The 144,179-nt window shown below is 33.1% G+C and overlaps 9 protein-coding genes, 1 long non-coding RNA gene and 6 pseudogenes across 22 annotated transcripts; all 16 read right to left on the reverse strand.

Moving 5' to 3' along the window:
* Window positions 1-2,591: 2,591 nt before the first annotated feature.
* LOC145968733 (uncharacterized) lies at window positions 2,592-6,530 on the reverse strand (annotated as a pseudogene).
* A 13,104-nt stretch (window positions 6,531-19,634) lies between these two features.
* LOC145969094 (uncharacterized) lies at window positions 19,635-22,781 on the reverse strand (annotated as a pseudogene). Its single transcript, XR_014437943.1, has 4 exons — window positions 22,685-22,781; window positions 22,272-22,510; window positions 21,928-22,197; window positions 19,635-19,874 (listed from the first exon to the last, which is right to left on the reverse strand). The product of XR_014437943.1 is annotated as an uncharacterized LOC145969094 (transcript).
* A 244-nt stretch (window positions 22,782-23,025) lies between these two features.
* On the reverse strand, window positions 23,026-23,713 carry LOC145968300 (uncharacterized). Its single transcript, XR_014437706.1, has 3 exons — window positions 23,615-23,713; window positions 23,238-23,323; window positions 23,026-23,084 (listed from the first exon to the last, which is right to left on the reverse strand). It is a non-coding gene; the product is annotated as an uncharacterized LOC145968300 (long non-coding RNA).
* A 9,631-nt stretch (window positions 23,714-33,344) lies between these two features.
* LOC145968122 (uncharacterized) lies at window positions 33,345-36,386 on the reverse strand (annotated as a pseudogene). The gene is made up of 5 exons (XR_014437674.1): window positions 36,167-36,386; window positions 34,636-34,805; window positions 34,381-34,534; window positions 33,766-33,893; window positions 33,345-33,681 (listed from the first exon to the last, which is right to left on the reverse strand). The product of XR_014437674.1 is annotated as an uncharacterized LOC145968122 (transcript).
* A 7,949-nt stretch (window positions 36,387-44,335) lies between these two features.
* LOC145969095 (uncharacterized) lies at window positions 44,336-48,242 on the reverse strand. Its single transcript, XM_083094951.1, has 7 exons — window positions 47,647-48,242; window positions 47,135-47,480; window positions 46,702-47,040; window positions 46,417-46,605; window positions 45,839-46,282; window positions 45,261-45,693; window positions 44,336-45,216 (listed from the first exon to the last, which is right to left on the reverse strand). Exons 1-7 carry the CDS (start codon window positions 48,240-48,242, stop codon window positions 44,336-44,338), a joined length of 3,228 nt encoding a protein of 1,075 aa, XP_082951077.1.
* A 543-nt stretch (window positions 48,243-48,785) lies between these two features.
* Window positions 48,786-49,475, reverse strand: LOC145969096 (uncharacterized). The gene has a single exon (XM_083094953.1). It carries the CDS (start codon window positions 49,473-49,475, stop codon window positions 48,786-48,788), a length of 690 nt encoding a protein of 229 aa, XP_082951079.1.
* A 9,980-nt stretch (window positions 49,476-59,455) lies between these two features.
* Window positions 59,456-60,228, reverse strand: LOC145968293 (uncharacterized). The gene is made up of 3 exons (XM_083093670.1): window positions 60,204-60,228; window positions 59,912-60,050; window positions 59,456-59,798 (listed from the first exon to the last, which is right to left on the reverse strand). The coding sequence occupies exons 1-3, from the start codon at window positions 60,226-60,228 to the stop codon at window positions 59,456-59,458; spliced, it is 507 nt and encodes a 168-aa protein (XP_082949796.1).
* Window positions 60,229-64,315: 4,087 nt separating this feature from the next.
* LOC145969097 (uncharacterized) lies at window positions 64,316-65,797 on the reverse strand. Its single transcript, XM_083094954.1, has 4 exons — window positions 65,560-65,797; window positions 65,098-65,289; window positions 64,764-64,943; window positions 64,316-64,555 (listed from the first exon to the last, which is right to left on the reverse strand). Exons 1-4 carry the CDS (start codon window positions 65,566-65,568, stop codon window positions 64,316-64,318), a joined length of 621 nt encoding a protein of 206 aa, XP_082951080.1. The 5' UTR covers window positions 65,569-65,797.
* Window positions 65,798-73,928: 8,131 nt separating this feature from the next.
* On the reverse strand, window positions 73,929-75,890 carry LOC145969098 (uncharacterized; annotated as a pseudogene).
* Window positions 75,891-84,367: 8,477 nt separating this feature from the next.
* Window positions 84,368-96,464, reverse strand: LOC145967986 (uncharacterized). 6 transcript variants are annotated; one of them, XM_083093137.1, is made up of 9 exons: window positions 95,941-96,464; window positions 93,407-95,524; window positions 93,200-93,306; window positions 92,473-92,922; window positions 92,104-92,321; window positions 91,779-91,938; window positions 91,002-91,104; window positions 84,907-85,261; window positions 84,368-84,804 (listed from the first exon to the last, which is right to left on the reverse strand). In XM_083093137.1, the coding sequence occupies exons 3-8, from the start codon at window positions 93,276-93,278 to the stop codon at window positions 85,123-85,125; spliced, it is 1,149 nt and encodes a 382-aa protein (XP_082949263.1). In that variant the 5' UTR covers window positions 93,279-93,306; window positions 93,407-95,524; window positions 95,941-96,464; the 3' UTR covers window positions 84,368-84,804; window positions 84,907-85,122. The 6 variants fall into 6 exon arrangements, with proteins under 6 accessions (XP_082949263.1, XP_082949262.1, XP_082949261.1 ...); XM_083093135.1 differs by having other exon boundaries at window positions 84,372-84,804; window positions 92,104-92,357; window positions 95,941-96,419; XM_083093138.1 differs by having other exon boundaries at window positions 84,378-84,804; window positions 92,104-92,357; window positions 92,473-92,646; window positions 95,941-96,408.
* An 880-nt stretch (window positions 96,465-97,344) lies between these two features.
* LOC145968392 (uncharacterized) lies at window positions 97,345-103,431 on the reverse strand. 3 transcript variants are annotated; one of them, XM_083093814.1, is made up of 8 exons: window positions 102,733-103,431; window positions 102,319-102,513; window positions 102,136-102,207; window positions 101,833-102,036; window positions 101,558-101,751; window positions 101,237-101,396; window positions 100,961-101,106; window positions 97,345-97,560 (listed from the first exon to the last, which is right to left on the reverse strand). In XM_083093814.1, exons 1-7 carry the CDS (start codon window positions 103,052-103,054, stop codon window positions 100,982-100,984), a joined length of 1,272 nt encoding a protein of 423 aa, XP_082949940.1. In that variant the 5' UTR covers window positions 103,055-103,431; the 3' UTR covers window positions 97,345-97,560; window positions 100,961-100,981. The 3 variants fall into 3 exon arrangements, with proteins under 3 accessions (XP_082949940.1, XP_082949941.1, XP_082949939.1); XM_083093815.1 differs by lacking the exon at window positions 97,345-97,560 and having other exon boundaries at window positions 98,477-101,106; window positions 102,733-102,914; window positions 103,014-103,431; XM_083093813.1 differs by lacking the exon at window positions 97,345-97,560 and having other exon boundaries at window positions 98,479-101,106.
* A 12,634-nt stretch (window positions 103,432-116,065) lies between these two features.
* On the reverse strand, window positions 116,066-126,147 carry LOC145968779 (uncharacterized). 3 transcript variants are annotated; one of them, XM_083094568.1, is made up of 6 exons: window positions 125,766-126,147; window positions 125,127-125,316; window positions 123,353-123,887; window positions 117,025-117,134; window positions 116,685-116,821; window positions 116,066-116,487 (listed from the first exon to the last, which is right to left on the reverse strand). In XM_083094568.1, exons 2-4 carry the CDS (start codon window positions 125,139-125,141, stop codon window positions 117,088-117,090), a joined length of 597 nt encoding a protein of 198 aa, XP_082950694.1. In that variant the 5' UTR covers window positions 125,142-125,316; window positions 125,766-126,147; the 3' UTR covers window positions 116,066-116,487; window positions 116,685-116,821; window positions 117,025-117,087. The 3 variants fall into 3 exon arrangements, with proteins under 3 accessions (XP_082950694.1, XP_082950693.1, XP_082950692.1); XM_083094567.1 differs by lacking the exons at window positions 116,066-116,487; window positions 116,685-116,821; window positions 117,025-117,134 and having other exon boundaries at window positions 120,221-123,887; window positions 125,127-125,268; XM_083094566.1 differs by lacking the exons at window positions 116,066-116,487; window positions 116,685-116,821; window positions 117,025-117,134 and having other exon boundaries at window positions 120,221-123,887.
* On the reverse strand, window positions 118,674-122,928 carry LOC145968286 (uncharacterized; annotated as a pseudogene).
* A 5,546-nt stretch (window positions 126,148-131,693) lies between the features above and the next one.
* Window positions 131,694-132,799, reverse strand: LOC145969099 (uncharacterized). The gene is made up of 2 exons (XM_083094955.1): window positions 131,956-132,799; window positions 131,694-131,827 (listed from the first exon to the last, which is right to left on the reverse strand). Exons 1-2 carry the CDS (start codon window positions 132,797-132,799, stop codon window positions 131,694-131,696), a joined length of 978 nt encoding a protein of 325 aa, XP_082951081.1.
* A 192-nt stretch (window positions 132,800-132,991) lies between these two features.
* Window positions 132,992-134,777, reverse strand: LOC145968776 (uncharacterized; annotated as a pseudogene). The gene is made up of 2 exons (XR_014437846.1): window positions 133,458-134,777; window positions 132,992-133,105 (listed from the first exon to the last, which is right to left on the reverse strand). The product of XR_014437846.1 is annotated as an uncharacterized LOC145968776 (transcript).
* A 290-nt stretch (window positions 134,778-135,067) lies between these two features.
* On the reverse strand, window positions 135,068-136,939 carry LOC145968781 (uncharacterized). Its single transcript, XM_083094569.1, has 4 exons — window positions 136,655-136,939; window positions 136,431-136,560; window positions 135,605-136,019; window positions 135,068-135,191 (listed from the first exon to the last, which is right to left on the reverse strand). The coding sequence occupies exons 3-4, from the start codon at window positions 136,017-136,019 to the stop codon at window positions 135,181-135,183; spliced, it is 426 nt and encodes a 141-aa protein (XP_082950695.1). The 5' UTR covers window positions 136,431-136,560; window positions 136,655-136,939; the 3' UTR covers window positions 135,068-135,180.
* Window positions 136,940-144,179: the final 7,240 nt, after the last annotated feature.

Here is a 144,179-nt window from a genome sequence, read left to right on the forward strand (position 1 = left end):
TACAAATCACTAATTACATTCAGATTACAAATAGATAATAAATTTGAATTGTCGCATCTGAATATAATATTAGCTAAATTAGCTTGAATGTTAATATTTATAATATCTATCAAATAAAAATGCTCTAAGTATGTACCTAATTTTAATCTATATAATATATATGTGAAGTATATGAATTTTATATAAATTCTTATATGTACATGAAATTATATATAGAATACATATAGAAGGAAAACATATAGAAGACTGATTTAAAGAAGTAAAAAAATTATTCATATATTTACAAAAACTTACCGGGTTTTCTCTTAATACGTTAGTTTAATGTTGGAAGGTTCGTCGATTTGATGACGCAAATGTATTATTAAAATAAAAGAAGTATTTTCTTCATTTATAAAAAAATTATTTTCATTTATAAAAGAATTATTTTTAATTATTACAAATGGAGCATATGCGTTTATGATTAGGAGTAGAATTAAAATATATTTTCAATCAATTATCAAGCTAATTTGCTCTTACTTTATTAAGTTTATGATGATAGATGATATGTTCTCGATTTGCAACAATTGAGAATGAATATCGAAAAATGAATATTTTACTAGATATTTTATGGTTTATATAAAATTAAGAAATTATTTCAAGCCTCATAACTCGAATAGTACTGAATGAGGAAATACTTTATTATAGTGTTTTGGAAAGCTCTCGAGATAAGCTACAAGAATAAGTAATAAAAAATAGGGGTTCCCATTTAAAAAACGGAAGTTGACCTTCAAATGACCTTGAAAATGACCTTTAATGTCGAATCCAAGAGAGAGAGAGAGAGAGAGGGAGGGAGGAAGGGAGGGGGAGAGAGAGAGGGAGGGAGAGAGAGAGAGAGAGAGAGAGAGAGAGAGAGAGAGAGAGAGAATCGCAAATTCGTCATTTCTCATTTATATTAAAATTTATTTGATATACGTAAGCACCTTGCTATTGTTACGTCCCGGTTACAAAATAATAGAAAACTATAATACCGAGATGGATAACTTAATTATTTTTATTTTAATGCCTCCCGTATTTTTCAGTCACCCTGCATTCACCGGGTTTACTGGGGATGAGGGAGATTATGATCTATTATCAAATTTAAAATTAAATTCTAAATAAAGATAAACGGAATAAAAAGATAAAATAAAATAATATAATATAACTAAATGATTAGATTAAATAAGAAAACGCAATTGATCATAAAGTAATGTCGAAAGAATGAATAAAATTAAAATAATCAATATTAACATAAATATTATTAACTCAATCATTTCATTTATTAATAAATGATAATAATCAAATAATGATAATGAACTCAAATAATAGGATAATTAACAATTATAAATTATAGTAATAATTATGAATCGTACAAAATAATTATATCAAGAAAAATAATAATGACAAAATTATGTTAAATAATCCAATGGAAATTAAATTAATGGCATTAATTATAATAATTATAATATGATAGAAAAAGATTAAAATAATTTTGACTCACCTAGTTTCTAATTATTCTTTACTTACTAAGAGAATAATTGATATTCTTCCTTCCTTCTAGATCGGTCAGAAATATCGCTCGAAATTCAGAGATCCTGCAGTGTGAATTTCCCAATGGATAATGGATTTCAAAATTCGGCGGTAAAGAGTGGTTTTTAGTAAAATCTTTCGTAAACTTTCCAATTAACTATACATTTATATTGTACAGAATAGAAGTGTATAAGTAGTTACAATCAAGTCAGTGAATAATGCAGTGGACAATCAGCGAAAATCAGAGTACGTCTTAACTGTAAGTCGGAGAAAAAACTTCTGGTCCTCCGTGACAATGCCGGTAGACGCTGGTCCTCCTTAGTACGATTTGGTGGGGGATTAGATAATGTAAATTTCGTCATCTTCTTTGTCCGTTGGAATATCGATCGGCCAGAGCTTGGTATGCGGATGTTATGTTTAGCTGATTAGCGAGAGCAAGTCGCCGTGTGAAATATATGAACGAATCCTCTTAATAATATTACAATTCTATTGCAGGCTTAGTTCCTCTTTCCAAATTTGGCTATGTACAATTTTGAATTTTGCTCTTATTACTTAATTTCGATATTACTTAAGTGGAATATTTAATTAACCGAAAATTTACAAATGATGTCATAACGAGGGAATGACGACGGTCGTTATCTATAGTTATGATTTACATTCCATAATAGATAAAAGCGCTCGAATCTTAAGGCGTTTCAATATCGCTCCCTTGTACAATGCATTATTCGTTGATGAACGTATAATTCTTTTTATATAAGTATCCTTATAAAATTAATACTATAACTCTAATAAATTTGGTTAAAATAATTATTTAAAATAATTAAAATATAAAAAATAAATAAAATATAATTAAAGATAAATGTAATTATGATGCTAATGTTAACAAAAGATGATATTTCCTTCAATCTTGCTCTTTTGTAATTAGATGGAATTGCACAAATTTTAATAAGGTAAAGAAGGAATCCACTTATATGGTAAAAGAAGAAAATTATTGATCGGGACGTCACACCACCCTCCTTAAGATACAAACAAATACCGATATAATTTTATTGAGGGATTTGTTCACTTCCATCTAATTTCGTTCTTAAGTCCCGAAAAGAATAAACTACAGGTATGGCTTGCATAGGTTGTGGCTGTGTTTGTATGTTTTCTGGTTGTGGATTAGGTGCAGTTGCATTAAGAGTATCTTCTTTGGATCGCGTTTCGCTATGTAGTTGTTGGTTGGAATTTTTGTTAGCAAGATATAACAATAAGTGTGTGAAAGAACTCCAAATCGCTCCTAACAAGTGTATGCTACATCCATACGCTGTATGTAACGCATATCCGTGGATCAAAGTGTCAAATATGATTTTAATTAATTTAAATATCATGAATATTCCGAGGACTCCGGCTGTTGCCGTACCGAAAACTGTAAAGCCGTTCCAAATTTTTGATAGAGCACTATCGTAAATTTTGTCCAAGAAGTTCTCATCTAATAAGTTTTTTAAAGATACTGTGTCTGAAGGAATCGATTGTCCTGTAAAGCCTCGAGCGATGGTATATAAGACGGCACTCTTTTCAGCAGGAAACATGATATGATCTCTTAATTCATCTAAATCTCCTTGAGAATAAATACCGCTAGAAACCAGGGATTTTGGCGACAAATACTTCCAAGAGAGTTTAGTTAGTGGCTTGATTTCGCGCGGTGATGTTGTCATAGAAGGCATTGGATTGAATTGCATCCATGTTTCATCTATATTATAAAGTATCGGAAGTAACGAATTACAGTCTCTAATGGTGTGATGTTTCGTGATAATTCGCGATTTTGGTGTCATGTATAATGACGCGTTCCTAAGTGTAATCGGTAATTCTGTATTACAAGTGTTTGTTTTGCGGAGAGTAACTTCAACAGGTATGCATTTGATCACGTGAATTGCTTCATCAGCAGCCACGGCCATATAGCCGGGGGTTTTCATAAGCCTAAATGCGAATTCGTCAGGTAGTATCGCAGCCAGTGATAATGTATTTTGGATTACTTGCTTTTCCAATTCACATCTTTACAGAATGATATCTTGATAGAGTGTAGTTATTTGATTTCTTATATGCCTTTCGACATATACAAACTTCGAATTCACATAGGCAAACATATCTAGATTTTGTACAGCAGTTTTTGATTTAGTTTTAAAAGTGTTTCCTTTCTGAGTTTCGAAAATAAATAATTTAGGATGTTCAGTTCCTAATAATGTGTATCCGCAAATAGTATGTTTACGTGCTTGCAGAAAAGAGAATGTTGTATCTTGTGTCTCTACGGTGAATATGGTAGTGTGTTGTGTTCCAAGTGAACCCTGGAATTTAGTAGCGGTTCCTTCAAATAAGACGTCATATGCCTCAAACCCACAAGCGGTTATAGGCACACTTTGCCAAAAGGTATATCCATCGTCCGAGTCTATACAGGTTTCTTCACTTAAATCGCAAACAGTACCGGATCTTAGCATCACCTTTCCTGCGGTTAATTTTACAGGTATATATGAAGATTTTAACGAAATTTTTACGGTTGCTTGTACGATTACATCGTCCCATGTACCATAATAATCTGAATATTGGACGCCCTTGCATGTTCCGTCTACATTTATTTTTCCTGCCATAGTGATACTACGATAATAAGTGTTATTAGATTTTAGTTACTAGATTTAGCCCGTCTATTATATTAGAGTCTCCTATTTTAAGTAGTCCCTCTCTATGCATTTGAATGCATTTACTACGTGAAGTTTCTTGTAAGTAGCTTGCGTATCCGTTTTGTACGACAGAGACATGAGAGTGCATACCGCAATAATATATGGTTCGCATAATTTCTACTTTACATTGTATGACTTCGGTGTGAGTATAACTGGATAATTGTAATAATTGTATATATGTATTGTTAATTGTTTGTGTGTCTATAGTTAGATCGCATTCACCTGGCCTAAGTAGAGAGACTGTTGTTACGTTGAGGTAGGTTCCTCCGCAATCGTACGTAATAATGGCTTTTGTGCCGGAGAGCAAGGTTGAAGTCAATATAATGACGATTATTGCCTGCGAGTAAAATAATATATAATTAATTAAAGTATTGATATAAATACAAGTATCGGTAGATTATTTCAATTTTGGATCCGGGGATCCGGGCTGCGTTTACATTTTAATTAAATATCGCTTTCCTTCATCCCGGATCTGTGGGTGTGGTCTTTGATAACTTCAATTTATTGATATGTACTACATGCGGCTTTCCTTTGAAGTTAATTTTTACATTATTCATAGGTAACATTTCAAGAATTTTGTATGGTCCGGAATATTGATCAGAAAATTTATTCCTTATAGGTTCTTTTAACAAATCAACTTGATCACCTGCTTTAAAATTTTTAGTATTCAATTTTCTATCGTAATGTCTTTTACTTTTTTTCCTTTGATTTTGTTAGATTTTCTTTAGCTAATTCCCAAGATGAAGTTAAAGTATTAAACAGTTTGGTTAGATAGTCTGGGTAAGCTAAATCTTTATATTCTTCCAAAATGTTAATAGAGGAAGGTACCCTAGGAAGATGACCGAAGACTAAAGCATATGGTGTGTAATTAGTACTTTCATGCACAGAAGTATTATAAGCAAACATGGCAGTCATTAAGTGTTCATCCCATTCATTATTGCGGTTAGTATACATTTTTAAATACTCCGTTAGCACGTGATGGGAACGTTCGATTGAACCGTTTGATTGAGGATAGTATGCTGTAGTGCGGCATTGTTTAATTTTGAAATAAGAAGCAATGGCCTTCATTAGGGAGGTGAAAAAGGTAGGAGCCTGATCAGTCAGCAAGGCTCGAGGAGCTCCATAAATACAAATGAAATCTTTTACGAATGCTTCGGCGATTGAAAGGGAATCTGCTCTTCTTAAGGGTGAGGCTACTGAGTATTTCGTTAAGAGGTCCTGCATTGTTAATATGTACGAGTAGTTATTGCGTGTAGTAGGTAAAGGACCCACTATGTCCATAGAAATTTTATCAAATGCTGCTCCTGGAGTGTCGGTTATCAACATGGGTTGCCTCGTCTTGATTCTAGTTAGTTTCTTAATTTGACAGTCTCTACAATTTTGAATATAATTTTGAATATCTTGTTTCATTGTTGGCCAATAATAATTTTGACGGATTCTATTATATGTTTTATTTACACCTTTGTGTCCTCCTATTTTTGTCGCATGCTTTTCATATATTAAATTTTTTCTCTCATCTAATTGAGGGCAGCGTATTAAAGATTTACAAACTGTTAAAGTTATCGGTTGATCATCTAAAAATCTTTTTAAAGTTTTATATAGAAAATTCCATGGTACCGCATCATAATAATCCGTTTGTGCTAAACTAACAGAAGTTAACCTTAATTCTTGGATTACGTCAGTTAAAGATCGTATACAATTTATAATTCCCTCACGCTCGATTTGCGTACGTGCATTAGCTTTAATCGGGAGAGCTATTAAAACTTTATTGTTTATATTAGTTACACGAGCTCTTTCAAAAGTTAAGTTATTGTATTTAGGAAATTTATTTGCTTTTTGGTAGTCCTTCGCGCCTCTATCAAAAGGGTCTCCATTTAAATCTATAAAAATGATATGATTGTCTTTTTGAGTTAGTAATGAATCGCGAGTTTCTTTTATTCTTAAAATTGATTCGTCATCATTAATAAAATTTGATTCTAGACTTGTTGATCTTCGTCGGAATCTATCTCGTTATCTGAGCTCAGGCAATCAGTAAGAAAGATTTGCGGATCATTATTTACAGTGGACGATAAAGCGGTGTTAGTATGTGTAAAGGAAGTAGGGTTTTGGGTAACGGTTTGATAAGATGATTCGTTGGAACTGTTATCCCAAACATGTAGAGAAGATAGTATAGTATTAGGTGGGTTTCTTGATAAAGCATCAGCTACGGTGTTAGTTTTACCCATTTTGTAATTGATTTCAAAATCATACTCTGATAGTTTTAACCTCCATTTCCAAAGACGGGAGCTCGGATCCTTAATAGAATGCAGCCAGACCAGAGGTTTGTGATCTGTTAGAATGGTGAAATGCCGCCCGTATAGGTAATGTCTAAAGTATGTTATACAGTAAATGATAGCAAGGCACTCCTTCTCAATGGTTGAATAATTCCTTTCGGCGTTGTTTAATACTCTGGAAGTATAGGATATTGGAAGATCTTTTCCGAGAGATCCTTGGCTTAACACACCACCAATAGCGTATCCACAAGCATCTGTTGTTAGAATAAAAGGTTCATTAAAATTGGGATATTGAAGGATAGGTTCCTTACAAAGTTCGTCCCTTAATACATTAAATGCCTTTTCCTGTAAAGGAGTCCATATAAAAGGTGTGTCCTTTTTTAACAAGTCAGTCAGTGGTTTTGCTATCTTTGAAAAGTTTTTAATAAATCTACGATAATAACCAGTCAAACCTAAAAACTGCTTAATGTTTTTCTGATTCCTAGGTATGGGAAAATTTTTAACCGCGATTATTTTATCCGGGTCTGGTTTAACGCCCTCTGAACTAATCACATGACCTAAGTATATCACTTCATGTCTTAAAAATTGACATTTCTCAGATTGAAGTTGTAGATTAGCTTCTCTTAATCTGTGCATTAGTTTTTCTATTTTTATTTTATGTTCCTCCAATGATCGCGCATATACTACTATATCATCTAGATATACAAATAGCTCATTTCCTTGCAGGCCTGTTAATACATTATCCATAAGCCTCTGGAACGTGGCTGGTGCATTTTTTAAGCCAAACGGCATTCTTTGACATTCATAGTGCCCATAGGGGGTAGAAAAAGCAGTCTTTGCCATATCGTTTGGACTCATAGGAATTTGATGAAAGCCCTGTGCCAAATCAAAAATAGAAAAGCACTTTGCGCTTCCTAACTGATCGAGAATCTCAATGATATTAGGCAGAGGATATGCATCCCCAATTGTTTTTTCATTTAATTTCCTGAAATCGATTACCATTCTCCACCTTTTCTCTCCTTCTATAGTCGACTTTTTGGGAACAATCCAAAGAGGTGCATTGTATGGAGATACAAAGGGTTTGATAATATTATTTTCTAGTAATTTATTTACTTGTTTATTGATTTTCTTCTCTATGGATTGGTGGATATCGGTACTGTTTAACGTGAATAGGAATATCGTCGGTGGTTGGAATAGAATGGCTAGTGGCATTAGAAGATTTTAACTTGCCTCCCGGTAAAAAGAAACAGTCTTCGTTCTTTTTCAATATAGCTTTTACATGTTCATTTTCTTCTTCGTTTAAATGGTTTAAATTGATTGAATCCTTTAATATGGTATAACGATCTTTAGTTTTTAAAGATGGATTCTCGATATTCAATTCCTCGGAACAATAAAGAGTCATGGAATTAGTAAGGTCAGTAGGACTAGTAGTCTTGGTGAGGTTACGAGAATCAATAGAAAAATCAGTGGAATCAGCGAAATCAGTGGAATCAGTGGAATTAATAGAATCGACGGGGTCGATTAAATTAGTAGAATAGTAATCAATCAGGTGCAGGTGGGCTCTAATATCATTCTGTAATCACTCTCAGTGACATTATATATTTTTAAATGCCCTTTACCTTGTGAATTAGCAACAAGTGCTTCGCCAAAGTATACTCCTTTAACGGGTTCGTAATATGGTATGTATCCTTCTTGTTTTTCTGGATTAGTAATATTGAATGCAGTTGTTACCACCGTTCGAGCTGGTAATTTTATTTCCTTTCTATCGTAAAATGGAATTACAATTTTTCCCACGGTTAATTGTCTTTTATCATAATCTAGAATAGCACGATTATCTTCTAAAAATTCGGAGTCCAGAATTCCATCACTGGGAATAGGTACATCATTTTGTATGACGTGAAATTTTGTTATCTTACCTACTATTGTAAAGACTACAGATCCTAATGTTCTAATTGAGACCTTAGAAATACCTCTAAGAATTAATACATCTTTTACGTCTATAGGTACATTATTTAAATTTTCTAACTTAATTATATTTATAACGGAACCGGAATCTATCATGAAATTACAGTATCCCTTTAAATCTTTACACGATAGTATAATCTTTGGCAACCGAGCGGGTTCTCTTAAATTTACTACCACTACTGTTGGGGACGATTCGGGAACGAAGTTAGTAACCTGATTTTTAATGGAAGAATTGTTCAGCCATTGATTATTATTGATTCCGCTTCGATCGGGTGCGCTGTAGCTTGTGCCGTATCCCGGGCCGCGCTCGCTACCGGGCGGCTTTCTGAGTTTTCCGCGTTCTGTAAAGAGTTTCGATATGCTAACTTTTTACAATTCGAAATGCTGTGTCCCGGATTTTTACAGTAGCGACATATGTCTGGAGAATTTGGTCCTGGTTGACCGGGAATTAAAGGTTTTATCCATGGTCGTGGAGCTAAATTAGAATTCTTTAAAATTGATTTCGGTGGTTCAGGATCAGGGAATTTTGTAGTTTGTATATCAGAACGTAATAATTGATTTGATTTTTGGGAGTTCTGACGTTCGCGCAATTTTTCTGCTTCTAAGCTTTTTGAGATCTTTACGGACCATTCAATAGCTTCGTCTAAACTATGTATTTGCCGGTGCTCAAGACGAGTTATTATATCGGATGGTAAACCATTAATAAAAGCTTCTAGGACTTCTTCGTCTATTTCGTGCCATAAGAGCACGGCTTGTTCCTTTACCCTGTCGTCTGCTTCCGTCTATTATAGCGAATTTCAAATCCTTTATTCTTCCGGCGTACTTTAAAATTGTTTCATTAGACGCTTTATAAGCATTAGCAAGTTCACCTCGATATTGTGCAATAGATTTGTTTGGTGCAAAGATAGCTTTTAATTTATCCAATAAATCAACTACGCGAGTATACATATTTCCTTCGGCAGCTTGGTAAGCATCGCCTTCTAGCTTATTAACAATAAGTTGAACTAACTGAGGTTCCTGTACAGAGGATAATAAATCGCGAGCGCGTTCACAAGAACGGGCGAATTGAAATACCGAAATTTTATATCCGTCAAAATTCGGAATGTTAGCGACAACATCTTTCAGTTTTAAGGTTGGCATTTGTATTGACACTTCGTTTTGAAGCGGCGCGTCCTGATATTCTTCATAGGCGGATGCAGCCCGAGAAGTTTCGTTTATGCGCTGTTCCAACGTATTAATTTGTTCCGGTAATTTTCGTAGTTGTGAAAGTTCGGTTTGTATTTGAGAAAGCATCTGCATTAAAGAATTTGCATCGATAGCTTCATTAGCGCGCCTTTCCATTACTTCGCGTTCATGTAATAAAGATTGATGTTGCGCACGCAATTGTTTTTCGCGTTCGTCAGGCTGCTTTTGTCTAATTTCTAACTCAGCATCTGCTGATGTTTGAGAACGAGTTGAGAGTGGCATTTTGTTTTAAAATTTTAAGAAAAGTCATTCAATTGCAAATAGAAAGTAAAAATGTAAATTACAAATAAAATAGGACCGTAATAAGATACACCAAAAATTTAACCAAACAGAATTCACCAAAGATAATTGCGAATTATGTTTTACCAAAGAAATACAAATTCTAGAAAGAGTATATAAAACACAAATATAAATACACCATATAATTTCACCATCAAATAGAATAATTTGACAATAGATCAATAACAATCATCCCACCGCTGCCACCAAAATTTGTTACGTCCCGGTTACAAAATAATAGAAAACTATAATACCGAGATGGATAACTTAATTATTTTTATTTTAATGCCTCCCGTATTTTTCAGTCACCCTGCATTCATCGGGTTTACTGGGGATGAGGGAGATTATGATCTATTATCAAATTTAAAATTAAATTCTAAATAAAGATAAACGGAATAAAAAGATAAAATAAAATAATATAATATAACTAAATGATTAGATTAAATAAGAAAACGCAATTGATCATAAAGTAATGTCGAAAGAATGAATAAAATTAAAATAATCAATATTAACATAAATATTATTAACTCAATCATTTCATTTATTAATAAATGATAATAATCAAATAATGATAATGAACTCAAATAATAGGATAATTAACAATTATAAATTATAGTAATAATTATGAATCGTACAAAATAATTATATCAAGAAAAATAATAATGACAAAATTATGTTAAATAATCCAATGGAAATTAAATTAATGGCATTAATTATAATAATTATAATATGATAGAAAAAGATTAAAATAATTTTGACTCACCTAGTTTCTAATTATTCTTTACTTACTAAGAGAATAATTGATATTCTTCCTTCCTTCTAGATCGGTCAGAAATATCGCTCGAAATTCAGAGATCCTGCAGTGTGAATTTCCCAATGGATAATGGATTTCAAAATTCGGCGGTAAAGAGTGGTTTTTAGTAAAATCTTTCGTAAACTTTCCAATTAACTATACATTTATATTGTACAGAATAGAAGTGTATAAGTAGTTACAATCAAGTCAGTGAATAATGCAGTGGACAATCAGCGAAAATCAGAGTACGTCTTAACTGTAAGTCGGAGAAAAAACTTCTGGTCCTCCGTGACAATGCCGGTAGACGCTGGTCCTCCTTAGTACGATTTGGTGGGGGATTAGATAATGTAAATTTCGTCATCTTCTTTGTCCGTTGGAATATCGATCGGCCAGAGCTTGGTATGCGGATGTTATGTTTAGCTGATTAGCGAGAGCAAGTCGCCGTGTGAAATATATGAACGAATCCTCTTAATAATATTACAATTCTATTGCAGGCTTAGTTCCTCTTTCCAAATTTGGCTATGTACAATTTTGAATTTTGCTCTTATTACTTAATTTCGATATTACTTAAGTGGAATATTTAATTAACCGAAAATTTACAAATGATGTCATAACGAGGGAATGACGACGGTCGTTATCTATAGTTATGATTTACATTCCATAATAGATAAAAGCGCTCGAATCTTAAGGCGTTTCAATATCGCTCCCTTGTACAATGCATTATTCGTTGATGAACGTATAATTCTTTTTATATAAGTATCCTTATAAAATTAATACTATAACTCTAATAAATTTGGTTAAAATAATTATTTAAAATAATTAAAATATAAAAAATAAATAAAATATAATTAAAGATAAATGTAATTATGATGCTAATGTTAACAAAAGATGATATTTCCTTCAATCTTGCTCTTTTGTAATTAGATGGAATTGCACAAATTTTAATAAGGTAAAGAAGGAATCCACTTATATGGTAAAAGAAGAAAATTATTGATCGGGACGTCACACTATACAGCACTGGTGCTACCGACATTTTGTGCACATAGCACGGAATAGAACCAGAAATTGTGCACCTTATATGTTATCCTCTGAGAACATTCGTGCACCTTGGCTTCGTAGTTTAGGTGCACGTTTTTAAGGTCCACAGAGGGCGTATCGCTTTCAGGGATCACCTAAAAGCGGGCCGTGACACCTCTCATTCTTCTGTCTGATATAATTAGGTCTATTGGTTTTCATAAAATTTCTGAAGTATAATGTATACTAGTGCAATAAATTTTTAGAGGAAGGTCTGAAGGTTTATTGCACTAATATACATTAGAGTTTTCTGAAGCTTCTCTATTACAACCGTTCTGAATGAAAAAAGACACAAAATAACTGCCACTTTATTATTATCGTCATGTATAGTTTTGCAAATGCAGATACTTATATATTCTTTTTTAATTGTTTAATAATCTCTTTAATAATTTTGTAAATAATTTGTAAGAAATTCTTCCTCGGCGCCTCAAGGCCGAGTGCCGAAGAACCCTTTACGTAGTTGAACCGCGCGGAAGGATCAGAGGATGGGATCACGAATGGTCAACGTTGAATGGTATGTCGTTGCGCAAGCGACACATTAGTGTGGCCCTTTGATTTGAAATCCTTGTAGTCCCGACAGCGGAGAGTAACGTTCGAGTTCGACTTGAGTTGTGTATTGTTCGAGAGGAAAGCGTCAGCGAGTTTTATGAAATCATTTCCAATTATAATAATATCACGTGGTATTTCTTCTCTCGAGTTTGTACGAGTTTGTATTCCTTACGTATCGCCCCGACATTTTTTTACAAATCTTCTCTCTCTCTACGACCTACGATATAACTTAAAATATTAAAAATTAATATTTTTTCCTTCTTTTCCTTTTTTAATATCTGTAACACAAGTAATATAAATAAACATTTAAAATAATCAAATATTGATATCATATATATTCATACTTACTACTTCTAATTTTAATTTTGGATAATTTTTTATATTTAAAATACTTATTTTCATAAATAGACAAAACCAACTTAGGTTTTCTTTTATATTACTTTTATTATCATATAATTTAAATCTGAAAGCATATGACTATGTCAATTTTAACCAATCATAAAGAATTAACCTTATTATCAAAAACGTTAATAATAAAACGTTAATGACTTACTTAATTATATTATAACTTTTTATCATCTATGATCTTTTCGTCTAATAAACAAGTATTTTTTACAGAAAATGAAGACGTTTATAAATTATAGTTTACTTTTTTAATAATATTATTAATAAAACCATTTACAGTGCATTGTTTATATGTTTATATGAACCTGAAAGCAAACAAAATAACAATAATAATATTAGGTGTATAACTAAGTTCCGGCCGTTTTTTTACTTGAAAAATGCATTTATTTTAATAAGAAAATGAATTAATATATTAATCAAAATATAATCCGTTTTCTATGACTTTTTCCCATCTTTTTTGCAAAAGTTGGATTCCGCGACGATAGAACGACTTGTTTTTTGAAGCAATCCATTGATCGATGCATGGACTTCTTCGTAATTGGAGAAGTGTGTATCGGCGAGCGCATGTTGCATTGATCGGAAAAGGTAATCCGATAGGGCCAAGTCTAGAGAATAAAGGCTGGTGCGACTTCGCATTCGAGCTCCAATAATTTTTTTACAATTCTTGCAACATGAGGTCGCGCGTTGCCATGCAAAAGAATCACTTTACGTCGATCACTGGCCTTTTTCGCATCAATTCATCATTCAATCGGTGTAATTGTTACTGGTAGTGGTCAGCCGTGACTGCTTCAGAAATCAATCGATGAGCTTCAGCTGCAGTTTTATTTAAATCAAAGTAGTGAAGAAGTATATGTCGAAAAAACAACTTATCACATTTAATTTTAAATTGATTCAAAAAATATCTCTTTCACAAAAAATGAATTTTTGCGAACTTAATTTTATTGACAAATGCCTAACTTCACTACATTTGCAGCTGGAGCCATTTAATTATGAGCGGCGGGAACTTAGTTATACTCCTAATATAATAAAATAATCAAAGGACACGATAATGTTCTCGCGCGCAATGCATCGCATATCGGATATATATATTTAGATGTTTCACCTAAAGTGGCTACTCTTTTATTTTTTTTAACTGAAAGAGACAATAATAGATATAAAATCAAATGTTTCAAACTTAACTCTATTGTGATTATAGTAGTTGCTCACAAAAGTTATCTGTTAATATATGAAGAGCATGCATAAGAATATTCATAAGAGTATGCATAATTTTTTATTTTATGTTGTCATTCAATTATAATATGATATTGTCATTTAATTATTATATGTTGAAGCGATTTGTTCAGTTTATTACTTATCGTGATATTCACCATTACTGATTACCAAACATAAATTTTAATAAATAATAATGTAATTTTTAAAAATTGAGAAATATTTTCTAATGATTTAATATTTTCTAATAATTTAATTAAGATATTAATTATTATTAATTAATAATTAGTAAACAAAATTTTCGGAATCCCTTAAAGCTTTGAAATAAGACTTTCATCTGATAATTCATTGCTATTATTGTGTCAATGATTTGTTCTATATAATTTATCCTTGACTTCTGAAGTTATTTTTTATTTTAAATTTAGAGTTAGAGATAAGATCAGATATTTCTTCGGTTTATTTAAACTTTTGTCTTGTCACTACATAATTCTCTCTCATTGCAATAAAATAATATACTCGTAATAAAAATGTACTATTTTCCTACAGTTATTGAAAAATATCAACATATATTAACACGTTAAGTGCGGAGTCGATTTTGTTATACTTTCCGTTCAGGCGGCGGCGTGCGCTCAACGGATGTTTGGGATAGAGTATAAACAGAAGATAACGCGCTCAACGCGATGACAATTTTGTTTCACTTTCCGTTTAAACTGTAAGAAAGGCTCAGTTAATGAAGAATAAAAGACGGAAAGATACGTGAAGTTCGAAAATATTATTCTGAATGTTATAATGTAAAATCATTCGAGCAGAAAAGTGTCAGAAATTTAATCAGAAAAGTCATCACTTTTTGTAATACATGTAAAGACAAACCTCATATCTGTTTAGAATGTTTCAATAAAATACATTAAAAAAGTGTAAAAACATATCTTTTTGTATTATATCATGTAATTGATAAATTACAACATTTATATTTTTAAGCTTGATACTGTCGGTCCCTAGAGACCGACGTCGCTTAACGTGTTAATCATATGTGTGTATGTATGTATATATATATATATATATATATATATATATATGTGCAAAAAATTAATAATAATAAATTTCAGAAAATAATACGACGTTATTTACAATATGTTCCATATATTTTTCAAATAATATGTTTATTTCAAATAATTGTTTGGAACCACTTCAAGTCCGTCTTCAAATGTAATAATATAATATAATAATTTTAATTATAAGAGCATATGTATATATATTTTTTAAATATATATATATATATATATATATATATATGTATATTAGAAAAAGTGGAGTATTTTCCTCAAATCATTATGCATTGAATATTTGGCAAGAAAATAAAAAGTAAAAACGTGTCATATGTACAATGAATTAATATACATGGACACTTAAAAAATAGTTAATATTAAAAAATAATACTTGAAAAAATAATTAATCTGTTTATTTAATGTTGAATTATAATGTTGAAAATTTATTAGTTTTTTTACTTATATGAATTAAATTAATTATTTGAATTTTTTAAATTATTTAGTATATAAACAATTACATGAAATAAATAAATAAAGTTTATATATTTTTGACATCTTATGTTAAGTGCTTTAATATTTATTAAATTCATAAACTCATTAAATTCTTTAATTTTATATCAAGTAAGTATATATAGATTAAATATTTTTAAATTTTATTTAATTATTAATTTTTAATTATCTTGTAATTATTGTTTTCATTATTAATTATTTAATAATTATTTAATTATTTAAGTATTATGGTACGAATATCAATAAGAGTTACTGTATCTTATTGTATTAATTCACATGGTTTACTTTTATTTTTGCATGATTTTTTATTTCTATGTGATTCTTCTTCTTATTATTATTATTTCTATGTGATTCTTATTATTATTTTAAATTTTATATGAAAATAAGCATGATTTTTTTATTACAAAATCTCCATGTCATCAATATTATTATAAGACATTTACAATTCAACTGTAAGATCTATACAATCGATGAGTATATACATTTTGGACTGAAAATGAACCAATCAAAAATCACATCGACATTGTCCAGATTCTCTCGATAGGAAGTCTCTAGTACTTAAAACCTCTTAAACATAAGAACTAACTAGTCAACATAAGGGGCCTTTTTAGCTGCTCTGCTGCACTAGTGCAATTAGGGCTGTGTTCCAAAATTCACTGCCGGTACTGAAAATCTATAGTGTACGTCACGTAAATTATAGATTTTTAGTACTGGCAGTGAATTTTGGAACGCAGCCTAGTTAGAGTGAAAGAAATTATGTTTGTCTCTTTCTAACTTATTGCACTAGTGCAGCAGTGCAGCTAAAAAGGACATACCCAAGAACTAACTAGTGAATACTGTCCCCTCTCTCTAGAAACTCTATTGATTCACTGTGCATGCGCGAAAAATCCAGTTTGAAGTTCGAACAATCCTGTGTTGGACTATCGGACACAGTGTGTTCTGTGCTTGCTGCAAACGACAGACGCGTAGTAACGGTCGTAGTGGATGCTACAGTAAAATTCTTACTCTCTACTTCTTAATCTCGCTTACACACCGCGTGCTTACATAAACGTGAACTAGTTACATAAAACTAATTAATGTATTCATTAGAACGTTGGAATTATTTTATTTGTTTGTATTTTTCGTGTTAGCTATGATAACACGTGTTTTCAATGTGATGTCCTGGAAAACGGAAGCATCAGCATGAAAGGTATCGTTAGTTCTAAACAATTAACTTTGGAAGATCTTTCTCGAAGGTATTTCTTCATTTATAATTTTTACTTTAATTTTTTTTAATCCGAATATGCACTACAAATATAGTCAAAAAAAAAGAAAAAAAAATATATATATATATATATATATAAATTACATGTACATATATTACATTTTTTTTATGTTAAGGATTTATTTTAAGATTAAAATTATATTTAACGTTTCTATTGTTCTACTGCACGTCATTTTGAATATATTAATGATATCAGAAGTGAGAAATTCTGTGAATTTTTTTTATATCTCTACATAATAAATTAGTTTATTGCTCAAGTATGATAACATAAATTAATATAAATTAATGGAGCACACAAAAAATTTCTTTTCTATTATCTAATCCTAGTGTAAATATAGTTAGCATATTTATAATTGTTAGCACGTGTCTTACATTTACACTGAATATGCATTTTATCAAAATTATTCATTAAGATCAGTATTGTCTATAAATTCGACGATAAAAAGTATATTATATTAACTTTTTTTTACACATTTAGAAGAAGAAAGAGAGAACGAGAATAGAGCTTTGAAATAGTACTTCGAAATAACGGATATTTCATATACATGTTAAATCACTTCTGAGTAACATCTCTTTATATATATATATATACCAATTTGAATAAATAAATAGAACTTTTCTTATAAGAAAAGAAAATATTTTTATTTTATAAATAAACAGAGATTTATGTTTGTGAATAATTCTTAGATAAGAAAAGAAAATCTGCGATAAAACGATAAGACGATAATCATTAATTATGCATTCTTTATAGCTATTTCATGCATAATGTCGATTTCTTCCGAATTTCTTTCGAATCCATTAATCTATTCACGAATTAATATTATTTAACGTATTTTTGAACATTTTTTAATTCTTTATATTTTGTTTTTGAAGAAAATATGTAAGCTTTTAAAAATGCATAATATAAAAAACAAAACAAATTTTTGTTATTTGTTTTCGTTTATTAAATTACTTAATGCATTTTTAAATAATAGTTAATCTCTATTTAAATACTTAGCAAAATATCACACATGAACATTTTTTGTTATGAATTTATTTAGCTTTTTTAAGTTTTTAATTCTTTAGAATTAATTATAGATTTATTATTCGATTGTAATGTAAAGAACCCCGCACACATTTTATATGAAAAAATAGCATCAGGCGAATTGGCTGAAATTGAAATATGTTGTAATTTAGATGGTGCTGATCAAAAGTTTCTTCAGGCAAAAAATCAAACCGAACCACCACTTAAATTACAACATATTTCAATTTCAGCCAATTTGACCGAAGCCACTTTTTTCATATAAAATGTGCGGAGTCCTTTCTTAATTGATTATTGACACATTTCAATTGAACAAAACATAAATTTTCTCTATGTACAATTAGTTGAAATATTTGTGTTCGAGTTATTTTTTTTTATTTCCATTAAAGTATGTAATTAGAATTTCGAAAAAGGGTTTTCCGTTTATTTTAATTAAGAAAACTTGTCTATGCTATGCAATTTTTGTTTTAAGATTTTTAAAATCTCTGAGTTTACACACATAACATTATTTAAATTAATTATTTGGAATTAGTTGTACTTATAGATCATTTCTATGTCTCAGATATTATTTTATATCTGTAATATGTATATATATAATTTTATAAAAATAGAAATTAAAATAGAATGAAACAAAGAACAAAACCAAATAAACAGAGTAAATTTCTGATTATTACGAAAATATCATTATACACTCGTTTGTTCGAAGCATCATTATCTTTTTGTGTCCGTTTTCATTTTATCATTTATTTTTTAACTACTTGCAATTTTCTTCGATTCTCAAAAGAGTTGCCGCTTTTTCTCGCCTTTATGTGTTAGACCTTTTAAAAAAAATTTTTTTCTTAGATTACCTATCGGAAGGTTATTTACAAAAATCAATTCAGAGCCATCTGCCATACGCATACGGATCAATGATTTTTCGAGGCATCTATAACCTTCAACTCGTTTTCTCTTTTATTGCTTTATTACTACTGCTGTTTTTGTCCTTCCGTACAATATATTTTACAAAGAAGGAAGTCTAAATATAAAAAGAACATTTCTGATGTTAGAATTTTTTTGATCTTATATATTTATTATACGTATTTTATATGGCATGAAAAATTATTACATATAAATGTTGCATAATTTCAAAAGGCTTATCTTTAATTAAATTATCATCCTTGATTTAATTTGTATTTTTAATATATATATATATATATATATATATATATATATATATATATATATATATATATATATATACAGGGTCTGTCCGGAAAGTAATGCGTCGCATTTTTTTGTGACGTGACTATACGTCGCAGTGCGGTCGGACCGGATGGGGAGAATGGGGGGAACCCTTAGATTTCCAGCGGTAGGTCGGTCAATTGTCTCCGTGCGCTTGGAGGGTTAGGACGGCTTTTTTCGTGAACGTCTACGTAGTAGTCGCGTCGAACTTATGATGGAGAAAACTTTAGAGCAATGCTATGCGATAAAGTTTTGCGTGAAGCTGAAAAAGACGCCGCTCGAAACTTTTGAAATGCTTAAGGAAGCCTTCGGGGACGATTGCCTTTCCAGATCGCAGTCCAACAGATGGCACAAGATGTTTAGAGAAGGTCGGGAGGAGGTCGCCGACGAGGCCCGCGCAGGACGCCCGTCAACATCGCGAACGGACGACCATGTGACTCGTGTGCGCCAGTTACTGAATTCAGACCGTCGAATGAGTGTTCGCTTGATGTCGGAATTATTGGACTTGCCGAAAACGGTTGTCATCCTGCGCGGGCCTCGTCGGCGACCTCCTCCCGACCTTCTCTAAACATCTTGTGCCATCTGTTGGACTGCGATCTGGAAAGGCAATCGTCCCCGAAGGCTTCCTTAAGCATTTCAAAAGTTTCGAGCGGCGTCTTTTTCAGCTTCACGCAAAACTTTATCGCATAGCGTTGCTCTAAAGTTTTCTCCATCATAAGTTCGACGCGACTACTACGTAGACGTTCACGAAAAAAGCCGTCCTAACCACAGACTTCTAATATAACTAGACTGCTAACTCCCCATATTTTGCTTATATGAAATGTCCTCACATTTTATGTACTAACGTGACTTATTCTGCACATGCGCAGATACCATCGATATAGATATATATCATATACTTAACCTAGCTTGCGTATGTATATACATATAAACATGCGTTATCGCAGAGCGCATGCGCAGAATAGAATACCTTTATATACCTATCTGTGATTTGTACATAAAATCGAAGCCGTCTTATATATAAGGAGTTAGCAGTCTAGTATATATATATAGAAGTCTGTGGTCCTAACCCTTCAAGCGCACGGAGACAATTGACCAACCGCTGGAAAGCTAAGGGTTCCCCCCACTCTCCCCAACCGGTCCGACCGCACTGCGACGTATAGTCACGTCACAAAAAAATGCGACGCATTACTTTCCGGACAGACCCTGTATATATATATATGTTACATATAAATAGATTTCTTTTAAAAAACAATTTTTTTTTAATTTTTTAATTTTATCGTGTTGACTATTAAAGGATGACACATATCCGATACCTGCCTTTTGTTCTTAGTGCTTTTGTTTACGCAGGTATCGCGTGTTCGATTTCTCTGTCTTTGTTGACCCTGTTCGATTCGAAGTGTACAAATAGAGTATTTGTCGTATGTGCGACTTTCTTGTCTAAAATGGCATCTGCCGATATCCCACGTTATCGCTACCCAGATAACACTAAACATTTCTATGAACGTGCTATGAATATTCTTTAAGAATGTTTCGAATATTCTATAAGACATTCTTATATATTTATAGTATGTTTACAGTATATTCGAATGGCACTATTTTAAATGTTTTTTGAATGTGACTAGAATAATCTATCGAATATTCTATGTAACATTTTATGTATATTTATAGAATATTCCATATATGTTCTAATAGAATGTTCTATAAATGTGCGTAATATATTACACAGAATATTCTATACTCATTCTATGGCCCATATTCTGAGTCCTCTTTTATTGATAAAAGTGCTTCTAAAAGTGGCTTGTAGCCAATGAAAAGACTTATAAGCCACTTTTAGAAGCACTTTTATCGATAAAAGAGGATTCAGAATATGGACTTATGTATTTACATTAGAATAAAATAAATAGTCTCTCCATAAACATAAATTATTATTTTCAAAAACAACTAAATTTCACCTTTTTACGAAAAAAACAAAAAATTAAATAGAAAATAATATAAGTTGAGAATGTTAAAGTATTAATTTTTTCTATTAACTGATATCTGTTTTTTAATTTTAACACTTCCATATTATCAATTTCTTTTGTATTTTAAGTAATTTTTGTTCTTATAAAAAAGATGAATTTAACTGCTTTTGAAAATGAACAATTTCATGTTTTTTAGAACTGATTATTTGATTATATATGTTACAGAAGTTTACATTATGTAATTAATAAATACATAAAGTAATTTTGAGTTCATTTTTTTATTTTAAAAAATAATTTTTAAAACTTTTTACACATATTTTTATAAAAATACATATAAACATGTATTTATTAATATTTTATAATATTTATATAAATATCATATAAATATAAAATATATTATATTTATAATGGAAATAATACTTTTGAATTTAATTCTAGAATTCATAAAATCAAAATTTTTTAACATAACAGAATTACCAAAGATTATGTCTAAGTGTCTAATATTTAAGTGTACATATGAATCTGAAAAAAACACAATTTATAAAAATAATTATACATTCCAACAAAAGTGAAAACTAGAAAAAAATGATTATTGTTCATTTCTAAAAACTTGAAGTGTTTTAGAAATGCACAATAATCATTTTAAAAAATGTCAAATGTCATTTTTTATCTTTGGTACTTAAAATTGCACTTAAGTTGCACTTAAAATAAAATTATCTTTTACTTGCGAATATGCATTCAAAATAAAACTTCAAAATAAAATTGCACATAAGTTGCACTTAAAATAAAATTATCTTTTACTTGAGAATATGCATTCAAAATAAAATTTTCTTGTACTTGTAAATCTTACGAATTTTTTTTTTGTTGACTACTTCTGTCGTTCGATAGATTTTAAAAGCCAATATTTTATTACAGCCTCTATCATCGCTTCGGAACAGCCATGCGTTTTTTGTACAGCAATTAATATTGCTGAGCAAATTCGAAGATTAGAAAAGTTACGTTTTTCTTTAAAACCTATCCAACTATAAGTCTTAGACAAATCATTAGATATTATTCTTGTTAAAACGCGTTTCACCATCTGTTTGTAGGATGTTCCTCCAATTTTTATAATTTCCGTTACCTAAAATACAAATTTCTAAATTTCTAAATTTATATAAATACAATAAAAATGCATCAGTAAATAAATTTACTTACAAATTTTTTGAAATTATTGTCTTCGATTAGAAATTCTTCTATAGCTTTTAATTCTTTTATTTCTTTTAAAGGAAAATTATAATTTTTAAATATAGACTCTTCATTTGATATAATTGGTTCATCTTTTTCACAATTTGCTTTCATCAATAAAACGCTCAGATCTTCTGAAATTTGTTGTTGTCTTACAATTAGATTAATTATTTGCAATTGTCGTAATACTTGTCTTTTGAAATTATGATCTGAAACAAAGTATTTTTATAAACATACATTTTTTACAATTAGTAATGTCCATTTTTAGATATAACAAACATTAATGTAAACTATTATTATAATGTACATTAAAGAAAGAATACACAACATCTAACAAATATTTTTTAGTAAAAATAAAAATAGAATGTAATATATAATATTACCATATAGATTAGCAGATGGTTTTACAGTTTCAAATGAAGATTTATTGTAAGCAGATGTAGAGGGTAACTCACGATGTAGAGCATTGGTTATCAAAATTGTTTAAACTATTGTTGTTATTTTCTATAAAAATATCAAAAAAATTTTCATTAGAAATATAGCTTTCATTATCACTTATCTCGTCAAAGCTGTTAATGTTCATTACTACAATTGATTCTGCAAATTTCTGTAGAAGTAACAATAGTATCAGTACGTGTATTAAAATTATCATTTATAAGTTCATAACACGTGTCTGTATTTTTCTTAACTTTTCTAAAAAAAGTACGACTTTTTTTGCATTTAAGCATTATTTAATTTTAAAAACAATACTATTATAATATAATATAAGGCTAGTACCAAAATCTAAAATTGAAACAAAATTCAAGCAATTTAAATTTAAAGTGAAACAAATTTTTTTTTTAAATGTATAAGAATAATTATAGAATTTTCTCTGGCAATGACATGTGAAAAAAAAGAAGAAATAAACTAATAAAGTAGTTTTTGATTTGTACTTACTTTTATGCTTCGTGTCCTAATGACCCAGTGTGTAATCACCCAAAAATGACGCAACGTAATATTATTAGAATATAGATGCTTGAACACTGTAATATAAAGAGAATTTTACATGAAGAATAAGAAAATAAATAGATACAATATACCCAACATCAAGTAATAGTTATATAACTGTTACTCGGTGTTTGCTGGGTATGTATTTTGTGTGATTTTCTTCAAGCATAACCTTAAATGTGATGCATAACCTTAAACCTGAAATAAATTTATCCTGAACTGTTAAAAGAATGTAAAAAATATTACTAAAAATATATAAAAAAATATTCTTAAGTTTTATTTAATATTTGATAAAATGAAATTAATAAAAGAAAAAAGATGATTACCTCTAATTAAAACGATATTTCATGTAAGGCACATGGCAAACATGGCCAAACACTTAACGACACATGACGACAAAAGACAAACCCGCTCATGAATAATGGCCGTTTAAAGGCTTGTTCATAGTGCGTATGGTCTTAAGGGTTCTTTTACACTTAATTTAATTCGAATTTCTTGTATACTGCACATGCGCAATAAAATGGGCAATGAATAAATTCAACGAATATTCTAAGAATATTCTTCTCTATTAGAAATATATGATTTACGATTTTAACATTCTACGTATATTCATATAATATTCAATTCGAATATTCCAAAATTAAGAACATTCGTACTTTATAAGAATATTCATAGAATATTGTGTGCTATCTGGGTATTCGTTATGTTACACGTAATAAATTAATGCATGTTCCCGGTATTGAATGTATATCAATAATACACGTATTACATTCTAGTAATTGCAAGAACAAGTTACAGATATTAAATTGATTTTATAAGTCGGACAAATAAATGTCCGGTGAATAAATGAAAATGATCAGTTCATTATATACTTAAGATGTAAAGTTCAATATATACAGGGTGTTCGGAAATTCAATTGACAAATTTTCAGAGATTGTCGGGGGCACCATAAGAATCATTTTTTGCAAATGAACCTGGGGTCGGAAACGTGTCATTACATCGCTACGGCATACGGAGTGTTCGAAAGAGTCGGGACCTCGAAATATCACAAAAAATAGAAGTTTTACAAAAAATTGTTTCAAACAAAAGTTGTAGGGTGTAAAAAGGTCTATTTACTGCCGCCATGTGTTTGACCTTGGATGGCGTCGCCAAGGTCATGACAAGGCCACCTTGAATTTTTGAAATGAAACCCTCCACTTTTTATTGCATATTCAAAGTGGCCTTGTCAAACACATGGCGCCAGTAAATAGACCTTTTTACACCCTACAACTTTTGTTTGAAACAATTTTTTGTAAAACTTCTATTTTTTGTGATATTTCGAGGTCCCGACTCTTTCGAACACTCCGTATGCCGTAGCGATGTAATGACACGTTTCCGACCCCAGATTCATTTGCAAAAAATGATTCTTATGGTGCCCCCGACAATCTCTGAAAATTTGTCGATTGAATTTCCGAATACCCTGTATATATATATATATATATATAAAATTTTTAATTTTATGTGAAATAGATAGATGAGTTATATTATTATTTAATTATGTTGGGCTTAATATTCTATATATTTATATATCATAAAGGATGCATAATGCGATCTAATCATATATAATTAAAAATAATTTTACCTATATATATATATATATATATATATATATATATATATATATATATATATATATATATATGATTAGATCGGGTCAAAATCCATACAAAATTATATTATATATAATTGGACATAAACTTTTTTCCCGGTAGTTATAATATTCACAATTTATTTAACATTTTTATTATATTATTTTTTTTTTAACAAGAGTAAAAAATACGCGATTTTTGTTTAAAAAAGAAAAAGATGTACAAGAAGTAAGAATATTATTATTTCGCATCTACATAACCGTATGATAGCGAATAAAGATTGATAAACGTACGTTTTACTAATCCGATGCATATATTTTTGTTTCGCTTCGCGTTACAATTTCATGAAACACTGTACGCCGAATCGCGTAAAAAGATAGATTTATCGAAATTTCGTTATTTTCTTTTTTGTTTTCTTGCACTTCTTTCTCTCTTGCTAATAATAATATCCTTATACTATTAAAATTAATGCAGGGCGAGTTCTCGTAATTGAGAGAATACCCTTAATTTTACAAATTTCGTGTGTATTATCCTCCGGTGTATGTACAGTATGTAGGCATAAAATTTTGGATCCCTTCGACACGAATGCCTCGATATGTTATAAATATATAATCAATATTAAATTATTTAAAAGTTATGTATATTTATTTATTTAATGTTTAATTTTTAATTCAGTAATAAATTTTTTCTTCAATGCATATTATTTCATTGATAGGTAAAATATGTTAAAATCTGCAAAATCTGTTATTTATTGTTAGGTAAAATATATTAAATGTGTTAAAATATATTAAAATCTTATAATACAAATATTCGAAAGAATACGAAAACTTAATTTTTAACGAAAATTTAATTTTTATTATCAGAATATGAAATATTTTTTTATTTTTTTAAATATTTATTTTTATATTTTAATTCTTACAAATCACTAATTACATTCAGATTACAAATCGATAATAAATTTGAATTGTCGCATCTGAATATAATATTAGCTAAATTAGCTTGAATGTTAATATTTATAATATCTATCAAATATGAATGCTCTAAGTATGTACCTAATTTTAATCTATATAATATATATGTGAAGTATATGAATTTTATATAAATTTTTATATGTACATGAAATTATATATAGAATACATATAGAAGGAAAACATATAGAAGAGTGATTTAAAGAAGTAAAAAAATTATTCATATATTTACAAAAACTTACCGGGTTTTCTCTTAATACGTTAGTCTAATGGAAGGTTCGTCGATTTGATGACGCAAATGTATTATTAAAATAAAAGAATTATTTTCTTCATTTATAAAAAAATTATTTTGATTTATAAAAGAATTATTTTTAATTATTACAAATGGAGTATATGCGTTTATGGTTAAGAGTAGAATTAAAATATATTTTCAATCAATTATCAAGCTAATTTGCTCTCTCTTTATTAAGTTTATGATGATAGATGATATGTTCTCGATTTGTGCATTTAATTGTCTTGAATGACAAAAATTTGCATTGCATAAATTGCATATACAAACGATGTAAGTGTAAAATTTCGAATTCTGGGACACGAATACCTGGATATAGCTACCGCGATCGTAGTTTTTGAGTTCTTCCGTCCTGTCGCCCAGAAAATTTCTCGTACGAGATTCGTACTCGTTTGGATTGCTGTAGATTATACAAATACACGAATCTGTATCATAATATAATACGCGTAAAGCTAAGCGTTCTAAATATTTATACAATTTAAACGAGCCTATGTAGTTGTGTATGCTATCACGACATTGATTATCAGTGAGCAAACGACAACCGTCGTAGTTGCTACGAAACATGTATCTCATCATTCACGGTTAACATATCGATAACCTCATACTCGGCGCTCATTAATAATGTAACGAAACGCTGAAGCATTTTCACGATTTCAGTATTCGGTAAATTGGCCAAATTTTCCTCAAAAAGAATTTAAGCACAGGTTTGGTAAATCGGGATTCCGCATGATGTTACGCTTATCGAAAACGATATTTTCGGTTTTTTCATATTTTCTCAAGTAATCGTTCATTTGCGTCATCATCATTTTCTCCGCATTTGCTTGGCTATCCACTGACTTCTTGTTTAAGTTATAAAAAGGTATTGATATATTCAGCGAATAATCCACTTTGCCGTATCATGTGATCAAATTGGCTAATCTTAAGTTGTCAAATTTCATTTACAGCCGTAACGAGATAACCATTTCGACGGCCTTGCATAATTCAAGACTTGATTATAAATATCATCAATTATATTTGTTACTATACTAATTGTTTAATATTCTTTGTGGTAATTATTTCATATATAAAAAAAATCCAAATTTATATAAATACACATATACAGGGCGATCCTGAAAAACGTTATGTCTTTAAAATGACGTATTCCTGACACCATTCTAAGACAATTTTTCCTTTACCAAAATTTGATTTGAAGCGTAGTTTCTGAATTATGAGCAAAAATAGTTAGTAAATCACGCGTCGGGTACAGAAGGCAGGCAGGAGCGGCGCGGCGTGCCGCGAGCGCGGGCGCAGCTGACCGTCCGACGGGTGATTATCACCGCATGAGTCGCTAACTATTTTATCTTATAACATAAAATTATGCTTTAAATAAAATTTTGGTAAAGAAGAAAATGTCTTAGAATTACGTCAGAAATACGTGTTCCTTAAAATAACGTTATTTTAATAATGAAAAGTTGTTCCGGATCGCCGGCCGTCCGACGTTGCAATCAGCTGATTGCTACACGCGATGTGTGTATGGCGGAGTGTGAGCGTAAGAGAGAGAGAGAAAGAGAGAGAGAGGGAGGGTAGGAGGGACAGACATTCATACACACGCACGCACTTTTTTTCTCGCTCTCTTTCTCTCTTTTACGCAACACTCATACACTCTCTCATTCAGTCTCTCACTCACACTCTCTCGGTCACTCACTCACTCACTCACCTGCTTACTCACTTGCTCACTCACCTTGTAGCAGCGTAGCGAATCTTCATGCTATGTATTGTTGTTATCTGCTGCACGGTTATGATTGCTAGAGATGCGCGACACATCGAAATTTTTTCGATTATTAGTCTCACACTCGATTGACACAATACAGATTACACGATAACGAGTTTACTGTTTATTCACTCACTATTGATTTATCGATACCAAAAATTACTTTCAAAGAAACGCGAATGCAAACAGCACATGACTCGACGCGAAGCGACGGACCGCGTAGACTGCGCGACCACAAGAGTTATGTTGCCAGAAACGCGACACGCGACATCTAACAAACGACTTGCGCGTGGCGCGTGATTGACGCGAGATAAGACGAACGATCGGCTAAAACCTTCGCATTGCGAATGCGGTAGAAAACATGAAACGTATAATGACATACTTAAAAAATTAATTATTTATTATAAATAATAACTATTTCTAATTATAATAAATAATTATTATTTTAAAAAGCATGTGTTGTACGTTATTACGTTTTCGAAATTATTGCATTCACGATGCGAAGATTTAAGTCAATCGCAAGAATAATGTAATTAAAATTACATTTGGAAAAATTTATTTTTATTCTGCTCACAATGAAATGTTCCAACGTGAAAATGTATTGGTCGCTCTGAAAAGAGCGGATTGACTAAAAAAAATTTTAAAGCAGATGCTCAAAATGCCTGCCATCCATCCTAATGCAAGCTCTCATGCGTTTTAATAAGTTTCTTTCGACGTTTTCCATTATTTCTTCGTCAATATTCCAAATAGAGAATCGTAATCTTGTCTCCAGATCTTCAATATCTTCGGGAAGCGTTTTATAAATTACTTCCTTGCAGTATTCCCATAAGAAAAAATCTAGAGGATTGAGATCCGGAGATCTTGCGGGCCAACGTATCGGGCCGTACCGACCCATCCAGCGTCCGGGAAAATTCTCGTTTAAATAATTCGTAACGATCCTGGCGTTGTGTGGCCCAGCACCGTTTTGTTGGAAGATAATATCGTTTCTTTCAAATAATGGCACATCTTCTAAGAAATGTGGTAGATTTTCTGTTAATAAATCGTTTTGCGAAAATTTTCTGCGAAACGTCGATCGAGATCCCAGATATTCCTCTCGTGTGATATTCAGCGATGAATCGCTATTCACACAAGAAGGAATTTTTAATGTGCATAATATGCACTTTTGGAGCGAAGAAAATCCCAGAGTCACGCGATTTCGAAATTTTCAAACTCGTTGGAAGATTAATGTATGGGCTGGAATAATGGGCACTGAAATACTTGGTCCAGTTATTCTTCCAGATATTTTAACTGGAAGAACCTACGTCGATTTATTAACAGAAAATCTACCACATTTCTTAGAAGATGTGCCATTATTTGAAAGAAACGATATTATCTTCCAACAAGACGGTGCTGGGCCACACAACGCCAGGATCGTTACGAATTACTTAAACGAGAATTTTCCCGGACGCTGGATGGGTCGGTACGGCCCGATACGTTGGCCCGCAAGATCTCCGGATCTCAATCCTCTAGATTTTTTCTTATGGGGATACTGCAAGGAAGTAATTTATAAAACGCTTCCCGAAGATATTGAAGATCTGGAGACAAGATTACGATTCGCTATTTGGAATATTGACGAAGAAATAATGGAAAACGTCGAAAGAAACTTATTAAAACGCATGAGAGCTTGCATTAGGATGGATGGCGGGCATTTTGAGCATCTGCTTTAAAATTTTTTTTAGTCAATCCGCTCTTTTCAGAGCGACCAATACATTTTCACGTTGGAACATTTCATTGTGAGCAGAATAAAAATAAATTTTTCCAAATGTAATTTTAATTACATTATTCTTGCGATTGACTTAAATCTTCGCATCGTGAATGCAATAATTTCGAAAACGTAATAACGTACAACACATGCTTTTTAAAATAATAATTATTTATTATAATTAGAAATAGTTATTATTTATAATAAATAATTAATTTTTTAAGTATGTCATTATACGTTTCATGTTTTCTACCGCATTCGCAATGCGAAGGTTTTAGCCGATCGTTCGTCTTATCTCGCGTCAATCACGCGCCACGCGCAAGTCGTTTGTTAGATGTCGCGTGTCGCGTTTCTGGCAACATAACTCTTGTGGTCGCGCAGTCTCCGCGGTCCGTCGCTTCGCGTCGAGTCATGTGCTGTTTGCATTCGCGTTTCTTTGAAAGTAATTTTTGGTATCGATAAATCAATAGTGAGTGAATAAACAGTAAACTCGTTATCGTGTAATCTGTATTGTGTCAATCGAGTGTGAGACTAATAATCGAAAAAATTTCGATGTGTCGCGCATCTCTAGCAATCATAACCGTGCAGCAGATAACAACAATACATAGCATGAAGATTCGCTACGCTGCTACAAGGTGAGTGAGCAAGTGAGTAAGCAGGTGAGTGAGTGAGTGAGTGACCGAGAGAGTGTGAGTGAGAGACTGAATGAGAGAGTGTATGAGTGTTGCGTAAAAGAGAGAAAGAGAGCGAGAAAAAAAGTGCGTGCGTGTGTATGAATGTCTGTCCCTTCTACCCTCCCTCTCTCTCTCTTTCTCTCTCTCTCTTACGCTCACACTCCGCCATACACACATCGCGTGTAGCAATCAGCTGATTGCAACGTCGGACGGCCGGCGATCCGGAACAACTTTTCATTATTAAAATAACGTTATTTTAAGGAACACGTATTTCTGACGTAATTCTAAGACATTTTCTTCTTTACCAAAATTTTATTTAAAGCATAATTTTATGTTATAAGATAAAATAGTTAGCGACTCATGCGGTGATAATCACCCGTCGGGCGGTCAGCTGCGCCCGCGCTCGCGGCACGCCGCGCCGCTCCTGCCTGCCTTCTGTACCCGACGCGTGATTTACTAACTATTTTTGCTCATAATTCAAAAACTACGCTTCAAATCAAATTTTGGTAAAGGAAAAATTGTCTTAGAATGGTGTCAGGAATACGTCATTTTAAAGACATAACGTTTTTCAGGATCGCCCTGTATATGTATGTAACATACACATATACAAATGTATATAAAATTTGTAACGGCAAATATGTAGCACAAATTTTACGAATATATAATACGCAATTCAAACATAAACTTAATTCTAAATTAAAAAGAAAATGGCATAAGAGCCAACGCGCGGTAGTTGGAGCGCAGAGAAGCAACAACACTTCTTTCTTTTTTCAATATTAGTTTATTAAAAAACACATTATAATAACAAAAAGCGAACGTTTTGGATCATCTTTTGATCCTTCTTCAGCGCGATGTTAACAATATATATTGTAGATAGTGCCGCGTTACATTAAACGAATTTGTTCTCGACGCGTAGGTGACGCTAAATTGCATCCCGCGGAGGTCTAGTAAGCACTCTGCTTCCAACAGTCAATTAAATATACTATAGTTATGCTATGCGACGTCATAGCAGATCTAACAAATCGAGTAAAAATAATAAAATAAATACCGAAAGATATTACACGTGAATAAGCTTTTTTGTTTAAATTAATAGTTAGAAGCATGACTCACCAGATTCCGCGCCTTTTACAATTAATAATATAGTATGCCGCTGTGCGCCTCATGTCGATTCGAGATTCGATGACGAACTGTATAAATATATCCTCGGTTGTCAGGACATAAACATGGACTCAACCAAGGATATGCGCAGTTGACTCAACGATAACAAACATACCGACGCGTGAACGAACGCCTCATATTTTCGATAAATTATCGATTATTGTCGCAAATGTATGATGCAAGCCCTCTGTATCACTCTGCAAGTTCAAACTATTTTTTTGGCGCTTGATAAACAGCATTTCAGAGACAAGCCTTTTGCCCAACAAGGACTCCCTATCCAAAATTTAGATTTTGTCAAGGCTTGTCTCTGAAATGATTTTAAAATTAAGAGATTGTAATGTAAAATAATTTGAAAATATTAATTTCGATATAATATTTGCCATGTTATATCTTAAAACACGTTCGTATAGGTCATGCATAACGTCTATACATTGATTTTCATAAATATGGTAATATCCCAAATCATTAAAGATACATTTCTCTTTTATTCCAAAATTTTTGTTTTCTAAGTGATACACATATTCATTTTTTAATCTTAAAAGATTTGATTGTTCTGTAATCAGTTTTTTTGTGAGATTTTTATCTGCCAAACAAAATCCACAGTAATGATTAGAAGAAAAACTTTCAGTTAAGCCAAATATTGAGTGAACATCTAAATTATCGCCTGTCATGAAGCAAAATGCAAAATATATATGTTTTTTGTCATTTTTTATGTATAAACCATTATTTTCTAGAATTTTTAATTCATTTATAACATGTTTTAAAACAGCGGTATTTCCATAATGACATCTGTCTGAGCTATAAAATAATGTAGAAATAAATATATTTCCTAAGCGACTACTATATTTTGGTGGAATGGTTGGAATACTATAATATAAACATCCTATTTTATAATAACCAGCATGACTTCCAAGTGGATTACCAATCTCTAAATCATCAAAGTAGAGAATTAATGATAAAATTATCTTATTAGGATTTGTTACAGTTTTTATGAAATTCCACAAAGAGCCTTGTACCATATTTTTATAAACTTCTGAATAGTTCATCTCCAAATCTTTTTGATAATCTAAAATATTTTGTAGAACATTAGGAAGATTCAAAAATGTTTCTAATTGTTTTTGTATAGGAATATAAGAGCAAGTTTTATCTTTTATTGTAAGCGATACACTGTTTTGTCGTCTGGATTCATCAGGCGAAGTTCCAATGATAATCTGTGATGGCTTAATGAAATAGTTCGATTGTTCAAAAAAAGATTCTCTTTTATATTCTGTATTTAAATTATTGAAATATTTTGAAATTACCTGAAAAGAACTTAATACTTCATTTAAGTTACAATTTAAGATAATTTGTTCAAGTCCATGTAATAATTCCAAACAGCAAAAATTTTCAATAATTTTCATAATCTTTTGAATGTAAGATTTGGGTAAGAAAAAATTATCATATAATTGAATAACTAAATGTTGGATTGCTTGTTCAATATTTTTAAGAAACGTCGAAGTGCTCTCTAATTTATATTTTACTTCATCAGAAGAAGATTCCGTTTGCGGGCAAAGTTTTGTATCTGGATTGAAATCGGAAGTACTATGTACTGTGTCTATAGTTGGTACAACATCTACAAGCTTTTTTAAGGCTGTATCAAACCCATGAGTTAAAATATGTTTTTTGAAACTATCTTTTCTATGAAATGGTCTAAGACAGTTATCGATATGACAAATGAAAGTGTCTTTTTTATGAATATACTTTAAATGAAATATATATTTATCTATATCATTAAAATTAATATCACAATAATAACAATTCATTTTTAATATTGCAATTTTTGGACTGTTTATATTTATCAATCACCGAGTTACTCAAATTTAATATTCTCAATAATATCTTGAATATGAGGATATTTTTTCAAAGATTTTTTTTGGCTATTAAAAATCACTACTTCAATGGCTTCATAAATATGTTCACTTTGTGGAGGATACTTAATACGCATAACATGAAAAATTTTGAAAAATATATCAAAAGCCTTAAGACAATTGTCATACTCGTATTTTACTTCATTATTAATAATATAAATTTTATTGATATCGGAATAAGTTGGACCTTCCACTAAAAGAAAAGGTTGCAAATGTAGACCCCGTATTGTTGCCCTTTCTTTTTGCAGATTAATTTTGCTTTCAATATCCACTGCACTCTAATAAAGTAAGACACATTCAGACATACCTACTTAAAACTAAGAAAACACATTTTTATTTTTGATAAAATTCCTGATACTCACAGTTGCATGAATTATAATAGAATCTATACATTCTTGAGTCGAAAATTTCCAATGTTTTTTCTTCACTAGTCTCTCCTTCGGTGGTAAAATATGACACAAAAGTATAATTTGTTTCACTACTTTGGCATCTAAAACAGGAGGTAAACATTTCACTTTATACAACTAGAAACGACTTTAACTTTAAACATATAATCAAGAAACTAACTAATTTTCAAAATCTTGTAATCTAATTATTGATTAGAAAGTTATTAACAAGTAAAGAGATGCCATTATAATAATTTTTTATTACACAAACAAGTTATAATCCTCATGACATGGAGTTAAATTAGATTAAATTAGAATTTTTATGGAGTTCGATGGAAATACTTTCTCTAAATATAAATTTTTATTAGCATGCTTATAGATTTATCCTCTATATAATTAAAATTATAAAAAAATAAAATTTTAGCATAACTTTTTTATTAAATTTTTTTCATTACAAGTTTCCATAATGAAATAATAGATCATTATATATGAAACACTTTCTATTTATTTTATATCATCTATTTTATATCATCTATTTTATATCATATTTACAGATTTGTTACATTTAATTAAATATACACATATACTCACTTTCAGACAGTGATTTTAGATCCTCAATATCAATTTTTATATTCTCTTTGTTATTACTTTGTTTATAAAGAACTATCTTATCAAAGAATAAATTCCAATATTTTAATAGATTAAAACTGCGGTTTGGAAATAATTCGTAAAAATCATTATTTATCTATACAAGAATAAAACATAAGTATTATTAGCGAGCATTTTGAGAAAGAGAGAAAAAGGAGAGAAAAAGAGACATGAGAATTATATTAAATTGTAACTTACAAGAGCTACATGTGATTGTTTCAAAATAGGCCATTGTTCGAGGAAATCAAATGCAGTTACCGCTTCTGATTCCTGCCTACATTGGAAAGTATTTTTCCAATGGATGAGAACTTCTTCCCAAGGTTCATTTCTTGTACTTAACCATAAATAGGAATTGTTCTTACACAAATCTGAAAATTTAAAATTTATATCAAATATACTGATTTCTTTTTCTTAAATTTTCATTTTACCTATTTTTTTTTATTGATATATCTTGATTGATATTTTCGATTGCTTTCCTATTTTTTGTAGGTCTTGCATAACCACCTTGATGAATCAAATTTTTAGCTTTATCGATTAATTTTCCTCTAGCTATAATACTTTTTCCAGTAGGAGAATCCTTTTTTTTAATTGCAGCAGTATAATAAATCGCTAGGGGCTCGTTAGGAAATAAGTGTTTTATTTTGGCAATTATTGATTAATAATTTTTTTTGATTTAATCGGCTGAAATACAATTAATTTAACAATAAATAAAAGATATATTTAATGACATTAATTTTGTAAAATTTATGAGTTATTATATAATGGACAGATAAATAAATGATATTACTATAATAAGTTTACGATAAGATAAATGATATTACTGTTTACAATGAAATGAGAATAAATGTCTCATTATTATCTCATTATATCCACAAGCTTGTTTCTAAGACAGTCATTTAAGCATTTTTTATTATTATAGAAAGAAATAATAGTTTTTCCCATTGGAGCTTGTTCAAGCAGTTCAGTTAAATTAAAGTCAGGCATCTCAATTTCTTTTGAAAATTCGTCATGAGAACTACACGATGTTTTATGTCCGTCCTCAAGTATTATAAGAGGACCATCACTATCTGAGGTGTCAGTTACATTGAATAACGTCTAAGTTTTTTCTTGTATAAGTGGAATTATTGATGTTAATAATTCATCATTTCTTACTTCAAGATTACATATATCCTAATTGTAATAAAGTATATAAGTAAGAAAAATATTTCTACATATATTTGAATTTATTAACTGAAGAACTTACGATATTTTCTTTTTGTGAAACAAATTTTTCATATTTATTAATAAAAATTTATAAATATTTATAAATATTTATAAATATTTATTAATAAAATTTAATCTATCTCCAATATTAGGAATAAGCTCATTTAACATATCGTTACTTGCTATTAATTTTGGTAGATGATCTATTAGAATTGTATGTTCTGTAATGAAAAAATAAAACAGATTCGTATACTTACTATTTCGTATACATCTTTTTTATATGTATTATCATACAGACTTATAATTTTTGTATTAGTTGTGTTAGTTTAATTATATATAAAAATAGTTATTTATTCATTTTTATCAGAAAGTGAAATATAGTATCTATAATTTATAAGAGCTCAAATTTCTAGGTTAGTTTATAATATGAGAAAATCTTATCACATCACTTCTGTATTGTTTAAGCTTAGTAAAATATAGAAAATTTCTCTATGTTAATTACAATAATCACGATAAATACACTTACCTTCAAATCGTGATATCAAATGATTGCAATCAATCTGTTGTAATAAATCTGCAATATTAGGCACTGCAGGATTTTTCATGGCACTAGTATATTTATATTAATTAAGTAATCTTTTACTTAATAGAGTCAGTTAGCAGTATAATAACCACAAAACACTTAACAAATGGCAATATGATGTTCCGCGTGCACGAGGAAAAGTTGCTATTATAATTGCGCATATGTGAACGATACAGGAACGAAAATGCGCATGCTCTGCAAAGAAATGTTGATTTCAAGTATTTCATGTTCTTCACTAAAGAATTATAATAAACTAATTTATTGGAATAAGAATAATTATTTGTTTCAAGAAAATATTGATTGCACAATGTAGGAAATCATTTCCGCAATGATACATCTTGTTCCTACAAGAAATATGTCTCTTTGAATTAAGAATATAAATTTACTTTAAAAAAGAAAAATTTCTTCATTCAAAACTATATTTTATTTATTCTGACTCTATTGTATTAAGTTTGAAAGAAACATACTACTTTCTTTATAATCTAATAAATATTCTTAGATTAATACATTATAAAATATTCAAATAAGTAAAGAACAATACTGAAAAAGGACCAAAATTTGCCTATAAGGGGATTGTATGAAATCGGTATATCTTTGTATTTTTGAACCTGCTGAACTCGAAAATGAAGCTTAAAATTGTCCAAACACCGGGGAAAATTGTGAAAATGCAATTTTTTTTACAGAAAAGCCACGTTTTGCAGCAAATGTTTTTTAATGAACAAGTGGCAATTGTAAACGAAAAATATCTTATTTTATTAATGTTTTTGAGAAAAAAGGGAGAGAGAGGAAGGTTGTGATTACTCATTTTAATTTAATTAAAAAAAACTAATACTGATACTGACTGTGATTTGTGATTTATATCGTAAGATCATATTTATAGACGTAAGTCAATGTCTGAGCACTCCTCGCACATTTTCAAGAATACGTAAACATTTTGTACTAAAAAAATCTCTTATCTTTTTTGTATATTATAAATAAATAAAAAAAAATTAAAAAAAATAACAATATACCAGATTAGAGATTAAAAATAAAAAAAGAGCTATTGCATTAGAAGATTGATTACGTTCAAATAACACATTCTGCATACTATTTAAAAAAAAAAGACTATTTTTGTTTACAATTGCCATTTGTTCATTAAAAAACATTTGCTGCAAAACGCGACTTCTCTGTAAAAAAATTGCATTTTCACAATTTTCCCCCGTGTTTGGACAATTTTAAGCTTCATTTTCGAGTTCAGCAGGTTCAAAAACATAAAGATATACCGATTTCATACAATCCCCATACAGGCAAATTTTGGCCCTTTTTCAGCATTGTTCTTTGGCTTTTCTTTGATACAACTTTACAGTGTATTCTTGAAGACAAAATAAATTCTTCTTTTGAGTACATGATAATGAGATTTTCTAACACTTATGATGAATATATTTTAAGATTATTATCAAGAATATATTCTTTGTTGAAGAAAACTATTACTTGAAAAAAGAAAAGTAAACTGAGTAATCGGTTTTTTTTGGCAGTAGAATGATATTTTTCTCTGTGTATCCTTATGATTAGACGTTCAAAGCGGTCTATTCCGATTCAAAGGAAAGCAAGACGGACATCCAAAAATTTGTAGAATTGCAACACGTGACGCTGCGTCATCCGTAATAGACATCTCAAAATATTCGAGCGTACCGTCGATCCTACAATATTTGCGCGCGCGCTCTGCATAATTTATAAGACTGATAAATATAGATCTTCTGATATTCTGTTCAAAAAGCAACAGATCTTTGTTTAGAATTCCTTTGATAGAGTTAAATTCCGTGGCTTTGAACATAGAGCCGCTATAGTATTAAATTAATGGATACGTGACTGTTGGAATTTTTCATGTGATAGCTTTCAGTCGCGTAACTCGTGACTTTATTTAGAAGTTTCGAAATTATCTCGATCGGCCATCCGTAGTATTCAGTTTTGTTTATTTCAATTTATCTCTAGGATTCAAGTGTTGATTATATATATACAGTTTAGTATTTGCGTTCTTTATTCGTTATCGTTATTCCTAAGAATGACTTTGCTACTTGCAAACAGATTCTTAATATTTATCTTCGCCAGAAATCATAACAGAAAAAGAAAAGAATCGTGAAGTTGGCAGCGCCAAGTTTTTTTAATTAAAATTTTTTTTACTTTTTTGATTTATATTAATTTTCAATTTTCAATTTTTAAATAAATTTTTAATTTTTTAATATTATTATTTTTGAAAATTAAAACAACTATTTTGTATAACAATGTTTTCAATTAAAATATTTTTATTTAACTTATACAAGTTTTCTTCCTTGTACTTCTATTTATCTTGTACAAATTTTTATTCTTAGTTGGCGCAATTTTTTTATATCACTACTTTTGTAGACAATATGACAATTGGATACAATTAGTGCATGAACTTGGCACCCTTTCTTTTATCTTTTTTTTAAAAAGGTAAGCTTTTGAGGATTTTGATTTTACCACTAACTTTTTTTACTTTTTTACATTACCAATTACATACTAATTTTACTAATTTTATACTTATTATATTCTAATTTTATTATTAATTATGTTTAATTTTTTATTTAAAACTATATAAAATTTTCTAAATTTATATATATTAAAAATAAGAATCTGATAAAACTAAATATTTATCCCCTAAATATTTATCTTACCAATCGTCCGTGATAACCTCAATATCGCCAAAAATTCATCATTTAAAAAATAAAAATTAATTAAAAATTTAATTAAAAATATAATTTTCTTCAAAATCTTTATTTTTCTTTTCTTTTTATTTTCTAAAAAATTAAATTTTCTTTGTTTTCTTATTTCTTATAGTTTATTAGATTTTCTTTGTTTTTAAAAGCGATATCTGATAGCATTATCACCTCAATAGCTTCGACGTCAATGGGCGAAGAGAATGAAGTACGCCTTCTTTCTAAAATTGAAATTTTATTTATCTTATTTTTATTACTGCTTCGAGAAAATATTACTAAAAAAATATTTATGAATACTTACATAGGCCTGAAGGGCCTTAAGGGCCTGCTCTAGGTTCTTCAGCCAGTGGTTCCTCCACAGAACGTTTTCGCGGGCGCTGCGGTTTCACCAGGACAATGTTGTCTCTTTCTGTTTTAGCAAAATAAAAATTTTAAAGATTTATTTCTATTTATATTCTACACATATTAATTTGAGAAATATTACACATTTACTCATCCTGCGAGTGATGATGAAATGAAGACCGATATTGATGACGCAACAAGAGGAAATTAATATAGCCTCCAATCCTCCTCCTCCTCCTCTTTCTCCTCGTTTCCCGTCGATTCCCGTTGACTATCGGGTGGTCACTAATTCCGTTGCTATCTTTAAAATTTTCGTGTCCCGCCGAATTGACTCAATCGATATAGAATAGCGAGCAAAGAACTAGTGCACTTTTTCGCGAATAAGGCAAATACTTCGTAATTTTTTTTATCGTCGCTTTCGTTCAGTTCGATTAAAAATGACTCGATTTCGATTTTTGCGGCACTACACTCGCGCAAATCAAAAGAATATTTTTTATTATTTCTCCTGCTCTTGCCATTATTGTCACTTTAGTTAACGCGTAAGTTTTTTAAAGAGAAGAATTTGAACACAAGCTCGTCACGTATACGCAAATTTAAAAAAATTTTCAAACTGATTTTTCCCACATAAGAAAGTGCTATTTATCCATATTTTCATCATCACTCTCACTCAACTCGATAAAAACGACGCGATTTCAATATTCAGAGAGATACTTGCGCAAATAAAAAAAATATTTGTTATTATTTCTTCTATTCGTAGCATTATTGTCGTTCTAGATAGCGGGTAAGTTTTTTGAAAAAATTTGAACAGCTCGTTACGTAGAGGCAAATTAAAAAAATTTTTCTGACTGATTTTTTTTCCACGCAAAAAAGCGCTGTTTATCCATGTTTTCTCACTATTTTCCAAAAGGGTGTTACGAAAAATTTCCAATTTTTGACTTGGTTTTTTTCACGCGATATTTCATTGGTGGAGGAGGATTTTCTCATATTTCCTTCGAGTTTACGTAAAATTCTATGCAAAGGTTAGAATTACGTAAAATTCTATGCAAAGGTTAGAACTTATTATTATCTTGCTTTTGTTCCTTTTCGGAAAAAAATTATAAAACGATATAATACAATATATTACCCTTTAGTTACAAGGATAGAGGGTCATAAACAATTTTACGGCTTATTTTCTATTTTATTTTCGACACATACACGACGTATTACTTTCTTATCTCTAACCCTTTTTCTATTTCAACGCATTCCCTTTATAAATATTTTTCCGACAAAATTTTATTTCGAGGTGGATAATATACTAAAATTCAAAACGTATGTGGGTGATCTCGGGAGATAAATAATTGATGCTTCGTGTTAAATGAATAACTTCTAATTTATTTTATCTACAATTTGAACGTTCCGTGTATTGTATAAGTTTAGTGTAATTCAATCAAGTCACGATGTGTACTCTATATAGGCGCGAGATAGAATCTCCTAAGACTCGATATTTACTCCTCGAAAGCGGGATACCGAATGGATTCTGGAAAACCAGGATTCAACATGCATGATCCGGGAGAAAGTTTTATGATAGGAAAAATTCTCGAAGGGACGAGTGACCGTTGCGTAAGGAAAAGCCGTGTACTTGCCATATGTTAATTGGCAGTCTAAGGGATCGATGGAAGGCTGCGTAACATGTAAGAGTTGTAAATTTCTACAGAAGTGAAACCGGCTGTCGGATGCATACATGCAGGGATCAGGGATTAGAAAGTTGCATTTTCTAACATATGTGAAGATATGTAAAATTTAGAATTTATACATTTAATGTAACTATACGTGAGTAATTATGTACGTGTGTGTGTGTGTACGTATAACAGAGGCGAAGTAGAAGACAATCCCTACGCGTATATTTAAATCTATATATTTGTCAATATATTTAATATTTTATACAATTTTATATACACAGTAATATTTATTTCATATACAATGTTCTAATATATATATATATATATATATATATATATATATATAATTAATACAATATAGTTTTGTCTTATAAAATACATAAAATACATAAATATAATATACATTAATATTTATAAATTATATTTACATTTATATTTTATAATTCTAGCATTTTACAAAATTATATCTAATTGCACGGCGGAAAATATGCGAATTCTTTGAATTAATACAAAAACGAAGAAGTAGAAGGAAAAATTATTCTTCAGCTACATGGTTGTATAGAAACGAATAACGGTTATTGACAAATCTGCGTTTTACCACTATCGGCGTGCTTATTTTCGTTTCACACAGCATTGTAACTTCGTGAAACGCGGTACGGCGAATAACGCTAAAACTCAAATTTATCAAATTTGCAATTTCACCTTCTTCTTCCGTATTTTCTCGCAATCTTCCTTTCGCTAATAATAAATTTTTAATACTAATAAAATTTACGAGATGCAAGTTTTCATAATTAAGTGATATACCCTTAACTTTATATACTTCGTGCGTGCGGTCTTCCGGTGTACGAACGATGTAAGCGTAAAATTTCGAATTCTGGGATACGAATACCTGGATATAACTATCGCTACCGTAACTTTCGAGTTCGTCCTGTTGCCCAGAAAATTTCTCGTACGAGATTCGTACCCGTTTGGATTGCTGCAGATTATACAAATGCACGAATCTGTATCATAATATAACACGCGTCAAGCTAAGCGTTCTAAATATTTACACAATTTAAACGAGCCTATGTAGTTGCTATCACGACATTACACTGATAAAAAAATCGATAATAAAATTGACTATAATTGCATGGTAAAAAAATTATAGTTAGGATACTCATTTTTATAGTAAATTTTACTATAATACTGGTAATATAAACTATATACGCATGGTACCGAGAAACAATGAAACTTTTTACTATAATTTATAATAATTTCAAATATCATATAAATAAAAAATTAAAGAAAGGAATGATACATATAATTTTACTATTCATATAGTCATTGTAACATTAATAAATGGTAAATATTACTATATTGTTATCTGTCATTTAGATATTAATATAGTAGTAATGAATGAAAAAAATTATAATAACAGCTATATCTAAATAGTACGTGGAACCTGATGAATAGCACATTTAACAACATAAAACTTATTATTTGGAATGATTGTATGTGGCACATGTTTCTTCGCTTGCCGTTACGCGGCGCACTACTCTTAACTTTTCTCGTATTCAATATTTAGCATAAAATGTATATAAAGGACTAATATTAAACACGTAAGATCTAAAGTATATTTTTTTCCTCTTAGCAGTAGTGCGAGAAAGAGGATGCTACTCACACGCAGGTTCTCGGATTGTATGCATGTGAGCATCCTCTTTCTGACATATCACTGTTTATCAGTTTAATTTCAGACAAACTGAATTTAAAATAATTTATTTAATAATCTGGATTCCTTGTTAGGATTCAGAATATTAAACAGATTATTTGAAATTATAGACGGAAAAAAACTTTTAAACAACTTGGTGCTGCTATATTAAAAATCTGTAATATACGTAACATGTATTACAGATTTTCAGTACTAATAGTGAATTTCGGAACACTACGTATACCATAACCATATGGTTACATGAAATGGATATTATGATTTTACGAACTATCGGATGATTCGTGAGAAATTCACGTATGTATAAGAATCTCTTGTCTGGTTCCGCGCGCCCCGCTGTTGTCTCTTGATTCGGTTGCTTTGGTATAGAACCGACGATTATATCTAAAATAATTGCTACAACGTGGATGTAAATATCATGTAATTTTTGATATATACTCATCAACAATTATCTCACCATATGTGATATCATAAACAAGACATGACTGACTTCATTGCTTGAGATATAATATAAAGAAATATAATTAATTCTTGAGTACAATACTTTTCGCTGTTAGATAAAATCCATAAAGGAACGTAAAAAATAACACTCTCTTATTTTAAGGTAAATTATATAAAAGAATAGTTTAACACAGGAATCAATACTCTGTTTAAAACCATAAAATTAATAACGTGTGATGCTATATCCTTTAACAACTCAAAAGAATATCAGAATTGAGATCCATCATTCTTAAAAATATTAACATTAATAAAATAAAATCACAAATATAAAGTAGTCATAATGCACAGAGTAAATAAGTAAAAAACGAGTTTCGTTATATACTAAAGAACGTAATTAAAGTAGGAACTATCATTCTTTGTACTTGTAAATTGTCAGTCATATAATAATCTATAGTATCTGCTTATTGCACTAAAAATCTTAATCGTTGGTAACTAAAAAATGCTGAAAGTTATTATAATTAGAATTATGCTAGAGTGAGTCTTCTGACTCGTTCTTCCCATTCCACTGTAGAGGCGGGGGGAAGATTCGTCACACAAAATGGCGTCGGATGTGAGAGTCGAACTCGGACGTTACTCACGCAGATAATAATGAGAGAATCGAACTGGGATTCTGTTACCTCGTTGATGAAATGCGGATGAGTCGAACTGGGACTCGTATACCTCGCCCCACAACGGGGGTCGTCGGCTGGCTCAGTGAGAGAGAGAGTCGAGCGAGGACTCTGTCACCTTACGGCAAGGCTCAGTGAGAGAGAGAGTCGAGCGAGGACTCTGTCACCTTACGGCATGGCTCAGTGAGAGAGAGAAAGTCGAGCGAGGACTCTGTCACCTTACGGCAGGGGTGGGCGAGAGAAAACCTTACGAGAATCTTGTCGATTCTCTATCACCTTTCGGCTTGCCCTCCGGAGATGTCTGACTAGAGACGGTAATCTTCGAGCTTTTATCCCCAATTGGACGAAGGTCGACCTTCCTGATTCGGCATAGCACAAGAATTATGCAACGTTAGAGAGCAGTCTCAACGGATGCGTAACGAACAAAGAGCACACGCACTAGACGCACTATCCGTCTCGAACAAAAGGGCACGCGCCACGCACGCCCTCCGATCTCGTAGGAAAAAAAGGAAAGTAAAAGCGCTGTTTTATCACGAGTAGCGCGTATGTCCCATACGGGCGCCTCTCGCGTCCTTCAGGTCCCTCTAACTGGGACTCATATCGGTAACACAGGAAGTTTCCTTAACATTTCCGCCCGCCTTCGACAGTAGTTGTGTCGAACGAACGGCATCAGGATCTGTGGGCAAAATACATAACTTGGTTATGGGTCGTTTATAAGTAGATGTGGCCGTCTTCACGGTAACAACTCTTGTCAACCCGTCAGGTCTTGGATGGAGATGCGTTACTCGAGCGAGAGGCCATTTTCCTGGCGGATAGCGTTCATCGGTGATGAGGACCATAGTTCCTTCCTTGATATCGTTTGAAGGATGATGCCACTTTGACACTGCTTGGTAGCGCTGTAGACACTCCGAGGACCACCTTGTCCAAAAATGGTCTACCTTTTGTCTAAGCAACTGCCATCTTGAAAGCCTTGAAGTTTTTTCGTCTGATAGAGCAGGTTCTGGTATCGCAGTGGGCGCTTCCCCAATTAGAAAATGCCCAGGAGTCAGAGCGCTATAGTCAGATGTGTCGTCTGATAGTGGGCACAATGGTCTGGAGTTTAAGACCGCTTCTATCTGGACTGTGATGGTCGTCATTTCCTCGTAAGTCAATACGGTCTCCTTTAGCACTCGTTGCAAGTGATACTTGGTGGACTTTACGGCCGCCTCCCACTTTCCTCCGATGTGAGGGGCCAAGGGAGGATTGAATCTCCATGTGGTGTGGTCGTTGGCGAGCAGGGAAGCGAGATGTCGTAGCTCCTTGGAGGATGTCTGAAATTGTCGTCTTAACTCCGCATCAGTTTCCACAAAATTCGTTCCGTAGTCACTTTGCAATGAGGCGTATATTCCTCTTCTGCCCGTGAATCTTTTGTAGGCGGCAATGAAGGCATCAGTCGTGTAGTCTGTGACTACTTCTATGTGAACGGCTGATGTAGCGAGACATACGAATATAGACGGATAGCCTTTGTACGTGCCGCCCGCCCTTTCCAAGTCTTCAAGGTGACTGGACCCTCATAATCAAGGCCTGAGTTGTAAAAGGGCCGAGCCGGGGCCACTCGGGCTGTTGGTAGCTGGCCCATTAACTGCTGCACTCGGATCCCTCGATAGCGAGCACACCGCCCGCATTTCAGAATCTGAGATCTCACCGGCGTCCTTCCGCCGACGATCCAGAACGATCTTCGTATGAAGGCTAACGTGACTTGTGTACCCCCATAGAGCATTCTCCTGTAAGCATCATCTATAACCAGCTTGCTGAGGGGCGATCTTCTTGGCAAGATATACGGATGCCTGGCCTCCGAATCGATTCGGGCATTATGAAGATGCCCTCCGACTCGAAGCAGTCCTTCTCGATCCAGGAATGGGGTGAGTCGTACTATAGGGTTTGATTTCGGTAGCTGCTCCCCCTTAGAGATGATTCCGATCTCACAGCCAAACTAAGCTCGTTGTACTATTTGTATCCAGAAATTGCGACTTTGCTCGAGCTCCATAGGTGTTAGTGGATGTTCGATTGGCGATGAATGCGGTTCTCTACGTAGGCACGAGATGAACCTGCGGTAGAGTGTAGTGACTCGTATCAGTTTCGTGAGAGTGGAAATATTTGTCCAGCAATTTCCAATAGGCACTTGGTCGAACGACAGCAACGAAGACATTCCCTGGTCGTGGTTCCAAATTAACGTCTTGAGCCAGTGCAGGTTCAGACCTGAGTGAAGGCCAGGATGATTTTGAGTCTGACAACCAGCTGGGTCCGTTCCACCACAAATCATGATGAGCTAAGTGTTCTGGCGTTAATCCTCGAGAGGCGCAGTCCGCCGGATTCTCTTTCCCAAGTACGTAGCGCCATGTTACATTTGGCAGAAGGTCGTGTACTGCAGAAACGCGGTTATGGACAAAGTCTTTCCAGCGAGCTGGATGGGCGGTAAGCCATGTGAGAGTGACAGAGGAGTCCGTCCAACAAGTCACCGGTGCCTCTGCTAGATCAAGAGCTTGAAGAGTCTTTGTTAGTAAACGTGCCAACAGAAGAGCGGCAGTAAGTTCAAGACGGGGGATGAGACATTGATTGGCGCAATCTTTGTCTTAGAACATATCAGTCGCGTTGAAAACTTGCCGTTGTCGTCAGGAACTCTCACGTAAGTCACCGCCGCCATCGCCAGTTGTGATGCGTCCGAAAACCCGTGTATCTCAATCGGAGTATTGGTACGAACGCTACCGAGCCACCGTGATATTGATACTTGGTTGAGCTGCTGCAACTGCTGTCGAAAGTTCGTCCATCGTAGTCGTATCTCTGGTGATAGAGGATCGCCCCAACCCGTCTTAGTCTACCAGAGTTCCTGCAAAATCATCTTCGCTCGTATTAGAATCGGTGCAATTAGTCCTAGCGGATCAAACAATCTCGCTATCTCAGACGATACTACCCTTTTCGATAGCACAAGGGCGTTGGATGAAGGCGTGGCTAAAAAGTGAAAGGTATCGGTTTCTGGTTTCCAAACTAGACCTAAAATCTTACATAGAGTGGGCTCGATTTCGACAGTGGATAGCGATGTTTCACCATTCTTAGGCAAAACTTCTAAACAATTACTGTTCCATTTTTGTAGCGGAAACCTGCCTGCTTCACAGAGTAGTATGAGCTGTTGAACAATTTCCTTCGCCTCTGGAATCGTTTCTGCTCCGCCGAAAATGTCGTCGACATATCTTCCTTTGATCAAGGGAACTATGGCCTTTGGAAAACGACGACCCTCGTCTATTACCAATTGCTGAACCGTGCGTAACGCGAGAAATGGAGCGCAGTTGAGACCATAGGTTACAGTAGTAAGTCGATAGGCAGAAAGGTGGCCATCTTGTCCGCACCACAATATCCTTTGCAAATCCCAGTCTTGTTGGAACTACAATCTGTCGAAACATTTTTTCTATGTCGGTTGAAAAGAGAATTCGGTGTGTCCTTGTCCACAGGAGAATCTCTGATATATCCATCTGAAGCTTAGCGCCTGCGTGCAGAATGTCGTTGAGAGATACACCATTACTAGTGCGGCTGGATGCATTAAAGACTACTCTCAGCTTGGTGGTGCGGCTGCTTTCCCGAAGCACTCCAAGATGAGGCAGATAGTATACGGGAGATGTTTGGTGATCGAATGTATCAGCTGCTACCATGTGACCCAGATTTTTGTATTCCTCAATGAAATCACTGTAGAACTTGCTGTAATTTAGTATTGAATTTGAATTTTTGTAACAATCTGTTGAGACTGTTGAGTGCTCTCGCTCTAGAATCCCCCAAGTGCGCAGGCTCTGACTTCAGCGGAAGGCGAACTACGTATCTCCCCGTCGTATCTCTCGAATACGTAGACAAAAAATGTCGCTCGCACTCTTCTTCTTCTTTGTTCAGTTTAGAAGTTTTGGCAGCTGGAAGCTCCTCTTGTGTCCAAAATCTGGCAATGAGCTCTTGTAGCTCATGATCCAGTATGCAATGATGGGCTGGAGCTGGTGAAACTATTTCGTCCGTTGAGATCGTTCCGGAGAGGACCCATCCGAAGATGGTTTGTTGCGCGACAGGTGTTGATGCCTCACCACGTATTAAACCTGGCAGAATCACTGAGCCGTAGTTGTCTGATCCAATAATAATATGGATGAGTCCGGAGCAGGCAAAGTCGGGGTCGACAAGTTGCAGTCCTGTTATGTGAGGCCATGTATGAGATACAGTGTCATAAGGCGGCAACTTCGTCGTCAGTCGCGGTAATACGTATGCATCAATAATGCAGCTAGTAGTTGTATCGTGTATGGAGTGTAAATGTATCGAGACAATTCCTCTCGTGCGGCCTGAGTATGTGCCACCAATGCCGAGAAGCGGTATTGTTGCTGCGGTTCGCTTGAGCTGTGCACGTTGTACTAGTTCTTCCGATATAAAAGATAGTTCCGACCCTTGGTCAATTAATAGACGCACCGCATGGAGCTCACCGTTCATTTTCTGTAATAAAGCTCTACTTGTTGCAAGCAATGTGAGCCCTCGAGATGAAAATACTTGCCCGGTCTGATGCGCACATACTCCTGGTTGTCACTTTGAGGAAGGTTGCAATTGTTCAGCTGATTGTGCAGTTTCATTCGTCGTTTGTGCATTTGTGGAATGTTTTGAGGATGTTTTGTTAGCGTCGTGTATCGAAGTATGATGCTTCTTCCCGCACTTTAAGCATCGTTTGGTGGAGATGCATTTACTGGCCGCATGGGAACCGAGACAGTTGAAACATCGTCGTTGCTTTAAGATGATGTTTCTCCGTTGCTGAACGGGTTTAGTCTGATAGCGCTTGCATTTTGCAAGGTGATGCGAGGATCCACACAGCGGGCACGTTGGAGTGCTTGAAAAAGAGGAAGAGGTAGCGACGTGAGCAGCTATCTTCGAACGCGGCTTACTTGAGGAGCTGGCCGAATAATCTTTATTCGACCCAGAGGTTGAGGCATGTAAATTAAGGTTTTCCATTGCCCTTGTTCTTGCAACAAGAAACTCCTCGAACTAAGCGTACGTCAGATAAATCGTGGATGATCCGAGTTTTACTTCCCATGCCTCTCGAGTCTCGGGATCAAGCAATCTCACCAGCAAATGCAGCAGCAGCGGGTCCCAATGATGTACGGCGCATCCTAGGGCACGGATCGCGCCCATGGCCTCAGATATCGTCGTCAGAAGAGCTCTCAATCCTTGTGCAGACTTTGTTTTGAGCGGTTTCAGGTTAGTGAGTCTGTCCAGCTGGGCGGATATCAGAAATTGCTTATTCTCATACCTCGACAGTAATAAGGTCCACGCGATTTCGAAGTTATCACCTGAAACAGGCAAATTGCAAACCAGACGTGCTGCCTCTCCAGTAATGCACGTCTTTAAGTAGTGCATTTTTTCCACAGCTGACAGATCCGTGTTGTCTCGTATCAGGGCTGTGAATAAATCGTGGAACGACCTCCAAGATTGGTAGTCTCCAGTGAAAATCGGAATTTTGATCCGAGGTAAAGCACTGCGAGGCATCAACGATGTGGACGCTCCGTGCTCTGACAATGTGGGTCTTGAATGCCGATCTAGAGTGTCGAACTCGTCTCGTTGAGTGAGGAGCTTGGCGCGAGAGTACACATAAAAGGCATGACATCGCTCGTAAACTCGTTCTTTGAGGTACGGCCGTTCGCTTAAGGCATCGCTCTCAGAGACAAATGTTTTCATGCTCTTCTTGAAACTTTGCCCAGTTTTGTTCGAGCATATCTAATCGTGTGGTAATCAACTGGCGAGTCACGCGTGAGACGTCGGTATCATCGGACTCAGCTGACTCTTGAATAAGGGTGAATCGGCTCCGTTGCAGAGCGATCCTTGCGTCTAAGTTAGACATCTTTAATGGCGCGCGAATCCGGCTCGAAGGACCAAATAATGTATAAGAATCTCTTGTCTGGTTCCGCGCGCCCCGCTGTTGTCTCTTGATTCGGTTGCTTTGGTATAGAACCGACGATTATATCTAAAATAATTGCTACAACGTGGATGTAAATATCATGTAATTTTTGATATATACTCATCAACAATTATCTCACCATATGTGATATCATAAACAAGACATGACTGACTTCATTGCTTGAGATATAATATAAAGAAATATAATTAATTCTTGAGTACAATACTTTTCGCTGTTAGATAAAATCCATAAAGGAACGTAAAAAATAACACTCTTATTTTAAGGTAAATTATATAAAAGAATAGTTTAACACAGGAATCAATACTCTGTTTAAAACCATAAAATTAATAACGTGTGATGCTATATCCTTTAACAACTCAAAAGAATATCAGAATTGAGATCCACCATTCTTAAAAATATTAACATTAATAAAATAAAATCACAAATATAAAGTAGTCATAATGCACAGAGTAAATAAGTAAAAAACGAGTTTCGTTATATACTAAAAAACGTAATTAAAGTAGGAACTATCATTCTTTGTACTTGTAAATTGTCAGTCATATAATAATCTATAGTATCTGCTTATTGCACTAAAAATCTTAATCGTTGGTAACTAAAAAATGCTGAAAGTTATTATAATTAAAATTATTAAAAATATCAGACTCGTGAATATAAAATTAAAAGTATAAATTGGTATAAGTGGCAATGCGAGTCTAGTGTCGAAATTATTACACCGCTATTTATTGTACAAAAGACAATCATATAAGAACGTTTCGACCCTATTTTTGGGTCATCTTCAAATTTGGGTCATCGCAAATTTAAACTAAGTAATGAAATAATACAAAATTAGAGTCAAGCATACGAGTGCTGTCTAAAAATACGTTTCAGTTGAATGATGCGGTATCTCATTGTTGTTTTGACGATGTCTGCAATTTAAACAACCCGAATCTGTCAGCAAATAAAATACATCAAACCGAACAACAGTTTGAATTGATAAAATAACTTAAATAAATTAGGATAAAAAAGTAGACTAAATAAATAAGTAAGAGTTCTAAAATTTAAAAAATTTAAAAAATTATAAAATTACGGAATTAAAACTGTATAAAGGAACAATAAAAATTACTTACTTCCAGACATCGAAAACATTGGCAGACAATAAAAGTGAAGAGAGACCGACCATCATCACAACAACAAAAATTATTAACTAGTCCTCGAGACGTAACGAGGCTACTTTATAAAGGAGTCGGAGCGAGTCGATGATAATATATAAATATAAACATGCGCAGAGTCACAAAAATTCAAATGTGGTATAAGAGATCGAAATATTAAATTTTTGATAAATTATTAACAATGTTTGAGTAAATTTCGGGTAAACGTTCGGTATCCGTCTGCAAATTTAAACCATTATTTTGTCTCTTAATAAATAACATTTCGGAAATTAATCTTTTGCTCAAGAAAGGCTCCTGGTCTAAAATTTTTACATCCTCCCAATCAAAATCATGGTCGAAATTCAATCTATGGTTAGTGATAACCGATTGAGTGTTAGTATTGCGTTTAATGTGACAACGATGCTCATTAATTCTGGTATGTAGTTGCCTGCTAATCTGTCCCACATAAGAAGATTATTATAATTAGAATTATGCTAGAGTGAGTCTTCTGACTCGTTCTTCTCATTCCCCTGTAGAGGCGGGGGGAAGATTCGTCACACAAAATGGCGTCGGATGTGAGAGTCGAACTCGGACGTTACTCACGCAGATAATAATGAGAGAATCGAACTGGGATTCTGTTACCTCGTTGATGAAATGCGGATGAGTCGAACTGGGACTCGTATACCTCGCCCCACAACGGGGGTCGTCGGCTGGCTCAGTGAGAGAGAGAGTCGAGCGAGGACTCTGTCACCTTACGGCAAGGCTCAGTGAGAGAGAGAGTCGAGCGAGGACTCTGTCACCTTACGGCATGGCTCAGTGAGAGAGAGAGAGTCGAGCGAGGACTCTGTCACCTTACGACAGGGGTGGGCGAGAGTAAACCTTACGAGAATCTTGTCGATTCTCTATCACCTTTCGGCTTGCCCTTCGGAGATGTCTGACTAGAGACGGTAATCTCCGAGCTTTTGTCCCCAATTGGACGAAGGTCGACCTTCCTGATTCGGCGTAGCATAAGAATTATGCAACGTTAGAGAGCAGTCTCAACGGATGCGTAACGAACAAAGAGCACACGCACTAGACGCACTATCCGTCTCGAACAAAAGGGCACGCGCCACGCACGCCCTCCGACCTCGTAGGAAAAAAAGGAAAGTAAAAGCGCTGTTTTATCACGAGTAGCGCGTACGTCCCATACGTGCGCCTCTCGCGGCCTTCAGGTCCCTCTAACTGGGACTCATATCGGTAACACAGGAAGTTTCCTTAACAACGTACCTTACAATTGTTACGCATTTCTTGATCGAAGACGCACTCCTATTCTTCCAAGACTATGTATTTCTTTTGTCGAAGCCACCACACTGAAAAAAAGACTTGGTTATAATAATCCAAACTTTGATAAATTACCCACCGCTGTGGTAAAATAGTTTTAACTAAACGTATAGGTGGTTAAGACGAAATAATTTGGTTAATGTTAACAAATAATTTTAGCAAAACTTAGTACGGTTTGATTAATATTAACAAAGTTTGATGATTATTACCAAGTAATGTTAAGTATTACCAAACGATTTGATAAGTATAAACAGATTGTTTATTAATAATTATTGAATTATTTGATAATTATTATCAATTACATATGATAATTATAACAAAATGATGTAGTAAATATAAGTGAATTTCTTATTAATAATTATTAAATTACTTAGTAAATATTACTTAATAGTACGATAAGTATAACAAATCAATTTGTAAATATAAATAAATTATTTAGTAATAGTTACCAAATTATAAAATCATATAATATATAATACTAACATATGATAATTATAAAGAGATAATTTAGTAAATATTAGCAAATTACTTAGTGATAGTTATTACACTATATATTACATATATAAATTCTTATGAAATTTTTTCTTATAATATTTTGTGTGAAAGATTTTATTATAGGATATTAAATAATTAAATAAATTAGTTTTAACGAAATGTGAAATAACTATATAATATATAATATGTAATATTATTTAAATATAAAATATTCAATGAGATTTACAATTATATCACATTTCGTTAAAATTAATTTATTTTATTATTTAATATCCTATAATAAAATATTTTACACAAAATATTACAAGAAAAAAATTTTATAAAAATTTATGTATGTTTCGTATTCAAAGATTGACTTATGAATATAAATAAAATATTTATCTATTTATTTAAGAAAATATTTCGAAACGTTTATTAACACAATCTAATACAAAATACACTGTTTATATCTACATCTTATATCTATAAATAAATCTACATACAAAATACGTATAAGTTCTTATATTAATTTTTTTATAATATTTTAAAAATTTTAATAAAGTAGCAGTAATATCAAATATTTCAATTAACTGACTAACTTTTAATGTATTATAACTTGATATATTATAAAAAATATTTATTATTTCCTAAATAATACTTAATATGTCCTTAAGTATAAATCATGTAAAATAATTCTTAAATATTAAATATTGAAATAAAATATCTGCCATCACCCGAAATATGATAATTGCATGTTCTTACATTCAATGATTTTGAAATCTTTATTACATTTAATTCTGTCTGATTATTTCCGCAAGGTAAAGAAATCTCATATGCTTTGAAATGCATATCTAAACCTAAAGTAACACATTTTCTGTAGTAAACAAAAATATCTCTATTTTCATCCAACATAATATGAATCATTATTCCGAATAATAAATTGTTTTCATCAGGATTTGCAATTATTACAAAATTACGTTTAAATAAAATACTATTAAATTTTACCCACGAAACTTCAGTCAAGCGCCTATTATCTATTTGGAGAATGTTAGTCGATTCAATCGACGCTATTCCTATGTTTTTTCCTATTTTTAATGAGTCATCGATACCTTTGTTGATTAATAATCTATAAAAAAATTGAAGTTGTAATTTTATCGCAAGTGATGAAATAATATTTCTTCGAGAAGTCACAACAGATGCATAAGTTTTCGATAACTTATGAAATCCCTCATATCGAATGGAAGACAAATATTTTAATGGTCCCATTTTTCGAATAATTCCAGGATAATGAATTAAGAAATAAAATTTAGGTTTTAATTGTTCTTTGAATAATCGCATAAACATCTCATGATGTGAAAAAATCAAATATCTCAGATAATTTACTTGATCATCAGATATAATATTTTCTGTGGTTATTTTAATAATTTCATACAATACGAGATAGAATTCCCAAACTTGATCATAATCAGGCACAAGATCTCCGATGAGAAAAGAGAGATAGCATACCAACGCTGACATTTTGGCTGCGCTTATTATTAAACACCTTTAATGATATGATCATTTCTAATAAAAAATAAAAAATTTTATTTCCTCGATCAAAGTCTGACTGATGATTAAAATATTTGATTCGGTAATTTAAATGCTCTAATGTCACATAATTTTTATTTACAAAATATATATATTTATAAAATGTTGTATAATCTTCGCGAGATCATATCGACAAACTCCTTCAAAGAGATCATGCATTATATCGCACGTATAATTTGTCGTACAATCAAAATGCGGGATTTCATTAAATATACAATCTTCTTTTACACCACATGAAAAATTTGCAAGATCTTGAGCATAATTTTCAAATATGCACAATAAATTTATATTTTCAAATTTTGCACAGCGTGTTATAGATTTTGGAGCTCTACAAATACGACAAAAATATTCGCTAACAAAGCTCTCATTAAAACCCAAAAGACTATTGAGACCCAAATTATCTCCTAGTAAAGCTACTACAACAAAATATACTCTAGTTTTACAATTCTTTTTATCACATATAACGATTCCTGTGTTACTTAAAAATTTTATTTCTTCAATGACTTTATTGAAACATTTGGCATTTCCAAAGTGCGTTCTATCAGACGAATAAATAAATTGTATTAAGAAAATGTTTTCTAATGAGGAAGCATGATGAGGAGGTAAAGTTGGTATAGACCCATATAATGCACCTACTTTACGAATTCCCTGTTCTCAAAGGATTTCCAGTTTCAAAATTATCGTAATAATCCAAAAACTTACCTTTTTTAAAAAAAGGTAAAAAAAGGGCGCCAAGTTCATGCACTAATTGTATCCAACTGTCATATTGTCTACAAAAGTAGTGATATAAAAAAATTGCGCCAACTAAGAATAAAAATTTGTACAAGATAAATAGAAGTACAAGGAAGAAAACTTGTACAAGTTAAATAGAAATATTTTAATTATGATATATAATTATGAATTATATTATATTTAATATTAAAAACATTGTTATACAAAATAATTGTTTTAATTTTCAAAAATAATAATATTAAAAAATTAAAAATTTATTTAGAAATTGAAAATTAATATAAAACAAAAAAGTAAAAAAAATTTTAATTAAAAAAACGGCGCCGCCAATAAAATTGGCATATATTCCAATTAAATATATATTTAACAGCAAATATAATTGCTGGACATTTATTATTAACTCTCTTAAGATAATAATTTAATTATTATAATTCTTATATTATTTTCACAAATTATACTTTTTACTTTAGAAATTTCTATGAGATTTATTCAAGCTTATGTTTTTTCTATTTTATCAACTTTATATAGTATGGAAATCTAAAAGATTGGAACATATTCCAATTATTAGTCTAACATTTAAATTTAATGACCTAATTTCTTTAATTATTTTATATTGATTTACATTTGGAAATTTAGACTTTTAAGCTGAACAATATATTAATAAAATTGGCAGCGCCAAGTTTTTTTAATTAAAATTTTTTTACTTTTTTGTTTTATATTAATTTTCAGTTTTCAATTTTTAAATAAATTTTTAATTTTTTAATATTATTATTTTTGAAAATTAAAACAACTATTTTATATAACAATGTTTTCAATTAAACTTGGCGCGAGACACTACCGTGTCTCTTGATATAAGAACAACGGTATGACTATTCGATCACCATAATTTTCTCGTATTGATTTCCAAATGGTCCCATCACAAAGATTAGCGTACACTTTATTAGTATATAACGAAGAGCTGTCAGTGTTAATAATGTTTAATACTTCCTTGTAAACATTAGGTATTTCTAGTAAAGATTTTAATATTTCACGCATTGAAACAATTTGACTTTTGCATTTCTTAATTGTTAAAGTTGTTTTCTGTCCATCTTTTCTATCATCATATAAATCTCCGATAAAGAAAGATTCCGGTCGAATAAAAAATTTCGATTTCTTGAGATACTCAAATCTTTTGTATTCTGTTCCAACATCATCTATAATATTGAAATATTAAAACAATTTTTTAAAATATTTTGAAATTCATCAGGTAATTCCTCTTTCAATTTATCGTAAAAATGTTCTGAAACATTCTGAATAATTTCCCTCAATTCCTCAAGAATTTCTTGGACAATCAATCTAGGAACATTAGGTTTGCTATATAATCTAGCGATATATTTCATAACATAATTCCGAATATCATCGCATTCTAATACATCTTTCTCTTTTGGAGAATTATCATAATCGAGTGAGAAATTATGTGTAGACTTTTCTTCACGATGAATATCTTTTATTATAAGTGTATCATTTTGAATTATTTTATTAGAAACTGATTTTGTTTGATTAACTCGAAATGAAAATTTTATTAAATGTTTTTCCAAAGTAAATATTTATAAAATTTTCTATAACAATTTCAGAAAATACAATTATACGATATTTCAAATGAATGATGAGACTTCAAATGTTTTAGATGTATTTGAGTATCTCCAGAAATTTGCTTTAAACAAAACTGGCAATTTATTTTGATTGATTGTTCCATCTCCAATTTTATTTTTCATTACCTTAATGTCTATATATGTACTTAATATCTATTAATCAATTTTATAAGTTTAATGTATAGAATCGGTGTCTGTAAAGCTGGCACGACAATCTACGAATTATAAAAAAATACTAAGAGTTCTGATAGCACTTTTCATAGGTCTATAGTTCCTGATAAAAATTAAAAAGAGCATTGCTTATATTAAAAAATCGAAATCGAATAAATGTCGTGCTAACTTCGCGAATCTAGCACGATACTCTTTCCTCTAAAGTACCAAAACGTGTTGAATATTATTATTTTTAGCAAGAGTTCCCGATAGTTCTGTTCAAGTTCAGCCTATATATGCAATTTCAGATCGATATTTCAAAAATTAATAATTTTTAAACAATTTTTAAGATTCTCGCCCAGCACGACATTCTCCCTCTAAAGTACTAAACCGCATTGAAAATTATTATTTCTAATAACAGTTCTCGATAGTTCTGCTATAGTTCAGCCTATATATGCAATTTCTGATTGATATTTCAATAATTAATAATTTTTTACGAATTTTTAATGTTCTCGACCAGCACGACACTTAGTAAAAATGTGTCGTGCTGATGATTTTTCGTAGTTTTAACGGCAGTTCTCGACAGTTCTATATAAGTTCTATCTTTTAGAAACATTTTTACGCAGAGTTCCGGCCGATTACTATTTTTTAAATAATTTTTTACAATAACCCAGCACGACACTCTCCCTCTAAAGTACTAAGACACGTTGAATATTATTATTTTTAGCAAGAGTTCCCGACAGTTCTGTTGAAGTTCAGCCTATATATGCAGTTTTAGGTCAATATTCCAAAAATTAATAATTTTTTATGAACTTTTAATGTTCTTGACCAGCACGACACTTAGTAAAAATGTGTCGTGCTGATGATTTTCCGTAGTTTTAACAGCAGTTCTGGACAGTTCTATATAAGTTCTACCTTTTAGAAACATTTTTACGCGGAGTCCGACTGATTACTATTTTATAAATAATTTTTTACAATAACCCAGCACGACACTCTGCCTCTAAAGTATTAAAATGCGTTGAACATGATTATTTTTAGCAAGAGTTCTCGATAATTCTGCTATAATTCAGCCTATATATGCAATTTTAGGTCGATATTCCAACAATTAATAATATAATTGTAAAAAATTATTTATGAAATAATAAACGGTCGGAACTCTACGTATAAATGTTTCTAAAGGATAGAACTTTTATAGAACTGTCGAGAACTGCCGTCAAAATTACAGAAAATCATCAGCACGACACATTTTTACTAAGTGTCGTGCTGATCGAGGACATTAAAAATTCATAAAAAATTATTAATTATTAAAATATCGGTCTGAAATTGCATACATAGGCTGAACTGTAGCAGAACTATCGGGAACTCTTGCTAAAAATAATAATATTCAACGTGTCTTAGTACTTTAGAGGGAGAGTGTCGTGCTGGATTATTGTAAAAAATTATTTAAAAAATAGTAATCGCCCGGAACTCTGCATAAAAATGTTTCTAAAAGATAGAACTTATATAGAACTGTCCAGAACTGCCGTTAAAACTACGGAAAATCATCAGCACGACACATTTTCACTAAGTGTCGTGCTGGTTAAGAACATTAAAAATTCATAAAAAATTATTAATTTTTGGAATATCGACCTAAAACTGCATATATAGGTTGAACTATAGCAGAACTATCGAGAACTGTTATTAGAAATAATAATTTTCAACGCGGTTTAATACTTTAGAGGGAGAATGTCGTGCTGGGCGAGAATTTTAAAAATTGTTTAAAAATTATTACTTTTTGGAATATCGATCTAAAATTGCATATATAGGCTGAACTATAGCAGAACTATCGAGAACTGTTGTCAAAAATAATTATTTTCAACGCGTTTCAATACTTTAGAGGGAGAGTGTCGTGCTGGGTTATTGTAAAAAATTATTTTAAAAAATAGTAATCGGTCGGAACTTTGCGTAAAAATGTTTCTAAAAGATAGAACTTATATAGAACTGTCTAGAACTGCCGTTAAAACTACGGAAAATCATCAGCACGACACATTTTTACTAAGTGTCGTGCTGGTCGAGGACATTAAAAATTCGTAAAAAATTATTAATTATTGAAATATCGATCAGAAATTGCATATATAGGCTGAACTATAGCAGAACTATCGGGAACTCTTGCTAAAAATAATAATTTTCAACGCGGTTTAGTACTTTAGAGGGAGAATGTCGTGCTGGGCGAGAATCTTAAAAATTGTTTAAAAATTATTAATTTTTGAAATATCGATCTGAAATTGCATATATGGCTGAACTTGAACAGAACTATCGGGAACTCTTGCTAAAAATAATAATATTCAACGCGTTTTGGTACTTTAGAGGAAAGAGTGTCGTGCTAGATTCGCGAAGTTAGCACGACATTTTTTCGATTTCGATTTTTTAATATAAGGAATGCGGAACTCTTTTTAATTTTTATCAGGAACTATATAACTATGAAAAGTGCTATCAGAACTCTTAGTATTTTTTTATAATTCGTAGATTGTCGTGCCAGCTTCACAGACACATAGAATTGCGATAATAGATTAATACAAAAATCAAAAAATAAAATGCTGCATACAAATATTGCTTAAAAATAATAATGCTTAAAAAAATGCGTGCTAATTGATTTACAAAAAATGAGAGAGCTAGAAGTTAATAAGATTTTTAAAAATACTTCAGAAAATTATAATTGTTTCTAAAAACATAAGAAAATAACTAACCTTGTTTTAATTTATTTAGAATATTACAAACAAATGGAATTTTTTGGTCCGAAGATGTATAAATTTCATAGATGCTCCATTGAATCAAATACCAAAAATTCTCGCATTCTTTTGAATAGCACGCATTAAAAGTGATAAATATTTTAAAAAGTACATCAACGGCCTTCAATACAGATGGTATTTCATACATAGTTTTGTCGAGTCGCACATATATTTTATCGATGGAAGTTATTTCGAGACCAACAACAATAATAAAAGGCTGCATTGTAAGATTCATCTGAGACATTTTGTTTTGTTTTTCAATACACATTTGTTCAATATCTCCAGGTATCTGAAAAAAGAAAAAAATATTAAATTACATTTTACTAATATAAAAAGTAATCAATTGTAATTATTTTTTTAATTCAAATATTGATAATAAATACATATTGACAAACCTTGCAATATACCTTGCATAATAATACCATCTCGGCTTTCAGAAATTGTAGGTTTCCAAACTCTTCTCCGATCTCCGATTTTTATACTAATTTTCATTGATTTAGGAGCTGAAATAGTTATTAAAATCCAAATCTGAAGAAGTGTTTTACTATCTACAAAGTTATATCAAATAATTAAAGATATATTTTATTTTATAATCATGTAATTTTATAATGCATTTAAATTTTACAATAAACATGTAATTTTATAATTATTTTTTGATAGATAAATATTAATACAAAACAAAAAGAGATATAAATATTTACTTAAATCTAAAGATTGTGACTGCATGAGAATCTGATTGAGTCGATCTCCTGTTGAAAGATGTTTTTCTAATAATTTGTAATATTTTTCAAAATGCAAATTCCATGATGAAATCAATTTATTTTTGCATTCCGGATATTTTCTTTCAAAATTTCTTTCTGTAAATATACAAAAAAATGTTTATCAACTATACATTTTACATATGACTGCAATTAAATACTATACATTCAAAATTTATAAATTTTTATTATTAAATTATTTTGAATTTACCTGCACACATGTATATAAACACACATGTTGTATATATGTTGTATATATTATTACCAGTACATATCCAAAATTCGAAGTTAATATCGACCACTTTTTTGTTATATCATTAATATTTTTAAATAATTTATTTGTGCAATCACATAAACGTAACTCATATGATTCGTTCCATTTTGTTATTACTTCGTCCATTGGATTTTGGTTATGAATTAACCAAATTCTGTATTGTTCCGCAATTTCTAAATCTATATTTAAATTTTAAAAGATTATATGAACATATACATTTTCAATTTTGAAAGAAAAATTTTAAGATAAATATTGCAATTTAATATTAAATGTTTTTAAATAATCTTACATGCTTTCACTATTTTTGTATAGAAATACCTGTGTTGTTAACAATGTTTTCCTCAATTTGCTTTGATTTTTTCAATTTATTGATACAATTAATGAATTTTATATCATTATGAAATCTATCCACTAATTTTCCTCGTGAAATTCCTGCTTTATCTTCTTTAGAATCTTTTTTACGAATTGGTGGTATAAAGTAAATTTCTTTGTTTTCATGTGGAAAGAGTTTAACGATTTCATGAGAAATTTGCTCAAAATCTTCGTTTTTAAGCAACCTTAAAGAGATTAAATATAATATTAAATAATATTATTACATTTCATATATATTTTTACTTCCAGGCCTGGAGAAGGATGGGTCGAAGGAAGGACGTAACACAGATAGTTTTTTCCCGAAGTCGCAGTAGGAGGTAAGCGACTCGGATCGAACGAACTTTGAGACTCGAAAACAGGTAAACGACATTGAGCCGCTATTACTCCGCTTCGAGCGTTCGCTCGATGGTCCCCTTTTCGGTAAGGGAATCTAATCCCTTTTACACGGACGAGACCATACGCGACCTTTAATGACTAGGAATGAGTGCAGGGTAATTAATTAATAGAGAAATTTAGTTGCAAATTTTGACATTTATTTATATAAAATATAATTGATAAAATTTAGACATAAGAGAAGAATGATATAAGAGAAGAATGATATAAAAAATTTTTATAATTAAATGCGCTATATTTTGTGTGTGTGAGTGTGGATAAGTGTGTGTTTTCTAGCGGGTGTTACATGAGTACGGAGGTCGTCAGTCGAGCAGATTAAGAGGGGATGCTATTTTTATCTCTATGCTTGACTGAAGGTTACAATGATTTTGGGTTTTCTTTGCAATTACAAGTCATAATTAACTCTGTGTGAGTGTATGTGTGTATTAGTGAGACAAGGAAGGTTAATTAGGTTGTGGAGGATACCTTTCCCATAGGAATTCTATGGATATGGCTAAGGGGTAATTGGTAATTGGGGTAAAGCAGGGGATAATGATATTAGGAGGAGCGATGTTTAAGAAGTAGGGCAATGTAGGGAGGTATGTGGGACCAGGTTCTAGGGTAAAGCAACCTGGAAGGATTGGACCAGTGTACTCGGGGAAAAAGATGCTAAGGAATCTCGCGATGCGTCGATCGCTAGGATCGATTGAGGAATAAATCGGAGGAGGAGGAGTAGGGAAAAAGGGAGAGGTGAATCTAGTGGTGGTTCGTTGAGGGGAGAAGGAGAAGGTGAATCTGGTGGTGGTTCGTTGTGGGGAGAAGGAGGGGGTGAAGGTAATTGAGGGTCAGATGGAAGATCTACTTCTATGGAATCGGGTTCTACTTCATATATAGGGGAATAACTAGAGGGAAGGGTTCCTTGAGATAGGTAGGGAGCGTCTCGTGTATTTTCTTGAATATTATTCAAGAAGATTCTTGTAATGGGTAGGTTAGTGTTGATTCGGCTTATGTCTAACACGAATGAGGGATCGGCCGCAGCCCGAGCCAATAAATTGCGCGTTCGGTGGTTCCGACGGTATCTATTCCATTTGGCGCGCCTCTCAGAAATAGTGCGAGTGGAAAGGGATTCCACTGAAAGCAAAATAAAAAAAAAGAATAAAAGATAAAAATAAAAATAAAACAATGAGGTACAGGAAAATCGAGAGATTATACACCGCGATCAAGAATCGAATGGGCTTACTGTTTTTATTGATGCTGACTGAGCTGGTCGTCAAAGAGTCGGTTAGTTGCTGATGAGAAGGGTTCTCCGGTAGATCGTGGTGAGTTTCCCGTGGATGTGGGATTCGCTGAGCGCTTTGATGAAAATTCACGACAATTACTCGGAGCGAACTTGTATAAAAATCTTTACTTATTATGACTTGCACCGGGTATAGACTGGTCACGACTGATGTGGATCTTCCTCGGGAGTTTCCTTTTTATACTCTGTCTTCGGTTACCTTTTGCATATCTTGTCCTTCGACATAGGCTCAGGTATTCGTTAGATTTACCGGTTCCTTCGTAGGTACATATCTTGTCCTTCGATTAAATTTTAGATTTACAAAATTTGTTTAGGTGTCTAAAGTTTCGATTTTAATGAGTTTATTAGATTGTTGATCCTTGATAATTTAGGTTTCGTTATTGATATTTATTCAGGTGTTTGTGATAAAATTTGTATCCTCGATTTCCTATCCCTCGAAATAGATTATAGGATTTGGTCAGAGATATTTTCTAAATTTTCTCACGTCGGATATTTCCGGATTATTAGGCCCGAGATAAAAATATATCAGTATTGACAAACCCTCGCGGAAGGAAGAAAACGTGGAGTCGACTGGACGTAACAATATGAATAGAGTAAGAAATTATAGTAAATTCATGTATATAAATATCTTCAATATTTAAAAGACAAATTATTTCCAATAAAAAATATCCAATTTTATGTAAGAAATGCAATATATGAATGTAAAAAGAATAAAACATTGATATTTATTTACCTGATATTTAAATTCAAAAGATGAGCAACAATTATATGGCATCTTGTAGTGAAAATTTGTCTATATTGACTAATTTGTAAAAGAGTTGTAAGAGAGTTTGTCCATATGCAGTTTTTGAAAGAATATCTTTCAGATTAAACTTCTCCTTTTCAAATTTTATTCTTTTTGGAGATGGTTCGCAAATATTAAGTATTGGATTTTCTATTTCATTTTCTATTTCCGATTTATTGTTATTTCCTATCTCTATTAAATCCTTATTCTGGGTACGTATTATGAAACTGTTCGGAAACGTTTCCGATCGGAATAATTTAGTTTTCCCCTAGATGTCTTATTATGGACACTCGGATTGAATCCGAAACGATCGGAAAGTTATCGACAGCTCGCGAGCAAGCGAAAAGATGATTTCGATCGGAATAAAGTTAAAGAAACTAATGAATGCTTCGAAAAGTAACCGAAACGAGTGTTTTTACGAAGTGGGCGTGTAATAAAGGTTACGTTATTTTTATAAAATTATGATATTTTATTAATATTCATTCTGCTAAACTGAATTTAAAATAAATTTTGACACAATGGTAAATACAAAAAATTTTTAATATTTTTTAGTTATTTTTAAATTATATATCTATAGTTTTTCTTGTACATATTATTCTACAATTGATATATATAATATTGTATATATAATTATAAATACAATTATTATAAAATTTTTTTTTCAATTTATGTATATATATTAACATTTATATTAATAATTATATAATATATAATATATAATATATAATATATAATATATAATATATAATATATAATATATAATATATAATATATAATTTTATTATATTATTATTTATTATGTACATATACATATAGTGTATTATAAATATTATATAATACATTATAAATGTTATATATATAATATTTATAATGCATTATATAATATTTAAATTTGCATATAATATTTTTAATGTATTATATAAAAAAATATTTAAAAAATTGAAAAATTAAAGATGTTAAATTGAAGATGTTTTCGGTGAACAGTAAGAAGATAAAGTATTTTTTTGTTGAGAAAAATCAATATTTGAGTTAGGATGAATTGATGTAAGTACAGTTGAAGAAGAAAAACACGTGTTTTCTTGTGAATAAGTAATTGAAGATGAAGCTGTAGATGTAGATTGCGAATTAGGAAATGGTAGTTGGTTTTCTTGCTGAGTTAAGAGGGATCGCAGATTGCTTTCTGTTCCACTATGCGGCTAAATAAAAAAATAGTAACATAAGAGATAGAAAAAAAGTAATAAATAAGCAATAATAGATAAAATAAGTAAATAAATTAATGAAATAAGTAAATAAATTAATGAAAACAGAAAATATGTATCATAAAGCGTATTTAAAAACATTGATATAACACATGTTATTTGAACAGAGATATATAGTTAACAAGTTACAATTAGTAATACTAACCTCTGCAGGATCTATTATATTGGAATGGCCCTCTACTGCTTCTTTTCCTATTAAAGCGATTAATCGCTCTTCGATTTCATGAAGAGGAGCTGGGGATGGACCTCCTCCTCCTGTACCTCGTTGATGACTTTTTAACTTGGCTGCTTTACTTTTTACATCTACCCGCCAATCTCTCCATGACTGCAAAACAGATTTCATTATGTCAAAATATCATCTTTTATACAAAATAGTAGTCCAAAGTTACTATGCATTTCTTTTTTAATCTTACTACAGCACTGAGAATCCGAATTAATATTATACATACATTATATACATAATATAATGCAAGCCATACCTTAATCCATTTGTCTGTTGATTTTGTTACACCATTACTAGTGCTATTTAAACGATTTGTTAAATCTTTCCAAAGAAGCGCTGTCTCCTTTTTTGCATCCAAACCTGAGATTCTGTTTTGAGCAAAATCCCGATGCTCTTCCATAAATTGCAACATTAATAAACGTTGCTCCATTGTTGTCTTCTTCCGTTTCTATTAAAAATTAAATTAATAAAAAAATGTAGCAATATTTAATAATAATAAATTTGTATAATGTTTAGTGTAATTATAAAATAATATATATAAAATATATTTAATAACATGTATAAGGTTATCTTATTATTTATCGAATACTTTTAAAATGGATAAATGTAATATGTTTTAATATTTTTTATATGTCTATAAATTATATTTTTCATTATTATAATAATGTCAATTCATATACAGAATATTTCTAAAATAAAAATAATATATTTTACCTACATTTGCCATTTTGCTGATGCCTTCTTCTTTCTTTTTCGTCCAATTTTGATGTAGTACGGCGACTCTGGACCCGGGATCGAGAGCATATGTATATAGATATTTTTCTTCTGTTATGATTGGTCGAAATAGTCCGTTTCGCACGTTCCATTTGTTCTACTTATTTTCATTTTGTATCTAGTAAAACACTCGGAATGTCAATTCCGATCGAAATCTATAATAGCTCAAATACATCGACGGAATTACGATCGGAAACTCGCTAATCGGAAACGCATCTTTCCGATCGAAATTATAAAAATTTCATAATAGGTGCCCTGATCTTCATCTGAACTATTATTCACGTCAATAATTGTGGGATTGTTTTCAATTATTTCAAAAACTTGGACTTGAAGTACTTGGTGAATTTTGCAAATCAGATATTTTACTGAATTTTAAATTCTAAAAAACGATATTATAACAATAAATAAAATATTGTAATAAACATAAAAATAAAAATTTTTTAATATTATGAAATTTGAAGAAAATAAAAGTAAAACGTACATAATCGTTGTATTTTTTATGAAGTTTTATTCGATCTGTAACAGTGGGAATCAATTGTGCAAAATCACGGAAATTGCAATCTTTTAAAAGTTCATTCAAATTTTCTATGCTGTTGATTCCATTTACTATATAAAATAAATGACAAGGACAATGTTAGACAAAATGTGGACAAAAATTAATTCTTAAAGTGAACATGTGTATATTTTAAATTCACACTATTTCATATTAATTATTTTTTTTCAATTTTGAATAAAAAATAATTAAAGAGTTATTTCAATAATTATTTTGTAAAAAAATTGCTAGAAATATTATATAAGTGTTAAAAAAAAGTATAAATGTATCTTAGATTGTTTAAAGACTAAAAAAATAACGTAGTAAGCATTAAATCATTAGTAAGTATTATTAAATCATTAATAAATATTATTAAATTATTTGAGAGAGAGCGAGAGAGAGAGAGAGAGAGAGAGAGAGAGAGAGAGAGAGAAAGAGAAGAAAAAGAAGAAAAGAGAAAGAATATACGTTATTACTAATACTTAATAGCTTACCAAATTGTTTCATATAATATTCTTTAAACACACACAATATAGTCGGAATTTGAAATATCCACGTGTTCAAAATGATTATAGACTTTGTTGGATATTCTTATACCGTATTATATCACATCATGACAATATAGACAGAATATGCTGCAACTTCTTGTGCCAAAACATAAATATGCAAATACGTAACGATCTCAAAGTACTTTGCCATTTATAACAAAGAAAAAAGTACAATAATGGACAAATAAATTTTAGAAAAGAGAAAAAAAATAATCTATACTTACCTTTTAGTACATCAATTAGATCTTTAAGTTCCCAAAGCGAAAGAAGATTTTCCAATTCATTTATTATAAAAATATAATTCAGTGTACAATTCATTAATATATAATTCACTATACAATTCACTGACTTCATGTCTTCGCGATCGTCGACAAAGTGGTCGAAACTTACGACGCATCCTCGCAAGCTCGAGCATGTACGAGCAGGCGATGCGATGTTGCGCATAAAAAAAGGAACACAGTAAATTGATAAAATTTAGAAAGAATAATCTGATTATTTAATATTTATTAAATAATTTAGTAAATATCAACAAATCTATCAAATAATGCTTTTAAAACAATTTAATATTTTGTTACGTCCAGGCCCGGAGAAGGATGGGTCGAAGAAAGGACGTGACACAGATAGTTTTTCCCGAAGTCGCAGCAGGAGGTAAGCGACTCGGGTCGAGCGAATTTTGAGACTCGAAAACAGGTAAACGACTCTCGTTAAGTCGCTATTACTCTGCTTCGAGCGTTCGGTAGTCCCCTTTTTGGTAAAGAAATCTAATCCCTTTTACACGGGGCGGGACCAATGCACGATCTTTAATAATTAGGAATAAGAGCAGGGTAATTAATTAATTAAGAAATTTAGTTACAAATTTTGATTTAACATTTATTTATATAAAAAAAAAATAATTGATAAATTTAGACATAAGAGAAGAATGAAAAAAAATTATAATTGAATGCGCTATATTTTGTGTGTGTGAGTGGGTATGTGTGTTTTCTCGCGGGTGTTACATGAGTACGGAGGTCGTCAGTCGAACAGATTAAGGGGGAATGCTATTTTTATCTTTATGCTCGACTGGAGATTACAATGATTTTTAGGTTTTTCTTGCAAATATAAAATTAATTGTGGATGTGTGTAGAAATTGGAGGGGAAAAAAGAGGATTCCATTAAGTGTCAACGTCAGATATAAAAATTATAAACAAAGAAGAGGGAAAAGAAGTAAATTAAAGATCAGATTGACTTACAGTTTTGCAATAAAAGACATTAGTGGTGGTTGAGTTGCGACTCTCAGTGGACTCTTGGTCTTTAGCATCGAGGATGATGGGATGCTTGTGGCGCTTGTTTGATGACCGAAAGTGTGTGTCCGCATCACGCAAACTGAGTATGGACTGTTAAAAACCAATGACGAACTGAACTGACTGATATGATCGATTGAACTGACTGATCTGAAGTGATTGACTGAAGTGACCGACTGAAGTAACCGACTGAAATGACTGATTGAAGTAACTGACTGAAGTGACTGACTGAAGTAACTGACTGAAGTGACCCAGTGCTCCTTGAGAGCTTCTCTTTTTATACCCGATTCGGTTTACTTTTCCGGTACGTGTCTTATCCTTTGATTAGATTTTAGATTCACAAAATTTGTTCAGGTGTCTAAGATTTCAAATTTTTGTAAGATTTATCTAGCTATTGTTGATTAGATTTGTCAGTTTAAGTCGGCTAAATTCGTCATCGATTTCTTATTTTCCTCCCTGATAAGTTTCGAAATGTTACTATTTCTATTTACAGAGAGAGATCTATGTTGTTTTATCATCGATATATTTCTCTATTGTTCTGCCTGTATTTTTTATCTTCAGATAATTATTTGTTAAGGGGATCAGTGTTGCTTCATTGGTAGCATTTCTTGCGTGTTTTTTCGTGATTACTCAGATATTCGATGACAAATATATATTATTATGAGGCGCGAGAGGCCCTATTTGATCAATGATTTTGCTTATCATTAATCGAATCGTTGCCGCAACTTCGTGAAAGGAAGGAATCGTGGAGTCGGCTGGACGTAACAATTTATTATCCAACTGTTTGTTAATTATTACTAAACTATTTGATAATAATTATTATATAATTTAGTAGACTCAACTAAACGTAAAATATGCTTTTTTAAAATGTTTATAACTATTACTAAATATTTTGTTATTATTATTATACTTGATGATAAAAACTAAATATTAAAAAAAAAATGCATTATTAAATGTATCTCACAGGATTACCGAGATTTTTTTTTTCAGTGCATGAAGCGAGAGTTCGCATAACGCGAATCGAATGTATCTCGATCCGTTTCCGTCGAAAGCGTTTTATCGCGATTTATAGGAAAGTAAGACGAGCATCCGTGCCAAAAACAATCGTGAAATTGTAATATATAACGCTACGCTGTTCCTGTAATAGACGTTTCATAATATCTTTGACGAGCGTACCTTTGATTTGTACGATATTCGCGCTCACGTGGTTTATAAGATGGTCCAAGTTCACGTTCCATCTACTTTAACTTGCAACGCTTTACGCGAATTATTCGCTTTTCTGTATCAGCTGTGAAGAATGAGGCCTATTTCTTTTTTAAAGTTTTTTCATGCCGAAGTAATAATCGTGCATTTTCAAATGGACATACGTTATTGCGATCTGTAAAAATTTTTATCAATTTTTAATTTCAATTTTTCGCAAATCTGTTGCGCGATGCATGATGTCGGAATATGTTTTTTTATATTCGTTTCTTCGAGCGTCTCGTCCTATCGCTTTCGAAATCGTAAATTACGAATGCCACAATGTCACTTTTCGCGTTCATATATTCATTCCTTCTCACGTTATCATATTCATTTTGCGCTTCTTCTTCTCCAGTGACGGACACATTCGCTACTGTTCGGTACTATCGTTGATGAAGATAGAGAAAATATCGTCACGAAGAAACTGCATATACAGGGTGATTCTAATATTCATTATCGTTATTCACAGTCATCGTTTTCATCAAATTTAGAAAGCCTAGTTTAGTAGTGGTATTTAACGGCAGATTGGTAGTAGTTTAGTAGTGGTATTTAACGGCAGATTGTCTTTTACTATTATGTAAACAATGGCATTCATAATTTTTCCTGCTTTTGAACCTCCTTCTAAAAATAACAAAAAATAATTTTACTAAAATTGGTTTAAGCCGCAAATTCTTTAAACAGAGAAAAAAATTTTTATTACCTTCATACATTTCAATATTAGACATGTATGTATTTATAAGGGGCTGGATTGTTTTACATATTGAATTTTCAAAAATTATTGACATGTCATCAAAGAAAGCAGTACTGTTAGAAGCATTTGAAATTACAGAATGTGCAGGAGAACTGAGACATTTGTTTGTAGAAATAGTTTCTTCCATTTCTAAATCGACATCGATTACGATCACTTTCACAATACGCGTCAAATATCGTCTATACATCTAAGCAAAATTATTCGTCAATATATCCTACCAGAATTATTAATTCCTCACAATGTATTCGAACACAATTATCCGAGAGTCAAAATAGATAGAAAAAGAAACATTTTTTATAAATAAAACGCGAATATTATATATATATATATATATATATATATATATATAATATTTATATAATATATATAATTTATAATATTAAATAATATTATACGAATTTTTCTAATAAATAATATTATGTGCAGTCTGTATTTTCTTTCTTAACAGCTGAATTAAAGAATCCGGTCTAATTCCTTTTCAGACTTATTATGAAATGCTTCTAAGTGTGAACGATAACGAGCATAATTTTGCATTTGTGCATTGCAATAAAAGCAACGTAGATTTGACACCTCTCTCGATTCTAGAAAATAATTTTTAATCTGAGTTTTTGATTTCAATTTATGAAACTTTTATATTTACCAGAGTGATTTGAATATACAATACATGAAAAGAGTATTCATCTATATTTTTTAATAATTCATAATTTGGAAATTGACTATCTTTTCACTTCTTACAATATAATACCATTTTATATCTTGCAATTTTCTATTTGAAGACTCTGAAAAAAACATTTTCTTTATTTATAACACTTTAGATGTATAAATGATATATTATAAATATAAGAGTTTGTGTAATTATAGAAACAAAAAATTTAAATGAAGGAATCTTTTTGAATAATTTATACAATTTATAATTTTGGTATGATACTCTAAACATTAATTTCGAAATATTATACAGAATGTTACAAACAAAATATGCAGGGCTTATATAAAAAAACCATATTCACAAAGATAAATAAAAAATTTTAATAAAAATTTAAAACAATATTTTCGGAATTAAAAACTATTTTTATATCGGAAGATCTTATAGCTCTGTCATTTGCAATAATTGATCTTTGCAAATTTGAATATTTGGACTTATTATATATGATACTTAAAAAGTCAATTTTTTTTTAAATTCTCGCTAGGAGAATTTATTTAAATATAATTGCATATAATACGCACACACACACACATATATGTATATATATATAACTTATATGACTTTTATACTTTAAATACATATCTTTGTGGGTCAAATCACGTACCAGACGAAAGGATAAACACAAAACCATGCATTAAATTAGGTGAATTAAACGATAATAATCCTTCATAATTGCGCAGTTCGCACAAATTTATTTCATATGCATGAATTTTACGAAACGCATTTTCTAATGAACGATATGTATCGGCGCTTTCAGCCAACGGTCATATCGCAAAATTTGCCTCTCTTCCAATTATCTTCTAAATCGTCGCATATTTTCCGATATTAAAATATAATTAAAATTATTATCGCCGATCTCTATTGATGCTTCTGCTGCTGCTGGTGCTGATTCTCTTCTTCCTTCTCCTCGTCCTTCTCTTCAATCCCTCTTCAATCTATCTCCGACGAAATATTATTTCCTTGGGGAATATTTCTGTTACCTTTTCTTCCATCTCCTCATTCCCTTCCTTTGTTTCACCGTTATTTCGCAAGAGCGTTAACACGGTATTTTATTCACCACCAGCACCGCCGCCACATTGTACTGTTAAAAATAGAAAATCATATAAATTATAAAATACTACTTATTACTTTTATTACTTTTATTACTTTTATTACTTTTATTTTATGTTCGAACGTAATCTTTACTCAACTGCGAATGTTATAATATAACGAAATAGCTCACTTTTTTAGCGATATTCGTCATAATTTTTTTATTCGCAGCTAATATTCCGAGGAATAACTAATCCCCAAGCGGTAAATTTCTAATGAAAAATTGTAAAGGATCCTGCACAGATCTTATGGAAAATGGCTTCCAGCTAGATTTCGCTGAAATTAAAATATGTTATTGCCCACACCTTCCTGATAAAAAGTGTCAATGGGGACAATCTCCTGAAAGCAATAGTTTAGGAGTACAAAGCTTCAAAGTCTCAATATTAGGATTTGGAGGTGAAGCTAACATACTGCTTAAAAGTTTATTTTTGTTCAAGTAAATGCATATATGTGATGATTAGAGAATGTATAAGTATAATTCGACGTCGGTGTATATATACGGTGAGGAAAAAAGATTTGATTATAGGATATAGTCCTTGACGTTTGGTTTAGTGCAACGCGACGTGAAAGCGACAATCAAATCACAGCGCGTTATCCAAACATCACACAGCGTTGTTTTTTCCCTTGGTGTGCCTCTGTATTTCTCAGATTATTAAATAATACGACTGTTGCTATACCTCATTCTTTTTAAGAATCCCATACGCGAGTCGTTTCTTAAACATTAAAGTGAGAAATGGCGTTACAGGTCCATTGTTTCGTCTGTGACTTTGCAGGTACCCCTAAAATCATGAAAAAAATCAATCGACCAGATTATGAACTACGACGTCAAATAGCCACTGGCTATCGACAAGATCTTCATAAACCTAATACATTCTCTAATCATCACATATATGCATTTACTTGAACAAAAATAAACTTCTAAGCAGTATGTTAGCTTCACCTCCAAATCCTAATATTGAAGCTTTGTAGCTCCTAAACTATTGCTTTTAGGAGGTTGTGCCCATTGACACTTTTTATCAGGAAGGTGTGGACAATAACATATTTTAATTTCAGCGAAATCTAGCTGAAAGTCATTTTCCATAAGATCTGCGCAGGGTTCTTTGTTACATTAAATTTGAACATAAAAATATAGGGAGAAATAAATTAATAACTTACCTTCTCTGTGAGGAGCGTATTCATTTTCCTCATCCTCATCTTTCTTTTTTTTCTTCTATCTCTTCTTCTTCCTCTTCCTTTATCTCTTCTTCTTCTTTTTCTTCTTTTTCTTCTTCATCATTTTCTTCCGTCTCGTGCTTCTCCATCCTCTTACGCTCTTTCTAATAATATTTTAACATTTGAAATCATTATAGAAATATAATTTAAAAAAAAAACTTTTTTTTATGTTCAAATTTTTCCGTTTTAGTCTATATTTTACGATATCGTCTTATCTTGTACGAACACTTCGCTATCGAGGCTACTGACATACGCGTTGTTCTCGGCGCTGTCGTCGTCATCTTCATCAAGAACGTCATCGTCGAGAACGACAACCGGAATCGCCAGGTTTTAATTAGTAACAATTAAATATTTATTTACTCGCGCTCTCGTATTTTTCATCGAAAAATAATTATAAATAAAATAATTACCTCTAGCCAGGATCCAGCTGTGGTTTCCGGAAGTAGAGGATATAGGCCGGTTCTAACTCAGGTCCTCTCAAGGAAGTGAGGTGCGAGGAGATCTCAGTGGAGCGGGGGGATAACGTCACGCGGGACGGAGGGCATTTCGGTGGCGCGGAGGCTGCGGGGCGGGGGACGCACGTGTTGGATGTTTTACGACAAGTATGAATAAAAAACAGTGGTATTCCTTTGAAGAGGATTTTGGGTCTAATCCAAAATCATCTTCCCTTTTATTATTTTATTTTATTTTTTTTAATGAAGAATTGTAACAGCGCCGATGTTCGGCTGCTTTGTGCTCTCGCGATACATCCCTAATATAAATAATTCTAGATTTTTGCAAATTACGCGTCGCACAAATTTATAAACAAATGGCGCCCCAGAATCATTTCTCTCTCTCTCCCTCTCTTTCTCTCTCTCTCTCTCTCTCTATCCCTCTATCTCTCTATCCCTCTATCTCTCTATCCCTCTCTCTTTCTCTCTCTATCCCTCTATCTTTCTATCCCTCTCTCTCTTTCTCTCTCTTTCTGTCATCTCTGTATATTATCGCAAGTATAAACAATATTACCGGTTGATAAACAATATAAATAGCGGTATTCTTTTGAAGGATTGGGCGGATGGAAATACGTGCGAAGAAATTACGTCATGATTTAGACTTAAAACTCTTTATTCTTGTTTTACATATTTTTCTTACATACTATGGACTAAAAACTAAAGCTGTCAGCTCGCAATCGACGAGCTGATGCTTGTTGAAAGCGTCACTCGCGCGTATTACATTTAATACTTCTTTCCGATTTATTACAGTGGACGCGATATTGGAGAATTGCGTAAACTTGATATCAACTGTTTCGGTAATTTTATCCAATCGATCAAAAGTTACATCTATGCATTGATCGAGATCGAACATACGATGTAACGTCGATTCGATCATCATCATGCATACGTTTGAAGATTCGAGACTTATGAGTTTGACGTCGTTAATCGTACGAACTCTCACTGTTAGCAGTCCAACGCTTATGAAATTGTAGTCATCTTTAGAGTCGTTTCGAAGGAAATTTTGAATATTGCGACGTTGCTCGTAGAGTCCCTTCCACGTTTCGAGAGATAATATCAGTTCCTTTCCTCGATGATCTCCTATGGCAATCTCTACGTAACTCGGTGGACTCACATTGATACCAATTTCGAGGAATTTGAATTCCGTAGCTGTCAATGTGTATCGTCTACCTAGTATACGAACCGCACGATGCTCCAATGAAATGCTACAGAAAAAATTAAAATTAAATAATAGTAATAATACAATTTGTAAAAATATAAAAATAGAAAAAAATTAAACGAAACTTACTCGTCACATTTGTTCTCAAACGATGGAGTTTTATCACGACTCGGTACGTAATTATTCACGCATCTTCCGATGCCGCTGCTGCTGCTGCCGCTTCTTTCGACGTAGTACATTTCTCTGAGGTTATAAAAGTGAACCACGAGCGGTTAACGCGACACTGATCGTACAAGAATTAACTGAATATACATGACGCTCATCTTCCAAAAGTATAATGTGGTGGGCGATCAATGCTTCTAACGCTTTGAATTTTAGGAGGAGGAGACGCTCAAACAAAAAAATTCTTAGAACCGCAAGGAAAGGTCTAGGGAGGGGAAATAAGATATAAAACATATTAATGTTTACATATTTTATTTTCTTGCAATTCTTTCTAGCGTTGCGATCACCAGTTAAATATTTTAAATACATTTTGTAATGCGCAATTCTTAACATGTTTTCCACATCGCATACTATTGGTAATATCTAATTTATTTTGAGACTCAATATCTTCATAGTCTGTCTCCAAGGTTTCAATAATATATGAAATATATGAAATATAAAAAAATACAAAAAAATCTTTATTAATATTTCTTTTAATAGTATATTGTATCACACACACACACACACACACACACACACACACACACACACATATACATTTTACATTTTACATTACATATTATAAAGGTATTCTATAATGTGTGTCCCCATGGCAGTGTATCGGTGGTTTCGGGTACGATATACCGCTTGTCGTCCTATGGACTCAGAGCAATTTTTGTCTCTTGGATTGTATATACTTCGTGCAATTTAGATCGTATACAAGACTGTTGTCGCGTCATTTCAATTTTATTATACAAACATCACGTGTAATCGTCAAACGTTATCGTTCTCGCGACAACGTTGCTCTTGATACCTTTAACCTTCTTCGTGTCTTTCTTACCATCGACTCGTAACGCGTACATTTTTGCTCTGAGTCCGACGAATTCGGAATTATCGTGCCATTATTTTCATCTTTCATTAAGCCCGACTTTTTTGTTCGCGAGCGGTATACCGTACGCATTGTCTATCGCATAATCACTTGTATCAAATCGGTTGATGTCGCGCTTCATGTTCTCGTACACGTCTTCGCATTCAATGTGATATATCAAACTATCTGTGTCAGTGTACATTACCCGGCATTTGTCGCGATACATTGGCATCATATACTCGTGATGAAACTCGTACAAACATATTTTGGAAATGTCGAGTATGCACATACCTATATAGATTGGTTTATAAAATTTAACCTCAAGTTTACGCAATTCCACAGCTATTAAATTTTCTGAAAAGACACTTCTACTGTGGAAATTTGGTTTTGCGATCATTGCTTCGGCACCGTACCGCCCGTCCCAGTGTGTTATGAGTTTAACATCTACATGATTACGCACATTTTCCATCGTTTTGGCAAATATCGCATTGTTCATCAATTTATACAAATTTTTCTCGAAATCATTTTTTGCTAATGCTCTAAACTGTGTATTGAGTTTAATATAATTGCGAAGACATGGAGATTGCGTGAATTGTAATACACGATGTATTTTTGTAACGCGAATGCCGTGTCGCGTACATTGCTGCAGATTGCGATAGTGTATCACGTAACGCTTCTTATCATGTAACGTTGCAAGAAGTTTATCTTGCCACTTGCCGGGCGGCTTGTCGCGTGTCGGACAAAACGGAAGGTCATTGTGCGTATCGTGAAGATGTTGCGGATAAATCTACCTCGAGGATATAGTCTGTAGGCGAATCTAGCGCGATAGATGACGCGTCAAAATTAAATATGTCATCGACCCATCGAAAATCGGCATAAGGCAACGGCTGACACATTGCCCATCCGTACAAGTTATTTACATCGAAATACATCAGTATGACGATGGATTCGATGGATCGTACGACTCCATGTACTTGTTATTAGCACGAACGTATCTATTGGAACACTGGCTCAGACCGCCGCGTATACCACGTTCGATAAACATAACCATGTCGATGTCGATAAGCAATTCGAACGTAATTTTCGTATGTTTCAACATGGCGTCCCACGTGTATCCGGGGAGAGTATAGTAATACGCGGGGTCGAGTCCATAACTTTCGATACATTTATCGCGAAAGTTTTCAAAAATATCGGCTAATTACAAGACATTGATTTTGAGGTACAAGTCGCTATATTCGCCCAGCGTTCGAATGGAGAATCGCGTCTAGATGTTCTCGGCGTGCGCGTAATCGCTCTCGGATATAGTGTCGCCGGTCAAAGAACTACACTCATTTGCAAAAAAAATCATGCACCATGAAGGAATTGTCGGAATCGAAGGAAACTTTATATGTATGATTGCAACGTTAATATAAGTAAATGATTACAACATCAGAGCAAAAGGATAGTTTATTGCGAAAAAATGAACACATGAAAGGAGGCTCTAGTACCCTGTTGGGCCACCTCTACATTGGATACAAGATGTAATACGGGCCGGCATGGAGGCATACAGGTCTCTTATGGTGTCCTGCGGCATATCTGTCCACAGTTGCTGTAATTGGATCTCTAGATTGTGCAAACTGGTAGGTTGTCGAAGTTGGCGTCCAATATGGTCCCATACATGTTCTATTGGCGATAAATCTGGCGACCGTGCAGGTCAAGGTAGTGTAGCAACTTGGCGGAGACATGCCTGTGACATCCTTGCTGTGTGCGGCCGAGCATTATCCTGCTGGAAAATGGTTCCAGGGAGCCCTGCCATGAGAGGCAACACATGTGGCTGCAGGATGTCCTGAACGTATCGCTGCGCTATTATTGTCCCTCGAATCACTACTAGGGGAGACCGGCTGTCGTATGCGATGGCTCCCCAGACCATAACACCAGCTGTGGGGGACGTGTGGCGCTCGACAAAAAAGGCAGGATTGAGGCGCTGACCAGGAAGCCTCCAGACACAAACACGGCCGTCGTCACTGGCCACACTGTACTTGGATTCGTCGCTGAAGACAACTCGGTTCCATTCCGTAGCAGTCCAGTTCCTTCGTGAACGACACCACTGCAAACGGACGCGACAGTGCGTGGGTGTCAATGGTAGCACACGTAATGGGCGCCGTGAAACCAAATGTCCTTCAGCAAGGCGCCTTGAAATAGTACTGGCAGAGACTGGGACTTGTAACGATGGTGCCACCTGCCTCTGGATGGTTGACAACGAAGAAGTTGGAAGTATTTGTGCTTGTCGGAGGATCAGACGGTCTTGTCTACTGGTGGTTTGTCGAGGGCGTCCTGAGCCCGGTCGCCGTATGTGAGTACCCTCACTCACCCACTGATCCCAACACCTCCTAACAGTTTGGTCAGAACGGCCTAGGTGCCGGGCAATTCGTCGATGCGACCATCCAGCTTCTCGCATTCCAATAATGCGGCCCCTCTCAAATTCTGTTAACTGGGCGAATTCCCTTCGATTGCGTCTTAAAGGCATGTCCAATGATCAAAGATCTCTCCACAACAGGAAAACTACAGACAAGTAGCCTCCGAGAGCCTTTTTGAATTGCAACACACGAAGTACTGTTTCGCCCTCTGGCGGCAAGCCCGTTCATCTAATCGCGTCACAACTCTAATCATTCGTATATCTGCTTCAAACATACCTGCAGGCCGAGTTTTGCAGCAAAGCGACACCTTCTTCATGGTGCGTGATTTTTTTTGCAAATGAGTGTATAAAACTATTCGCGCGGTGGTAAACATGTATCTTGTAACCTGTCGACAGAGTCGATGTATTCGTACGGAAGACACCTTTCCGTGTTAATAAATTGAAATTTTCACTCAATAAATTTTGAAATTCCGATTTTAAAATATTGAGTTTATCTTTATTTAAAAATGATGCTAATTTGTCGAGACTCGATGCAAGAAATTTGGAGGAATCGATAAAGCGTAATTTTACTTGATTTTACTTGATTTTTCTTCCTTAAGATCAACATTTTTCATAAACGATATATATTTCTCTTTCGTTATCGGAAGTAACTCGACTCACCCTTCGAACGCTGTGGCTATTTCCTTAATTATGAAATGCGAATCGTAAGCGGATAAATTATGAAAAACTATGGGAATGCAGAAAGAGTCCTTATAATTTAGATTGCAATTTGAATGCGCGGGACCTCTGTACCGCCCGGTCAGATGACAATGATCGCGTACGCGTGTATCGTCTTGCGTGAACGGTTTTTCGCATATATGACATTGAGCGGCGCTATGAAATTTTTCCCACTCTTAGGACGTCAAATCTACCATGGGGACATTGATTGATAAAATATTTTTTACACGCAGTGCTAAAGTTTTAAGATTTTCGACGAACCATGCAACGCAATCGGTACTATGACGTGAATGATACGCGGATAACGATTCGTTATATGAACAATGTACATAATAAGCTATGCTAAATACTTGATGATGATGTTGGTACGCGTTCTTCTCTTCCTCCATCTTGGCCAAAACGCATTCCAAGTCGGCGTATACGATGAATGGAAATCGCTCTTTCCGATTAAAGTTGCTGAACTCGAGCCACTTGTCGTTATCGCTCGGCAATCGGATAGCGCAGTCGTTCATCTCTTGGCAATCGATCGTATGTGACTGCAACTTGTCGTCCGAACTAAAGTAATGCAGGCATCTGTGAAAGAAAATTTTTTAATTAAAGATTTATACAATGCATATTATATATAAATTATATAAATTATATATACACACCGGTCTCAGATATATTTCCTATGATCTTTTTTGCTCAGTTGCGAGCTCACGAGCTGGGATAAGTTCTTGATCCATGTGAAGTGTCCGATTGTTGTCGTCTTTCACGTACAACAAGTTGACATGCTTATCCCGCTTCTGCTCCGTAAGACGTATCGGAACAAGCCCTCGCTTTCGATGCCGTACACATTTATAGAAATATTGTTGACAAGTTCAAATTTTTTAATTTGATTCACGGTCATTGGAAATTTAATGTCTCGGAGATTTAGCACTGTCGCGTAATGCGGATACGAGGATTCCCGTTCCGCGTTCCTTTTAGCGGGATGTAGGGCTGCAACCACTACACACGCGAAACACGCATTATCTTTTGATTGCACGTTAATCACCGCTCTTTTCATCATAATCTCCCGCGGCAATTTAACGTGACACCCCGCGTGCATAGGATTATACTTATTTATATTTACAATCAAATTAAGTATTCGCGACAATGCCCATCCGCTATCACGTTCTTGAAATTCTTCCAGCGATGCTAGGGTGGACTCGATAACGCACCGTTCGTACGACTCGCGTAAATCAGATGTGCGAAAGAGTTTATAGTTTCTCGTACTAACACTTTTATTCGCGCGTTGATCTTCGGTCACAAACTCACCATTGAATATAGTGTTCACTTTCACATTGTAGTATTTTTTTATAACATTTTCCACATGTTCTAGCACAATGTCTTTGGCGTCATCGAGAAATTGGCGAGGTTCGATGTGATTATAGTTTATCACCGCACCAGTCAATATACGACTCTCGAACGCCGTATCAATCTCGCGCCACACAAGTTTTTCCGCGTTATTGTCGCCACTGTATTCACCACCATTGGGTATAAATTGTCTCTGCAATCGAGTCTTTGCACCTTCGAGTCGCGCGATTTTCGCCACTAAAGATTGTCTATTTCCGATCGAAAGTCGCGGACGCTTGACTCGATGTTGCATTCTTCGAGCTGTTTAATAAATTCTTCGTAACACTGCAGCCATGCAAAATATTCGCCCAAGGTGGTAATTTGGCGGGACCGCTCCACCAGGTCGCGTTCAGTTTGCTCAACGTTTTCCATTTTTTTCACAGAGTGCAAATTGGGCACATATTACATGGAAATGTTAGATACAATGGATCTCTACAATTTGAACAAAATCGTCCATTCATTGCATCAAGTGTCTCAATTATATGTTTTCTAACAGTATACATGATTTGGCTATCCACGCCTTGCAATGCAATCATACACGTAGCACATACAGCTAGAACACCACCCGTGGAATAATAACTGTATATGATACAAAATTTTGTACTACGTGCGTTTAGAGCATTAATTTCCGAAACAGACACTATTTTCTCGATGTATTCCGTGGAGTTCTCACTGCAGTCACTAATACAATCACTGTCAGCTGATAACGTGTGATCTTCGTCTTCCATTTATATACAGGGTGTCCTAGACCACTCGTACACCCTCTTTCTTTCAAAAACTAAGCATTTTAGAGAAAAACGTTTTCGACAAAAATTGTATGGTTTCGAGGGGAACATAAGATGGTGTCATTGGTTTGACCTTGGATGGCATCGTTAAGGTGAGGTCAAGGACACCTTTAATTTCTTAAATGGAACCACCTATTTTTTATTGCATATTCTTATAGCTTATGTCGAGAGTTTTCCAAAACACTATAATAAAGTATTTTTTCATCAAGTACTTTTCGAGTTATAAGGCTTGAAATAATTTCTTAATTTTACATAAACCATAAAATATCTAGTAAAATATTCATTTTTCGATTATCTTACCTTAATACTTTTATGTACAAAATAATGAGAGGAATCAATTGGTGTAAAGAAAACACAAAATTGTTTCGAAAAAAAAATGTAATTTGCAATTAACAATTACATTTTTTTTTTCGAAACAATTATGTATTTTCTTTACACCAATCGATTCCTTTCATTATTTTGTACATAAAAGTATTAAGGTAAGATAATCGAAAAATGAATATTTTACTAGATATTTTATGGTTTATGTAAAATTAAGAAATTATTTCAAGCCTTATAACTCGAAAAGTACTTGAGGGAAATATATTTTATTATAGTGTTTTGGAAAGCCCTCGAGATAAGCTATAAGAATATGCAATAAAAAGTAGGGGGTTCCATTTAAGAAATTAAAGGTGTCCTTGACCTCACCTTAACGATGCCATCCAAGGTCAAACCAATGACACCATCTTATGTTCCCCTCAAAACCATACAATTTTTGTCGAAAACGTTTTTCTCTAAAATGCTTAGTTTTTGAAAGAAAAGGGGTGTACGGGTGGTCTAGGACACCCTGTATATATATTGCGACGCTTTTTATTTTTAATTTTTCAATCCTCCTCGGGTGTTGGAGAGGAGGATGTTAAAGGGGGAGCGAAAACGCCGTCAAAAACACAAGGCGGATAGAGGATACTCGCGCTCGGAGGAACTAAGATGGAGGGTGTTCTCGCGCGAGCCGCGGCGAAGCGAAGGCCGTCTCGAGATCTCGAAGTTGGGCGCCAGATACGGTCTTTCGCGTATCAGTTCGCTAAAACGCCAGAATGACACGAAAAGAAAACGTTGGCCTATTTCGCCACGGGCCGACTAGCTCACCTAACGGTAGAGGGGCAGAGTCTGTTGAAAAGGATATTGAATTATTTTATGCGAGGTTGTCGGTATTTACCAAAAGTGACAAACACAACGGAATCTAACACTCACGAAAAACGAACACTCAAATAAATTACGCGAATTTAATAGAAAAGATAATATAACAAATTTATTCAAGAAAAGAAATATAAAGAAAGAATATAAAGTAAAAGAAATAACGAGTTTCAGAAAGAAATAATAATAATAACATAAATTAGCAAATCTGAATTAACGGAATCTAACTGCGGTTAACATAATTTCGAAAATTTGGAACATCGGAACGTATAACAGATTATCCTTCGACAGCGGTGATAACAATAACCATACGAAATCGAGACTATAAGAAAGCTTTGATATTTGTAGTTTTTCTGGCCCGTTTTTATGGCCGGACTTTGCGAGGCCGAACGGCGTTTCGAAAATGTAACGACAATTTCGACAATCTCATCGATGACTCATTTTACAGATCTATTCCCTTTGTTCTTTCGCTCACTCTTTTAATCGACAGCACTATGTTCGGAAAGAGGCTTAATAATTGAGCGAGAGAAATCGAGCAATTTGCGAAGACTGAAAATCTCGCTTGCGACGAACAAGATCGATTCGTTCGAAATTCGATAGCCGTCGGACGCCGCTTCACTTCTGTTCGGCGTAACGCTTTTTACCCACGCGAAACCCTCGAATTTCGGCACTTTCTTAATTCGCTGTAATCTATTATACACCGCGACACACTCATACACACGACGAATATCTCACAATATGCGCAATTCATACAAGTAACAAGCGCAACAAAGACAGCGCGATATTTGCCACGCCACGACACGCACACGGTCACACTCTCACATACACGCTAATTACTAACGAAAATTGCCCGAAGCCGGTCGCTACGCGTTTCACGACACCTCGAATCCCAGAGAGAGACGAACGGTTCCTTATCAACTACGGCCGACGTTACGATCGTCCTGGATGCCTCGGTCGCTTGTCTCCGGTCGCCCGAAATACACGAAACCGCGAATTCGGTACAAAGCCCGAGCGACAACGAAACACGAAAATGGCGACGGCGACAGAGCGGCCGGTCCACGGCGACAGAATCGCGTACGTGGCTTACAATTAGCGATGGGCAACCTCACCGATACTTGCTCCCGCAGACAGGGGATGATCCTCGGCTCGTTCTCTCGACTTGATGTCCTCGGCGACACACCAAACGACAACGACAAGATACGATAAGACTCGACTAATAGTTCCCAGCGTCCGCACCAGAATGATTCCCTGGATCTCGCGATCCAGGGTCGATAGCGGCGTCAATCCTGCGCGCAGGGGTGCGCGGATTCGCGGCCAATAGCGCCGCGACACGCGAGGTATTACTGCGCCCCGCGACAACGCCGTATCGGGGGCCGTAACGGCCCCGATAATTTAAAATTCTGAATTTCGGCGACCCTGCTATTCGTGGTCTTCCGGAGGCAGGTCTTTCGTCCTCCGTCCTCGGAGGGTGGCGCCGATCCGGTCCGGTTATCCCGGTTCGAGACAACTGGTCCTTTGCCGCTTTTCCGCTTTTAATTGAAGGGGGCAAAATCCAGCCGCGACTCTGCGCTGCCCTGTTCCTCCGGCGTCTTCTCCATTCTCAAATCGGAGGCAGGAAATGTCGTGTCGGCTGTCGTATCAAGGATTCCTCTTGGGCCTTTTCCGGTTTCCTTCCGGCGGGTTGCCCGACGTAAAGAAAATGATACAAAAAAATAAATTAACAACAGCGCGAAATATACTAATGGCTCGTCTCTCCGGAGATTTCGATACGGCTCTCGCAATCTTTTTCTGGCACGGCCGCTCGGCTCGCGCCCCGTCAAGATTTCCGGGGCGGATGGACGCGCGTCGGGACGGCAACGTCACACCATATATATATATATATATACATATATATATATATTATCACACAACACTTTCTAACAGAACACTATACTTTTGCTATACCGACATGTCGATGCGCGTTCAAATCACGTACTATGATCTGATGCGCTTCAATCCTTATATTCAACCAACAAACTTTCAGAGATTGTCGGGGGCACAAAAGAAAAATTTTTTGCAAATGAGTAGGTATACAAGGAGAGTTCTAACGCAGGGATCTCAGGGGGATGAGGTGCGAGGGGATTTCAGCGGCGCGGGGGAATGACGTCACGCAGGATGGAGGGGGTTTTCGGTGGCGCGGGGGAATGACGTCACGCGGGACGGAGGGGATTTCGTCGGCGCGGGGGCTGCGGGGCGGGGCGGGGGACGCTTGTGTTGGATGTTTTATGACAAGTATAAACAATCATAAACCGATGTTCGGCTGCTTTGTACCCTTGCAGCGCGTGTGAGAGAGAACGGTAATATCGCGGGCGAAAAGAACGCGTACGAGAGAGAACGATAGCGAGACTTATAATTAATGCGAGAGCACGCAAAGGATTGGAGCGCAAGGGAAAGGCGTGTAAATAATTGCAATTTTTTTTAAATATAAATTTATTTAAAAATGTGTATGAGTATTACAAATTGTGTGTGTGTGTGTGTGTGTGTGTGTGTGTGTGTGTGTACTAAATAGTAAAATTATGTAAAATTTAAGAAATTAATAAAATATAGAAATAAAAAAAAAGAAAAGAAGAAAGAAAAAAAAATGAATATAAAATAATGCGGACGGTGCGCCGGGCTGTAAGGGGAGGCAGCTCCTGAAACAGGAAAAACGCTACATTAGTTTTATCTTAATTAAAAATAAAAAACTAATTTTATCTTAATAATTAATAACAAAAATTTTAAAAAGAAATATGTACCTTAGCCCCCTGGAACTGCAGAGCCGTGCCAGTATTCCTGTAACCATCTTCTTCTTTTCTCTTCCATTCTTCTTTGCCATTGCCGTATTCTCTCCTCTTCGATTATTCTGTTCTCTTCATATCTTATAACAGATAGTTCGCAGATTTCGTCAGATAGGGACTCCATCCCGAAGAGCAGCCGCAGATTAAAAATGTCGAGATATTTCCATGATCCATTTACATCATTATCCTGGCGACTCTCCGGGGTGTCGCCCCATTCCTCCGCGAGATCGTGTCGCGCGTTCCAGCGCTCCGCCCGCACATTGCGTCGATGCTGTATGTTGATGAACCCGGGAATTTTGACATCATCGGGGTACTATAAAATAATATATTAAAAATACACATACACATACACATACGCACAATTTTTTTCACAAAAACACTACCTACCTTCCAGACAAATACCACTTTTAGTATCACAGAAAATAAGAGCTCTACAAAAGTCATCTTCCAAAATGAAAAATTAAAAATAGAATCCATTTTATTTGCAGCGTAAGAAATAATCGCACACACGGTTAAACTCGCTGACGCTCTCCTCTCGGACGATACACAACTGAGATTGAAATCGAATGTTACTCTTCGCTGTAGGAATTATAAAGGTCTCAAAACTGGAAGGGTTACACTAGTGTACGAATATTTTTTACACCCACTGTATATATTAACCACTAGTGATCCTTTCATGGTCTTTTTTCTACGCTCGGTATAAACAATATGAACAGTATTCCTATGAAGAGAAATAGGTCTTGGAACCTTCTTTTTATGTTTTCTGTTTGATACCAATGTTCGACTGCTATGTACCCTTGCCGCGCGTGTGAGAGAGAGAACGCGTACGAGAGAGAACGATAGCGAGAGAGAACGATAGCGAGACTTATAATTAATGCGAGAGCACGCAAAGGATTGGAGCGCAAGGGAAAGGCGTGTAAATAATTGCAATTTTTTTTTGTTACAATTAAAAATATATAATTTATTTAAATGTATGTATGTGTGAGTTTAATAAAATAAAGTATACAATATAAAAGAAAAATAATAATATATAAAATAGGCCGTCGGGTTATGTTGGGGAAGCCGTTTCTGAAAACAGAAGAAAACATATGCATTTCATTAGTTTAAATTATTTAATAATTTATTTTAAGATACTTTTGATATATAATAAATTAAAGGATACTTAAATTAAAAGATACTTACAATGTTATCCATGACTCATCTATTTTAATTTGTGCAAATAGGGCACATGTTGCAGGACAATATTTGATTCAAACATTTTTTGCACTCTTTGCATGACATATTATCCATATTGCCACAAGCTATAGTTCTATGTTCCCGAACAGATCTAGTTTCTAGAAACAAATACGATAGTCTAAGAAAGCATTCGGTACAATATTTCGATCCATTTTCCATATAGTAATAGGAAATGCAACATATCTTTGTTGCTTCGTTTAATGTTATTATTTCAGGTAAGCTTAAATTTCTCTGTTTCTTTTGTAACAGTTCATCAACAATATCATCACTATTGTCACTATCGTAATCACTGTCCTCCAAGGGTTCTATTTCTATATCAGACCCATTCTCGTCTGATGATTCATGGAGATCATCAATATTTATTAGATTATCATCTTCCATCTCTCTCCTCTCTCTCTATCTCCATCCTCTCCGCAACAACTGGATCCATCCAATAATCGTAATCATCATCCGTATCATCGTCGATGATAATTACGTTTTCTTCAGCCATTGCACAAGACCATCGAAACACAGAAGAGCAACGAAAGAAATGATACTCTAGTGCAGCAGACTCCTCTTCATTATATATTTTTAACATAAACAATATAAACAGCTGCATTTCTTTGAAAGACATGTGGTACGAGAGAGAGGGAACGATAGCGCGAGGAGAACGCGAGCGAGAGAGGGAACGATAGCGCGAGGAGAACACGTGCGAGAGAGAGGGAACGATAGCGCGAGGAGAACGCGTGCGAGAGAGAGGGAACGATACCCGTGTAGAAAATTTTATAAGGCTTTTATAAGGACCTAGTTAATTGGCCTTAATATTAATCGGCCCCTATTAGAGTAAAATAAAAAGGACCTTAAAGGAAATGTAACAAATGGTTCACAATGCCCTTTCAAGGAAAATTTATCGGGTCCTGAGTAAAATGCCTTATATTTATCAGCTTATATTTAAGGTATGATTTTATGGCCCTTTGAAGGAAAATTTATCAGGTCCTAAATAAAATGTCTTATATTTATTAGCTTATATTTAAGGTTAGATTTTAAGGTCCTTTTAAGGAAAATTTATGAGGTTCTCATTAAAATACCTTATTTTGCCACGATTATAATTTATTTTGAGGGAATCCTATCAAATCCTGCTCAAAATATATATTCTTTTATAAAAGTTATATATATATATATATATATATATATATATATACAGGGTGACCCATTTTAACTTAGGCAGCCAAATAACTCGAAAAATAAGCAAGATAGAGAAAAATTTTTTAGACAAAAGTTGTATGGTTTCGAGGGGGCCATAAGATGGTATCATTGGTTTGACCTTGAAGAGTCATTTGAAGGTCACGTGAAGGTCACTTCAATTTTTTTAAATGGAATACCCTATATATTTTTGTACATTCTTGTAGCTTATTTCGAGAGCTTTCCAAAACACTATAATTAAGTACCTTTCCGTTAAGTACTTTTTGAGTTATGATGCTTGAAATAATTTCTTAATTTTACATAAACCGTAAAATATCTTGTAAAATATTCATTTTTCGATTATCTTACCTTAATACTTTTATGTACAAAATAATGAGAGGAATCAATTGGTGTAAAGAAAACACATAGTTGTTTTTAAGAAAAAATATGGAATTGTTAATTGCAAATTACATATTTTTTCTTCGAAACAACTATGTGTTTTCTTTACACCAATTGATTCCTCTCATTATTTTGTACATAAAACTATTAAGGTAAGGTAATCGAAAAATGAATATTTTACAAGATATTTTACGGTTTATGTAAAATTAAGAAATTATTTCAAGCCTCATAACTCAAAAAGTACTTAACGAAAATGTACTTAATTATAGTGTTTTGGAAAGCTCTCGAGATGAGCTACAAGAATGTAGAAAAATATATAGGATGTTCCATTTAAAAAAATTGAAGTGACCTTCACGTGACCTTCAAATGACTCTTCAAGGTCAAACCAATGATACCATCTTATGGCCCCCTCGAAACCATACAACTTTTGTCTAAAACATTTTTCTCTATCTTGCTTATTTTTCGAGTTATTTGGCTGCCTAAGTTAAAATGGGTCACCCTGTATATATATATATATGTAAAACTTTTATAAAAGAATATATAAAAGTTAATACTAAATTTGCCTTTTTACATATTACATTATGATACAAACTAATATTGACGATTTGAAATATTTCTAACAATATAAACTATTTGTTAGACAATTTTTTTTTTAAATCAAACCTTACTCAATTTTCAAAACTAATATATATTTTATTTTTTTAATATACATTTTTCAAAATATATATGTATAAGAATAAATGAAAATAAGTTTTGTTTTTTAAGATATTAACATATAAAAGATAATTATAAAATATATATATATATATATATATATATATATATATATATATATATATATGATTTACATTTAATAATGAATCACAGGAAACATAACTGAAATTAAAATAAAAGTAACACAAATTTTGAACCTATAGAGTTCTAGAATGATCTAGTAGATTTAATAAATTTAAAGAATTTATAGAATTCTATTTTTTTAATATTTAATATTTCAAAATAATGAAAAGGAGAGTTATTAATAATAAAAATAATATATTATGCGTACTTAAGTATAAACAAAATTATATGAACGATAATAATAATAATACTGAAGCGATAATAACTGAAAAATATAAAAATAAAAATTTCATCAGCAATAATAACATAATTCGCAATGATTATAATATCGAAAATAATATTTTTTTAGAATAGAAATAGTAATATTACAAACAGAAAATGAAAATGAAATATTAAAAATTATATACTACCCTGCCAGCATCGGACGTGACAAATACGTCACTATAACGTGTTAACTCGTTGCATGTTACGTTACAATGATGTCTCATTTGGTGTTTGAAACGTAATTGTTACGTCATTATTACGTAACTAACAGTCAAATTTTTGCTGACAGAGACGTTATATTAACGTATACTTGTAACTTTATATGACGTGTTGAGCACCTATTCATCACCTAAAAATAATCGATCGGTTTTGAAAAATTAAAATTAGTTTTTACTATACGAAGAAAATTTTATATTAAAAATTACTATGATATATAGTAGCTGCGGACCGTCAGGAATATTTTAAAATAAAGTGCTATGTAAAAACTACGTAAATTTATGTAAGCTGATGGTCCGTAGCTAATACATATACACACCATAATAATTTTTAATATAAAATTTTTTTCGTATAGTAAAAACTAATTTTAATTTTTCAAAACCGATCGATCATTTCCAGGTGTATGTACTGCACTATTTAATATTGTACAATAAGAATAAATAAATAAATTTCAAATTTTTGCTTTTAAATTAAATATCACAATTCATTTTACCGATAAATACCGATCTACATATAAATATATGCATATATATATATACAGGGTGTCCCATTTTAATGTCCCACCTCAAATAACTTTCTTATTTTTAATTTTAGAAGAAGATGTTTCAGACAAAAGTTGTATGGTTTCAAGGGGGACATAAGGTGGTGTCATTAGTTTGACCTTGAATAGTTACTTGAAGGTCACGTGAAGGCCACATTCAATTTTTTAAATGGAATCGCCTACTTTTTATTACATATTCTTGCAGCTCATCTCGAGAGCTTTCCAAAACACTATAATTAAGTTAGTTTTCATTAAGTACTTTCCAAGTTATGAGGCTTGAAATCATTTCTTAATTTTACATAAACCGTAAAATATCTTGTAAAATATTCTTTTTTCGATTATCTTATCATAATACTTTTATGTACAAAATAATGAGAGAAATCAATTGGTGTAAAGAAAACACAATTGTTTCGAAAAAAAAAATGTAATTGTTAATTGCTAATTACATTTTTTCTTTCGAAACAATTATGTGTTTTCTTTACACCAATTGATTCCTCTCATTATTTTGTACATAAAAGTATTAAGGTAAGATAATCGAAAAATGAATATTTTACTAGATATTTTATGGTTTATGTAAAATTAAGAAATGATTTCAAGCCTCATAACTCGGAAAGTACTTAATGAAAACTAACTTAATTATAGTGTTTTGGAAAGCTCTCGAAATAAGCTACAAGAATATGCAATAGAAAGTAAGGGGTTTCATTTAAAAAATTGAAGGTGACCTCTACGTGACCTTGAAGCAACTATTCACGGTCAAACTAATGACACCACTTGAAACCATACAACTTTTGTCTGAAACATCTTTTTCTAAAATTAAAAATAAGAAAGTTATTTTGGATGGGACATTAAAATGGGACACCCTGTATATTGTGCACGTAAATGAGAACAGATGAAAACCTTCATAAAGTTAAAAAATTGTTAACCCGTAACAATTGTCTAAAACAAAACATTTTTCAAAAAAAAAACCATTTTTATTATTAATGCAAAATAAACATTCTACATTTATACATATATCTTATACAAATATACGTATATATTGCACATAAGAAATAAATGAAAATTTTCGCAAATTTTAAAAATAATGAAATCAAAATAATATAGTTAATAATACAGTTTACGCATGAATGATTCTTCAAACTGAAATGTTTTTCTCACCCGCGAGTATATTTTTGTAAGCAATTCTCAATTCAGAAGTTCAATAATTAGTTTTTTCTTATTTAAATAGTTTCATTATTTTCCGAATCATCTGAACTTGAAGTTATTTGAGGTTTTTTTTGTCGGTATTTTTCCTCTTTGTTGAAACAAATAAATGAAAATATATTGTAAAAATATATTGTTTGAACTATATTGGAAAAAAACTATATAAAAAAAACTTTTTTGTATTGTCTTTTAAACTTACTGAGATTTTCTTTGTACTCTTTGTTTCGCATGCTTCAACCATTCTGCAGAAATAGAATAAATTTGCTCATATGTAGCATCTTGATGTCGCATTTTAACAACAACTAAAAATGATAAAATTAAAAATTATAAAGTGTGCGAATGTAATGATAAGACAAAAATAAGCAGTAATAAGTATAAGTATATGAGTTATTTAAGATGAATTATTTACCGCGTTTTTATACAGATATAAATAAAAATCAATGCCCAATAAATTGTTCGAACTTTTAGTTAAATATTACATTAAAAGTTCTATTTATACAGATATAAAACAATCATTTGCAGTGTGTCTACAAATTTTTTAAAACAAAATTTGAAAATATTCAAAAAATTAATATAAAAGTTATATAGATATTTTTATTATAATAAACTTATAATAACTTAATATGTATTTTAATAAATTTTTGTCATATATCTTGATACATAAATATCTATAATTTTTGTATAATCAAAACTCTTAAACATATAAATACTTATATGTATTTATAAATGTATCTTTTAAATTATGTATTTTTAAAATGACTAAAGATAAGTGTTACGTTAGTGTGCATATAGAAAAAAAGGAAATTAAGTAGAAAGCTTTTAGCATTTTACCATAACATATATAATAACAATTTTACAATAGTTGTTTGCAAAATACACATAGTAAAGAGCTTATTTTCTTTGATTCAATTTATTGCACTACACACAAATGCTAATACACTTATCATTAGATATACTGAATAGGAAAAACACTTACGTGTTAAAATTTTCGATATCTCCAAATTTTGAAATGCAGCCTTGCGTCTTTGTCCTAACCAACTGTAATCTTGAGCCATTTCATCGGTTATAAGATAATGTAAAATATTACGTATTGTTTTTTTAATATCTGTACTGGTAACTTGCGTAAGACTTTTTATCTTCAAACAGATCGAAATTAATTTCAATATATATAATATCATCTTGTGTACTTTAGTAAAAGATAAAATAACATTTTCAGATAGATAAAATTCAAAAGATAAAATAACAGTTTCAGATAAAATAACATTTAGTATTTTAGATAAAATAATATTTATAAAACTTACCAATTTTCCTTTGAATGCAGAGTTGTTTTCAATTTTGGTTTCCACTTCTTTAAGGCTATCTGTAGTCTTAATAGGAAAAACTTCAACAAGTGTATTGTATTCATCCAAAACGGATTGCACTTGTAAAGATTCACTATTTTTTTCCAAAACATCTAATCTCTCAATGATTTCTCGAATTAAGGAAGTGAGGCCATTCATAGATATCTTCAAGCTTTGCACTATTTTCAAGATTTGATGAATTTCATGATTAATTTCTAAAATAATAATGATTACGTCAAAATTTATGTTCACAAATTGATATTAATATAAACAAATGTAATATAAAGAAATGATATTAATATAAAGAAAAGTATTACATTTTTTTCTTACCTTTATCACTATTAGAAGACGAAATATCTAATTTTTGACTTCTAGAATTAGATAATAATGTTTTATTTATATCCACAAATGGAGAAGAGTTGTTCGATACATCGTCATTTTTACTATGCGTAGCAGTTGAGACAACAGAACAAGAATTGTTCAATACATTAATTTGCGTGACATCTGAAATATTCGAACAAGAAGGATTGTTTAATATATTAGTAGCTTTGCTAGACATAGCAACTGGCACTGGAGGAAGTGGAGATAAATTCTTTTTTAGTTTAACATTTTTTTTTCTTTTTTCGCGGATCTGTTCTGTATCACTTTCATTATCGCATTCAAATTGTACTTTGGCATTATCTCTTCTCTGTTGCTTTCTTTCATCTGTATTATATGGTGAGTCAACATCGCTTTGATATTCAGCTTTCTTTAATTTAACTTTAGCATTTAAAAATGAATCTGAACATTGAAAGAAATACATTTTATATTTATTTATGTAAGTTATTTATATAATATTATTTATGAAAGTAAAGAAATAAGAGGTTAGAATAAAAGAAAATATATAGAAAGATTACAAGTGTGAAATCGAAAGTTAGTGATTAATATAAACCTGTTTTATACAGAATTGCTTTAATTGGTTCTAATGTCTAGTCATCTTTTATAGAACTCCTTGTACGGACGAGAGTATCAAAATTTGTATTTGTTTTTACTGTAGGCCAGTATGCTAAATTTTCACCTTCAATAATCCAGTTATCTGGAATGATTTGGATCCCATCGTAGAACTCGATAACATAAAATAATCCTTTATCGCCCATTGCCAGTAATTTTTCTTTATATAATAATCTAGAAAAAAATGAATATGTATAAATTAATATTTTGCAACAAATTTAGAAGAAAAAATCGCGCTTACATATATATACATATATATATATATATAACATACCACAAAATTTTAATATTTTTGTCTATATGTTTCTTGAAATTGTTATTCATGAGAATGTAATAGAGATATAATGACATTTTTGTTTTTTTTCCATGGTACGCATAAACATTTCTTTTTAATAATTCCATTAAGAGGCCATTGTTTCAGATTAGAAAATTTAGATGCAAGATAAACCCCAACAAGTTGCGATTTGCAAGGGAGAGTATAAAAATCTTCAACAACAGTAAAATATTGTCCTATTAGGACTAAAGAATTATTTTTGTTATTAAAAGCAATATTTCTGAATATCACAATAATTCCATCATAAGTCAAGAAACAATTATCTCTTCTGTCATCAGCTATTAAGATAAAACCAAATCCAACGATTTTCATGTATTGAGGATCGCCACAGTCAGGTAACAGGGGGCCATCTTCATGACAAGATTCTTGCAAAATGGTAAATTCATTTTTTCTAATATATTTTTTGTTTACATCTATCCAATTGTGTATTTCTACATATCGGCGATGTAATTGAGATAATATTTGGTGGGGTTTACGTATGAGACCTTTAATTTTCTGAAGAAAATTTTCAAAACGAAAGACTGAGAAGGAATCAAGTGGCCCATGTTTGCGTACATCGTTTGCTAAATGTAAAAGAGCATGGACATTAAAAGAAACATTTTCTTTGCCATATAGTATAGTAAATGTTTCATTGAAGTTTCTCAACAGTTTATCAGCGTAAATAATCATTTCTTCACTGGCATTTTCCATGCACAAAATCCGCAAAGATACATGTAAGGTCAAAAAATTCAAATATATGTCATTATCTAAAAGCCCTTGCAAAACTATAGGCTCTATGTATAAAAGAAATTGTCGAAATTCGGTTGCCTTGTAATATTTTAAATCTTCTAATGATCTTGGTTTACGAGGAAATTATAAACTCATGCACATGTTTATTGAATTTTCTAATCTGTTTGAGATTCTTTTTTTAGTTGCTTGACCAAGTTTATAATAATTATTTCCGGTTGTAAAGTTAATAATTTTTTAGTGACTTCTAAACAAACGACATGCATGTAGTCGAGAACTACATCAGAAACTAAATCCAGATGTGGAATAAATTGCATAATATTATCATTGTCTTGATAGTCAGTATTATTATTAGCCATTTTCAAGTCAGCATTTGTCCCAGGAAAACACACTCTGTTTTTCACATATTTCCCATGAATAAAACACTTTAAACAACTGTCATAACCAGTATGGCCTTTTGTAGAAAGTAAAAAAGATTTTGCAGGAGTATCCGCACTTATACATTGTAATCTCACAGAAAGCAGTCTATTATTTATTTCTAAGCCATTATTAATCAGATAAATAACTTCACTGACAAAGTCTTCTAGGAATAAATTTATGTCATCTGATTTTTTATATCCACAATAAGCTCCTACCATTATTTCACCTTGTACTCCCGCAACACTAACTAAAATTGGCCAAAGTTGTTGACCTGAAGATTTAGATAAAGACAAGCCATCAATATTCAAAGTTAAATTAACTTTTTCAATATTACATTTTGATAATATTCGAACTAATTCACTTATAAGTCCTTGATGATAATATTCCCCAGGAGGTACAGATTTAATTGGAGTAAATGTAGGTGTACCTAATATGGTGCGAATATCTGAAGGAAATACAGTTTTAAAACATTTATGTTATCGTATGTCCTTCAGTAGCACATTAATATGTGTCATAGGTACATTTAAAGTTCTACACCATTTAGCAAGATGAGAGGTAGTAAAATCTTCCATTTCATTGTTTTCAACTTCACAATTATTGATACCAAAAAAATTATTGGTGTTTTCAACTATAATCCCACATACATTACTGGTATCACTATTATTACTATCGCTCTCATCTTCTTCATTGTCATTATCTATATTATGAAATGCATTATTGTTGCCATCTTCACAGGTTTCATTACTCTGTCTTCTATCACTTTCATCATTATCTTTTTGGAATCTAGCACGATTTACATTTTGTTTATTCAAATAATGACAATTTGTTATTTTTCTTATTCGATAGCGAAAATATTTCTTTGAAAGTTGGCTTGCCAATTTTCTGCTTCTTATAATTTGTGACATTATGGAACTAGAAACATTGAATTAAATTTTATCTGTTACTTTTTTAATAAATTTCTTATATATAAACGCTTGCAAAATATTTTAACTATGCTTATTGTATAAACAAAAGTGTGATTTATCATAAAAGATACAATTACATAAAATATATTTAACAATGTGTAATAAAATACAAAATGCAATAGCACTCATCCAACAGAATAAAAAAGGTAAAAGAAATCAAATATAATTCTTCTTATTTCTTTAACACATAACATAGAGATTAGATTAGATTAAATTAGGTTAATTATGTACAAGTTTGACGTAGAAGTCAAAGATTTAAAAAGAGTAATGAAGAAAAAGAAAAAGAGAACATAATGCATTGAAAGTAATTATGACAAAGAGTGTATTAAAGCGTAATTAAATGTATTAAAACTGGTTACTTACATGTTGGTCTACTCTTGCAAGCTTTATTAAAAAACTTATTTGGCCTTGATTGGCTATGATTGATAACTGATTTTTATATGATCTTCAACGCAATATTTATAATCACGACTTTAGCGACTTTCGGACCGATATTTTTCTCGCCTACTTCCATCTAGGGGGGTTAGAGGGGAATTTGTTGGAATTAAATCTCAAACCAAGAGATTATTCTAAGTAAAGTCTTGATCATTGTATCAAAGAAAAAATTTCGCGCAATTACATCCGCGATAGGCTCTTATTACTCGAATATTAATATCACATATTTTATATTCGAGAGCCGACATCAAGAAATTTAATATTTATAATCACCATACAAAAATATCACTCTGAATATAAGGAAATACTTGCAAGAAATACACGTGTTAACGTGCTCATACGTTCGTTTCCGCCAGAGAAAGAGAGAGACTCTCTGTTCCCGCGGCGCTACGGGCAGCGACCGGCGAAAATCAATTTTACCAACTATGTGTAACATTACTGCAATAAGCAGCAATATTACCAATGGCCACATTCAGCGGACTCAACAGTTAGGCAACATTACTAGATTTTCCGATGTAACTCGACGCTGATTGGTCGGATCTGAAAGTAGAAACCAATCATATTCGATTGCTACTTAGCGGTTGAGTCCGCTGAATGCGGCCACTATTATATGTAATGTCTTTGCGACGTAATGGTTACGTGTTAAATTTAATTTAATAAATTTAATAATTTTATTTTTTTTTTTAATTTAAAATATATTTATTTTCAAAGTAACAATTATAAAACTACAGAAAATCAGACAAATAGCTAATTAAATTTTATTTGTACGTTATTTGTACGTCGCGGTAACGTGCGAAAGACGTATCATATTTTTGTGACTTTGTGACCAAGATAGCACGTCTCTGTCACGTATAGTGCTGGCAGGGCATTATCACAAATATGTCGCAGATTACATGAGAAAAAAATAGTTGTAAAAAAAGAGGCATTAGTTAGTTCTAATATAGTTTTGAAAAAGGTAGTTCGGGATTGTAAGATTTATATAAAACAAATACGATGGAATCTTATGACAATCGCAACAAAAAGAGGAGATAACATGGTACTTTTGAATAATGGTATTATCATGAAAATTACATCAATATATTGCGATAAGGATGATGATTCTCTTTCGAATATAATAATCGAAGGAGAAATTTGGAAAAAAAAGAAATTATTGTATATATATCCATGTAAATCAAAATTGTTGAAAACATGGCAAATTCCTGTAGAATGTGATAACATTGATAAATATTTTTTAACAGATGTGTCACATAAATTAATTAGACTACAACTTTTCTTTGATTTACATAAACAAAAAAGTATGTTTGTTATGCCTCTACTTCATTCACAAATTTAACAATACTAACCCAGGTAGCAAGCACACGTCATTTTGACGTCCCAAATTGGTCATTTACTGACTACTTTTGACGTCATGACTTGACGTTTTTATGACGTAAAAATGACGGTCTAATGTCACAGACTGTTGACGTCACGAAAAGAACCACATTTTGACGTCATTTCATGACGTCTTTTCTGATTAATATAATGACGTTATTAAGACGTTCTTAGGCCCTGCGCACAATAGAAAAATTAGAAATAAATATTAAATATATTAGGAATAATAATTATTTTAAAATAATTATTATTTCTAATATTTAATATTTATTCCTAATATCTTTTTTATAGTGCGCAGAGTTTTAATATAGTTATCAATTAATGGGTACGGGCGCGCGCGCCCACACACACACACACACACACACACACACACACACACACACACACACACACACACACACCGCACACATATACAGGGTGTCCGGTGTATCAGGTGACCAAAAAAAAACTCTTGTAGCTTACCTTTTCAAAACATGGAAGTACAACATATATTAAAGTATTTTTTCATTGAGTACTTTTCGAGTTATAAGGCTTGAAATAATTGCCTTAATTTTACATAAACTATAAAATATGTAGTAAAATTTTCATTTTCCGATTATCTTACTTTAATACTTTTATGTACAAAATAATGAGAGGAATTAATTGGTGTAAAGAAAACACATAATTGTTTCGAAAAAAATATGTAATTTGCAATTAACAATTAGATTTTTTTTTTTGAAACAATTATGTGTTTTCTTTACACCAATTGATTCCTTTCATTATTTTGTACATAAAAGTATTAAAGTAAGATAATCGAAAATGAATATTTTAATAGATATTTTATGGTTTATGTAAAATTAAGGCAATTATTTTGAGCCTCATAACTTGAAAAGTACTCAATGAAAAAATACTTCAATATAGTGTTTTGAAAAGCCCTCGAGGTAAGCTACAAGAGTTCTTTTTGGTTACCTGATACACTGGACACCCTGTATATAAAACTTGGATGAAATATGTAAATATATGTATATATAAATTTTTTATTATTATTATCACATTTTAATATAAACAAAAATTTATTAATATATTATACTGATATAATTATTATAAAATAAATTGTAAACTTATTATAATAACTATAATATAAAAACTTGTTATTAAATTTTACAATTATAATGTATATTTGTAATTATTAATAGTCATCTTAAATTGCACAATATGCATTGCACAATATGCATTATGATTGTTTAATATGCACTATGATTGTTTAAATTATTTGAAATAAGTATTCATAAATATTAAATTAAAAATTAATAATAAAAAAATATTAATCAATGTGTATGATTGGAAAACAAACATAAGTATTATCATTAATATAAGGTACTACAATACATTTGCTGCTAATGAGACTAATAGGCCATATTTTGAGATTACTGAAATTTTTGAGAATATATATATTAAGTAGAGATGAGTCGCACGGATATAAATATAATGGTGATTGTTTAATAAAATGTTTTCCAATAATAAAAATATCACCTTTTGTTGTTTCTACAATATTATGTATTTCTATTACTTCTGTGTTGTCTTTTAAATTACAATAACTGTCTGCAATGCTGTAGCGATTGATAGAAAATGACAAATTTGTAAAACTGATTTTTTTATATTGTTTGTACCATTGACAAGAACTATAATTTAATAAAGGTCCATTTTTATGTTCCATGTCAACAAAATATTTAGCTTTGACTTCTTTTAAGTTACATTTATTTATTTCTAAGAAACAAGAATTTATTTCTTGAACTCGACGATGTAATTGCTGTAATGGATTACTAGAAGATCTTATTAATTTTTTTAAATGACCTAGATAATTTTCAAACGGAAACGCAGAATATTCATCTAAAGGACCATAAATTTCTACGTCGTCGCATATATGTGTTAAGAGATGAATATTGTAAACAGCAAATTCCAGACCGTACAATTTACTTTTGCAATGATTGATAAAAGCTAGTAGGCATTCTCGTGCAAATGGAATTCCAAAATCATTTATATGTTTTTGTGATATTAATATGGAAATAGCAACATGCAATAATAGAAAATTTTTATAAATAGCTTTGTCTACAATATCTTTTAAAACTAAAGGACCGATGTAAATCAAAAAAGTTCTAAACTCTGTGGCTTTCCAATACGCTAACTCATTTAAGGACCGAGGTTTTCTATTAAACTCCAATGGAATAAATGGCCGTAAATTAATGAGACGTTGTGAGAGAATTTGTACCTTTCTGTTAGGTAATCTAACGTTTAATGGACCTCCAACCCATGTATTTAATAGCTTTCTCATTACGCCTAAGCAAATGTTATGCATGTAGTCTGTGGGAAAAGATGTTATTAAATCTATAGGTAAATCTATTAAAGTAGATAAGCCATGATGGTGGTCATCATCTATCTGTTTCCTAAAAGAATCATCTGTGCGCTTTTGAGCTGTTTCACTTGTAAAAACAACTTTATTTTTATAATATTCTCCAGGTTCGATACATTTATCACATGAAGAATACCCCGAATGTGTCTTTGTACATTTTAGAAAAGCACGAGCAGGAGCATCGCATATAAAACTATGGATTTCTATTTTAAAGTGATTCCCATTAAAATCAAATCCATTTTTTAATAAATCATTTAATTCATCTATAAAATTCCTTAGAAAAAGATTTAAAGGTTTAGGCTTTGACGTGCCACAAAAAATTGAAATAATAAATGGAATACTACGAAAATTTTTAATAAGTCCGAGAATAGGCCATAGTTGTAATTTGTTACTTTTAAACAATGGGATACCATCTACATTAAAACAGATTTTTAATGTTTCACCAGGTTCTAAACATTCTTGGGTATACTTTTGTGACAATACATTTTTCAAAGCTATGTTCAAACCTAAATAACAAAATTCTCCAGTTTCTAATTTATTAATTCGTGTAAAACTTGGAGTGTTCAATAAGGTACGAGAATCTAATGGTAATTCAGGGTGATAGGGGGAAAGTATGTGCAAAAGATCTGTTAGAGCTAAATGTGATATGTGTCTTTCAGTGGCCCATTTCATTAATTCATACATAAAATTACTCTGATTATCTAAGCTACTGTTTATATTTGTGTCAGAAGAATTATTTATTACCTTATTAGAAAAATCAGATACGGCATTAATAGTTAAATAGTTATCATTTTGAAAATTTGAAGAGACAATTACATTTTCAAAATTTTCATTATTGCTCGTTTTATTATTAGTACTCCTATTAGTATCTAAATCACTTAATGATCCATTATATATTTCGTTTGATAGATTCAAATTATTACAAGGTATTCTATTAGAAACATTAGCAGCAAATATTTTGTTTACAGCTTGCGTTACTCTTCGATATTGTTGGCGCCGTCCAACAAATTCTTTACGTTTACGTCTAGTTTTTAACATAATGATAAATTTTGCAAATAAACGAAAACAAAAGATATAATATTTTGATAACTAATTATTAAAGTGAATAATGCAAACTTAAAACGTGAAATTAATAAAATTAATATTAATTTATCAATAGACAAAATAAAAATAAAAAATAATACATACGTGTAGAATATAATACAATATTTATAACTTTTCTCGATTTCTTTTCAAACTTTCCTTTAATCTATCAGAAGCATGTTTTAACCAAGTTTTGATTGCATCTTCAATATTTTTTTCCGTGGTTGAAGGTGATTTTATTTGTACAGCGCCTATAAACAAAACAGAAAAATTTTATACAATTTATTTATAATGAATTATATATATTATATCAAGAGAGAAATTTTATTTTTAATCAATTTTAATTAATTTTTGTAAAATATTTAATGTTGTCAAACTTACGGACTACCACAGTCTTCAAAGAAAGCTTCTCAAAAGCTTCCTTATTTTTTTGTCCTGCAAAGTTGAAACTTTTCGCAAGTTCGTTAGTAAAAACGTATTTTAAAATTTTATTAGTTCTTGCAGTAGTAGTGTCACCTCCTAGTGTTGATAAGAACAATGACTGTAAAATAATAAGAAAAATTAACATTAATGCATGCATAGGCACATATACATATACACAACATATACATACACACACATATAATAGTAGTAGTAGTAATAGTAATAATAGTATATGTCTGTATATGTATGTTAAAATATGTATTTTGAATAAAATTATACCACAGCGTGCTTATTTTCACGGGAGCTAAAATAATTTTCTAATAATTGCAATTCTTCGCGTGTTTTCAATGGAAATTCAACAGGACAATCATCTGGGATAGAGAGTATGCCACCTTTAGTATTGGAATGCCTTAATATTCCATAAATTTCTTTAACTTGTTCTCGCACCTTTTTTATTTCAGTAAAAATTTGTTCTGAAAAAATTAATATAAACAGGCATTCTAGTATATAAACAAAATATTTTTTTTATTTTATAGAATAATAATAAGACATACCAGTAAAGCTACGAAAATATGGTCCTCCATACGATTCATTAAGAATTGAATTTACAGACTCTGATCGAGAACTGATGTTTGTGGAAACAGTTGAAGATGGTGATATTGTGGTTCTATTTAAAGAATTTATATCCTTTGATCTCGTAGTAATGATATTGTGTGCAGAAATATCAGAAGAATCTGAATTTATGTCTTGTTGCGATACTATAATATAACAAATTAAAAAAAAATACAAACATTAAAAACAAAATTTTAAAAATATGATGCTTTATTTTTTTTTAATATTTTGCTATTTCTTTATACCTGTTTCTAGAGGGCCTTTTGATGTCATAGGCATTGATGTTAAACATCTTTGTTTATCTTGTAGCGCATGTGCTAAACAGTAATGCTTAGATAATAAATTGCTTCCAATATTTACAAAAAGATAAAATTAGATTTATATTTATTAATTAAAAATTTAAATTTTTAATTGAAAAATATTTTTACCAAATGTGGATATCTTTGATGGTCGATGTAAAGAATGGTCATTTTCATCATCTTCTTCTTCACTTGTAGATATGTATTTAGAATTTCGTTTTGGCTGTCTTTTCTTTGGTTGCTCTTTATCTTCCACTGTAGAAGACTGTACATCAGAAAATTCTTCACACTTTTTTAGTTTCTTATTAGCTTTCTGATATTCATCTATAATTAACAAAGATAAAATTGTTAAAGGCAAGTTTTATAAACATAACCTAATTTTATGCAATAAAATTTGTTAATTAAAAATATTACAATATACAATATAATATTAATTAACTAAATAAGCAATTAATATATTCAATATACTCAATACACACAGATACACACACACACACACACTCACACTCACCCACACACACACATAAATATATGTATACGTACCACAAGAAAAAAGTATTTGTTTTATACCGTATAATGTCCATGTTTGATCTTTCGGTTTTTCTTCAAGGATGAGAGCTTTCTTAAATTGTGCACCAGTTTTATACGGAGGCCACCAAACCTCTTTTTTTCGTGGCGTTAACCATGAACGATGTACTAAAGCAATTGATGTTTCAGCAAGATCACTAGCAATAAATTCGACGCCAACAAAAGTCATTTTAGTAATTATATAATCAAGAAAATATATTGCGTATAAATATATGAAATAATAAAAAAGTTTATACGAAATGTTTTCGCTTGCGTCTGAACAAGGACGGACTTGCATACGGAGAAGCACGTGGACCTAACATAGATGACTGATAATTTTTTCGCGCCGATATAACAAAATATGCGCAATAAACGACGCATGCGCGTAATCTGTTTCACGCACTTGACGTTCACAATGCTCGTGACATTAAATACGTAAATTAAAAGAATGTAGGACTTAAATATTACGTCATACTGACGTACTATATGATGACGTCATTATAAAATAAATGTAGGGCTTAAATATTACGTCATACTGACGTAAAATAATGACGTCCTTATAATGTCATTCAAATGACTTATATATGATGTCAATTTTTGGTCACTTGACGTCATTCGTACGAACATGACTAGTATTTGACGTCAAAATGACGAACCTTTGCTACCTGGGAAGGTTATGAAAAAATATTTTTTAATAATTATGATATATCGTTTATTATGTATTTTATTTTTTATTTATATAAATTCTTAATAATTTTCTAATGTAATATAAAATTAGAACCATATTTCTATAATAAATTGTTTCAGTATAATAAATTGCTTTATAGTCACTTGGTCTTATTAAAATCTTGCGTTTTCAAACTTAAAATAAATTTAAAAAATATTTTAATCCTACTAAAGGAATAAATATTTAAATCCTACTAAGGGAATTAATAAATGCTTTTTAAAAATACAATATACCTTCGAAAAATTCCTTCAAAGGTCTAATATGAGTTTAGACTTTATATAATCTAATTATTTTTAACAATTCCTTTTAAGGTCCTGCTAAGCAGACAAAATTAATGAATTTTTTATTTTGTTCATGTTGTATCTTTAAGAAATTCTTTTTGGGTCCTAGTAAATTAGCCCTATTAAAATATGTATACATATAGTTAAGGCGTCTTCATAAAATCCTAATAAGGTCCAAATCAGGCAGTAGTAAGGCAATGATTTTAGGGTATCTTAAATATGTACTTATCGGGGCCTTTAGTTTTTTAAGGTTTTATAATCTAATTAAAGTATTTTTAGTAATTCCTTTTGAGGCCCTGTTAAGCAGACGTTATTGAATCCTTATTTTCCTCAAATATTGTAGCCTTAAGAAATCCTTTTTAGATCCTAATAAGTTGACCCTATTAATATATGTATATATATAGTTAAGGCGTCTTCATAAAATCCTAATAAGGTCCAAATCAGGCAGTAGTAAGGCAATGATTTTAGAGTATCTTAAATATGTACTTATCGGGGCCTTTAATTTTTTAAGGTTTTATAATCTAATTAAAGTATTTTTAGTAATTCCTTTTGAGGCCCTGTTAAGCAACGTTATTGAATCCTTATTTTTCTCAAATATTGTATCCTTAAGAAATCCATTTTGGGCCCTAGTAAATTGGCCCTATTAAAATATGTATATATATGCAATTAAGGCATCCTCATAAAACCCTAATAAGGCTCAAATTAGGCAATAGTAAGGCAATAGTTTTTAGTGTATCCTTAATATGTCCTTATCGGGACCTTTAGTTTTTTAAGGAAATCCTTAACAATTTTCTACACGGGTAGCGCGAGGAGAATGCGTACGAGAGAGAGGGAACGATAGCGCGAGATGATCGCGTAGGAAAGAGAGAACGATAAAGACTTATAACTAGCGCGAGAGATAGCGCAAAGGATGGGAACGCAAGGGAAAGGCGTGTAAATAATTGCAATTTTTAAAATTTACTAAAGTGTGTGTTATTATACATTTATGTTTAATTAAAATTTAAAAAATTTTTTAAAAATATAAAAAATATAAAAATTAATATAAAAATATAAAAATTAATATAAATATTAATATAAAAATATAAAAATATAGAAAATTAATATATAAAAATATAAAATATAAAAATATGAAATATAGAGATCAAATAAACCGTACCTGAAACAGAAACAGAAACGGAAAAGACTTATTTTATGTTAATAATTAATAATAATAAAAAAGAGATATGTACCTTAGCCCCCTGGGGCCAGGTTCTGCCAGACCTCTAACCGTTCTTCTCTATCCTCTTCCAGTCTTCTTTGCAATTGCTGTATTCTTTCCTCTTCCAGTATTCTTTCCTCTTCATATCTCATAATCGATAGCTCACATATTTCATCAAATAGGGACTCCATCCCGAAGAGCAGCCGCAGGTTAAAGATGTCAAGATATTTCTATCCATTTACATCGTTATCTTGACGACTCTCCGGGGTGTCACCCCATTCCTCCGCGAGATCATGTCGCGCGTTCCACCGCTCCGCTCGCACGCTGCGTCGATGCTCGATATTCATAAAACCAGGAATTTCGACATCATCGGGGAACTATAAAATAATATATTAAAAAATACACATACACATACACATACGAACAATTTTTCACAAAAACACTACCTACCTTCCAGACGAATGCCACTTTTAATATTACAAAAAAAAAGAGGTCTATGAAATTCCTCTTCCAAAACGAATAATATTCAATAATACAATCCATTTTAAACTACGCGATATTACTAATTAATAACGATTAATAAATTTGACGTTGACGTTCTCTTCTCCGCTGTCGGGAGTACAAAGCTCTCGAATCGAAGGATCACACCAGCGCGTCGCTTGTGTTTATTCTTCAAATGCGTCTGGGTAACAAACGATTCGACATTGATAGAGATGACTCTATAATCATTGACAAAGTGAGGTATATCGGTACACCTGGATTATACGAGTTGATCTTCAAGAGAATTCCCGATGACGTCATATACACCGAGGACGATATGCAAAAATATAAGAGCATATTAATGGCGACGAGTGCGCATAAACGCAAATATGATGCGCAAGGTCGATTAAATAGCAACAAGGGATACAAGTATAAACAAATAATCCCACCGCTGATGTCGATCGAATCGAAAAAGAATAAATCCGGAACGGGAGTATTCATGCCTCGCGCGATGACGCTAACCGACAATAAGATCGATTACGTGCACTGTGACGATCCCAACGAGCTAGTGGATCGTCTACGATTGCTCGACGCTTCGCGCCGAGCTGGCCACAACGCTCACGACAACAAGATCCTGTCGATCCTAGAGGAACTTCGCGAAGCCGGCCTTATTATAAATTAAACGGTGTCTCGACGAAACTAATCAGTCGATCGATGTCACTCGCATCGAAAAAAAATGCCTATCAACAAATTTGGATTGTTCGAACGGAGAAATAAAGAAATCGGCACAAGCGATCATTGGGGTAAATTGGTGACGAGTTACTTGCGTCAAAACGCTCTGTGTCGCGTCGCTACGGACTATGACGCGAGGTCGCGCAAGATTCGCCGTGTAGCGCAACCTGAGGCTGTCAACAAACTGTACGTGGAAAAATGCGTTAAAATGTTGAAGAATCAACAGAAAGAATCAGACGAGAAGCTGACTGCGTTCGAGAAGGATGTGCGAGCTTTGCAGACTGCGATAAACGACCTTCGGCGTGCGATTAACACTAATTCAGAAACGGCTATCAACCTGTAATGAGCTGTAGTGAACGGCTTAGGAGCGGCTATTGTACAATTATTAAACATCTACAAAGGCTTATCGAATATCTACGAACAATTATCGAACGACTACAAACGGTTATCGAACGGCTATCAAACTACAATGAGTGGCAGTGATCGAAGAGGAAACGGCCGCGAACGAGGCTACAAGCAATTCAAGAACAGCTGCGAACGAGGCTACGAACACCTCAGGAACGGCTGCGAACAAGGCTATGAACACGTCAGGAACGGTTACATACGAGGCGGTATACAACTCAGGAACGGCTACGAACGGGTCAGAAACGATTGTCAACGAGATTACGAACGGGTCAAAAACGACTGTGAACGAGGCTACGGACTACTTAGAACCGACTACCAACAGGGTCAATCACGGCAACAAACGGGTCAAGAACGGCAGTGAACGGCTCAGAAACGACTATCAAACGTGTAAGGAACGTCTATCGAACGTCAGCGAACGCCAACGAATGGGCCAGGAACGTCTATCGAACGGTTATCGAACGACTATCGAACGGCAACGAATGATAAAACGTACGGTGATACTCGGGGCGCATATCATTTGATCGACGAATCGAAACAACGATGGATCGGCGATCGGGAATAACCGAGGAAGCGAAGAAACAACATAGTTTAGAAAAACGGCAGTTGGTGAACGAACTGCACGCACCGGTGAGAAAAAATTTTCCCCGAAGACACGTCATAGTGCGGGGATACGATGACCTGTGGCAAGCTGACATCGTCGAGATGCGTCCGTACTCTCGTTTCAACAGAGGTTACCACTACATACTCACTGTCATCGTTGCGTTGAGCAAGCACGCGTGGGCCGTACCACTCAAGAGTAAAGGCGGAAGCGAGACAGCTGACGCTATCGCCGAGATAATTCGAGATAGCAAGAGGTGTCCGAAAAATATACAGACCGATAAAGGGAAGGAATTTTATAACGCCGACGTGCAACGGCTCATGCGAAAACATAACATCAATCACTATTCTACATATTCGGTATTGAAGGCATCGATCGTTGAGCGATTCAATCGCACGCTGAAAAACGACATGTGGAAGATGTTTACGCTGAACGGATCTTACAAGTGTAAGGGCGCTCCGAATTTAATTGAAGGATGACAATTCATTTAACAGACGTTTATTTAATATATATCAAAATCGCACTCTATCGCTTGTCTACTTTACACTATTCTCTCGCTTGGTTCGCACTTCTTATTTCGCTTTCGCTCGCTTACGTCTGTCGACGTGTGTCCTCTGTGCCTCAATATATACACATATCCCTACTTTATAACAGCGCGGCTACAGAAATATCTAGAATTATGTCTATATTTGGTATCGTCCCTTATGATCTTACAACTTCGGCCATTTTGACCAATTAGTTCGTCCCGAACTAATTTTTATGATTTACAAAATCATACAATAAAAAAAGATTTGTCCTCCGCATCACAAAATAAATTTCTATCTCATCAGTCTTATCATATATATACAGGGTGATTCAAAATAACCCCTGTGTCCCTGAAATGACATATTCTTGAATCAATTCTAAGACGATTTTTCCTTCGGCAAAATTTCGTCCGAAGCTTAGTTTTTGAATTATTAAAGGAAGTAGTTAACGTATAACGGGTCGAATACAAGAGGCAGGCAAGGGTGGCGCGATTCACCGTCAGACGCGGGTGCTTACGCGGGGCGCCTGCTGCGATCAGCTGGTCGCTATACACATACAAACACACATGCGAACACATACATTCTCTCTCTCTCTCTGTCTGTCTGTCTGTCTGTCTGTCTGTCTGTCTGTCTCTCTCTCTCTCTCTCTCTCTCTCTCTCTCTCTCTCTCTCTCTCATTCGCTCACTCACCTGTAATTTTTTTTTTTTTTACGAGAGAGGGGAAAATGCATTTTATGCATACCCACCGGTCGATCCAGTGAGTTATGTGGGACTCGAGTACCAAGTCGAATTACCAACTCGGTACTCCCTATCCACTAAAAACCCCTCTCTTTTCACGAATTTCCTTTGACACACTGTCCCTCTGACTTCCCGAGATCTGTTTCACATAACGTCAAAAAATAGTTATTATTACCTTGTTCGATGACTTTTGATGTATTGCTGCAATTGCTTGAAGGAGAAATGAATTTTCCGATAGATCGTACGTTCTCAAATTTAACGTAGATATCACGTTGCAAAAGACAAGAAATCCACACTAAATTATTAACTGAAAGTTTTTCTTCTTTCATGAACTGTATTCTTTTATAAACTTTAACGTAATCACATTTATTTACTCACTCGATGAGATAAGAAATTTACTAATGACTCTATCACTGATCACTATTAATCACTGTCGAATAATAACTGTTGGCGATTAAAAATCACTCGATAAAAGAAACACGCGCGGACACGTTACTACACGACGCGACGACGCGACAATGCGACGATAATTATTCGGCGACTGCAAGCAGTTTTTTAGGTATTACTGGCAAGGTACTACTGGCGCTATCGAACGCGATCATGTGTTCGATTGAAGAATGCGGTAAACATAATAAACATTTAACGTATTAATATTATTATTATCATGAATGTGTGTGATATCCATACATCGTATGATATCTATTTAAAAATTAATTAGATTAAATAAGTGTTTTTAAAATATTTATTACTTTTACTATTATCTTAAATAAATATTTAATATTAATATTTTATATAATAATAGTAAAAGTAATAAATATTTTAAAAACACTTATTTAATCTAATTAATTTTTAAATAGATATCATACGATGTATGGATATCACACACATTCATGATAATAATAATATTAATATGTTAAATGTTTATTATGTTTACCGCATTCTTCAATCGAACACATGATCGCGTTCGATAGCGCCAGTAGTACCTTAACCTACCGCAACCTACCATGACAAAAAACTGCTTGCAGTCGCCGAGTAATTATCGTCGCATTGTCGCGTCGTCGTGTCGTGTAGTAACGTGTCCGCGCGTGTTTCTTTCATCGAGTGATTTTTAATCGCCAACAGTTATTATTCGACAGTGATTAATAGTGATTAGTGATAGAGTCATTAGTAAATTTCTCGTCTCATCGAGTGAGTAAATAAATGTGATTACGTTAAAGTTTATAAAAGAATACAGTTCATGAAAGAAGAAAAACTTTCAGTTAATAATTTAGTGTGGATTTCTTGTCTTTTGCAACGTGATATCTACGTTAAATTTGAGAACGTACGATCTATCGGAAAATTCATTTCTCCTTCAAGCAATTACAGCAATACATCAAAAGTCATCGAACAAGGTAATAATAACTATTTTTTGACGTTATGTGAAAACAGATCTCGGGAAGTCAGAGGGACAGTGTGTTAAAGGAAATTCGTGAAAAGAGAGGGGTTTTTAGTGGGTAGGGAGTACCGAGTTGGTAATTCGACTTGGTACTCGAGTCCCACATAACTCACTGGATCGACCGGTGGGTATGCATAAAATGCATTTTCCCCTCTCTCGTAAAAAAAAAAAAAAAAATTTACAGGTGAGTGAGCGAATGAGAGAGAGAGAGAGAGAGAGAGAGAGAGAGAGAGAGAGAGAGAGAGACAGACAGACAGACAGACAGACAGACAGACAGACAGACAGACAGACAGACAGACAGAGAGAGAATGTATGTGTTCGCATGTGTGTCTGTATGTGTATAGCGATCAGCTGATCACAGCAGGCGCCCCGCGTAAGCTCCCGCGTCTGACGGTGAATCGCGCCACCCTTGCCTGCCTCTTGTATTCGACCCGTCATACGTTAATTACTTCCTTTAATAATTCAAAAACTAAGTTTCGGACGAAATTTTGCCGAAGGAAAAATCGTCTTAGAATTGATTCAAGAATATGTCATTTCAGGGACACAGGGGTTATTTTGAATCACCCTGTATATAATACTATCTACATTATAATTTTTTACAAATTGAACTAATTGATATTATCTGGTACTATATCCTTCGAAACTCGAATCCATGGTTTAATTTTGTCGGCAGATAAAATAGTATTATAAGGCTTCTGAGTCAAATTATATCCGGGAATATCAATAATTACAAATCGGTTTTTCTTCAATATTTTTTTGATTTGATACGGTCCTTTAAATTTAGGTATTAGTTTCGAATTTACACCTGGCATTTTTGCTGTAGAACTTTAATTAAAACGAAATCTTCTTCCGCATATTTTGTCGGTTTCTTATGACGCTGATCGTATTTAATTTTATTATATTCTTGCACAGCTCTATTCGCTAACTGTGCCGCGTCTCTTATCTGTTTACGCTCCTGTTCGATATTACGATTTATCGCAGTCAAATCCTCAATTAGTTTACATAATTCCTTATCGTTTTTATGTTTTTGATCATAACCGAGCAACAACTTACTAGGAGTAGTATTTATAGATTTATGCAGCGTATTATTTAGAACGAATTGCGCTTTTCCTAATTTTGCCTTCCAATTAGCCGGTTCTTCGCATATTTTCGCTAAGGTGGATTTAAGAAATCTATTTACACGTTCCACCTGTCCATTCGCCCAAGGGGACGCTACCGCAGTCAGATTATGTGTAATTCCATTTTCTTTAACAAAATTTTCGAAGTTCTTAGATGTAAACGCTGTTCCTCGATCACTAATTAATTTTTCGGGAAAACCAAACAAATTGAAAAGAGACGTCAAACATTCTATAGCTTCGTCTGAAGCAGTCGTTTTACAAGGATATAACCAAACATATTTTGTATAAGCATCCACAACAACTAGTATATGCTTAAATTTATCCGCAGTTTCTTCCAAAGGTCCGAAAAAGTCAATGTGCGGACTATACATTGGAGTAGTACCTCTGTCAAAACCCAGGTAGCAGAGTGACGTCAAATGACATCTTAATAACGTTTTAATAACGTCATTGTACGTCATTGAGACGTCTGGAGACGTCATCTTGCTACCTGGGAAATTTCCATTTCTCCCTCAGTTTTACCCGCAGTAATAGAGTAACTCAAACATTGAACACAGTTTTCTATACAGGGTTTGTCAAAAGTGTGGAAACCCCTAAATATCTCACAAACGGTGCATTTTAGAAAAAAATGTTTCAGGCAAAAGTTGTTTGGTTTCAATGGGGCCATAAGACGGTACCATTGGTTTGACCTTGAAGAGTCATTTGAAGGTCACGTGAAGGTCACTTCAATTTTTTTAAATGGAACACCCTATATATTCTTGCACACTCTTGTAGCTTATCTCGAGAGCTTTCCAAAACACTATAATTAAGTACCTTTTCGTTAAGTACTTTTTGAGTTATGAGGCTTGAAATAATTTCTTAATTTTACATAAACCGTAAAATATCTTGTAAAATATTCATTTTTCGATTATCTTACCTTAATACTTTTACGTACAAAATAATGAGAGGAATCAATTGGTGTAAAGAAAACACATAGTTGTTTTGAAGAAAAAATATGTAATTTGCAATTAACAATTCCATATTTTTTCTTAAAAACAACTATGTGTTTTCTTTACACCAATTGATTCCTCTCATTATTTTGTACATAAAAGTATTAAGGTAAGATAATCGAAAAATGAATATTTTACAAGATATTTTACGGTTTATGTAAAATTAAGAAATTATTTCAAGCCTCATAACTCAAAAAGTACTTAACGAAAAGGTACTTAATTATAGTGTTTTGGAAAGCTCTCGAGATAAGCTATAAGAGTGTGCAAAAATATATAGGGTGTTCCATTTAAAAAAATTGAAGTGACCTTCACGTGACCTTCAAATGACTCTTCAAGGTCAAACCAATGGTACCGTCTTATGGCCCCTTTGAAACCAAACAACTTTTGCCTGAAACATTTTTTTCTAAAATGCACCGTTTGTGAGATATTTAGGGGTTTCCACACTTTTGACAAACCCTGTATATTGTCGGACACGACCCTTAAGACAAGGAAACCAGTAATGTTCTATTATGCCGTACACAGTTTTATCCGTACCAACGTGGCCCATATCGTTATGATAAATACGAATAACATTATTGATCATATTTTCCGGTATGACAAACAATTGTCTATCATGATGATTTCGAAAAACTAAACCATTAATTAAACTAAAATACTTGTTTTCTTTAGTTTCTAAATTAATTGCAATTTCTTTAAGTTTTGGATCCATTAACTGCTTATACATTAATTCATCTTCTACTGAAATCGCGTTAACCATCATTATATTTCTGCTAAGACAGACTACATGAAGCATTCTTTTAGAAGTGCGATGTATTAATTCAAATTGATAATTTTGAAGAATCAGACTCCAGCGAGCAATACGCGGATTAATATTTATTTTTTTCATAGTCAAAACCAAAGAATTGCAATCGGTTACTATTTTAAATTGAATTCCCTGCAAATATATATGAAACCGTTCTACCGCTCTAACAATCGCCAATGTTTCCAATTCAAAACTATGATAATTCTTTTCCGCATCGGTGGTAGCCTTACTAAAGTACGCTATAGGTCCATAATAATTATCAGCTTGCTTCTGCAGCAATATTGCTCCGAATCCATGACTGCTCACGTCGGTATGCAATTCTGTTAACGCTGTCGGATTATAAATACACAATACCGGGGGAGAAGACAATTTTTCTTTCAAATTCGCAAATGATTCCTTACACTCGTCATCAAAATTATAAGCATCTTTCTTTAATAATGCCTGCAACGGTTTAGTTTGTAACGCATAATTTGTATAAATTTACGAAAATAATTACTTAAGCCCAAAAAACTTTGCAATTCTTTAGCATTCCTTGGTAAAGGGTAATCGAGTATTGCCTGTACATGCCGCTTACACAAAGTGATACCCCTTCCCGTCACTAAATAACCTAAGTATTCAATTTCCGATCTCAAAAACAAGCATTTTGACAAATTAAGCTCAAGATTATATGATTTAAGAATAATTAACACTTCCTTTAAAATCTGAAGATTTTCTTGTACATTTTCAGTTGCTATCAATAAATCGTCCATATAGATTAATATTTTATTACTACGAATTAAATCTTTAAAAATAATAAGAATACGCTTCTGGAATTCAGCTGGCGCTTCAGAAAAACCAAAAGGTAATTTCAAAAATTCATATTGACCCGATAGAGTAGTAAAAGAAAAATATTTAGTATCCTCAGAATGTATTGATATCTGGTGAAATCCATCTTTTAGATCTAATTTCGTGAATACTGTTTTACCGTATAATTTATCCAATTGATCCTCAATGATTGGAAACGGATACTTTTGCACATGTATACGCTGATTCAGTGGACGCAAGTCTACACACATTCTTTTCTTTCCATTACGCTTTGGTACAAGAACCACTCGCGCACAGTACGGAGAAACGCTATGTTTAATTATTTTTCTTGTTAACAAATCATCAATTATTTCCTCTAACTCATTTTTTTCTAGCACAGACATTCTTCTAGGGGCATAACGAAAAATGGAATTATCCTTCAAGTGAACTCTAGCGCAATAATCATCTTTTACAGGCTCTATTTCTAATTCTTCTACTTCCCGAAATATTTGCAAAAGATCTTTACGATTTAACCAGGACATATTGTCAATATCCTCAATTACATCGTATTTATTTTGTTCTTCTGCCGTATCAATAGCGAAAATTTCATGTACTACATTATCTTTAATTGACTTTTTATTTTCCAAGCAATATTTACTGTCTTCATATATTAATTTTATTCCCGATTCATCAAAAAATTCTCTACCTAATAAAAGATTATATCTCATAGTCTTATCGTCTACTACCCATAGCGCAATATCAAAACAAGTTTTATTATTTTCTTCAATCATTATTTGACTGTCTATTTTACCTAAAACCATTATCATCGAGTCGTTTACTCCTTTTAATTTTATGCTACTTTTATATTTATATAAATCTTTAGAAGAAAAATATTTTAAATACACAGAATAACGAACAATATTTACTGGGCTGCCTGTATCTATCAGCGCTTCTATAGCAATTTCTGGCTTATCTATACTATATACTCGCACGCACTCATTGTCTTTATTATCAAGTTCTGTCACGTAAATATCTTCGATTACAGCTGATGTGTCGTTGTCCTTGTCCTTTAGCTCGATCAGATGACTCATCGTTGTTTTTCCGCTTGCTCCTCTCTTTGGACACGAAAGACTGATGTGCCCTTCTTGACCGCAATGAAAACATGTAAGCTTTTTCTGCTTACACTCCTTAGAAATATGCCCAGGTCGCTTGCAATGAAAACAAACTTTATTATCTGATACTGATGGTAATTGTTCTCTACCTACTTGACGACTTTGGATTCCAATACGCGAATTGTTATGGTATTTATATCCTACCGTGTCTTCCGTTATCCTCCTTACGTGTTCTAGAAAGTCCGGTATATTTGTGATCCACGTACTTAATACCATTTTCCTCAATATTGAATCTCTTACGCCATCCGCCAACAGCTCGATCTTCTCCTTCTCCGAAAAGGAAAGCGACTGCATCAGACTCAGCATCTCCTCGGCATAGTCGATGAATCTCTCACTGTGCGACTTCCATATTCTCCGACTCACCCTTGCCAACGTTGCTGTGTATGTCTCCTTAATTTCGAAATATCGCCTTATGCGAAATTTGAACTCTTCCCAGGAAACCACCTCTTCCAGTGTCTGTCGGTTATACCATTCCAGAGCTCTATTCTTCAACTGACTCACCGCTGCCATCACCAAGACTTCGTCGTTGAAATGATAAAGGCACGCAACACTCGAAATTCTTTCTAGCCATTTTGCGACATTTTCTTCTTCCTTGCCTTCAAAAACTGGTATTAATTTAGTAGCAAATTTGATTTGATGCCAGTTTTGCGAACCCGCGTTACCATCTGCACTCGCCGTACTTCCACCAAGAGGTTTTTCTCACTGTTCTCTCGATGCTTGCGTCGTGACGTCACTCGTCACCTTCTGTCTTTCTTCCAACACTTGCACCACCGCCTTCACAATCTCCTGGATATCCAAGCCAGCTCCCATATTAACATTGGATGGACCTGCTGATACATCTTCGCGTGGTAGCCCCGAATGCGCCTGCATCCGCGTCTTGTTAGCCTCCTGTTGTCTCACCGCACCCGTCGCTTGCTTGCTTTTTCCATTCGCCTCCTGCGAAATCTGCGTGCTCGCACCATCCTCCTCAACTCCGTCGGCTTGCATCTCTGACGGCCACCCGGTTAACTCGTACCCTAACAGCACATGTGTAGATACTTAGAATGTTCGGAGAATATCGCAAAAGTATATTGCGTACATTCTGAAAACATATACGTACTACGATATACTGAGTACATGCTACAAATGTTCCTATGTCCCACTTATTATAGTTCGTAGTATATGTTATAAATATCCTGCAGTATATTCATAGAATATCGTCAGTGGAACGTGCAGTATGTTATCGGTATATCTATAGAATGTCACTCAGTATGTTATTAGTATATCATTATCAGTATATTATTAGTATATTGATTAGGATAGGTTAAGTTATATTAATTTGTATCCTGTGTTTAGTAAATAAATATATTTATTTATCTCTTTATAAATTTATATATCACTTATTAAATTAATATTATTATCACTTATTAAATTAATATTATCACTTTTTATTACAAAGTATCAAAATAAAAATTAATAATAAAATTTATTTAATTTTACTTAAAGCTGTAATTGCACACGTATTGCACCGGAATCCTATACAATATTCGTCTTATATTCGAAACTATATAATTACTTTGTGAATAAAAAGAATACAGAAATAAGAATAATAACAGTCTTTAACTATTAGAAACAAAACTTTAGCTTTATATTCTTTTCATTCTTGTATGTTTCGTGAACGCTCCATGCGCTCTTTAGCATGGGCGAGCCATACTTTTATAGGCGCGGCAATCTGCTCATCCGTTACGTTGACGTGTGATCTTCGTATCACACCTGAAAAAGAGTAACATACTCTCATTAGTTATTTCTTAATAAATAAGAACAAATATATCTATGATGTAATTTTAATCAAATAACAAATTAGTATACGCTTTATTTCTAATATGTAGATGTAAAAAATAGTTGAAAAAAAGGCTATCGCACATGGAATTGCATAATTTAATATTTGTATAATTTATTATTGTACTCACTCTTTTTTATGTCCCACTTGTGTGTGGAACTTTCCACAGAGAAATATTACGTCGCAGGAGTGCTCTTTTGGAAATTTCTGTCTTTCTCTCTCTCTCTCTCTCTGTTTTCCCTCTCCACTCCCTTTCTTGTGACAACGCTGCAACAGAAGAATTTCACATAAGAATATGTTTGCGCATGTCTATTGCTGTTAAAAGAAAAAAATATGTAATGTACACGTAACATGCACATGTAAATTGGAAGAGAAGCATGTAAAAGGTACATTATAAAAAGAAAAAAGTAATATGTTTATAATTTAATATTTTATAATTTAATGTTTATATTATAATTTACTATACTTACTCTTTGTTTTATGTCCCACTTGTATGTGGAGCTTTCCACAGGCAAATATGCAGGAGTGGACTCTCATAAATTTCTCTCTATTTTCTTTCTCCGCTTCTTTTTTGGCAACGCTACAACAAAAAAAGAATTTCATATAAGCATATAGATATTTCAAGTTGCGCTTTTTTGACGTATATGACAAGTTTCATAATAATTACTTAAGAATTACAAGTATTTATATCTCACTAATCTAAAAATTCACAATAAGATAAAGTTTTAAAATATGCGGTTTTGAGGTTATTTGACTTTAAAATATTTTATCGTAAATATCAAATATGAATAAAAAATACAAGTATATCTTTAAAACGAAAATATCTTTTATAGAATATGTTGTGTTATAGATTTAATACATTTTGAAAGAGAATGATTACCTTCGATTAATATGTGAGAAATCACATGGACGTTTTCACCGGTCACCAATAACGTAAAAGGAAGAAAGACACCAGCGCCGACAATACGGGAATTACGTAATCAAAATGGTATCGCTGTATATATATATCCGTCAATATAAATTCGCGTAAATTAAAAGTATATTCTGAGAATATACGGCTAGTAATATACTATAAAAGATAATAAAACTATATCCTCAGAATATACGAAAAATAATATACTACGAGAGATGTTATGGGAATATTCTAGGAATATACAAGAAATAATATATACTACAAGAGATGTTATAGAGATGTCCTCCGTTTATTACGTACAGTACGTATATTCACAGTATGAATATAGAATATTCGTATAATATCATGTGCTGTGTGGGTAATGATCCGCGATTCTATCAATTAGCGTCAAACGTCCACCGCCAGAATTCAAGTTCAGCTCAGCAATAATTGCCTTTAATCTATTAATTGGCAATTTATCTAAATCCGCACGATTCATAATCGATGCCCGGTCGACCAAACAAGCATATCATCCGTTATACCTTGTTTTCTTTCGCAACCTTCGTTGTCCTGTTCGAGAACGTTCCACTCGAATCTTAACGAATTCCTCTCGAATCCTGCTCGAATCCCACTTCTGATAAAATATCTCGCTGTAAGGGCGCTCCGAATTTAATTGAAGGATGACAATTAATTTAACAGACGTTTATTTAATATATATCAAAATCGCACTCTATCGCTTGTCTACTTTACACTATTCTCTCGCTTGGTTCGCACTTCTTATTTCGCTTTCGCTCGCTTACGTCTGTCGACGTGTGTCCTCTGTGCCTCAATATATACACATATCCCTACTTTATAACAGCGCGGCTACAGAAATATCTAGAATTATGTCTATATTTGGTATCGTCCCTTATGATCTTACACAAGTGGATCAACGCGTTGCCGTGACTCGTATTGGATTACAACGCGCGCAAGCATCGAACGATCGGTATGCGACCCGTCGACGTTACCCCCGCGATCGCTGAAAGACTCTTGACTACAGTGTACAACCGTGTAAATATCGCGGGTCCGGCGAAATTCAAAGTAGGTGACTCTGTACGCGTTAGCAAATACAAGACAAACGTAAAAGAACAAACATAAAAATGTATATAATTATAAAAATAGCGAACCTAAAGTATAACAATACAGCTGTAATGATGAGAGAAATAATCTTTTTAAAAATATTTTAAACTACTTCAGTAAAGGAATGGTATGCAAAAGAGGAACACAAACAAATGAATTTCCATCTGGCATAAGCCAACATTTTGCTGCAATATTAGTTAATAAAACGATTCGCTTTTCCATGCTCAAATGTGATACTCGTACTATACCAAGTTCAACTGAAGACAAAGGATATTCATATGCATTTCCAGTTTGAGAAAAAAAATGGCCTACAAAATATATTTGGCCTTGTCTTTGCACAATATTGTGTAGAATGGCAATTTCGCCATCAACAGTTTTAAAACATGAATCTTTATTGTTACATTGGATGTTATTCACTGTAATTTTTTTATACTGGATGCCATTAATGATTTCATTAACAGGATGATTTCTTTGCATAGAAAGAAAAACTTGATTTTCTTCATTTTCAAGAATTACATTTTGTGGTCCTTTTTCTAAGTCACGATAAGCAGCCTGCTGCAATGGTTTATAACCAGAGTGAAGTAATCTTTTTATACCTTGCAATTTATTTTCAAAAACAAATGCGCTAAAGTTTTCCAGATGGACATGTTGCTGACACTCTTCCTCTAAATGGCACATAGAATGGACATTATAAACTACAAATCTTGCACCATAAATAGCAACAGAATGTTTAATGAAGGTCCTTAACAATTGACCTGCATATTTGCAATGAGATTTTACTAAAACAGGGCTGCTTAAGATATATATTCCACAATGTAAAAGAAGAAAATGCTTGTAAATGTTTTCATCCAAATAATCTCTTAGTACTAATATTTCATCATACAACAAGAATCTTCTGAACTCTGTAGCTTTATAAAAAGATATTTCTGCAAGAGATCTTGGAGGTCTATTAAAATCTTGAGGACATGAAGGTTTCAATAATATTAATTCTGAAGAAATAGCTGCAATAGTATTCCGATGCAATTTCCACGGCCCATTGCACATCTTCCAAGTCAAAAGTAATCTCTTTATAACACCTAGGAAAATCAAGTGCATTCTATCAAGACGAAACTGTATACTGATACTAGGCCAGTTCCAATTTTTTTCAATGGTGAGTGACCAGTATGGTGGTATGGTTGCTCTTGATTATTGTATGATTTATCCGTCCTCAAAGGTTCGTTAAGCTCAACAAAGGTCATCCTATTATCAATATATTCGCCAATGACTTCACATTTTTCACATGCGCAATATCCTACGTGATCTTTACACCATTTAATTTTTGCGCGAGCTGAGGCATCTAAAATATAATGCCTTATAGAAAATGTGTATCGAATGCCATTACGTATGTATCCATTTTCTTGTAAATATTCAATCTCTCTGACAAATGAATGTAAAAAGTCTTGTGTATTAGGATCTTTATTTCCTTTATATATCGAGATAATAAAGGGTTCATTTTTAGACCATACAAGTCTTCCTAGTATAGGCCAAAATTTACTCGAGGAACTTTTGCATATAGGCAGACCATCAATATTAATATCAATCACAATTTTATTGAATCGCTCCAGATAATTTAAATTCATGGAGTCTAAATTAAAAATAATACCCTTGTACCAGATTTCACCATCATCGATTTGAATCAATTGTATATTGCGTACAGTGTTCAAAAGAGTTTTGTAAGTGTTACGTCCAGACCCTTGAAAGGTCGGGCCATCTGAAAGGACGCAACCTACTTACCCGATGACACACTTTGCGGGCGTGTGTACAGATCGGGTCGAGCGCACTGTCAGGGGCCTGGCACAGGTCAGTGACCAGAATGGTCCCTTTAACTCTGTGAGTGTCCTAGGCCGTTACGCTCGTCGGTCCCTTTTCGGTAAGAGAATCGAATCTCTTTTACTCGGGACGGGACCCTGGGCGATTTCGGACTTCAAGGAATGAGAACGGGTGGAAAAATAAATGAAGATTTTGTCATAAATTAGAATTTATTCATTAATTAATTATTTGAGAGATATGAAACATATTTACAGGGTTATATAAAAGCTTTTAAAAATACAAATATAATTGAAAATTTTATGTGTGTTGTATTGTATATGTGAGGGAATTTCCGCGGGTGTTACATAGGTTCGGAGGACGTCAGTCAGGATAAAAAGTGGGAAATCTGCCTTAAGTAATTAATCCTGGCTGGAGATTATTACAAATTTGTTTCTTTTTAATTTAAAATTTCCTATCTAAACATGTGTATTATAAAGCTAAAGGGGAGAGGACAAGGGGTCAAAGGTCGTCAAACTGGATGGTGGACGGAGGGAATTTCCTCCACAGGGCTTGAATAGGAACTCCTAATGGAAGGTGGGAGCCAGGGAGATACCAAGGAATTATAGCATCGGAAGGGGCAGTAATTAGGTAGTGAAGGAACTCCTCGTGGTCCACTGGACCGGGACCTACGCGGAAAGATCCTTCGGGAATGGGGAAATCGAGGAGGGGGAACTGGGATAAGAAATAACTTAAGGGGTGAGGATGGGGAGGTTCAGGAGTTTCAGGGATGTCAGGATGTTCCGACGGGGAATCGGGAGGGAAGTCGAAGTCGAGGGAATCTTCTTCAAGGTCGGGAAGATCTCTCGCGAAATCTCCCAGAGCCTCGTCGAATTCAGAAAACTCTGAGGAGGTGGAAGGGGAAGGAGGGTCTGAATCAAGGGTGATAACAGGTATAGGGGAAGGAGAGGGAGATTCTAAGGAGGGTGCGGGAGAAGGCGAAGGAGAGGGTTCGAAAACAAGGGTAGAGGGCGTAGTTGGGGAAGGAGAAAGTTCTGGTGGGGTCGGCGTAGGAGATCTGGGGGCTGAAGCAGACGACGGCGCGGGGCCCGGAACAGGTGTACCGGGGGAGGTCGAGGAATGCCCTGGGGACGAGATTGGAGAATAATTCGGGATAAGGGGTGAGGAGAGTGTGTGCTAGTGTCGAGTTTATTACTGCTAACGGCTGTGTCAGAATTAATATTATTTAAGGTATCGCCATTAGTGGGTTTAGGTAACGATTGAGCCTGTCTCTCTCTCGACCGTCTGTTCAGCCGATTCCGCCACCGCAACGCTGCCCGCCGTTTACCGGAGCGAGGCACTAATAATAATTTGACGCTGAATATCTTACAGACTTGATGTTAGACTAGCTATTATTAATTCTATTACTGTTGTCATTGGGAAAAGATGGGTAAGACTTAGGCAAAATAATAACCCGTTCCGAAAGATTTTATTCTTAAGTTTAAATTGATCGTACTAATAAAGAGATAGTTAAGTAATAAATAGAAGGGAAATGAATTAACATGACTCGGGAATGGGTTCAAATAAAGATTTGAAATTTAGGAGAAATTCGTATTAGGAATTGTTCGCGAATCGCCTTGCGGAGATTCCCGGCGAACGAGGGATTGTTCGCGAATCGCCTTGCGGAGATTCCCGGCGAACGAGGAACTGTTCGCGAATCGCCTTGCGGAGATTCCCGGCGAACGAGGAATTGTTCGCGAATCGCCTTGCGGAGATTCCCGGCGAACGAGGGATTATGATGGGTGAATTAGAAAGGGGAGTGGGACAAGGAAAAATAAAATGATTATTGAATTATTGAAAACTTATTTTCTCAAAGCTGGATGTCGAATATTTCTTTCATTTATCTATCGGTCTAGGATCATTCCCAATGACAATCAGTTACAAAGTTAACACGAGAGGGAGAAGACAATAAAATTAAATTAGACTTACTAATTATAGTGAGCGTTGAAAAGTGGTGAGAAGAATTTGGTTTGGCCGGAGGTGGAACCGCAGGTGGGTGGTTGCTGGTTGATGATGAATTGAATGCTCGCTTGGTCCAACGTGTTCACCTCACTCACTTCACTTATTGAAAATGATTCGTGAAATTTAGCAGAGAGAGTGGGTTCACTGATAGATACTGAACTTCGAAATTTAGAAAAATACTCTGCACTGCACTGAAGAGTTGGCTTAATATTTTCTAAAGATGAACTGAGTGTCCGCGCCTTCGGCTTTCGAGTTTTAAGGTTTTTACTCCTCCTCCCTTCTAGATGGTGGGGAATCTTTTTAGGCGAAGAAAATAATTTCTATTACTCCCTTCCTAAGGTCAAGGAGCTTGATTTTTAGGAGGAGAGGGGTCTCTTAAGATTTTAATTGGTTAAGCCCTTTGGCTCGAGACTTAGCTCCATCCAGTAGAGAGTGGGAGTGAGCTGATTATCTTATCGCTTGATGATTTGGCGATTCGGAGAACGCTTGAGGGTGGCCTGTCGAACGAGCGCACTATCAATTTCGGAAGGTTTGTCTTACGTTTATTATTTGTCATTCTCCCGAGGACCAGCGGATCTTTGTTTTAATAATCCCTGAGATAGAGCGGTTTCAAGAGTAAACTATACGAATGAATACGGCTGTTGGAATTTCTTATAATAATTTCGCGTCTCTTAATTCAAGGGTTTATCTAGTGTTCCGTTAGCGCTCGACTGGCCATTCTCTGAATTAGATTTGTTAAAGTTTAATGGCGATACCCGCGGGTTAGGTTGCGTTCTTCTAAGTGCTATCTTTATTCCTAAGAAGAATCGCTTTGTATTCCGAATGCAAGTCGATCCTTGATTTCTTTCTTCCACGAAATCGTTTCGAGGAAAAAAAAGAATCGTGGAGTCCACCGGACGTAACATAAGTAAGGCATAGATTTGGGAATACTGCATGAAGTTTTAAAAGCAATGATTGCAATTTACGCATTGATAACATACCTTCCTCGCATGCCCATTCTTTTATTTTTATAGCAACATATTGGCCTATCTCATTTATATGTAGACAATGTATTTGCTCTTCTTCTATATCTGTTTCATCACTTGAAACCAATTCTTGAACACCTATTCCTTCTGCGTCACTTTCAGTGCAAGTATGAGTAGACTCTGTGTCATAAACGCTGGAATTCTCATTGTCAGAGAAATTTTCGATACTCAGTTCACTATTACTAGCATCATGTCTTAATAGTTCATTATTTTCAAGATTATCACTTTCATTATGATCATCTTCATCATTGTTACAATTAAAAACATTTATGTTATTATCTCCGGTAACATCATTATTTTTATCATGATTAGCATTGATAATATAGCATTGATTGACAATATTTTCACTTTCATTCTCACTCTCGCTATTGCTCTCACTTTCACCATATCGTTTATAAAGAACGGACGCTATTCTTTTCAATTTTGTCCTTTTGGCAATTTCTCTCTCTACCTTGCGATTTAATGCTCTCTTGAAAGCTCGAAAGTTTCTCTTAAAAAAAAAAAAAATAATTACAATAACATAAAAGATTTAAAATGATTATAAAATAATAGTAAAATAATAGTTTAAATAGACCGTTAAAGTGTAAAAATAAAATTACATTCTAACAATATAGAAAGTGTAGAGTTAATCACTGTAGCAATCACTACATTTTTTTATAAATATATTATCACAGTACGGTAAAAGTTGCAATAAAATAGACAATACGAGCAACACAAGTAATACAATTATCAATACATTAGCAATACTTTGCAATAAATAAGCAACACATTTTAGATTCTTTTTTACATAAACAATTAAAATATAAATTAATTAATAATATAAAAGGCTCTATGTATTATAATAAATAACGAGTGTTAGGAAAAAGGGCTAAGAGTCATAGCAGGATGTTCGTGCAATGTAAATTTTAAATATTAATAAGAATTAATAAGAATTAATTTTCTTAATACAATTTCATTTTGAGATATATTTATACCAGAAAATTATACGTACATTGTTCTCACTTTGGAGAATCAGAATGTACAAATTAAATAAGGAAATAGGAAGGAGATAAAGAAGGAAAAATAAGAAAAATATATCGGGGCGCGAGTGGCTAAGCCGAGATTTTCTTATTTTTCCTTCTTTATCTCCTTCCTATTTCCTTATTTAATTTGTAATATTCTGATTCTCCAAAGTGAGAACAATGTACGAATAATTTTCTGGTACAAATATATTTCAAAATGAGATTGTACTTTAAGAAAATTAATTCTTATTAATGTTTAAAATTTACATTGCACGAACATCATGCTAGAAAGAAATAGAACGTACAAATTATAAAAAGTTCAATGAGAAGGAAGGAAACAAGAGAAAAAATATCGGGGTGCGAATGACTAATGTCCGTTTCTACCAATGTCAATTAATTTAGTCCAATTAAATAACTATATCTTTGTCTTTTTAAGAACGTATCTCTGAAACCGTATATTACAACCAAAAATATAATAGAATAAACCAGCATTAAGTACTAACTATACAATATAGTAACGGAAGCAATAAAATATATTGTACTGCCAAAAATGGCAATTATTATACTACATTTTTTAAGTAGTGATTAACCTCTCGGGAAAGGGTTAACCTAAATTCAATTAAATAAAGAGTCCTTTTTATGAAAATAAGATTTGTTATAAAGTTAACCTCTAAATCGACATTTACATTTCAAATAAAGTAAGTTATTATATTAGTAGCAATACTTACAGGTTTCTCATCCATTATCGAAGCAATTTTTGGGAATGAAAGCGGTAATAAATCTTGTTGCCTTATAATAATTATGTTACGATGGATACCAGAAGGATCTTCTTTTTCAAGACTTGCCGCATTTGCTTGTGAATACTGAATACTAAAAGCACACCAAGGCACACATCAAGAGCAATACCAGGTGTGATATCTGAAAAACAGCCATTTGTCGTATTTATTATGTGCCGAAAAAAAATACACTTATACATATATACACACGCGCGCGCGTTTCTCTCAAATTTCGCTGCAAAACAATCAATCCGAAATTTTGAAAATGCGTAAATCTACAAAATTTATAAAGATAAAGCGTGATAAAGATAAAACGACGACACACGTACCGCACGACACGTTCTCGCGCGAATTGTTGGTGCAGTTTCTCTCTCTCTCTCTCTCTCTCTCTCTCTCTCTCTGTCAATTATACCGTATAATATTATATGTATTTTCGCGACGTATCCCGCGTATTAATCAACAGGGTGACGAGTGAAAACTTGAGTTTTTCTTTCCCCCTCGGACGAAGAAGCAATACGGGCTAACGACTTTTCGGTTGATTTTTATGTTCTCTGCCGTTTCCTCTCGGGAATGGACACGATATGTACTCACCATTGGTCGATGCAAGATGATTAAATACGTATTTTCTTCGTTTTTTACGCCGACTTCGCGATGGTCACACGTCTCCTCGTCCTTGCGTTTTTGCACAAAACCACTCACTTTTTCTTTTACTAAAAATGGGGAATCTAACCACGACATCGCACGACACGTTCTCGCGCGAATTGTTGGTGCAGTTTTTCTCTCTCTCCCTCTGACTTTTATACCGTATATATGTATTTACGCGACGTATCCCGCGTATTAATCAAGATGACGATCAATGCAAACTTGTTTTTCTTTCGGCCTCGGACAAAGAAGTAAAATACGGGCTAAGACTATTGCACTACAATCACGACTCGGCATCTTGCCATACACTGACCACACTGCCACCGCCACGGGCGCCACGCAGCACGCAGTGTTGAGTGTTGGGCAGTTGCAAAATATTTTCTAGCGCATGCGCACTAAAGCAGACGATATGAATTCTTGTAAAAATTTGCATAAAAAATTATAGATGAATTATAGAAATTATAATGCTACCGAGTGCATACAAATCAGCAGTATATATTATATTATAATATATATGCAACACATCAAAAAGTCATCGAAATATGAAAAATATTGATGTACTGCATCCCTATAATAATATTAATATTTATATTAAAAAATGTATTTTACATTAATTTATGTAAACAATATAGCACATGTGTCGTATATAACAACACATCAAGAAGTCACCGAAATATGAAAAATATCGATGTACTGCATTCACGTTGATAAAATTTGATCGACATCAAATCCATATCTTTTCGATCACTCATTTCTCACTGGGTTGTTATTAGCGCGAGCGTATCTGTTGGAACATTGGCTCAGACCACCGCGTATACCGCGTTCGATAAACATATCCATGTCGATGTCGGTAAGCAATTCGAACGTAATCTTGGTATGCTTTAACATGGCGTCCCACGTGTATCCGGGGAGAGTATAATAATACGCGGAGTCGAGTCTGTAACTTTCGATGCAACTCGCGAAAGTTTTCGAAAATATCGGCTAATAACAAGACATCGATTTTCAGGTACAAATCGCTATATTCGCCTAGCGTTCGAATGGAGAATCGTGTCCAGATGTTCTCGGCGTGCGCGTAATCGCTCTCGGATATAGTTTCACCGGTCAAGGAACTGTAAAACGATTCGCGCGGTGGTAAACACGTATCTTGCAACCTATCTACAGAGTCGACGTATTCGTACGGAAAGACGCCTTTCCGTGTTAATAAATTGAAATTTTCTGCAGATAAATTTTGAAATTGTGAATGTAAAATTTTGAGTTTATCTTTCTCTAAAAAAGATGTCAATTTGTCGAGACTTGCCGTAAGAAATTTGTATGAATCGATGAAGCGTAATTTTACATGATTTTTCCAATTGTCTTCCTTAAGGTTAACATTTTTCGTAAACGAAATATATTTTTCCTTGGTTATCGGAAGTAAATCGACTTTCCCTTCGAACGCTGTGGCTATATCCTTGATAATGAAATGCACGTCGTAACCGGATAAATTGTGAAAAACTATGGGAATGCAAAAAGATTCTTTGTAATTTAGATTGCAATTTGAATGCGCGGGACCTCTGTACCGTCCGGTCAAATGACAATGATCGCGCACGCGTGTATCGTCTTCTTGCGTAAACGGTTTTTCGCATATATGACAATGCGTTGCGCTGTGAAACTTTTCCCACTCGTTCGATGTTAAATTTACCATGGGGATATTTGTCGTTAAAATAGTCTTAACGCGAATTGCTAAATTTTTAAGTTCTTCGACGAACCACGAAACGCAATCGGTACTGCAACGAGAATGATATGCGGATAATGATTTGTCGTACGAGCAATACACTATACTAAATATCCGATGGTGTTGGTACAAATTTTGCTGTTCTTCCTCCATCTTGGCCAAAACGCATTCCAAGTCGGCGTATACGATGAATGGAAGCCGCTCTTTCCTGTTGTAGTTGTTGAACTCGAGCCACTTGTCTTTATCGCTCGGTAACCGGATAGCGCAGTCGTTCATCTTTCCACAGTCGACCGTATGTGACTGCAGCTGTCGTTCGAACTAAAGTAGTGCAAGCATCTGTAAATTACAATTTTATTATAAGATTTTTTATTATAAGATTTTTTATTTTATATAAATTATTTGATATAATTATTTTATATTATATAAATTAAACTTACCGGTCGCAGATATATCTTTGACCGTTGTGTTTGCTCAGTTGCGAGCTCACGAGCCGGGATAAATTTTTGATCCATGCGAAATGCCCGACGTTGTTGCCGTCTTCCACGTACAATAAGTTGACGTATTTATCCCGTTTCTGCTCCTTAAGACGTATCGGGACAATGCTGTTCTCTTTCTCGATGCTGTACACGTTGATCGAGATATTGTTTGCAAGTTCAAATTTTTTAATCTGATTTACAGTCACTGGAAACTCAATGTCCCGGAGATTCAACACTGTCGCGTAATGCGGGTACGATGATTCTCGTTCCGCGTGACTTTCGATAGGATATAGAGCGGCGACCACTGCCCACGTGAAACACGCATTGTCTTTAGATTGCACGTTAACCACCGCTCTCTTCGTCGTAATCTCCCGCGGCAATTTAATGTGACATCCCGCGCGCATAGGATTATATTTATTTACATTAACAGTCAAATTGAGTATTCGCAACAGTGTCCATCCGCTATCGCGTTCCTGAAATTCTTCTAGCAATGCTAGGGTGGGCTCGATAACGCGGCGCTCGTACCACTCGTGTAAATCGGATGTGCGAAAGAGTTCACAGTTTCTCGTATTGATACTTTTACGCACGCTTATCACCCGCAAATTCACCGTTGAATATAGTATTCACTTTTACACTGTTGTGTCTTTTTATAACGTCTTGCACTTGCCCGAGCACGATGTCTTTGGCATCCTCGAGAAATTGACGAGGTTCGATACAGTTTATGTTAATCACAGCACCGGTCAGAATACGCCTATTGATCTCTCGCCAAACGAGTCTTTCCGCGTTATTATCGCCACTGTAATCATCACCACTGGGTATAAACCGTTTCTGCAATCGAGTCTTTACACCTTCGAGTCGCGCGATTTTCGCCACTAAAGATTGTCTATTTCCGATCGAAAGTCGCGGACGTTTGACTCGACTGCGTTCTTCGAGCTGTTTAATAAAGTCTTCGCAACGCTGCAGCCATGCAAAATATTCGTCCAAGGTGGCAATTTGGCGGGACTGCTCCACCAGGTCGCGTTCAGTCTGCTCGACGTTTTCCATTTTTCATGTCTTTTTCACACTACGTCACAGTTTTCTACGGAGCACTTACATGTGACTTTTGCACACGATAAGCAATACCGTTCGCTATCTTGAACGTGATAGAGCTTACTAAAATAATTATAACGTTTATAGACACTTGGATGCATACATCGCCAAATTTTCATTATCGTCACAATTTTTTCGGATCATCGCTACGTGTCTAGGATCTTTCCAACTCTTATACTGCGAAGTACGCAAATTGTTTATCATCACCAATTCTACGCACTTCTCAATATCTATATAAATATTAATGCACAGAGCTTTGCCTAAACGATAGACCTTCCGCATAATTCTCGACGTATAGTCGTAATAGTCCTTTTTATAGTCAAATTCTTCTTCTTTCTTACAATCATCGAACATCCGTCTGTATATTTTCCCTCTCGCGGAGTAAGGCCAGTCAAAAGGAGGTTCAGGGTGGACACAGACTCTTTGTCCTACGACGTGTTTACTAATTCGTGATACGCGTAAACCGAGTTCGCGATCGCGTAGAAAATGCATCGGTGATATTCGTTGCACATTCGTGAATTTTTTTTTGTCCTCCAGAGCATCAACGATATCATCTTTATAATCATAAAATATTCAGAATCAAAATGTTCATCATCGTCCACAGTATAATTATAATCACAATTATAACGGTACATATTGAAATTAATTTTTTTCTCACGTTGCTCGTACACTTTACACGGTCTTATTCAATGTTTTTTCACAGCGTGCAAATTGGGCACATATTGCACGGAAATCTTATATACAACGGCTCCCTACAATTTGCACAGTATCGGCCTCCATCGCATCAAGTGTCTCAATTTTATGCTTTCGAACAGCGTACATGTTTTGACTATCCACGCCTTGCAATGCAATCATACATGAAGGACATACAGCTAAAGCACCACCCGTGGAATAATAAAAATATATGATACAAAATTTTGTACTACGTGCGTTTAGAGCATTAATTTCCGCAACAGACACTATTTTGTTGATATATTACGTGGAGTTCTCACTGCAGTCACTAATGCAATCACTGTCAGCCGACAACGCGTGATCTTCGTCTACTTCCATTTTTATACATTAATCGCGCAAAATCTTTCTAACGGAGCACCGCTATACTTTTACAACCAACGTGTCGATGGGCGTTCAAATCACGTACTATGATTTGATGCGCTTCAATCCTCCTTATATATATTTCGCCCTTTCTTATCTTTGTGAACGGAGGAAGCAAGGGCACAAAGCAGCCGAACATCGGCGCTGATACGTTGCAATTCTTCCGAGAAAAAATTGGAAGATGATTCTGGAACGCCATTTGTTCATATTGTTTATAAATTCGCGCGACGCGTAATTCAATGCGAGAGATAAGAATACATCGAACGGAAAAAAAATCTAGAATTACTTATATTGGGGAGAGGTGGTGTACCGCGAGAGCATAAAGCAGCCGAACATCGGCGCTGATACGTTGCAATTCTTCCGAGAAAAAATTGGAAGATGATTCTGGGGTGTTTATATTGTCAAGTACCGGAAGATCCTTACTGCTCGGGTGACCTGTATATTTACATCGAGTACAAATGCTCGGGTAGTCAGTTTATATCGAGCACAAATAATTGGAAGGTCTGTATATATATATATCGAGCACGAAGATATCTACGAACTTACTCTCTTTGACTATGACATTGAACCGCGAGAAGGACCAGCGGAAGGGATCATGAAGAATAAATACAAGCGACGCGCTGGTGTGATCCTTCGATTCGAGAGCTTTGTACTCCCGACAGCGGAGAAGAGAACGTCAACGTCAAATTTATTAATCGTTATTAATTAGTAATATCGCGTAGTTTAAAATGGATTGTATTATTGAATATTATTCGTTTTGGAAGAGGAGTTTCATAGACCTCTTTTTTTTTGTAATATTAAAAGTGGCATTCGTCTGGAAGGTAGGTAGTGTTTTTGTGAAAAATTGTTCGTATGTGTATGTGTATGTATATTTTTTAATATATTATTTTATAGTTCCCCGATGATGTCGAAATTCCTGGTTTTATGAATATCGAGCATCGACGCAGCGTGCGAGCGGAGCGGTGGAACGCGCGACATGATCTCGCGGAGGAATGGGGTGACACCCTGGAGAGTCGTCAAGATAACGATGTAAATGGATAGAAATATCTTGACATCTTTAATCTGCGGCTGCTCTTCGGGATGGAGTCCCTATTTGATGAAATATGTGAGCTATCGATTATGAAATATGAAGAGGAAAGAATACTGGAAGAGGAAAGAATACAGTAATTGCAAAGAAGACTGGAAGAGGATAGAGAAGAACGGTTAGAGGTCTGGCAGAACCTGGCCCCAGGGGGCTAAGGTACATATCTCTTTTTTATTATTATTAATTATTAACATAAAATAAGTCTTTTCCGTTTCTGTTTCTGTTTCAGGTGCGGTTTATTTAATCTCTATATTTCATATTTTTATATTTTATATTTTTATATTAATTTTTATAATTTTTATATTTTTAAAAAATTTTTTAAATTTTAATTAAACAAATGTATAATAACACACACTTTAATAAATTTTATATTTTAAAAATTGCAATTATTTACGCGCCTTTCCCTTGCGTTCCCATCCTTTGCGCTAGCATTTCTTTTCCTTATTTCTTCCTGAAGAATCTTCTTCATTGGGCTGCTCGTCAGAATTGCCGACTTTATTTTTCTCCTCTTTGTGACTTTTTACACGAGCAGCAGCCTTGGGATATGGCCTGATTTGTTCTGGACGAAAATGTATTTTCTCAGATGAATTTTCCGCAGAAGTGGATGGGATTGCTACGTTTTCCAATTCCAATTCCTCATTCGTAATTTCTCTCTCCTTAGAGGAAGATTCCTCTCTCTTGAAAGACCAGGAGAAGAAGAATGTTCATTCTGGTTCAAGTGCTCATTCAGGTCTGGAGACGCTGTATCATTTGGCATAGGTCTGTCTGTCACGAAAGAAGCAGAGAAATCAGCATCCGTGAAAATGTTACGATTGAATGGCCACACACCAGTGGCCTGGAATCCTGAAATAATATTCTTCGGAGTTGCTGCATTCTGAAGTGCAAGCTTCACTATGGTAGGGATGTTGTAGATCATTGTTTTTTCTGGATTGCTTTTCATCCAACCATCATCTGCAGAATTATAATAGGTCTTGAAAGGTCCGTAAACAGATTTGTCCAAAGGCTGCAGCTTATGAGAAGTATGTGGTGGGAATGAAAGCAAAATCACTCCATTGTCACGACAGTAGTCGATCATGTTGAGCCCCATATGTGAATTGTGGTTGTCCAAGACAATTAGAATAGGCCGCTCTTTGGAGGAACGAGTGTGATGGACGAAGTGTTTGATAAACAACAAGAATTCATCCTTCGTCACCCAACCACTCGGGTTCGCAGCGCCAATTGAGCCTGGAGGTCCATCAACTATAAAATAATCCTTGAAATATTTTCTGGGAAACACAAAAAGGGGTGGAACACTGTTTCCGCTGGCACTGACTGCACAGACAACAGTAACAAGGTTACCCCTTTCCCCAGAAGTGGCTGCTCCTACTTGTTTCATCCCTTTTGATGCGATGATCTTGCTGGGCTTTTGTACAGTCGTTACCCCAGTCTCGTCGATATTCCACACATCTTGCGATCCAAACTTATACTTCTCATACAACTCCCCTAAGTTGTTGAAGAACTCTGAGACGTTGTGTCTGTTGAAACTCGTCATCCTACTTAAACTGGTTGGTTCTGGAGTTCTGATCGACAACATGGGATTTTTTTTTATGAAACTTAAGGGGTAATATCACCTTGTGTTCACTAAATCAAGGGTCATTTTCTCGAAGCGATTTAAAATAAATGGAAAGATTTATTGACTTCTGATTTTCTCTACATTAAGATACAGGTCTTAAGGTATAAAAAAAAAATTTTTTTATATTTTTAAAAATCAAAATGGCGGCACTGTAGCTCTTTGAAAAAAATCCATTTTTCGTCGTTGACCTTGCTGGCCGTACCTCTACAGATCACAATTCTGCATCTGGAACAAAAATCCAAAATTTTTCTGAAAATATGGTCCAAGACCTAGTGAACAGCGTAGGATTTTTTTTATTAATCGATTTAAAAAAAAATGGCGTCGATTTGAAGCAAAAGTTTTTTTTCTTTCGAAAAATTCGATCGAAAATCGGCCATAAAATCGGTAATTTTTAATTAATCAAAAAAATCCTACGCTGTTCGTTGGAGAATGTTATTGTGAAGCTACAGTTAAATTTTGAAGTCAATCGGCTGAAAATTGAAGGCGCTAGTGGTACGGCCAGCTCGAAAAACATGGTTTCGAGATAAACGCGTTTAAAGTTTTAAGTAGTAAAATTTAAATGAAATTTTTGATTTACTTCCAATCTGCGATGCCTGCACCATACAATTGGCCTTCTAGTTGAAGATTCTCATGGTCGTCATCCTTTCTTGAAGATGTTGCGGCCTTGCGAGCTTCTTTAGCTTCTTCAGAAAGGGAGCGCTCAGATAACTTGATTCGTATGGCATTGGCTTCGGAGCAGAAATTATAACAATTTAATCCAATTGTTATGCCCAAAAGCTTCATGACTTGCATAATTCCAAAATAGCCATCATTGAAAAATATTACAGCAAGATATGCAGCAATATCAAGCACAGTTTTGCCACTGGAGATATTTTTCGGTGCCATTGACCAGACGAGTGCATTGAAGCTTTCGTTCGAGTTCTGAGTAAATCCGCCCAAGCAACGTGTTAGCAACTCATCTTTGCTCAATTCTTCATAAACTGGCTTTACAGCTTCAAAAACTTCCATTGACATGGCAGTATCATGCTTATAATTTTTCAAATTTCCACTTGCCTTCTGTGATTGCCAAGAGCACCACGAAGTCGCACTTTCCGAGCACAAGTGATGTTGAGGCTTTTTATCTGTCGAAATTTTATGGTAAAGCGTGGCCCATATAGCTTTTTTCATATCTTCAAGAGAGTTGCAGTGCCTTCGAATAGCCAAACCGTAATAAATGGTTAACTCGTCAATTAATTTACTAGTTAATCTTCCTCTGCCGCTCAGCCCTTTAGTTTTCTTTACTAAGTTTCTAAGTCGACTGCCCATTCGTTTTTGAATCAATGCATTCTTTTTTTTTTACTGCTGGATATTGTTCGACTATCCCCTTGAAAGTCTTTGAATCGCCATCTCCAACGTAATTTATATAATCAACTTCATTTCTCTCGTTTGCGCGAGAAAACATTTCGATGACAGAGTCAACTTCCATCTTCCCCGCCGATCCTTCGTGATTAGCTTGGCACTCTTCTTCATGTAATTGTTTCCAGTCTTCATATTCAGCGGTGCCTTTTTGTTTGTTCCAATAAGTGCAGGCTTTACAATACTTGCTTTTGACTACAATATCGACGACTTTTCCAGTGGACCACCCAATAAGAGAAACGATTCCGAAGAGAGACGAAAAACCACGACGACGCCATGATCCATCTCCCGACACTGTTATACCATTATTCTTACTAATTTCGATCGATTTTTTTTTCTCTTCTTGGGCAGCTTTTTTCATCGAAGAAAAACAAACCGATTCAGCTGCCTCGTGAATATGATTTATAATAGCAGTATAGCTTTTTTGAAAAACTGGCTGCGGCAAATCCATGAAAGCACAAAATTTTTTGATTCCATTTATGCCAATGCCTAATAAGCGCATAGCATATATAATTCGCCGATTTATTTCGTACGCCTTATTTTCAATTTTAGAGCAACTGTCTATGTATACTGGAGCACAATCATCACAAGTCACTACAATTTTAAAACCTAAGCCTTGCTTACTGGCTTACGTAAATTTTACGTTTTTATGACAAGTGGAACATACTAAAACTTCAGATAAAATAGAAAAAACTGAGGCGAATTGCAGTATGCGATATCCAAATGTACTATCATAATCGATATCATAATTGTCTTCAGACAATTTTATTTTTTTCGCTGACGTGCCGACGCTCTCAGTTTGCTCCTCCAGTAAGTATCGATTTTGCACTTTCCACTTGCCGGAATTTCTTTTCCTCTGTATTTTCTGGCTTGTTTTAGTCCCTTTACGGGAAGCACAATCTACTTTACTCATTTTCTAAAAAATAAACACAAGATAGATTGATAAACTCACTACAACAACAAGAAACACGTGTGGCTCACGAGTAAGCAAAACGCCATGTTTTTCTCTCCCAACGGATTTTCTGGCATCATATGTTTTTACAGCTCGTAAATTTGAATAGTAGAGACATCTATTAGTCAAATTTTGAATCTTAAAACTATCGACAGTGATTAAGATAGAGAAAAAGACCACAACTGTGCCGCACTCGAGCGCGTTTGAATTAGCCCGCAAAACAGCGCTGCGGTTTTTTTCGAAAAATTGACTTTTTAAATTATTTAAAAAATCTCCTCCCCCATAAAACCTTTTGGATTTCATTTTTGGATAGTTTATCGAGCATTTAAGCCAATAAAAAAAAAAAACGAAAAAAAAAGTCAACAAGGTGATATTACCCCTTAACAGCCAATCTTTTGATGCCTTTTTAGCTTCATCCCAATTCTGCGGCACTACCAGACCATTCTTCTTTGCGTAATCGTAGGCAAGGTGTCTTGCTTCTATTGTGTTAAGTCCGAAAAAAATTTTGGAACAGTTCAGCACATAGTCAGCCAGTTCCTTTTCCTGATCCTGATTAAATAACTTTCTTGGCTTTGCATATCCAACTTGAACACGAACTGGATCTATATTGCCTTCTTTAGCTGCTTTAAGTTTCTTTACATGACGGTGGAGTGTCATGAAATTGATATTGAATGCATTTGCGGCCTTTCTCAGTGACATAAGCCCTGACATGACTTTATCAGCTGCAGCATCCAATTCATCTTTTGTGGTCATATCCCTATTAGTTTTTCTCTTGTATGTTCTCATTTTCATCTAAAAAGAGAGAAAAAGAAATAATTAAAATTGTATCATTCTTAATTATATAATTATTCAGTAAGAATAATAATTTGAAGGAGAAATATTTGACCATAATTTGCCTTCAACTTAAAGAATAGGTACAAATCAAAATTTCAGAAATTTTATGTAAAAATAAATGCAATTGATTTTATTTTTCTTAAAACAGTGAAGAATTTTAAGTTACTTATTATTTTTAATGATACAATCGGATTTGCCAGCTTTATATATTTTAAATTTATCAGCTCTTCTTATGTATATTAATCATTATTATTTTAAAATTTATTTGATAATATGTCCATTGTCGCAAATCACAAGCCGATAACTCTGAAATGGATATATAATTCCCAGATAATTTAGTTTTACTCTATAGTTTATTTTAAAATTTACCTAATTCTCGTTGTATTATAGCTTCGTCAGCGTTTTTCTAATGGGGTAAGTTGTTACAGTGTAACAAATCTACCCCTTCAAAAATGTAACAATTAGCCCCTTCTAGACACTTCAGTATAGGTTATTGAATCTGAGAAAAACAGAAAGTTCTATGGTATCAAATATATCACCAAATTACTTCATAATAATCACACAATGTAACCATATACATTTTAAACACTAACCTTTTATATATTTTGTTGCACAGCAATCAAATCTTCCGAGAAAATGTAGATCGCCAAGGCTGATTTTACAAAAAGCTTTGTGACGCACTTGTCCGTTAAGCTAGACTAACCTAAACCCGTCAGAACTTGTATAACAACAAGCGTGTTGATCTCCAATAGTCTTCACTGCTCTGCCATCTATTGCTTTTTTTTAAAAGCCACTGTATCAACCTACCCGTATAACAACAAGCCCCACTCTCCCCTACTGTTGAAAATGTTTATATTCAGTCTTTGGAATAAACAGAAATATAATTTATATAAAATAATATATACAAAGTAATATATACAAAATAAGATAAAAATAAAACAAGAAAATAATACTAAAACTAAAATTTTATGAAGTATAGACAAAATAAATATTCTAATGATGAATAAAAAACATAATTTTGTATATCTTTGGCGAATATAATTATTTTTGTTAGAGACATATTTTTGGCTTCATGAAACAATCTCACATTTTATTATACAGAGTGTGCCAAAATTTGCGCATGCGGAATATACAGCGTGATTGTTTATATCAAAATAAACAACTCTTTCCTTTGGCAAAATTGCATCTGAGCATTACTTTTTAAATGAGAGTAACTTTAAGTTAACGAATAACCGCTTTAGATTACGTTTGAATCAGGCGGGGTGCGCGCACGGCATGTGTGGCGTTTGAACGTGTACGCTATTTTACTATTTTTAAAGTTATTAAAATAATTTAATATTTTAAAAATAATAAATATGCTTAAAAAAAAATCAATTTATCATTTAATTGCTCTAAAATTATTTCTGGATTTTAATTTATCTTCTGTACTATTGATAGAATAAAATAAAAATTTCCCAATTTTTAAGCAATCCGTTCATACACTTATATAAAATTAACATTTGTATTTAATAATTAAATAACCATCTATGTGTAATGTGTTTACTAATTTTAAAATTTTGTTTCTTTCTATATTAAAAAACTCTTGAAATTCTCTTAAAATTGCAAACTTATTAGAACTGTCCGAAATATAAATAGAAACTCCTCGAATTAAATTTCCAAACAATTGCTGTAATTTTTCATGTGTTTTACTCGCTATGAGCGCAGGCGAAAAATTTTTCTTTAAAATGTTTTAGATGTGAAATGATTTGTGAGGAATGATAAGGAAAAAGTGCATAGTTTTGTTTGGAGACAATGGCCGTGTTTAAAGAGAGACACCATAACAATCGGGTCTTGTGAGATAAAAAATTTACACAAGAGATATGGAACATTCAGATTTTTTTAAAGATCCATAGTAAGTTTAGACAGAAGAACTAAAAAGATAAAGCACATTGTTAAAATTATTACAGGAAAGAGCACAGAAATGAACTGATTTAATCATTTACTAAGGAGCAATTATTGCGCAAAATTATTTATATTTAACTAAAATTCAGAGACGAAAAGGAGTGATACTGGCAATATTCGAAATTATATATCTAAAATGGCACTGTACATATCTGTTATTAAATTCTGTGTAATTCAAAAGTAATTCTAAAATATACGAAAATATATCAGAAACATATTGTTACGTCCAGACCCGAGAAAGATGGGCCGAAGGAAGGACGTAACACTTGTATCCCGAGAACAGGTGCCTTAAGGGCAGATATCTCGGGTCGAGCGAGCCTGCGGGAGGGTCAGAGATAAGTCAACAACTAAAAGGGTCGATCTTACACTATTTCTGGTCCGAAATGCCCGCTCGACGGTCTCCTTTTTGGTAAAGGAACTTAATCCTTATTACCCGGACGGGACCTAGTGCGATTCAGGAGTGAGGGTGGTGAGAGGGATCGAGTTGAACGCGGAAGAATAAATTTAAATGAATTTATTGTACATTATGAAAAAGGTTGTATGAAAATTATACACATAAATCGACATGATCTAATACATAATTCTGTAATAATATTAAGTATGTGTGTGTGTGTGTGTGTGTGTGTGTGTGTGTGTGTGTGTATGCGAGATAAAGAGGATCTAATCGAAATCAGGAGGATACCTTTCCCGTAGGTATTCTATAGGAAAGGCGATGGGCTTATCGGTAAAAGGGGTGAAACAGGGAATGGAAATATTGGGAGAAGCGGTGCTGAGAAAAGCCTTAAGGCTGAGAATGTGTATGGGACCAGGTCACAAAGTGAAATAACCTGGCAGAATGGGATCTGTATATTCAGGATAGCTCAAGGAGAGAATTGTTGCGACAATTCAATCGCTAAGATCGATTGAGAAGAAAATAGGGGGAGGAAGAGTGGGAGGAGAGAGGGGAGGAGAGTCGGGAGCTGGTTCGGGGGATAAAGGAGGAACGGGCGACAATGGAGGAAAATCAGCCGGATGGTTGGGTTCCGTGTCGTAGACAGGAGAGTAACTGGGAACAAGGGTTCCAAGAGACAGATACGGGGAGTAATTGGGAGCAGGGATTCGAGGAGACAGATACGGGGAGTCTCGCGTATCTTCTTGAATGCTATTTAAAACGATTCTAGTGATGGGAAGATTCATGTTTAATTCGCTTATATCTAATGTAAAGGAGGGGGGGTCAGCCACAACCCGAGCCAGTAGTCTACGCGTTCGACGATTGCGACGATATCGGAGTCGCTTTGCCCTTGCTTTAGTGGATTTCCTCGAAGCGGGTTCCACTAGGGAATCGATTGTAATAAGTATCGAGGAAGTAAGAAAGAGAAGAAAAAGGAAGGAATTAATAAACGAAAGAAAAGACTTACTATTTGGTTTAGAATATGCAATTGCGGTTAGCGCTGGCTGGTGATGGTTGTTGCTAGCCTCTTGGCATCGAGGATGACAGGATACTTATAGCGGTTAGTTGATGATCAAGAATGTATGCTCGGATCACGGAAACGCGTAATGATTACTGTATCTTTCTGTATTGATTTACTGATTTTACTGATTGACTGACTCTGTTGACTTATTGACTCACTGATTTTAAAGGTTTTCTAATAATGCTGATTGTGTTTCAGAAAAATAGTGACTGCGAGGTTGCCGAAAAAAATACTGAGTGACTGATTGTTTGAATAACTGATCAACTGATTAACTGGTTATCTGACAACTCACAACTAACAACTGATTAAGAAATTAAGAATACTTAAGAATGCTGATTTGTTCGAAGTTCGCGCTTATATATCGTTTTTGGATTACCCTCTCCTAGGGTGAGGAGCTAGAGAAGTTAACGAATAGAAACTCTCATTAGATTTTCATCATCTCTTCCTTGCCCCTTCTTATGAGCGTTAGAACAAATGTAACAAATCAGAATTTTATTACATTCGTTCGCGAATAGGAGAGCATCTTCCAAAACGGGGAGACCTAGGATTCTCAGTATCGGAGGTAATTTATGTCTTGCAGGATGCATCTGCTAAAGACAAGGGATGACTTTTACTACCCCCTTGAAATTAAGATAGGTTCGTGTGTCGCGTCGCGACATCCGGTCGCTTGCGTTTTTATGAATAGTTTCTTTTATTTTCTATAGCTTCTTTAGATTTTATGAGGTTTCAAGTGATCGGAAAATATCAAATTCGGCTGACTGGCTGGCGCCTTGATTGTGACCGGATGCTACTCTTTATGATTTTATAGCTCGTTAATATCTGGCTGTCGTTTTTGGAGCACTTACTGAGAATCCTATTCCAATTTGACTGACATTAACGATTTTTTGGAAGTCATGCACGTGTGCGCCAGTTATGGGAAAGAAAAGAATCGTGAAGTTCCTTGGACGTAACAATATTACTAGAGATGTTATGGGAGTATTCTTAATATATTACATATGTATATTATACAGTATAGGTTTAGAATAGTCGAATGATATGCTGTGTGGTAGATATATAAACAAAAACCATGATATAAGGAGATTTTCTTAGAACAAAGTAAAAATGAAATGATATAAAGAGGAGGGATTCTATCAGGAATTTTTTTGGATATTATAATATTTGTCACGGAACCAATGTTTATCAAAGATACGCTTTTTGAGATAGGATTGACATAAGAAAGTTATTGCTCTCAGTAAGTGTTCGAGGAAATAATTTTTCACGAAAATAATTTTTTTTTAAATCTGTTTATAGTTTAATCTCGTATAATTGTATCTGTTTATTTTCGTTTTAAACTTACAACATTTTTGTTCATAAAAACAATTATTATTTAAACGATTATCATTTTGTAATTTCAGAACATTTATTAAAATTAATATTTATCATTTATTAAAGTTTCTAAATAATTGTAACTTATTGATCAGATTTTATTTTGTTTATTTCTTAAAATTTATATATTTCAGAATATTTTAGAGAATTTTGAGATGTAGTATTGCATGAAATGAAAATATCGTGGAATCTTCAGAACATAACAGAAAAATATTTATAAAGATAAAATAATTTTCGTTTTTGCAAATATTACCGGTTTTTATATAAACAAATAATGAATGCACATGTTAAAAAATAAATATTATCAAAGCAATGTGTACTTCGATGTTATTGTGTATACGGGGTGTACCAAAAGTCTGGAAACGGTAGAATTTTTCATAAACTATACATTTTAGAAAGAAATGTTTCAGACAAAAATTGTTTGGTTCGAAGGGGGACATAAGATTACGTCATTGGTTTGATTTAGAGTGAACGTGCCAAGGTCACGTGAAGGTCACCTTAAATTTTTTAAATGGAACTACCTATTTTTTATTGAATATTCTCGTTAGCTTATTTCAAGAGCTTTCCAAAATACTATAATAAAATATTTTTTCATTAAGTACTTTTCGAGTTATGAGGCTTGAAATGATTTCTTAATTTTACATAAACCGTAAAACATCTTGTAAAATATTCATTTTTCGATTATCTTACCTTAATACTTTTATGTACAAAATAATGAGAGGAATCAATTGGTGTAAAGAAAACACATAGTTTAAGAAAGCATGTTTAAGAAAAAATATGTAAGAAAAAATTGTTAATTGCAAATTACATATTTTTTCTTCGAAACAACTATGTGTTTTCTTTACACCAATTGATTCCTCTCATTATTTGATTCCATTTAAAAAATTCAAGGTGACCTTCACGTGACCTTGGCACATTCACTCAAAGTCAAACCAGTGACGTAATCTTATGTTCCCCTTCGAACCAAACAACTTTTGTCTGAAACATTTCTTTCTAAAATGCATAGTTTATGAAATATTCGACCGTTTCCAGACTTTTGGTACCATGTATATATACATAAAATTAATATAATTAAACGAGCTGCGAAACTATAATATAAATAAGTATAGTATTAGTATAAACAAGAATGCATTAATTTTGGAAAAATTTATGTGGATTTTTCGTTATAAAAATTATTAATCAAGCGTAGTTTCAACATAAAATAATACAAATTATAATAATCATAATTCATCATTAATTATATAACTAATTTAAATAATTCTAAAATTAGGTCCAGCCATTTTGTCTTTGTCTTACAAAACTTATGAATGTATTATGGAAATTAAGTGACTTAGTTTCTATAATACACTTTAGATGCTTGTTAATAATAATATTGAATTAAACAAAATCCAGAAATTCTATTATTTACATTTGCCGTTAAAAGAATAATGCAGTTGCGAAAATTATATATTCTTCCGAGGCGTCAACATAAAATTATAAGATTATAAAGTTGCACAGAATTTAAAGAAGGTATTTCCATAAACGATATTCCAGAGAAAGTGTTTTCAGAGACTTTGATAAATATCAAATACTTGATAAATAAAAAGATAGAAGACCCGATTTATCAATTTTGATACATATATAAGTGATAATTATACAAGATAATTATATTAGGTAATAATTATACAGGGTGTCCCATTTAACTTGAGACATCGAAGTAACTCGAAACCATGGCGGTTTCGGTGAGAATGTTTTAAACAAAAGTTGTATGGTTTTAAGGGGGCCATAAGATGGTGTCATTGGTTTTACCTTGTAAAGTCATTTGAAGGTCACGTGAAGGTCACCTCCAACTTTTTAAATGGGACACCCCATATACTTTTGCACATTCTTATAGCTTGCCTCGAGAACTTTCCAAAACAGTATAATAAAGTATTTCTTCAGTGAGTACTTTTCGAGTTATGAGGCTTGAAATAATTTCTTAATTTTACATAAACCATAAAATATCTAGTAAAATATTCATTTTTCGATTACCTTACCTTAATACTTTTATGTACAAAATAATGAGAGGAATTAATTGGTGTAAAGAAAAAACATAGTTGTTTTGAAGAAAAAATATGTAATTTGCAATTAACAATTCCATATTTTTTCTTAAAAACAACTGTATGTTTTCTTTACACCAATTGATTACTCTCATTATTTTGTACATAAAAGTATTAAGATAAGATAATCGAAAAATGAATATTTTACTAGATATTTTATGGTTTATGTTAAAATTAAGAAATTATTTCAAGCCTCATAACTCGAAAAGTGCTCAATGAAGAAATACTTTATTATAGTGTTTTGGAAAGCTCTCGAGGCAAGCTATAAGAATATGCAAAATTATATAGGGTGTCCCATTTAAAAAGTTGGAGGTGACCTTCACTTGACCTTCAAACGACTTTTCAAGGTAAAACCAATGACACCATCTTATGGCCCCCTTAAAACCATACAACTTTTGTTTAAAACATTCTCACCGAAACCGCCATGGTTTCGAGTTACTTCGATATCTCAAGTTAAATGGGACACCCTGTATAAGATAATTATACACAAGATGATTATATTAGATAGAAATATTCGTTTTTTTGAAGATTGATCTGTCATTTTTTATCCAGATTTATTTAATAAAAATAATACGAATAATCATTGGCATTGAAACATAAAGAAAAGAAAAGAATCTTTGCACTGCAATATAATTATCTTGTATAAAAGAAATGAATATACTATCAGACATGTCGGTATCAATCTATCAAAAGATTTACAAGTATATATATTACATATATATTTACAAGTATATGTATTGCATATATTATTAGCTCATATTTCAAAACATAACACTTGAGTCACTCATAAGTGAGATTAAGCAATTTGTATTATGTTTGAATTGTTTAAAATGTTATTTCTAAATAAGAAGTATGTTTTGAGAATTTAACGATATGATGGAAATTATAATATTTTATTATAGATAGATATATACTAATCAATAGTTGCAATTTGCATTAGTATTAATGATAAATAGTTTCAGAACGCAATAATATAGAATATATAGAATAAAGTGGAAATGAATTCATATACGCTATTTTAATTCAAAGGAAGCACACATATATTGTTATCTACTGTTATTGTATTTATATTTGAAAAGTTTTCAATGTGAAATTTTGTTGCATTCAGGATCGCAATACTTTATATTAGCACAATACTTTAATTACCAAAGAATAATATCAATCCGGGAAATTAATATTGTACTAATTTATGTTATACTAATCTAAACAATACAATGATTCAATTCAAATTCAATAAATATTAACCCAATTTATCGTTATAGTATATTTAATAATACAATATA

Source organism: Camponotus vicinus, unplaced genomic scaffold (assembly GCF_025532165.1).
Source record: "Camponotus vicinus isolate PSW18456_S1 unplaced genomic scaffold, iyCamVici1.0 SCAF_3, whole genome shotgun sequence".
NCBI classification, from domain to species: domain Eukaryota; kingdom Metazoa; phylum Arthropoda; class Insecta; order Hymenoptera; family Formicidae; genus Camponotus; species Camponotus vicinus.

Bases quoted from the DNA above. Each gene is read 5' to 3' on its own strand.
- LOC145969095 (XM_083094951.1), bottom strand. From the start codon at position 48,242: ATGAACGGTGAGCTCCATGCGGTGCGTCTATTAATTGACCAAGGGTCG. The intron at 47,481-47,646 runs GTGCGAGCGACA...ACTAAATTACAG, and splicing joins CTGAACAAAGAAGAAGAAGA to CAAGTTCTACAGTGATTTCA. The intron at 46,606-46,701 runs GTAGTATCGTCT...GAACTCTGGTAG, and splicing joins CCCTTGTGCTATCGAAAAGG to ACTAAGACGGGTTGGGGCGA.
- LOC145968293 (XM_083093670.1), bottom strand. From the start codon at position 60,228: ATGCAGTCACAATCTTTAGATTTAA. The intron at 60,051-60,203 runs GTAAATATTTAT...ATAACTTTGTAG, and splicing joins GTCACAATCTTTAGATTTAA to ATAGTAAAACACTTCTTCAG. The intron at 59,799-59,911 runs AGGTATATTGCA...TATTTTTTTCTT, and splicing joins CGAGATGGTATTATTATGCA to TTTTCAGATACCTGGAGATA.
- LOC145969097 (XM_083094954.1), bottom strand. The intron at 64,944-65,097 runs GTATGGCTTGCA...TCTGTTTTGCAG, and splicing joins CAACAGACAAATGGATTAAG to TCATGGAGAGATTGGCGGGT. The intron at 64,556-64,763 runs GTTAGTATTACT...TTTTTTATTTAG, and splicing joins ATATAATAGATCCTGCAGAG to CCGCATAGTGGAACAGAAAG.
- LOC145969096 (XM_083094953.1), bottom strand. From the start codon at position 49,475: ATGAAAACATTTGTCTCTGAGAGCGATGCCTTAAGCGAACGGCCGTAC.
- LOC145969099 (XM_083094955.1), bottom strand. From the start codon at position 132,799: ATGACGAGTTTCAACAGACACAACGTCTCAGAGTTCTTCAACAACTTA. The intron at 131,828-131,955 runs GTCTTTCAAGAG...ATTTTCGTCCAG, and splicing joins TGAACATTCTTCTTCTCCTG to AACAAATCAGGCCATATCCC.
- LOC145967986 (XM_083093136.1), bottom strand. From the start codon at position 93,278: ATGGGCGATAAAGGATTATTTTATGTTATCGAGTTCTACGATGGGATC. The intron at 91,105-91,778 runs GTAAGTGTTTTT...TATCATTTTTAG, and splicing joins GATATCGAAAATTTTAACAC to TTGTTGTTAAAATGCGACAT. The intron at 85,262-91,001 runs GTAAGTTTAAAA...ATTATTTTATAG, and splicing joins AGAGTACAAAGAAAATCTCA to TACCCCGATGATGTCAAAAT.
- LOC145968392 (XM_083093814.1), bottom strand. From the start codon at position 103,054: ATGCAAGTCCGTCCTTGTTCAGACGCAAGCGAAAACATTTCGTATAAA. The intron at 102,037-102,135 runs GTATAAAGAAAT...GTTATATTATAG, and splicing joins AAAAGGCCCTCTAGAAACAG to TATCGCAACAAGACATAAAT. The intron at 101,397-101,557 runs GTATAATTTTAT...ATTATTTTACAG, and splicing joins GTGAAAATAAGCACGCTGTG to TCATTGTTCTTATCAACACT.
- LOC145968781 (XM_083094569.1), bottom strand. From the start codon at position 136,019: ATGAAAATGAGAACATACAAGAGAAAAACTAATAGGGATATGACCACA.